Source organism: Eptatretus burgeri, chromosome 9 (assembly GCF_056783735.1).
Source record: "Eptatretus burgeri isolate ZD-2024b chromosome 9, Ebu_testis_v1, whole genome shotgun sequence".
Taxonomy (NCBI): Eukaryota; Metazoa; Chordata; class Myxini; order Myxiniformes; family Myxinidae; genus Eptatretus; species Eptatretus burgeri.
The window spans coordinates 41887198-42031376 of record NC_140969.1 but is presented as its reverse complement, the minus strand read 5'-3'; the positions used below and the strand labels follow the sequence as shown (position 1 = coordinate 42031376).

The 144179-nt window shown below is 40.5% G+C and overlaps 1 protein-coding gene and 1 long non-coding RNA gene across 4 annotated transcripts; one reads left to right on the top strand and one right to left on the bottom strand.

The window, feature by feature from the left end:
* Positions 1-73148: 73148 nt before the first annotated feature.
* On the bottom strand, positions 73149-110325 carry LOC147020014 (uncharacterized). Of its 2 annotated transcripts, XM_085896708.1 has the most exons (3): positions 110112-110325; positions 75059-75466; positions 73149-73509 (listed from the first exon to the last, which is right to left on the bottom strand). In XM_085896708.1, exons 2-3 carry the CDS (start codon positions 75431-75433, stop codon positions 73378-73380), a joined length of 507 nt encoding a protein of 168 aa, XP_085752834.1. In that variant the 5' UTR covers positions 75434-75466; positions 110112-110325; the 3' UTR covers positions 73149-73377. The 2 variants fall into 2 exon arrangements, with proteins under 2 accessions (XP_085752834.1, XP_085752833.1); XM_085896707.1 differs by lacking the exon at positions 73149-73509 and having other exon boundaries at positions 73743-75466.
* LOC147020013 (uncharacterized) lies at positions 106948-122118 on the top strand. 2 transcript variants are annotated; one of them, XR_015062059.1, is made up of 5 exons: positions 106948-107099; positions 114573-114676; positions 120275-120306; positions 121839-121928; positions 122067-122118. It is a non-coding gene; the product is annotated as an uncharacterized LOC147020013 (long non-coding RNA). The 2 variants fall into 2 exon arrangements; XR_015062058.1 differs by lacking the exon at positions 106948-107099 and adding an exon at positions 110329-110510.
* Positions 122119-144179: the final 22061 nt, after the last annotated feature.

The window sequence follows — 144179 nt, the reverse complement described above, 5'->3', positions numbered from 1 at the left end:
TGTCATGAAGAAGCTGACACTCGAATATTTGTACACGCCAGGGATGCCACGACAGATGGAAGCAAGTCCATTATCATTAAGGCTAATGACACGGACGTACAAGTCATAGCAATATCTGTACTGCCATCCTTACAGGAACTCGGTTTTGAGAACATGAGGATTGCCTTTAGCCAAGGCGCGATGGATTCCAGTCCATGAGGTAGTTTCTGCAATAGGGCCTAAGAAAGCTAGAGGGATCCCATACTTCCATGCGTTCATTGGATGTGACGTCGTGTCTGCCTTCCGCGGTAAAGGGAAGAAAACTGCATGGCAGACTTGGAACGTCTTTGATGATGTTTCTGAAACATTCACCAATCTCAGCCAGCATCCAACATTGATTCGTGATCTTGACTTTTTTGAAGTTTTTTTTTTTTTCAAATGGCCAATCAGGCAGATTTGATTAGAATCCTCTGGAGAACAAATGTGCCAAATTTGATGCTTGTATCATCATTTGCACGATTCCTCTCAAAAATTGCTGTTATCTGCCCCACTACAGCCAAGTGAGCCTTGCAGAAAATTGTCTGCAAGAATCCACTTCTTGGAGAGATAGATAATGAAAGAGAGAAAGAGTGTAAAGGAGATGAAAGAGAAGAAAAAGCAAGAATTCGAAGGAATAAATAGAATTTTGAAAGTAAAATAAAACAAGAAAGAAATGTGAAAGGAACAATGAACAACGATATCGGGAAGAACCCCGACAAACAGATTTCAGCAGTTACTTCCCAGGCTCAAACGTGTACAGCAACATGTACAAGCTATCAGAGGTCCGTCAGCAGGGAAGCACAGTCCACACTGCATCAGGATATGGTACAAACATAATGAAATGGAAGACCAAGAAGGAACCCGAAGAAGTAAAGAGCAAAGATGGAATCATCATCGTGTTTGGCAGTTGTCCCCAAAAACGTAACAATAAACTTCATGCTCCTATAATCACCCTGCGAGAGAAGCGAAAAATGCAGTTATAATAAGCAATTGGTTTTTACTGTGCTCTCTGTATACAGACGACATTCTATGATCGAGGAATGACTATAATTAATTTCAGATTTTGAACACTGTGTATGTAGAACACGAATCGGAACATGAATCAGAGCATGGACCTGCAGTTGAGCAGTACTTTGGCTCTGAATTTGGGAAACGGTAAGGAATCTCATCCAGAGCGTGCATGCTCACAGAGGATAAAAAATTTTTTAAACCGGTCTTATTAAAGAACATTAAATTTTAAAGAAGAAGTTAAATATTAAAGTTGACTTCTAAATATTAAAGTTAAACGACAAAATTAAAAATAAATAAACCAATGTCACCCTCAGGGTGACCCGTATCTTGCCAAAAGGTGACCACATGTGACTTCTTCAAGGTCACACTGAGGTGAACAGAGCTGCTATCCACCAGGAGCGACTCCTTGAGGAATTTCTGCCTATGAGAGATTCCGATGAGAATCGTTCTACAGAGTAACCATGAAAAATATGTGTTTTCCTCATAAACGTCACCAAATGACATCATAATGTCTCAAGCTTGACATATCGAGAAAGCATTCATCGAGGTGTTCAATTTGAGGTACTACACGATATGGTTCCTAAAACTTGAAAATTTGACCTTGGGGTCAAATATGTTTGACCTGAGGTGCTAACCATGAAGGTCAAGGCCAATCGCCACCAAAAATTAATCAGCTGAGCGCCAGACCATGAACTATATTCCCATGAAGTTTGAAGACGATCCGATCAAAATTACTCAAAAAATAAGGGTTTCGTCAACTCCCCTGATTTGCGACAAAGTGACCTTTCCCTTTGACCTTGACCTTCAAAATTTTATGCGCTGAAAGGGACCTCTATAGGCCTCTGATATGCGAAGTTACAAAAATTTTCAATGATAACTGTGCTCTGCAGAATTTTTTAAACGTGATTACAGAAAAAAAAAACATACAAGCTGACTAACATATCTTGCAAAAACTTCGTTTTGGCAAGATAATAATCCCAAACAGGAAACTTACTGTTTTTAGGGACGTCACAAAGCACACAAAAAACAGGCACGAATAACTACTGTAACATGTTAAATAAGGTGGTGTAAAAGACAGTGCACTAATGGCAGGAAACTTCAAAAAAAATAGTTTGTTTTGTTGATTTTTCTATCGTCTTCAATTCAATGATTATACTGTACTTGAACACTGTAGAGTGTTCACCTTTTCTCTACTTCCAAAAACCTTCAGTTTTGTAGTACTTGGACAAAATATTTCGCCATTTTACGTCATCTCAACCAATCAAATGTGGTGCTCGTGCTCTCAGCATTGGGGAATATCGAGATGCAGACAAAATCACGGCTCGTAGGAAATATAGATCTTGCTCGGAATCACAAAGCGAGAGTTTAAAACACCCTTCCCACGTCCTTTTTCTCAAGACTGCGTGGGTTGCGGTTTCTTGTTACCTCTACAACTGAAGGTAGACAGAGGTTATGTTTTCACCCCTGTTTGTCTGTTTGCTTGTCTGTCTGTCTGTCTGTGAGCAGGTTATCTCAAAATGTTATTGACGGATTCAGATGAAACTTGCTAGACAGGTTGGATGTGTGACAAGGACAACTTGATTCGATTTTGGTGAAGATCCGGATTCGGATCCGAGAATTTTTTACGTGATTCTTCACCATCGAGAGATGTGGCAAAAATCGTTATATAGCACAATATCTCAAAACGTTGTGGACGAGTTAAGACAAAACTATGGATGAGTTGGTTCGGTGACAAGAACAAGCCGATTCGATTTTGGTTCATGTGCTGATCCAGATCCAACCTATCAGTGGGATAGAAAATGTGAACTGTTCAGCCTGGCAGAGGTATGCACTCTCCCAAGTGCCGTTCTAGTTTATATCTCTGTTTTCCTCCCTCAAAGAAAATAAGAATAAACTTTTTTAAATGTTCCATCACTGTTTTCGGATGCATAGAAACGCAAATGGAACATAAACAATTATATGATAACTGTGTTTTGAAATGGCAAGAGTACGAGACGAAATTTGGGATCGAGGTGACAGTTGCTGGGGAGAGAGAGGGCATGAATTGTGTGAGAATTGTGATTTAAGAGGGGCAGGTGAAAGAGGGGGAAGGTAAGGGTGAAGGCAGTAAAATGAAAATTATACTTTTACTGGCCAGCAGGGACTGAAACAAAATCTAATAGCTTAAGAGTAGGAATTCACAAATCAGAAATAAAAGGAGAAGCATCTCTCTGAGGTGTTCCATGTAGGCAGCAAATCTTATTGCCATGTAAAGGGGATTTGCAGGAACCACCGTGAAGGATGAACGACTCCCTGCAGACCACTCTTGGAATGCAAGATGATGGCTTACAATAACCAAATGTAAAACTCTGTTACATTTGATCGATGTAATGTAATTATGTAACAAGTGAAAAGTCCAGTGATGTGTGTGCAAGGGATAATGATGAGAATAAAGGAAAATAATTCCTCCTATGCAAAGTTTCCTCGTCTATCGAGAGATGATCGATCTCTGGTGCTGAATTGTGTAAGCATTTACTATTATCATGTGGTGTGACCAGCAGTCACGTGTTGGGGTCTTCCATCACAGGAGACGATGTTGGGTTCAGCAATCCTTACTGTTTGTCTGGTCATCTGGTTAGCCCCTGGTGGCAGACTGTGCCCGTGCCAACTTTATTTTGTCCTTCTGAGTAATCCACAATCTGAGGGATGAATCCAAAGAAAGAAGGGATGGAGAATTAAACTTCCCAGTTTTTTTGTTCCTCTGAACATATGCAAATACTCATTGCAGCTGGTTCAATGTTCCTTGAAGAACAACTTACTTCATGATGTCACACTTGGCCTGTGATGAAACTGGAAGTTTTTAAAGTTTTTTTTTAATTTTACTTCCGTAGTATGTGTAAGTGCTGGCAGGATGACCTGGAGGTCTGCACACACACCTCTTAGCTATTGAGCCTGGGTTTGAATCCTGATTCCCACCCCCCCCCTATAAACTGTCATCCCGGTGTGTCACAGGCAGGGTGATTCATCAGGGTGGGTGCCGCTCTTCCAATGGACGTTAAACTGGGCGGCCTGCCTGTCGGCATCAATTGGTGGGCGTTAAAGATCCCACGGTATCCATCATGAAGATTAGGTGAGCCATCACCAGCACCATGGACAAAGTCAAAATTCATGGCCTAACTATTTCTGGGAGGCAATGGCAAACCACCCACCATAATCCTTGCTAAGAAACTGCTTCAGCAGAACCGTCGCTCCATAAAGAGTATGTCAGGTCAGAATCAGAATGAGGAAGTGCATATGATGTACTAAGTTGCTGCGGGGTAGATGTCTGCATTACTGTGTCCATAATATTCCTTACGAAGATATTACGATTCTTTTGAGAGGGTAGGAGATGGGAAGAAAGGTTCTTATACTTTTTGATTGGACATCGTGTCCCTGCCGACCCTGTAAACGGCAGAAAAATAAGACTCTCAGTTGTACATTCCTCAAATGACTGTAGAGCTGGGGCTTCCAAACCCAGGGTGGTGACCCAGACTTGAAAAAAACCCTTCAAAATCCCAGTTTTTCATCATATCAGGGGTTTTCACATCCAAAACGTTTTCTCTGACGACTCTTATCGCAGGTACCGGTCCCAAGTAAGTACCAGTACCCCTTGGGTCGTGAAGCGAATGCGATTTCAAATTTTGGGTGGTGGACAAAAAGGTTTGGTAACCACAGCTCTCGAGTAATGTTGAGTTAGGGGTTGGGGACAGCGTTGCGTTTCCTTCACAATGCGTACATGCTTGCACGCCTGTGCACGCGGTGTCGGTTGAGGATAGAAAGTAAGGGAGAAAATATAAAGTACTTGAGGTGATCTTTTTGTGTGCAATTTGGCTGCTCACTTGCAAGCACAAACCATTCCAGGGTGTTTTGCTGTACCTGCGCATTGGATTCCCCCCAAATACCGAAATGCTGGTCAGTATAACCACAAACATTTTATACTTGTGCTTCGTTCATTCAGAAATGTCCAACCGTTAAAGAATAGGTCATCACACAAAATTGATAAATCAATCAATACCAATATGTTCAAACACTTGTGAATCGTGTGAGCTCACATCATTTTTTGTAGTAACGGCTATGGAACCAGAAGGGCACTCGGTAGAGCGCAAACATCCGCCAAGCTGAACAGTTTGGTATAGTTATCCCACTGATAGGCCGGATTCGGACCCAGACCAAAATCAAATCGGCTTGTTCTTGTCGCCGAACCAACTCGTCCCCCACGTTTCGTCCAAATCCGTCCACAGACAAAACATACAAGCAGAGGTGAACACATAACCTCTGTCCACCTTTGGTGGTGGTCTTCTTCTGCTTTCATATAGCAGCTATCATTTCTTGGAAGCGTGATTGTGTCGCTGATGCTGTGCCCCTCTACCAGTACACACTAGTACTCATTTCGCCAACCTCAGAAGGATGACAGGCTGAGTCAACCCCCTGGTATATTAATTCAGTTGACAACGGGGCTTGAACTCAGGACCCTAGGATCCTAAGCTGCCACCCTAACCACTAAGCCAACACCATGCAGTAGTGGTGGCAGAGGTAAATATAAATACAAAGGTACCGCTTATCCTAAAACAAGTATTGTTTTTTCTGCACAGCATTGTGATGCAAAATTGTCTATATCATTGCAGCACTCTTTCACATTGCACCTGAATATCACCTTGACACCTGTTTTGCATTTTATATTCTTACTCCTTCAGTTCCCAGAGCTCAGCAGATTTTACGATACTCTGCTGTGACATTAATTAAATTGTGCAGGGAGAAAATTATCACGAACGTCGACCTCTTTCTTGCTATCAAGGATATACTAAGCAATACCTCATGTCCCAAAATGATTCATCAACACAAATTAACTATGAAGTGCTAATTTGTCTTGGTCTTAATGTGGTCATTGCAGCAATGAACAGTCGAAATACTGTGCTGAAAAGGCCAAGACCCCAAATCGCTCACTTCCTGTCCCCACCCGAGCCTTGATCGCAGACTTTTCCCAAGAGCATGTGAAATTCTCTGCACTAAGGTTGAGATTCTTCCAAGTCAATCTTGAAACCTTAGCAACTTAACCAAAATTGATCTTCGTGCTATTATAGAATTATCTACAAAACTTGTGCTTCTGCTCCATCTTCTCTTTCTTTGCACTTCTGCAAGTCCTTCCCAGGTAATCCCAAGCTGCCTTTCTCTCGGAAAGTTGGTAAAGCCAATCCCATCCATAATAAGTTCGCAAGATATCTCAATTGAGAAGACACAAACTCGTCATCCTCCCCATCATAAGCAAAGTGATTGGATATGGAGCAGCCTCAAGTCATATTACTTATAAAACTCTGATCTCGAAATATCAATTTGGTTTCTGCCTTCCCTATTCAGGTCTGGACATGTTTTTTCTTCAAACGCAATGTATGGATGCCTCGGACATCAAACACGAGGTTAGGACAATCATTCTGGACATTTCTCATGAAGTCAATACTGCCTGGCACCCAGCCTTGCTTTGCAAGCTGAGAGCCAAGGGCATTCAGGATCTTATCGTCAAAAGTTATCCAATTTTCTCCACAAGACCAAACAACAGCTCACTCAGCATGACACAAAGTCATGGCTATATTCCCTCCTGGGCTGATAATACAGCAGATTTGACCTCCAAAAACCAGCCACGGACTGGGCATCCTCCATCATTCTTGGATTTTACTTGGAACAATAAGAACTACTCACAGTCTATACGGTTATTGTATTTATCTCATCAGAGTACTCCCGTAATCTCCCCTATGGGCTGTTGCCACAGCATCACATCTGTTTTTCCTGGATTATGTGCAATCTAAAGCTCTCGATATTTTTTGAATCTCCTGTGATCAGGCCTAAGTCGAAGGCCTGCTTCTCTCACATCCATCGCAAGCCGCTCAGTGGCCTCTCTGTTGTTTTGCGATTCTTCCTTGGTTTACCTCTTGCTCTATCAGCCTTCCAGCCCTCTCCAACAACTCCAGGATATATGCATTCTTCCACTAATTCCCTCGAGGTTCCCATCGTGTGCTGCCTTGTTGGCGGCTGGTTGCATTATTGGTTAGTGGCGTGACAATGCCGCTGATGGAGTGCCCCTATTACCAGTATACTGGTGCTCATTTCGCTGACCTCGGAAGGATGACAGGCTGAGTCAACCCCCTGGTGTTAATTCTATGGCGAACGGGGCTCAAACTCAGGACCCTACGATCCCAAGCCACCACCCTAACCACTAAGCCAACACCAGGCTCCCCTCTCGGTTAAACATTCAAAATCCAGGTTGACTGCATACCTCAAGTTTTTTTGTTCCTTGCTTTTCCCATACATGGAACTGCCTTCCAAAGGTTGCACCATCCCACTCTTCCCTACAGGGCTTCATACAGGTGTTGCACCACCATCTGTTCTCATCCCCCATCCTTACATATCTCTCTCTCTCTCTCTCTCTCTCTCTCTCTCTCTCTCTCTCTCTCTCTCTCTCTCTCTCTCTCTCTCTCTCTCTCTCTCTCTCTCTCTCTCTCTCTCTCTCTCTCTCTCTCTCTCTCTCTCTCTCTCTCTCTCTCTCTCTCTCAAGAGTTTCCTCACTATTGTTTAGGCAGATTCCACCACTGCTCTTCCATTACCCTCAAGCTTGTAGAAAAAGAAATAGATTTAGGCTGCTGTGGCATAAGGCAGCATAATGCAGCATACTTGAACTATTCTTGTTCTGAGTCTCCAATGACCTTTCTGCTTCTCTGGGAAACTCTCTCTAAGCGTTTGCTCATTACGCCACCCTGTGCAGAAGAGTACCCCAACACATCTGAAAGACAGGTTGCCACGACATCCAATCCTTAAATCTGGGAAAAACGAATGCCATGTTCACACATCAAAATGCTCTTGTACTTGACCAGCTTAAGCATCACCGTCTCCAGCCGAAATCCCACTTTATAAAAGGATACACCACCTTCACATAGGCCAACGAAGTGTCCCTGAGGGATGCTTTTCCATCTCGTTCAAGCATGTCGAACATTTTAAACGAACAATGTCATCATGCTGTGATCCCCCTGTCAGCATGCTGTGATCCCACTGTTATCATGCTGTGAGACCCTGTCATCATGCTGTCAGTTCTGTCATCATGCTCTCAGCACAATGTAACACGAAGAAAGAGAAAATGGCAGTAACAGAGAATGCTCATCTTGGTGGTATTTTGAGATTGAGGATTAACAGAAGCAAATGTGGATGCTGAACTGTCACGGTTTCAAAAGGTGTGCATTCACTTTTCAGCATAGTTGTTTAGCCATGGGCATGCATTGTTCAGTGAAGGAATGCCAGAGTAATGTATGAAATCTGAAATTTGTATGCAAGCAAATTAAGACCCACATGAAGAAAACTGTGGTAGTACCAAAAACCATAGAGTCCTAAAATAGTGATACCCAAAGGTTATCATGAAGTAGATACAACTGCTCGCAGCTCAGAATACCCCAGAATGGTTTGGTCTCTTGGAATGAATACTTTATGGTGCAAGCAAGGAACAAGTCACTCGTCAATTACATGAAACCAGTCTTTCAAGGCAGCCAAGGTCCCATGTTCCCACTCTCTCCCTACATAACGATCGGCTGGTGAATACATGAATCGACTACTGTGGACATTTCCTGGGAAGAAGTTCACTCTCCGTATGGACACCCTCAATCTCAGTCATAACCCATCTTGGGGAGACCACATATCCAAGCTGCCTTCGAAGGTTAGATAATTCCTTGAATTTCTCCATGGTGCCATTTTTAACTGTGGCCAACTCTAGAATAATTAAATGTTATGGAACTCACCTCCAAACTGCATATTGAGAAGGAAATTCATTTGTAGCATGTTTAAGGAGTGCGCAACAATCTCCTGTGAAGCTGTAGCGTTTTGCAGCATAAGTTGAGTACCATGAAGATATGTTCTGAAAATGACCGACCACAAGGAACACCTTAAGATGAATGGAGAAAAGTCAGAAAATAACCGAATAACAGCTTAAAAAAAACATGTTGAAGCAATGCATACATGTCAGGGGAACAGAATTCCCATTTGGACACAAAGCTTGTGGTAAGTGTGTCTTTTCAAGCAAATATCTGCTAAGTTGGCCAAATAATGATACTATCAACATGCTGGTGATCCCGCTTCATGTGCACTTGCAGTAAATTATCGACACACATTGCAACATGAAGAAAACAACTCAAGTATTGCTTTCTGTTTACAAATTCCTTTTGTTGAAAATTCTTTCGCTGGACTCAGCTGTATTTGTATGTTTTTAAAAACTCTTATCACATCGTGTCAGCTCCCAATCCAGGAATCTTAGGGCTTTGAGGCTTTTATTAACAAAGTAGAAGGGTCAGTAACTCTATCCCATCATTGAGTGTCAGGATTGTAAAGTAACCTGATTGTTCTTTTCAAAAGCTGCTCACTTCACAAGTTGCCCCTCGATATTTTATCTCGTGGTTGTAAGCTCAGCTGTTGGCTCTGCAGGCTACCTGCAGCTGCAGTGGGAAAAACTGCCCAAGCCCTCGCTGGTCCTGAAGGCAGACAGCCCCGCTGCGCCTAACATATCAAGACTTGAGACCACAACAGTGCTGGCAAGCATGTGGCATGCAGGTGGGCAAAGCAGTATGACCACAATTGGCTTATAGACTGCTCAAAAGTCTATTTATCACCCACAACCTACCATATTGTGATGACGCATTGATTTTTGTCAGAGCATCACAAGACCTTAACTTATCTGCCGTGCGTCATTAAAAAGATTAATTTAATACAGATGTTTTCCTCGTTAACTTTCATTAATTTCGTTTCAAAAGAGTTTGAACTCTGATACTAATTTTCTCCGATTGTGATGCAAATTGCAAGCAGTTTCTTATCTAACACTGCCAGCAAGATAATGCACAGGGCTGCTCAGCTGCTACATGTCGTATAACCATTATTCTTTCCCCCCAGTGGAATGTGATAACAGTTTCTGGTAGAAAAGGCTTTGGTCAATGGATGGAGGTTCAGAAAGAGGACACCAAAGGTCTGAGGCAGAGAAGAAGCCACGTGTTATCAATGAACGATTTCCACTGCCATACCTGGTTAGTCGCTGTTAATTAGCTCGAATACTCTAATATAAGCCAAGGAAGCTTCATCACGAAAGGAAGTCTGGTAATCAGGCAATCAATTTGTGGAGTCTGAAATCTTGTGAGCCAAATCAATTGACATGATGAGATATTGATCACATTGTTGCAGGAGGTTGAGGACATCTGGCACGATTTAGATGAATAATTCTCACACATGTTGGATGATCAATGGACATGCTCTTTATGTGATACTTTCCAAGCTCACACTGATGCAGACTTCATTTTAAACACTGTGGTAAGAACATTAGATCCAAATGATGTTCTACTTTGAGTCTCACGATTATGTGACCCGAGCTCGATTTCTCTAACCTCTCCCAATGTCTTTATTGTTCATATAAAATGAAGCACATTAGTGTTTGATTATGCACTTGTGTTTCCTGTAGCATATGTAGAAGCTCCTACACGAAGATGTGGTAACCATAGAAAAGGTATGAATATTCAGCAAAAGCTCGCAGGTATTTCGGCAACCTAATTGTTTTCCCCTGCAACACACAAAAATGTCCCATCAGTGTGGCAGCATCTTGACGCCATCTACATATAGATTCTTTGGATGGGTACACGACCTTTTTAGGACATGTGCTTCAACATCTTTATCATTCATACATTTCAAGCCCCCCAGATGTTCTTTGTGTGGTCCAAAGAGACGACGATCACAACGTGACAAGTCCGGACTGTATGGGGGGTGATTTAGAGTTTTCTTCAACCCATATCTCCTTCAATAGTAGTGGTCACATTTGCAGTAAAATGAGCACACTTGGCTGCTATCTACATATTTCCTGTCTCACCTGATTGCATTACAAGCTACTGTCTAACGCTGCATTGATGGTTTCAAATTTTTAAGAGGTTTTACATCGATTAAATTATTATGGTCGCAAAAAATAAGCTTTCTGACTGACATGTGAACTGTGAACCTTTTGGTCCTTTCATCAAAGTGTCTTCACTTCCGCAATGGCTCACTTTCTCTCTGGCACGAAATGATGGAACAGGTCTCTTCGCAACTCACAATCCTTTTCAAGAAATCATCTCTCTCCCTCTTGTACTGTCTTTCGACGTCTACTGCAATGGCCAAATGAGTTGCGTTTTGATCAACCGTACAGCTGCAGATTCTTTAGTACCTACCAATTTCTGCATTCACCTTTTTGGATTTCAAGTCAAAATGAATGATTTTTTTTCCAAACTTCCAATAGACTGACATATATTTCTTGTGATGTTTCATGTGTAGTGATCGAGTGAATGTTTGCTTGAGTAACAGCAGTCGATTGCATGTGAGAATGCTCAAGGTTGCTTCCAATTCACAGCCATTAAAAACAAACTCACTACACACTTAAAACATGAATCATAAAATTGTGCAGACAATCTTCGGTGAATTTTTCAGCAGGTTTCCGAGTAATATTCTCATTCACCAGTAACTTGATAATCCAGCGATGTTTCCGTAGCAGATGTGACCGTTATTCACCATCTTGATTTTTACTCCCAAGGCTTTGAACAGTGCCGATGTCACCAAGTGTACAACTTTCTCAGTTTAGACAATATAATTGCACAAAAAATGCAGCATTGTACCCTTAATTTTACAATTTCAGTTCACATCAATCATGAACCAGCCTCATGCAAAGAGTCAAAACCTTCTCCTTTTTTAAAGTTTTGTGGCCAAAGAAAACAAAATGATGTGTGACTTCTCTTCCAATGATACACTGAAAAGGAGGAACAACTGTGATGGGTTCTGTTGATGTATAAATATTCTTTAATGGTTAGAGGAAAAATTTTGACATGAACTTTTGGTAAGCATTGTTTGGCCACACACAAACTTTTGCTCGGCTTAACATCCGCAAACATGAATCGCTGTTTACTTAGACTTGGCTAAATGTGAACTTGGGTTCACACGAAGCCATGTGTGTTGATTTGCCTTTCTGCTTTAGTGGAAAATCCACTATACTGTTTCAAAATAAATGCATTTTAAATAAAACATTATCAATGCCTATGTGGAGGTGCAGTGGATCATGTGGGGAATTTGTAGAAGGACAGTTTTTGTATTTAAATAACAAACAGCTCCATTCAGTTGTAACCAAAGGCATTGGACAGGTAATGCACATGTAATGTGCAAGATCAGGTGTGTGTTTCAATAGTAATGTTTCATTGATGGGTTCACTGTCTGGCTGGATGCAACTGAGGTTGTGGATCAACTGATGTAGGTAAACTACTGATGTGGATCCATGACCACGGTTGTGGATCTGCCATTTGGAGAGGTTCTAGGCTGAAAGGATTGAAACCTTGAGGAAGAACGATGCCCAGCTGATGATCCGTGTGGTCGGGAAACCATTCAATTGCTTACAGGTTAAGGTTCTTCCTTTAGGTAAGGGAACTATCTTTTGAGGATTGCAATTTAAATGAAGTTGAATATAGGATGTTGTGAAATTAACATCATTTACAGCAATCTTTTAAATTATGTATATTATATTTTAGGAATTGGCGATACTGTACAATTAACAAGTGTCAGGTGTGTGTGTGTGTGTGTGTGTGTGTGTGTGTGTGTGTGTGTGTGTGTGTGTGTGTGTGTGTGTGTGTGTGTGTGTGTGTGTGTGTGTGTGTGTGTGTGTGTGTGTGTGTGTGTGTGTGTGTTCATTGGTATTGTTAGGATGCTTATGCATGGTCAGGTAATGGAATGTGCAGAAAGGATTATCCATGTATGGTAATACATGAAAGCCTCCAGCAAGGAAGGCAAACATCTTTAGATAAAGTTATATGTTATAGATAATGAGTTTGAAAGTGACGTTACCTAACAAGACTGACTGGCAGGATGCATACGGCTGAGGTCGTGGATGTGCTGATGTTGGACCATGCCCGAAGTTATGGACCCACACTTGGAGAGCTTCTGCACTGAGTTGAAACCACTATGAAGAACAAAGCCCAAATGATGATCTCGGCAGTTGGAAAAATCGGATATTCGTTTACAAAATACTAAAGTACTTAATAGTTATTTTATAACTTGGTTTACAGATCCGCCGACGGTATATTTGCCGAAATGAAATATAAATACAAAACACATTTTTAGCCTTTTATATTTATACATTTTTCGCCGAAGGTGAAAAAGTTTCAAAACCCGAAATGTAAACGTAGGCATTTATTTTCAAAATATAATTTCGTGCGCGCGCGCCAAAATTCCGAGTCGTCTTTAACCAAACTGCGCAGTCGAGCTGCGCAGTCGTCTTTGGTCATGGAGTCTGAGCAGTGGCCAGCGTGGTTCAGATTGACTGTGGTTTCTGAGGTGAAAGTGATTGTTAAGAAGTATGTCAGCGGTATAAATTTGAGTGACTGTATTGGTGATTTAATCACGCAACATCTTGACGACGAATATTCTGGCCGAACGATTGCATCAATTCAGTGCAGCAGCAGGGATGATTCGCACGCTACTCTCGATCGTGCCGATTCTGTTTCCGTCGAAAGTTGTACACCGCTGTTCGTATTGAAAGATTTTGGTGCCAAGTAACTTGCATGGTCAGGTAATGGAATGGATCAGGTAATGGAGAGAAACTTGCTCTCCCTCATGCACAGATTTATCCCCTCTCGTGTTCAGTTGTCTTACCCTTCCTCCCGCCCTTGGTTTACTGAAGCATGTGGCGAGGCAGTTGTCCTGAAACAACTTGCTTTTGCCTCATGGAAAGCAAACCCAACTGAGGGCAATCTCAGTTCTTTCCACAAAGCTCGGAACAAGTGTGTATCTACCCTCAGGAGAGCCAGAAAACAACATCTTTCTCATCTCAAGTCTGAACTCTCAAACCTCTCTCCCTCCTCAAAATCCTGGTGGCGTTTAATCAAATCTGTTTCTGGTGTATGTTCCCCCTCCATCCCCTCCCTTACCTCAAATGGCTGCACTGCTGATTCCACACGTGATAAAGCTGAATGTCTAAACTCGGTGTTTGCAGCTAAATCTTGTGTCCTAAACCCATCACTATCTCTAACCACTTTACTCAGTCGCACCCAACTGTCCCTGGACTCTGTATCCTTTTCTCCTGACAAGGTGGAGAGATTGCTTTCAAACCTCGAGTCAGATTCTGCAACCGGCCCAGACGGCATCAGCCCACGTGTCCTCAAAGCCTGCTCTTCTGCTCTTGCTCACCCTCTCTCTGTTCTATTCATCCTCTCATTTGCTCAAGGTCATCTGCCATCTGCTTGGAAATCTGCTAATATCACTGCCCTGCATAAAAAAGGTGCAAAAACAGATCCCTGTAACTACAGACCAATCAGCCTTCTCCCAATCATCAGCAAGGTGATGGAATCCATCATCGCTTCAGACATGAAATCCTTCCGCTTCTCCAATGGCTTGATTTCCAATCATCAATTTGGTTTCAGACCAGGTCACTCTACCCTGGATATGCTGCTTCTGCTCTCCAATCAATGGATGGTGCTACTCAATGCCAGACAGGAAATCCGAGCCGTATCCCTGGACATATCACGTGCTTTTGACACAGTCTGGCACCCTGCCCTACTCACCAAACTCTCTTCCCATGGTATTCAAGGCCATCTCCACTCATGGCTCGCAGACTTCCTCTCCTGTCGCAGTCAACGTGTGGCCCTAAATGGAGTTCTTTCATCCCCTCTTCCTGTGCAGGCTGGAGTTCCTCAAGGTAGCGTTCTGGGCCCTGTTCTTTTTCTGGTTTTCATCAATGATCTTTCGGACTCTCTGAAAAATCCTCTATTTCTCTTTGCCGATGACTCCACCCTCTGCCGTACAATCTGTCATCCCTCAGACCGGCAAGCAGCAGCTTCTTCGCTCATTGCAGATCTGGATAAAATCACAAACTGGTCCAACACGTGGAACATGTCTTTCAATCCAGACAAATCTCACACTCTCACTATGTCTCTTCGAAAGGACCGTTTAGAACCCCCCCCCCATCCACTTTCTCAACAATCCTCTGGAAGAAGTCTTTTCTTTCAAGCTTCTAGGTCTCACTATCTGCCATGACCTTTCCTGGGAAAGTCACATTTCCAACCTCGCCTCAAAAGCCAGTCGCCGACTGGGAATCCTCCGTCGTGCTAAGTCCTTCCTCGGCCCTATTGAGCTCCTGACCACTTACAAAGCTTTTGTCCGTAGCCTGATGGAGTACTGCTCTCCCCTCTGGGCTGGTGCTCCTGCCTCTCACCTTTCTCGGCTTCACGCTGTCGAAACCAGGGCATTTAAGATCATCGGCATCTCCCGCAATGAAGCTGAGTCTTTGGGCCTCTCACTCAATCACCGCAGGTTGGTCGGTGGTCTTTCTGTCTTCTACCGACTCCTCTCCAGCCTTGCCCCCCCTGCTCTCTCTGCGATTTGTCCCCACCACATTTCCACAGGGTGCTCAAGGTCCGCCAACAACCCCCTTCTGGTAAAACTACCAAAATCACGAATCACTGCTCATCTTCACTCTTTAATTCCTCTTTTTTCCCGCCTTTGGAATAAACTTCCTCATTCTATTCTTTCCCATTCTTCCCTCCAGGCTTTCAAAACAGCTGTTCACCACCACCTCTTATCTTCCCCCATCCAAATCCTCGATCTTTTCTACCCCCGATAATCCACCCAAGCCCACTTCCTTCATTTCTCCTGCTTTCCTTCCTGAAAGTCCCTGAAATGTCCATCTTCTCTTCGCCATGTTCCCCGTCCCATCCCCATACCTCTCCCTTCCACAGTTCACCTAATGTGTCTGTTCCCCACTGTTTTGTCCCTTCCACTCCCGCCCCTCTTGTCTCATGCCTCCTTGCTGTGAGTTGTGTGTTAGCTCTCATACGAGCCTCGACCAAGGTATACAAAAAAAAAAAAAGTACGTCAAAGTTTCCCTGTGAGATGCTGATATTCAGCCTTCAACGGACCAGAAATCAGCCTTTGATGTGCTCATGGGGATGGGGAGACGGTACGATCAGATGCCCACTGAAAACTAAGCTGGTTATGGCTCTGATTGACCGTTTTGAGCGTGTTGACTCTGAGTAGACATCTTTTTAGGTCATCTCTACCGAGATGACCTAATAAAGCCGGACCAAATGTCTGTCCGTCCGTCCGTCAACAATTTTACTTTCCGATCTTGATGAAACTTAGTATGTGGGGAGAGGTCGATGAGTGTTGCACAACGATATAACTTTTGTCCAGGTTCAAGGTCAGGGTCAAGGTCACGAGGTCACGTAAGTTATAAAAATCGCCATTTTCAAAACCTATCTTGTCTGCCATTCTCCAAGATATTCGGCAACTGTTTATTGATTATGATAGTAAAAAATATTATCTTGTAACTAACTGGACAGATTTTTGAATTTCCGTCCCATTTGGCCGCCACGTAACCTGGAAGATGGTCAAAAACACCTCCCGGTACAAAGAAAACTTTTTACTTCCGATCTTGATGAAATTTGGTATGTGGGTAGAGGTCGATGAGTGAAACCCAACGACATATTTTTTCCCGGATTCGAGGTCAGGGTCAAGGTCACGAAAGTTGTGAAAGCAGCCATTTTCAAAACCTATCTCGTCTGTCATTTTAGGAGATATCTGGCAATGGTTCATCGATTATGATAGTAAAAAACATTATAGAGATGACAGTCACCCCCACACGGGGGTAATTTTTTTAAATCATATCCAGCACTATGCACTGGTGTGCACGCACACATCTACGACTTGGACAGTAATTTTCTCAGCATTGTTTCCATTTGTTTGATGATCCAACAGGTTTCTATAAGAAAAACATGCCAGACTATATTGTAAAAACAAGTTTTAATCCTTCTTTATTGTTTTTCACATCAGATGATACAGTGAACAATGGCATCCTGCATTTGAATGGTTTTCCATCTTCAATGTTTTCTTAGATCCTCCTGGTCCGGGATTTATATTTATCCCCCCCCCCCAACTACCCTTGTCTTTTCCATGGAACATCCGAAAAAAATCATAAAAATATATAATTTATAAAAATTGAAATTATATTTATATTTCGACCTACCAACCCGACATTTCAGCTGAAGAACTGTGTAAACCAAGTTATAAAATAACTAAGGCCTAAGGCCTTACTCAGCATTCGCCTGCGGCGTGCAGTATCAAGTTTCGTTCAAATCTGGCAACGAAAAAAAATATTGAAAAAATCAATTCCCGATTCAATCAATTACTCTTCAGGAGAATTTGATCAATGTAAACAACCTCAGTGGTATAGTTCACTGGAGCTATCTTGTTTTTTTTGCTTGAAATGATTTTTTTCATCAACCGCTGTCACAACGGGTTCATGGGTCATCTCGTCCTTACTATAATTCATGGACCAGTGTTTGTGTGTTTGTTTGTTTGCTTGTCACGCCACTCCTACAGGTGTGGGCCGATTACATCCAGACTTGCGACATAGGATCAGCATGACCCCAATTAATGTATAGGGGTGTTTTTATCTCTGCCGGTGGTCTTGGGGGGAGGGGGACAGGACACAAATTATTGATGTAAATGTGTATCATGTCACGACGCCTCCAGGTGGGGGAGTTATCCACCTTTTACAGGACAGTATGCCTGTCCCTATGTTTTCCACTGCAGTGAGGTGTTTTGAATTACATCAGCAATCGGTATGTTTTTGCTTCATGCATGTAACTTCATGGGTTAGTTTCTCTTTTTTTGCTTATATAGAGCTGTCAGCTGCCTATAAACCGCCCCAATAAGGGTATGCCGGGGAGTCTTTTAGGCAAATGTTTTTTGAAAATTTTCGAAAAAAAAAGTTGGATTTTTGGGGGATTTAAAAACAATTGCTCTATAGTACCTAAGCCTTTGTAGTGATGTGAAAGGTAATATTAAATGATCCCCACCCCCATTCCTTAGTAGGTGTAAGGTAGTGTTTTTAGTCCCCACAAAAATATGTTTTAAAAAGAAAATTTGATTTCTTCAAAATGCGAACAGGATTAATTAATAAGGAAGTAATTAATAAGGAAGTAATAAGTAATTAATAAGGAAGCGATGTATACATTTTTATCTTATTTATGTGTACGCCTTATAATGTAATTAATCCTGGCCGACTATAAACTATAATGCAGGCGTTTCACAGGCAGGATGATTTATCAATGTGTTTTCCATCCCTCAGATGGATGTTAAATGGGTGTCCTGCCTGCCGGAATTAGATGGTGGACGTTAAAGATGTCTTTCTCCCAGTGTAGGCAAGCTATCGCTAGTACCGGTGCCATGAACAAATTTCAAATGCCTACTCTAACTTCCTGTGTCAGAGTGTGACGACCCGTCCAGAATTGTAACTCTAGCCATAGAAACTGCTTTGGCAGAACCGACGCTCTACGTAGAGCAAGATACATGGATCATGGATTGCTGTGTATACTTATTTTGGCATGTTTTGGAGTATTGTGAGTATCTTTTGAAGAACTTACTGTGAACACACTTTATAAATTATCGTTTTTCATTGTGAATGACAGTTGGCAGCCTCTTTAGTAAATGGTCATTAATTTAATTGAGCTTTTGACTGGTATTGCTCAGAATGTCTGTTTCAGATTAAAAGAAACAACTGGTTGTCATTGTATATTAGTGTCACTAATCAATGCCGCTGGCCCTCGAAAAGACACAAAGGATCCATACAGATACCCAAGTTCATTTCACATACATTTTTTTTTTAAAGAAATAAAATCTCTCTTTGGAAGTGTGATTAGTAAATGGGAAAACTATAACGATGTTAACCACATAAGGCACAGTCAGTGAAAAAGATCATACCTAAAACTGACTGTGCATAATGTGCCCATTAGAAAGTTAGACTATGCAATATATATATATATATATATATATATATATATATATATATATATATATATATATATATATATATATATATATATATATATATATATATATATATATATATATATATATATATATATATATATATATATATATATATATATATATATATATATATATATATATATATATATATATATATATATATATATATATATATATATATATATATATATATATATATGTATATATATATATATATATATATATATATATATATATATGTATATGTATATATATATATATATATATATATATATATATATATATATATATATATATATATATATATATATATATATATATATATATGACAGGCAGAGTCAACCCCACGTTTCTAATCCAGGTCCAGAATTCTGGATTTTAACTCCTGCAACCCAATCTCCCACAAACACAGTGGAGCACGGAACTTAGCAGCTCGGGCATAGACGCTGTCATCTTCCAATCTTCCAAGGCCAAGGCAATTAAAAATCAGATTAGTTAGAGGAGTCCTGCTCAAAAATGGGTACAACAAGGGGATACTCCCCATAATGGAAGAACCAAAGAGGACAGAACGGAAGGAGCCAGACACACTTGGGCACTGTGTACTGCCATACTACCTGGGCCTTTCAGAAAGAATTGGCAGAATAGTATGTGGTGCACAGATTGGCAGAGCCAACAAGTCTCTATGCACCATCCGTAATGTCATCTCAAAACTAAAGGACCCAATACCAACTGGTGATAAATCTGGAGTAATTTCCCATTCATCATGCAAAGACTATAACCAATTCTACATCAGTGAAACTGGAAGGAATTTGAAAAGACTAGATGAACATGATAGAGCAATTAGGCTTGGAAAAGTGACCCAGTCAGCCATAGCACGTCTGGCCATAAATCTGACTTTGATGGGACCCGTGCCTGAGACACTACATCCAACAAACAACACAGGTTGTTTTTGGAAGCATGGCACGTGAAGTGCCGGGAGGGTGGCCTAACTGGGGAGACGGTGGACACACCCATACAATACACATCTCTAATGCAAATGGCGAAAACTGGATGGTGCAAGCGGCTGGAAAAGGTGAGCAACAAACACCAAATCACAAACACCACATCCACGTGTGTACAACACCCAACGAGAACCTCAACACACACAACCAACACCTCATCATGCCCAACCCAGACACGAAACAATCCGTGTTTGTAAACCAGAAACACAAACACAAAAACAACAACAAGCGCGCACATATGTGTCAACCCACACACATACAACACCAGATCATGAGTGAATAAAAACAAAAAAGAGCAGAGTATCCCTTCAATGATGTGATTTGATGTTTGTTTTGCTTTTGCAAAATAAAATTGAAAAAAAAATCACTCCTCCATTTGACCACGAGCACCAGCACGTGACTGGAAATGAGCGGTTGTATCAAAATAAAAACTGGACATGTGCCAAGGCCTGGGGTCTATTGCGCCTGATGAAGCTGGCAAAACGTTGCCCTGAGACCGGGTCTGCCTTCGTTATTTTGCTCAAATTAGCGGAGTCGATCGAGTTTTTACTTTTGGTTGGAAGCGCCTTATTATCTATCTATAATTCCAGCAATGTGTGTGTATGTGTGTGTGTGTGTGTGTGTGTGTGTGTGTGTGTGTGTGTGTGTGTGTGTGTGTGTCCGCTGTTTCTCAACAACCGCTGGTCCGATCCAATTGAAACGTGCCAGATATATTGCTGGGGCCCTGAGGATGTGCCTTTTCAAGGTTTGATATTAATCGGATAAATGCTTCCCAAGTTATGGCCATTTATTTACCAAACCAATGACAAGACACGTTGTTGCATGGGCGTGGCCGATGGTAAGGGAAGCTCAGCCGCGTTCGCCATTACGGGTTACAACGTACAGACTTCCGGATAGTGACGACCGTGTTTTCTAATAATTTCTCGATTTCTTATGCGCATTTATAGATAAACACAATGCCCCAAGTTATGATCGTTTTCATATTAGACGGTGCATAAATTTCGGTAACATCAGAGTGCTAGTATTCGCCGAACCAGGAAGTAATTTTTTTTTTCTCTCTCTTCTCTTCTCTTTTTGTTTTCCCTTGCCACGACATTGCGAAAAGAAAAAAATACATTGGCGCTAATTGAATAATTGGGTATTAAAACTAAATTGCGAATAATCGTAACTGCGAATCATATTCGAACTTCCGGGCCACGCACGTCCGGGCACTCGAGAGCGAAGAAACGGCCTGTGTGGTTTTTGTTTGTTGCTCACGGTTTGAATATTAATTAATTAATTAATTGATTTATTTATTTCCTTTTTTACGGGCAGGTACTAGTTCTTTAAAAAACAATGTGAAATCCCAACTGCCCGAATCTTATGCTTAATATATATATATATATGTGTATATATATATATATATATATATATATATATATATATATATATATATATATATATATATATATATAATCTATTCCATGGGGACCATACTTTGTGCAGAGCATTGGTACTGCCTAAGCAGTCTCCTTGGCTACAGGGCACAATCCTGGACGGGTTACCACTCCAACACAGGATAACAGCAAGCTGGCACTTATCTTGCCGACCTCGGAAGGATGACAGGCAGAGTCAACCCCACCTGGTATTATTTCAACAGCCAAGGGGGATTTGAACTCAGGATCCAATGATCTCAAGCCCACCAACCAAACCATTAAGCCAACACCAGGTATATATTTGTGTATGTGTATATGTATGTATATGTATGTATATGTATATATATATATATATATATATATATATATATATATATATATATATATATATATATATATATATATATATATATATATATATATATATATATATATATATATATATATATATATATATATATATATAGACCACGAGGGGAAAACCAGAGATGTCAGGATTAGTCAATTTTGAAGAAACTGAAAAACAAAGTTTCAAGACTTTGGTGGACTGTTTAATAACTGTCATATAGATTTCTTTTCCAGTAAAAGGAAGGGTGATCATTGGCCGATCAAATTAAGCATGTTGCATTTGCCAAGCTTCTGTGTTATTTAATTTAAGAGCAAAGAACGAATCAATGTTGCAAACCGACATCACCGGTTATTCCCTTGTTTAATAATTGCCATGCAATTTTAACCCAGGATGTGAAGCAAATTCATGCTTGTTGGTTATTAGCATACATTAAATGACTTTGGTGATCACAGATTATTTTTTTCAACATTAAACGGTCATTGTTTTTTTGTTTGATTGGTGTTCAACGCCATACTCGAGGGCATTTCGCTTATATGACGACGGATTCTCCATTTCTTACTCCGTACTACTAAATATGATGGAAAACCGGGAGAAAACAAAAGATAAACCATCCCCGCGATAGCCGAAGTCACCTCATGTGACTCCCTCGTATACCTAAGCAGGTTGATTGGGCGGTGGGTACATCGAATGAGGATGGGAACTCAGACAGGCTAACCATTAAACTACGGCGTAGGTCCCATAAAAGTCACAATAAAGGTTTGACCAGGCTTGAACCACAATATGCACCAACTACGGAGCCCATGATATAACCAAATAGGCCATTGTAGTGCTCAGAGTTTATGCTGTGAAAGTTTTACAACCTTTCATTTTTTAGTTTCTCAACTCTGAATATTATGGTGGAACAGTTAACATGAATGAAAGGAAGATAACCAGGAGTAAAGTACTGACAACTCTGGGTTTCTACTTGTTCAGCTTTGACAACACTTGTTTTTTCATTGCACGGCTGAACTTTATACCATATAAATTATGTGACACCCCTGGTTATTTGTTAAAGTAATATTATGAGAGGAAACCTTATGTTGCCAACTATTGGCAGGTGCAATAATCCTGAAATTTATAAAAAGTGACATCTCTGGTTTTCCCCTTGTGGTCTTCATATATATATATATATATATATATATATATATATATATATATATATATATATATATATATATATATATATATATATATATATATATATATATATATATATATACATATACATATATATATATATATATATATAATATAAAATATATATAATATATATTATAATATAATATATATCATACAAACAGGTACATACATACATAACTCATTTTTCCACGACGTTCTTTTAATGAAGTTTCAGTCACACGTCTCCCTGACCATTTTATCTTGAATGATTGCATCAGTCTGGCCATGTTCGATCCACTGATATAATCTCTATTTTCTCTTGTCGGGCACGCGTTTCTAATCCAGGTCAGCAAGGGGAAATTACATAGAAACCTCCCTGTAGTCATGGGGATGGTGCATAACTTTATCTGTTCCACCTACGAATGGACTTCTGACCTGTCCAGTTTGGGTCCAAATCTCTCCCCAGATGTAAACTGCCATCCTGGTGTTTCACAAGCACCGTGATTCAGCAATGTGTATGCCTTCCAAAAGATGGACGTCAAACTGTGTCTCCTCTGCCAGCATTAGTTTGTCAGGTTAAATATCTCATTCTGTCCTTCGCGAAGAGTTGGCAAGCTATCGCTAGCACCCTGAACAAGTTCTGAAATCCAGCCCTAACTACCACTGGTAAGGCAACGGCAAACCTCCCATTCTAATCCTTGCATGAGGTGCTTTATTAGCACTAAGTCTGCCTTCAGGCAGAGTACCAGGATTCGATTCGATGTTTAGAATACTCCATATTAGGAGGAAGAGATTGGGACCATACTCTGTGCAGAGCGTTGGTGCTGCTTAAGCAGTCTCCTTGGCTATTGGGCACAATCCTGGATGGGTCGCCACTCCGACACAGTATACCAGCATGCTGGCACTCATTTTTCTGACCTCGGAAGGATGACAGGCCGAGTTAACCCCACCTGGTATTAATTCAACAGCTGAGTGGGATTTGAACTCAGAACCCAAGGATCCAAAGCCCACCACCGTAACCATTAAGCTAACACCAGGCTTCTTCTTCTTCTTCTTCTTTCGGCTGCTCCCGTTAGGGGTTGCCACAGCGAATCAGCCATATGATCCGCATAGTGATTTGGCACATGTTTTACGCCGGATACCCTTCCTGACGCAACCCTGGTCGCCTCTTACGACACAGGGATATGGTACACCTATTTTAACCGGGGCATACACCGGCCCAGTACACTGGTACTCACTTTGCCGACCTCGGAAGGATGACAGGCTGAGTCAACCCCCTGGTGTATTAATTCAGTGGCCCAACGGGGCTTGAACTCAGGACCTTTCGGATCCCAAGCCGCTGCCCTAACCACTGCGCCAACACCAGGCTTAAGCTAACACCAGGCATCACTCCATATTCCTGGTCTTAATCTTTTTTTTTGCTTCCAAAGTCGAAGCTCGTAGAAGAACTGGAACAAAGAGCAGAACAGGAAGAACACAGTTGAACCGAATGTGCAAAACCCTCTCCTCTAGTGAGGGTCACGAACACGGTACTTGGTCGAGTGCATACCTCATCTAGGCTGAACAGTTTACATTTTGTATCCCAGTGATCTTAACCTATCTAAACCAACATCAAATTGGCTCGTATCTTGCAACCTTCCCAATTCATCTACTTAAGGCCCAGTCACACCTTGACGTTTTGGCCAGCTTATGCCGATTTTTGGAAAATTTGTCTAAAACGCTGGCACACGTCGACTACGTTATGGGTAAGTTTTGGAAAATTGAGAGCACACTGAAAAACACTGCCATACGTCATAGTACGCTGGCTTTCATCGTTGTACTTTGCGGTTGTCCTCAAATTTTAGCATGCTTGAAATTTTACGACTCATGCCAGCGTATGATTCACAAGTTCCGCTACGCTGGCCATAAGTTGTAGGCACGTTATGCGATCATTCACACACGTCGACACACATTAATTGTAAGTTAATCACAAGTCGAAACACGTCGAGGTAATGTTTAGCGTACCCGAAACTTATTTCTAACCTATGAGTAACGTGTTGTAGGCACGTTACACAATCCTTGACACACGTTACTTGTAAGGTACTCATAAGTCGAAACAGGTCAATGTAATGGTTAGCGTCAGTGTTCCAGACTCCCTGTTTTGTTTTTTTTAATGTTTTTTTTTTTCTTCGATATGACGGTGATGTTGACACTTCGATTTCTAGTGCGGTTATGATTTAAATCGTTGAGCGGCAGCCTATTAATTATATTATATTATATCATAACTGCACTAGAAATCGAAGTGTCAACATCACCGTCGTACAGAAGAAAAAAAAAAAAAACAGGGAGTCTGCAACACTGACGCTAACCATTACATTGACGTGTTTCGACTTATGAGTAACTTATGAGTAACTTACAAGTAACTTTTGTCGACGTGTGCTAACGATCACATATCGTGCGTACAACTTATTCCCATCGCATGCGGAACTTGTGAGGCATACGGCAAGTACGTCGTAAAATGTTTAACACGTTTAAAAGTACAAGACGTACTCCACTTACTACGATGTATGATAGCGTACTTTAGCGTTCTATTCACGTATACCAAACTTACCCATAGCGTATTTGACGTGCGCCAGCGTTTTAGACGCATTTCTTCAGAGGTCGGCATACGCTGGCAAGATCGCCAAGGGGTGGCTGCGATGTTGACACTTCCATTTCTCTGGCGGTTATGATTTGAATTGTTGTGTGGCAGCCTTTTAATAGGCTACGCCACGTGATCGTCGGCGATACGTGCAGCGCGCGATGCATACGTTAGACTATCATTGGGCATAGGTTGTGAACGCCGACAACAGGCAAAGCATTCGTTGGTATAAGTTATCTACAAGACAACGAAACGTTCTGTGACTGTTACTAATATGTTATGCATACGACCAACTCGTTATGAATACGTCCGAATCTTTAAAAAAAACATCAAAAGTTCAGCGTAAGCCAGCGTTTTACATACATTTTGATACGTTGCCATTGCTGGCTAAAACGTCAAGGTGTTACTGGGCCTAATGCTTTGTCATAACCTATCCAAAACTTTTTGAAATATCATGCTATATATCATTTTGGCCCTATCTCTCAATGGGGAAGAATCACTTGAAAATATAAAAAACAAAATTCTGGTGTTCGGATTCCTTTCTTCACAAAAATCAAATCAATTCGTCCTTGTTACACGCCCAACCTGTCCACCAAATTTCGTTCGAATCTGTATATAACTTTTTGAGATATTCTGCTCAGAGACAGACCGACAAAGGTAAAAACAACCTCTTCCCAACTTTGGTGACGGTGGTAATTAGTGAAACACACCAACTCGGTAGACCGACACAACAGAGGAACACTTGGAAGAAGAATGGGCAAAGGGAGGAATGAGAACAAGGGAAGGGAGAGGAGGATTCAAGGTATAAAATCATTTGGAAATGCTGCTCAATGTAATGATAACATAATGAAAGTCTTTACATTATAGTTATGAAATGTTTCATAACCACCTTGTAGCTCTCCGCATCACGATAATCAGTACAGAGGTCGGGTTTGATATCGGCTTGAGACGGGAATTGACTGGGCATGAGTTACACCAGCATGAGAGAATTCCTCTAATGGATGACATGATTTGACCCTTTCCCTCGATGTAAAACAAAAACCTTTACTCAGGTTTGGTCAAGCTTAATGTGGGAGGAAATATTCACTAATTGGGGATTTTGCAATGAAAATTTATCCAGGAGTCATGCATTTGCATTTTGGGTAAAAACAACTTGAACTAAAGTTTCAATCAAACTTAGACTTGAACACATTTGTTAATGTCCTGCCTTGTTTCACGACCAATTTTTTTTTTTTTTTTTTTTTTTTTTTTATACCTTGGTCGAGGCTCGTATGAGAGCTAACACACAACTCACAGCAAGGAGGCATGAGACAAGAGGGGCGGGAGTGGAAGGGACAAAACATTGGGGAACAGACACAGGTGAACTGTGGAAGGGAGAGGGATGGGGATGGGACGGGGAACATGGCGAGGGGAAGATGGACATTAAAGGGACTTTCAGGAAGGAAAGCAGGAGAATTGAAGGAAGTGGGCTTGGGTGGATTATCGGGGGTAGAAAAGATCGAGGATTTGGATGGGGGAAGATAAGAGGTGGTGGTGAACAGCTGTTTTGAAAGCCTGAAGGGAAGAATGGGAAAGAATAGAGTGAGGAAGTTTATTCCAAAGGCGGGAAAAAAGAGGAATGAAAGAGTGAAGATGAGCAGTGATTCGTGATTTTGGTAGTTTTACCAGAAGGGGGTTGTTGGCGGACCTTGAGCGCCCTGTGGAAATGTGGTTGGGACAAATCGCAGAGAGAGCAGGGGGGGCAAGGCTGGAGAGGAGTCAGTAGAAGACAGAAAGACCACCGACCAACCTGCGGTGATTGAGTGAGAGGCCCAAAGACTCAGCTTCATTGCGGGAGATGCCAATGATCTTAAAAGCCCTGGTTTCGACAGCGTGAAGTCGAGAAAGGTGGGAGGCAGGAGCACCAGCCCAGAGGGGAGAGCAGTACTCCATCAGGCTACGGACAAAAGCTTTGTAAGTGGTCAGGAGCTCAAGAGGGCCGAGGAAGGACTTTGCACGACGGAGGATTCCCAGTCGGCGACTGGCTTTTGAGGCAAGGTTGGAAATGTGACTTTCCCAGGAAAGGTCATGGCAGATAGTGAGACCCAGAAGCTTGAAAGAAAAGACTTCTTCCAGAGGATTGTTGAGAAAGTGGATGGGGGGTTTTGTAAACGGTCCTTTCGAAGAGACATAGTGAGAGTGTGAGATTTGTCTGGATTGAAAGACATGTTCCACGTGTTGGACCAGTTTGTGATTTTATCCAGATCTGCAGTGAGCGAAGAAGCTGCTGCTTGCCGGTCTGAGGGATGACAGATGGTACGGCAGAGGGTTGAGTCATCGGCAAAGAGAAATAGAGGATTTTCCAGAGAGTCCGAGAGATCATTGATGAAAACCAGAAAAAGAACAGGGCCCAGAACGCTACCTTGAGGAACTCCAGCCTGCACAGGAAGAGGGGATGAAAGAACTCCATTTAGGGCCACACGTTGACTGCGACAGGAGAGGAAGTCTGCGAGCCATGAGTGGAGATGGCCTTGAATACCATGGGAAGAGAGTTTGGTGAGTAGGGCAGGGTGCCAGACTGTGTCAAAAGCACGTGATATGTCCAGGGATACGGCTCGGATTTCCTGTCTGGCATTGAGGACCTCCATCCATTGATGGGAGAGCAGTAGCAGCATATCTAGGGTAGAGTGACCTGGTCTGAAACCAAATTGATGATTGGAAATCAAGCCATTGGAGAAGAGGAAGGATTTCATGTCTGAAGCGATGATGGATTCCATAACCTTGCTGATGATTGGGAGAAGGCTGATTGGTCTATAGTTACAGGGATCTGTTTTTGCACCTTTTTATGCAGGGCAGTGATGTTAGCAGATTTCCAAGCAGATGGCAGATGACCTTGGGAAAATGAGAGGGTGAATAGAACAGAGAGAGGGTGAGCAAGAGCAGAAGAGCAGGCTTTGAGGACACGTGGGCTGATGCCGTCTGGACCGGTTGCAGAATCTGACTCGAGGTTTGAAAGCAAGCTCTCCACCTTGTCAGGAGAAAAGGATACAGAGTCCAGGGACAGTTGGGTGCGACTGGGTAAAGTGGGTAGAGATAGTGATGGGTTTGGGACACAAGATTTAGCTGCAAACACCGAGTTTAGACATTCAGCTTTATCACGTGTGGAATCAGCAGTGCGGCCATTTGAGGTAAGGGAGGGGATGGAGGGGGAACATACACCAGAAACAGATTTGATTAAACGCCACCAGGATTTTGAGGAGGGAGAGAGGTTTGAGAGTTCAGACTTGAGATGAGAAAGATGTTGTTTTCTGGCTCTCCTGAGGGTAGATACACACTTGTTCCGAGCTTTGTGGAAAGAACTGAGATTGCCCTCAGTTGGGTTTGCTTTCCATGAGGCAAAGGCAAGTTGTTTCAGGACAACTGCCTCGCCACAAGCTTCAGTAAACCAAGGGCGGGAGGAAGGGTAAGACAACTGAACACGAGAGGGGATAAATCTGTGCATGAGGGAGAGCAAGTTTCTTTGAAAGAATTCCCAGGATGAGTTGATGTTTGAGAAAGTAGTGATAGGAGACCAGTCTGTAAGTTTGATGGCTGCTCGGAGACCCTGCCAGTCGGCTTGAGTGAAATGCCAGACTCGACGGCGGTGAGGTGGTTCTCTGATAACAGCCAGAGAGATGTCCACTTTAATAAGGACGTGGTCAGAAGAACCAATTGGAGCGAAGGAAGAGCAGCAGATATTGTCAGGGAAATTTGTCAAAATCAGATCCAGAAGAGATGGAGTACCATTGGTTGAGATCCGGGTCGGGAAGTTGACCGATTGAGTCAGTCCCAATGAGTCACAGAAAGCTTTTGCTGATGTCCCATGGCAGGTGAGAGAGGTACCCACACCTAGCCAACTGGCGTGATGACAATTGAAGTCGCCACATAAGAGGAAGAGAGAGTTTGGATGAGAAGATAGAAGATGGTCCATGTTTTCGGAGAGTGAGGTGTAGATGGAGTCATCACTGTTCGGTGGACGGTACAGTACACATATAAACATGAGGTGGGAGTGGAGGGGAAGCCGAAGCCAGAGGTATTCCTGGGGGTGTGGGGGAGTGAGAGCAGTGCAGGGAGAGTGAGGAATAGAGTCTTTGATGAAGAGAGCAACACCTCCACCAGGACGAGGCTCAGGTCTGTCATACCGTAAGAGGGAGTAACCAGGGAGAGATACTTGGGAGTCAGACACGTCTTGGGAGAGGAAAGTTTCTGTTAGGCAGATAATGTCTGGTTTGTCAGTGGCAACCTGCATGGAAAGATCTGAAAGGTTTGAGCGAAGGCCCCGGATATTTGAGGTCCACACTTTTAATGAAGAGGTAGGGGAGGAGGCTTTTGGTGCAGGACGTGGACGGGGCGGGGAGGGTCGGACGAGGGACGAGGGGGGAGGTAAGGAGGGTTGCTGAAGGAGTGTGGGGTATTGCAGAATACCGAGGGGCGGGGGCCGAAGGAGGAGGAGAAAAGGATCTGTGGTGCTGTGAGAGAGGGGGGACAAGAGACAAGGAAGATGGCAGTTGAGGATTTGAGGAGGTGGAGTGAAGAGATGGAGGTGAGAGGGCAGTGGAGGGAGGCAGGTTGGTGGATGAGAGGGGGGCAACTTAGAGAAGGAAGAGTGAGGGGGATGAAAGGTGGGAGAAAGGTGAGGGGGGAATTTTTGAAAGAGGTGAGAGGGAGGCTTGGAGGGAGAAGAGTGGGATGGTTGCTTTGAGAGTGAGAGTGAGGGGTGAGGGGGGTGAGTTGGCACTGAAGTTGGAAAAAAAGAATGGTTGATGGAAAGCGAGCATCCATGGCAAACTGTGGTTTTTAAAAGTTTAAAAGTAAAAGGTTTAAATTTTTGGGTCTTTCATCACTTTAGCCCTGTTCAAACATACAAATAACGTCAGCTTTGTAGGTTTACCCATTCAATGGTTGTCTTTATGTACATTTCGGTTGGTATTCTCTCATATTGTTCTGGATTCCTGTTTTAATTCCCATTGTTTACTAATTGCAAAGTTGTCCATCGTCTTCTGATTCCTTGTTTATTCTGACACAATACATGATACAATACACTTAACGCCCTTGTCGGGCATTTGATATATGTTTGTATTAGCTCTTTTATGAGCTTTACACTGAAGGGAAAAAGTCATCACATGAGCAGTCAACCTGTCATGTCACAAGTTTTGCCTGTAAATTAATCCAATGGACCATTCATTTCCATTATTTTACATTGCTGCAACAATACCATTATGAGACGCTTGATGAATAATTTCGTTTGATTACCTCTGCCACAGAAGGTGGACTGTCTGTGAGCAAGATATCTCAAAAAGTTATGGACGGAATCTGACTAAATTTGGTGGACAGGTTGGGTGTGTGACAAGGACGAATTGATTCGATTTTGGTGAAGATCCAGATCCGGCCTATCAGTGGGATACAAAACGAAAACTGTTCAGCCTGGCAGAGGTATGTGCTCTACCTTGTGCCATTCTAATTCATGCAATGTAGAAACTGCAAAAAGGTTAAACAATGCCAAACATGGTTGGTGTATTTTTCTCTGTGTGCGAGACCTGTATCACCAGGTTAATGTACTGTAGTTAGTTAAGAGAAACTCCAAAGGACGTTTTTAATCACGATGTAGGTATAATAGAGATCTTTGCAAAAGAAGTGAAATTATTTAATTTGTGGAAAGTTCTGTGATGCTTGTTTGGGAAGCTGTCTTGGGGGAGGGAAGCTTTGTTAAGAGGCATTTTAAGAAGCTTTTCTGTAAACAAGAAGATAGAGCTTTGAGCTTTGGATTCAGCCTCCTTTAATCCGTATTTCACGTGTTACATGTTGTTTAGCTCGCATTGAGCCTGCAGTTTAGTCTGTCACTTTGAGGGTAATCTTATCCGTTTTCAACTGCTGCTTGGGGAATTGAACATCTGATATTATTTATTTACAAAAGAGGAAATGCAAATGGTATAGAATAACAAGAATGACCACACTATGGTCAACCTGTGACAATATATATATATATATATATATATATATATATATATATATATATATGTATATATATATATATATACATCTACACACACACATATATTTGCCTGCTCTGTCCACTCAACACCCTCATCCTTGCAGCTAAACGACTTCGCTTATATTCTCTAATCTGTCTCATTAACTTTGTGCCATGTCTGTCTCATGTTCCCAAGTGAATGAACAAGATGATATATAGCCATGTCTGTCCTGTGTTCCCATGTGAATGAATAATATTAGATTGAACTCTGTCTGTCCCGTGTTCCCATGTGAATGAATAAGATTAGATGGAGCAGTATCTGTACCATGGTCCCAAGTGAATGGATAAGATTAGATAGAGCAGTGTCTGTCCTGTGTTCCCATGTGAATGAACAAGATGATATATAGCCATGTCTGTCCTGTGTTCCCATGTGAGTGGATAAGATTAGATAGAGCAGTGTCTGTCCTGTGTTCCCATGTGAATGAATAATATTAGATTGAACTCTGTCTGTCCCGTGTTCCCAAGTGAATGAATAACATTAGATAGAGCCATGCCTGTCCTGTGTTCCCATGTGAATGGATAAGATTAGATAGAGCAGTGTCTGTACCATGGTCCCAAGTGAATGGATAAGATTAGATAGAGCAGTGTCTGTCCTGTGTTCCCATGTGAATGGATAAGATTAGATGGAGCAGTGTCTGCCCCATGGTCCCACGTGAATGAATAAGATTAGATGGAGCAGTGTCTGTCCCATGGTCCCACGTGAATGAATAAGATTAGATGGAGTAGTGTCTGTCCCATGGTCCCATGTGAATGGATAAGATTAGATAGAGCAGTGTCTGTCCCATGGTCCCACGTGAATGAATAACATTAGATAGAGCAGTGTCTGTCCTGTGTTCCCATGTGAATGAATAACATTAGATGGAGCAGTGTCTGTCCTGTAGTCCCATGTGAATGAATGATTAGATCGAGCCATGTCTGTCCCATGTTCCCATGTTAATGAATAAGATTACAGTATATGGATAAGCTTCATAGTGATTCCGAACAGGAGGTTTACCTTTAAATCTGCTACCTCAGATTTGTCATGCGTGTGTCTCCTTCTCATTCTCTTCTGCCCTCCTGCTCTCTCTCTGTTGTAATAAACCTTTTGTTCATAAAAACCTATACGTGGTCATTCGAGGTCTGGGACATTGCCATGAAGCGCGAGTGAATTGACTTTAAAAATCCTGTAAAGGGCCTATTGCAAAACACACATTTAAAGCACTCTTTAAAGATGAAAGCACAATTTGGAAACACATTTAATGTGATATTAAAATATCAACTCGACACATTTCATCCATGTCAGCCTCTGACGCAGTTATATCAGAACGAGCTGATTCATCACTCTGTTATGGATGTTTTACTCCGATATGGGGCTGTTCAAAAATTACGTAATTCTATTGTTTTCTCATCGTGATTAACACTCGGCCCAAACAAAGCCAACGGAAATCTGACGCAACAAACCCGGACAGTGTATAATCAGTCGAGGCCGACAGGCCTAATGTGTTCGGGCAACCAGAAAAAATAAGACGGTGGCCATATAATTTTGTCTAGGTGCTATGGTGGGTGGAATCAAGTGACCATTGTGGGTATGGTCTTACAACTGTCAGACCAATGGGTACACATTTCAAAAATCGACCCCTAACAAGAACCACAACAACACCAGCAACAACAATGTGGAGCTGTTGTAGAACTGCCACATATCCCAGGTAAAAAAATGATTAACTAAGAAACACACCCTGGTGTTGGCTAAGTGGTTAGGGTGGTGGCTTGGGATCCTAGGGTCCTGAGTTCAAGCCCTGTCGGCTGCTGAATTAACACACCAAGGGGTAGACTCAGCCTGTCATCCTTCCAAGGTCGGCAAAATGAGTACCAGTTCCAGTGTGTGTACTGGTAGAGGGGCACTGCATCAGCAACACAGTCGTGATTCAATAAATGATAGCTACCCCGGCAGCTAAGCTGCCATACGACGACCACCACAACTAAGAAACACGATGTGAGCAGGTCAGGTCAGGTATGGGAGCATGTGCCAGAACAGCGCGTCGCTGCGTCCACTTTCCGCCGGTACACCAGGGGCCTTCTTCTGGCCATCCCCCAGGCAGATGCCAGGCCCATCCCCATCTCCTTGAGATGATGGTCAACCTGCTGCAACCATGAGGCACGTGGTCGGCCCACTGGCCTCCTCCACTCATGAGACTCCCTCACTGAGAGAATCTGGTGAGCAGGATCAGCGTCAGGAAAACGAGCCACATGTCCATACAGCCGCAGCTGACGCTCACGGACTATGCAGGTAACAAATCTCATCCGAGTCTCTCTCAGCAACCGCTCATTGGACACAAAATCCGACCAGCGATAGCCAAGGATTCTTCGAAGAGACCTGGTACCAAAGGAATTAAGTCTCCGTCTCAGATCCTTGGTCAAAGTCCAAGTCTCGCACCCATAGAGCAAGACTGGAAGTACCAAGGACCTGAAGACTCGGACTTTCGTCCTCCCGCACAGGTACCGGCAGCGCCACACCCCATGATCCAGTGAATCCATGACTCCCCAGGCCCGACCCAGACGTCTATTGACCTCCGGCTCACAACCTGCGGAGACATGAATATCACTGCCAAGGTAAGTGAATCTATCCACGACCTCAACATCCTCACCACAAACAGACACAGACAGGACAGCAGCATCCAAGATGTCACCGAAAGCCTGGATCTTTGTTTTGACCCAAGAAATCCGTAATCCCAACGGCTCCGACTCCTCATTCAGCACCTCGAGGGCCCCCAAGAGGATGTCTAAAGTCTCCGCAAAGATGACTGCATCATCTGCAAAATCAAGGTCCGAGATCTTGACATTGCCAAACGATGCACCGCAACTTGATCTCTCCGACATCCTCCCAAAAATCCAGTATATACAAGTGCTGAAAAGTGTGGGGGCAAGTACACATCCCTGACGAACTCCAGTAACAACTGGAAATAAGTCAGAGATGGTACCACCACACTTCACAGCACTCTCAGTACCAGAGTAGAGTTCAGACATCAGATCGATCAGTTTCGGTGGCACCCCACGAAGACCAAGCATCCTCCAGAGGACATCCCGATTCACTGAATCGAATGTTTTACAGAGATCAACATAGGCTGCAAGCAGCCCCTACCGGAACTCTCGTCTGCGTTCGGTGAGAACACGAAGTAGTGCAAGGATACGGTCAATCGTTGACCTCTTTGGTGTAAAGCCTGACTGCTCTGGACGCTGGTGCTCAAGCAGATGGTGGCGAACCCTATCAAGAATTATCCGAGCAAAGACCTTGCCCGGCACTGAGAGCAGCGTCACCCCTCGGTAGTTGTTGCAGTCTTGGCGATCACCCTTCCCTTTCCAGAGAGGGACAACAAGGCCCCTCTTCCAGTCAGTTGGGATGATGCCTGTGTTCCAGGCAGAGCACAAAACTGCATGCAATGACACGAGTGCAGCATTTCCACCAGCCTTGAGAAGTTCGGCATGGATGCCACAGATCCCTGGAGCTTTGCCCCATTTCAACTGGTTCACCACAGCCCGTGTTTCCACAAGCGATGGTGGACCACAGTTGATTCGAGGGTCAGCAACAGGGATTGTAACACCCTTGACGTCCAACTCGACAGCTGGGGGATCAGCCTGGTACAACCGCTCAAAGTAACCGGCCCAGCGGGCCTTCACTTCAGACTCCTCTGTCAAGAGCCCACCACTCTCTGCTCGAAATGCAGTGCTCCGAGGGATGGGCTTGGATGAACGTAATGCGCGAATTCTCCTGTAAGCGGGACGAGAATCACCTGTCCACAGGTGATGCTCTACCCCCTCACAGATTCCTCGCACATAGGCCTCCTTGTCCACCCTCAGTGCACGTACAGTTTTATGCCTCAGCTCCCTGAACAGCTCAGCTCTGCCATTCAGCCTGGCCCTGCGACTCTGGTCAATGGTATCCTGTGTCCCTTGAGAGACAAAATTCTTCTTTGCCCTGCGGTGAACTCCAAGGCATCCACCGGCAACATCAAGGACGGTGGTCTTGAAGGTGCTCCACAACTCTTCAGGACCCCCCAAAGCACCCAGACCCCCCAAGTGTCCACTCAGCCTGTTCGCAAACTCCTCAGCTACTCTCTCATCCCTGAGCTTGGCAACATCCAGCCTAGGCTGAGATGGTACCATTCTCCAGGATTTAAGGTGCAGCTTTAGAGTTGCTACAACAAGCCTGTGGTCAGTATTGAGGAACTGAGCACTCCGGTAGACCCTGCAGTTCTGGATCATCCTCCAACGACCGTCAATGAGGACATGGTCAATCTCCTTTGCCACACCGCAGCGTTGGAATACCAAGTCCAGCGATGAGCTTGCGGGCGCTGAAACCATGAACCAGCCACCCTAAGTCCATGACTTCTTGCAAAGTCAAGGAACTTAGTGCTATTCTGGTTCATAGTTCCTGACCCATGGGGACCAACACACACCTCATAACCATCCCTATCAGTTCCAGTCGATGCATTGAAATCCCCCAAGACTAGAAGTGTATCTCGTCTGGGGTACTGATCAACCACAGACTCGAGCGTGGCGTAGAATGCATCCTTCACGGTGAGATCACTCGCCTCAGTCGGAGCATAAATAGAGACCAGGGAAATGACACCTAAGGAGTGGCGAATCCTTAATCTCAAAATACGCTCGTTGACCGGTGTTACCTCAATTATCATTGTGGTCAGCTTATTGGACACAGCTACAGCAACTCCTTGGGTATGGTAACCATCAGAGCGACCAGACCAATAGTAGGTGTAACCACCCACCATTATCTCGCCGCAATCCGGTCTCCGAACCTCAGAGAGAGCTGCAATCCCGATGTCCAAACGCTTGAGCTCAGATGATAACAGAGACAGGTGATCATCCTCTCTTAGGGATAGGACATTCCAGGCACCCACCCGAAGGGACCGCCTCAGGTTAACCCAAGGAGACCGCCGTCTGGTGGACGACACCTCAGCACCACTCCGACACACTCTCCCGCAATCTGACCCAGGGATGTTACCCCGTGGTTTCCCTCCTATCAAAGATTGGGGGTCCCGAAGGCTTTGCCCCAATCCTGTCATCCGGTGAGCTGCCTTGCGAAGGGAAGCTGCACAGGAGGTACTCCCACGGAGTGGGTTTTCAGATTTTTTTGCGTTTTTGCGTTTTGCGGAATGAAGCGTTTTACGGTGGCCGGAGTACAAATCCTGCGACCAACCTCCTAATAAGAAGTAGCCCAACTGCAGGAGGACGTCCGCAGACACAGTTGAGCACTAGATATGGATGGCCGTTGGCTCACAAGGAGCTCCTCCGCCCTTTGACAGGTTTTGTTTTTAATCCTGCTGGGTGTCCATATCCAAACACCCTCCTCACCAGAAAACCTGGTGGGGGAGACGGTTTAGTCGCCGACAACCCGACCATGGAACAGGTTAGCACAGGTTTACATGGTACCTGTAGCAGGTCACAGATCGAACCTGACCTGACTATAAGTTGCTGACTATATGTGAGCAGGTAACTGTTTTTTTGGAGCGGAGGTCAAATATTTCATGAATTGTCATACTGTGTATAAATAATAATAATAACAATAAATGGATAATTTGGTTTGTCCTGTATTGTGCTTTGTGATAACAGCAAAAAGGAGGAAGATGGGGGTGGGATATAAAGTAAATATAAAATGGTGACAAATCTTGTAACACCCACAACTATCATAATAATAGCATGGTAAATGGGAATTGCCATCATTACCCACGCACATGAAGCGAAAAGTGCAGTTAAGCAATTGGTTCACTTTTGTCTGCCTCTGTCCTGTCTACAAATGTCAGTTTATGATCGAGGAACATCTCAATTCCAACAGAATGTTATATTTTGAACACAAATCGGAAAACGAACCTTAGTTTTGCAGTAATTTGGCTCTGAATTTGTCTCTGCATGTGCAGAGAGGAGTGAGATAAATTGTTTTAGTTTGACTGCCTCTGGCAATGAAACAGAATTGAAAATAATTCCAAACAGGAAATATACTGTTTTTAAGGATGTCATAAAGGTCACAAACACCATGCACGAAGAACGACTGCAATGTGTTAAATAAGGTGGTGTATAAGATGCTGCATCAACAACGGTAAACTTCTGGAAACTTTTTTTTCTCTGACCTTTAAAATATTTATTTTATTTCAATTGAATTAGATATTTGAACACTGGAGAAGACAAATCCCCTTTTAAGTGCTTTCAAAACACTTCCATTTAGCAGGACTTGGACAAAATATTACGGCATTTTACGTCATCACGACCAACCACATTTTCCACGCAGAGACCCTGCCCATGCACTTGTTTCTCAAGACAGTGTGGGGTAATACATTCTACCAACACTATTTATTTCTATCTTTTCATGTTAGAGTTGCTGTGTTTGGTGTTTGAATTAGAGGACTTGGCTCATGGTGTTGACGATTCCAGGTTCAAAACTCAAGCATGATGTTGATTAATCAATTGTTTCCTAATGTCCTTGAAATTCATTTACAGGTTATGTGATTCTCCTTACGTTCTTTTTGTACATGTAATATAATTACGGTCAATATAATAACGTGTAATATAATGATGGCATGAGCCTTGGATCACTGAAAAATACAACAGTCGCATACATATCATGGTGCACACTGAAGTGAAAAACAATCTTTGGGAAACATCTGAGATGGGTGTTTTTTTTAAATCCAATTAAATATTTTGCTTGAAACTTGCATGAATTTCAACTTCAATTTTTTTTTTTTTACCATGACCTTCTCAATGTTGACTTGTAATGGGATCGACTTCATATATTTTTGGTACAGACTAGTATTTTTAATCCTCCATCGATGTTGCACAATTAATGCAGATATGCTAATCCCCATGCACTCACTCTATTAGGTGTGGCAATAAAGTTTCAGGATCACATTAATCAAACACAAACATTCGGCTTAAACTCGAAAATACTGATGGGTGTTTCTTTCAAATGTTGAGTCTGCTCAAGCAAAAAAAAACTCAACCCAGAATTCTGGAGTTGCTGGAGGGATTGTTAAAGGGCCTCCTTTTGGAATACTAAGCAACAGTGTTGTAGCAAAACGGAATGTCTAGAATGCTGTCATGTATATGCTGGTGGCCTATTGTGTTATTTTAGCTACGGAAATAAGAATAAAGTCAAAAATTGACAAATCCTCTGAAGATGGAGTATAATGAAGAAGCATAACCTAAAGCTTTGCCAGAAACACACCGATTGTGGTTATATCCGATGGTGTGTTGTTGAAAAGAAAACAGTTTAATATCGTGACCATAGTTCACATCTGATTTTCAATATCAATCATTGTTGGACAATATTTTTTAGTTCAGCCAACCATATTGGATGAATTCATTGCATATCAAATATCAGTGGGGAAAAAAAGACAAGTCATCATTTTTTTGCTTCCTGCCTTCCATCCTGCGAATGTATAAACAACTCACGTGTTTAGGAGCAATGTCAAACAATGCTTCTGTGTGGCTTAATTCCCACTGCATGTGTTTCTGTGTGTGACATATCAACTTTGACACATTACTTGATGTTGATGCACTGCTGCATTCTTTGCTGCTGGAATCCTTTGAGATAACTGAGCTTCACATGCTTGGTTTAACAACGCTGCTTTTGCTCTCATGTGTCAATATGTACCCAGTTACTGGTACTTTCATGAATGGCTTTGTATGCAGAGTTCAAAAGTTATGTGAACAAGTCATTCACAATAGTTCACAACACTTGATCTTTTTATGTGTGTGTGTGTGTGTGTGTGTGTGTGTGTGTGTGTGTGTGTGTGTGTGTGTGTGTGTGTGTGTGTGTGTGTGTGTGTGTGTGTGTGTGTGTGTGTGTGTGTGTGTGTGTGTGTGTGTGTATATATATATATATATATATATATATGTATATATATATATATATATATATATATATGTATATATATATATATATATATATATATATATATATATATATATATATATATATATATTTTCTGATAGTGATATACCATTCTCTGTTACAGAGCATTGGTGCTGCCAAAGCAGTTGTTTGGCAAGGGTTATACTGGGTAGTTTGCCATTGCCTTTACAGCAGTAGTTATGGTAGGAATTTGTACTTTGGCCATGGTGCCAGCGATCGCCCTCTTACTCTTAACTAAGGACACGATGGGATCTTTAAGGTCGACTAACTAATGCTAGCAGATGGGATACCAGTTAACGTCTATCCAAAGGATGGCACACACATTAATTAATCACCATGCCTGTGAAACAGATAATTGGATGACAGTTTGTAGCTGGGCCAAGATTCTAACCCAGGCTCGACAACTTAGGGGCAAGTGTGCATACCTTGAGGCCATCCTGCTACAAATTTTATTGTTATGGGCCAGGGTTTGAGGTTCGCCATGAGGGGAAGCATTCGAGTTCCTCCGAACTCCTGGTCCTGAGGCCACCCATCATGGATAACTCTGCGGCCCAGTGGGTTGTTAAATAATCACGGACACTGATTGGTACTGCCAATCCTGGGAGGGTGTCACTACTTCACGTGGGAACCTTACCTTCCTTTTTGAAGGCCACACAAAGTGAGTTTAGTGCCCTCAACACACATCCAGATTACTGCCAAGCGACACAGTGAGTGTGCACTAACTAACAAGAGCAAATCACATGGTGTAAAACTTCCCCGCTAACATAATGTGCGGACCATGCTGGACCAATGAAGGAAAAGACACAACGAACTGGGTACATTTATAATCTGCAATAATAAATGTCAGTGTGTGTGCGTCTGTCCATCTCTCCTCTATAACTCCAAAACCATGAAACCTAGCACCCCAAACATTTCAGGCATGCACAGGGAACGTCAATATGGTGTATTAATAAATATTGGGTGTTTTGGTTAATTTAAACACCAAATTTTCATTAACTCAGGGTAACGGAGAATGAACCACTCCCTCAGTGCGACGGAGAACAAATCGCTCTCTCAGGGTGACGGAACTCGAACTGCTTGCTCAGGGTGATGGAGCACAAACCGCTCAATCAGAGTGATGGAGCACAAACTGCTCGCTCAGGGTGAGGGAGCACAAATCACTCCCTCAGGATGACGGAGCAGGAACCACTCCCTCAGGGTGAAGGAGCATGAATCGCTCGCTCAGGGTGATGGAGCACGAACCGCTCGCTCAGGTTGACAGAGCACGCCCCACCTGCTCAGGGTGACGGTGCACGCACCACTTGCTCATGCTAATGGAGCACACACTGCTCGCTCATGGTGACGGAGCATGCACCCCTCGCTCAAGGTGAAGGAGCACACACCACTCGCTCAGGGTGACGGAGCATGACAAAAGCATCCACAGTGAGTGAACAATTCACTCAGAAAGACATGGAGCAGTACCGCTGTCAAAAATTGGTGCTCGGCAAGTGGCTTAAGCATTCAAGCAAGCACTCCAATTAAGTGGTTGATGATGAATGGCTGGCCATGCTGTCGCTGCATACCATGTTGGATCCCTTTAACTTTAAAGCCGGTCTTCACCGTGCATGCAGCAGTTAATGAAATAAATGAATTCGTTCAAATAATGACTTTATCCAAAAAAGGGTTTCTGCTTAATGCAAAACAACACTGGAGACATCGCAAAGTTCAATCGCCTGTGAAATAAATATTGCAGAGACTCCGCCTTGTTGCCTGCTTGTCTGTGCAAGTGTCACATGGAACATCGGTTTTGGTTCCATGCAAATGTTGTAACTTATTTTTCAAGCATCAGTTTTTCACCAGATTTGTTTTCATTCCCTTTGGAGCACCTCGTGAAACCTCGAAAATAGACTGGATAGGCAGTCCCTCTGGTGTCAGAGCATGAGGTCAAGCAGTGAATGCATTAAATCCTATAGCGCAATGAATCTTGTTAATTTTGGCACATTTCTAAACTTTTTTTCACTCAATATAATTCTCCAAACAGGAGGAGAAGATATGTATAATGCTTTGGAAATGTCAAATTTTCTTGTGTATATATGGAGGAGGGAACATCGCCATGCTTGCTTAAAGTAAATAGGTATTTCGGCTTAGTTATAAGACTTGTTATTTCTATAAATTATCAGATTTCACTCCAGATTTCGACACTTATTTCGTCCAGACAATATCCGATTCTCAAAACCAAAATAATATTTCAATGATATACTTTAATTAGTCCATGAGAGTAGATCGTGGAAACTCGTATCACATAATGCATGAAATCGCTCCAAGTTCCTGATTTGAAAACTATAGCACTTACACAAGTGATATGTACAGCGATTTGTAGTTATGATGAACAGCCATTTGATAATATGAGTGAAGAAAGTGAAAAAAACAAATCGATCGTAAAGAAATCGTTGGGGCCTGTTCCAAATGAGGGTATGGTTGAGCAGGTCAAAAAACATGACATCTTCAGACCCCAGCGATGTTACCCAGGAAACGCCTTAAGACGCCATAGAGAGCGGTGACCGAGGATGTGCTTGATAAAGGTTATAATTAAATAAGGCCATTAGTTATCTTTAAAAGGGGTGTTTTCATTTTAAAAGAGTTTTGTTAACTAATATTATCTTAAAAGGGGTTTTTATAGCCAAAACATCCAATTTTCAGTCATGTGCTTCCTTGGAGTTTTCTTGGTATGAATGCATAGTTTCAGGCTGCAAGGTTTCATAGTTTTGGGGTTATTGAAGAGACATACTGACACACACACACACACACACACACACACACACACACACACACACACACACACACACACACACACACTTATTCGTGTCTATTGTACAATTTAGAATTCTGTCCTTATAGTGAACAAATGAGAATTCCCACAAAGTTTTTCTAGCATGATGTTTAACAGCATGTGTCAATTACTGGATGAAGAAAAATGTAATTTTGTTCTCATGTGATTCAACTCGTGAGTGACAGGTGTGGCTGGTGGTTATTACAAACATGAAGGAATAATATTTTATTGACATGGACATTTGCCTGGATTGCTTCAGCTTGTGAAAAATTATATGTCGATTTGTTCCTGTCACAAAAAGTCTCTTAAAACATTGGTCAAAGTGAATCCATGTGAATACCACCACAACCAATAAACATTTTGATGGCAATTTGATGGCAATAATTATACGAAAGCAATTCACATATTTTACATCTGCAAAACAATTATTCATTTATTTAAATATTTGGTTATTTTAGAAAACCTAGCTTGTCTTTGCTGCTGTAACAGCTGATGTTTCTTTATTATTCTATCTAGAAAACTGCTCTGTGGGATAACCCTGAGATTAATCTCAGGCAAAGCTTGAGCGACCTAAAATTAGTTGGCATTTAAATTGTGGGACATCTTGCACCAATGAGTCGACATTCTAATATAATCACTCAAAAATATGCATTACCACTTATAGTGTTTGATTATAAAAACGTGATTTTGAAGAGAAATTGTCAAAATACTCAACACTTTTTACCTCTGCCACCGAAGGGGGAAGGAGGTTATGTTTTCACCAATCTGTTTGATTGTTTGTTTGTGTACAGGATATCTCCAAAAAGTTGGGGTGGATTTAGATGGAATTTGGTGGGCAGGTTGAGCATATGACAAGGACGCATTAGTTAGATTTTGGTGAAGATCCGGCTGAGGATCCAGCTATTAGAATTTTTTAAGGGATTCTTCACCATTGAGAGATGGGGCCAAAAACGATGTATCGCATTATATCTCAAACATTTATTGGGCCCGATATGTTCTGCTGGATCGGGCATTGTGTGGTGGAGGTATGCGCTCCACTGAGTGCCCTTCCAGTTCGGATGTTATTGGTCTGCTATGAAAACAACAAGGAATAACAAGGAAATTCAACAGGTAGAGGCCATTCAGCCCATCATGCCTGCACGAGCACCACACCAACCCATCTACACATGATCCAAGGAAGTTAAAATGCAAAAAATGTTTTTAATTAATGAAATAATTTTTTGTTTGTTTGTTTTTGGGGGTTTTTTTGGGGGGTGGGGGGGGGGGGTTTGTGTAGTTTTTTTTGGAGTTTTTTTAATTTTTATTTTCCTTTTCTTCCCTTCAGGGGAGGGGGCATGAGCTTGGTTAAAAACACATAACCCCCCTTGACAAGACCCCTCACCAACAGCACTCTGTACACATGTACACAATCACCCATCAATGCTCAAACTACCTAGAAGTTGTTATTAGTTCTGCATGTTGAGTGATAGTTTTGTCCTTGTGGTATTTGAAGCCTTTTTATGATCCTCAAATGAAGTAATCAAAAATTCCAACTTTGAAATAAATACATGCCTTTTGTGAACCAGTCTGTTTACAACCAACAATCAAAACCGAAGGGTTTGTTAGCAGAGCTATATTTAGATCCTCGTGGAGGATCTCTAAGTCTTACTCACGTTGTTGTTCTTGTGGACTTTTTTGTTTCACAGCCGACAGTTTTCATCGAAACTTCCTGAAACTTGGCATGTATATGTAAAGATACCCTGCGCAGACAGTAACCATCTCAGATTTTGAAAATTCCTCCTAGAAAAAAAGTTATGACGTCAAAATATCTCCACTCATGGAAATCGCCTAAAAATTTATCTCAAATTAGGCAATCTTTTTCAATTCTGTTTGCGGGAATTGAACAGGGCATGAGCAGAGATGAATTACCACACATACGATGCATCACTATGACGTCATATCAATTTTTATGAGGTCATTCCTATTTTTTGTCATTTTTTGTTTCACAACCCAGAGTTTTCATCGGATCTTTGTGAAACTTGCCATGTATATGCAGAAAGCCCATGCGCAGGCAGTAACCATCTCCGATTTTGGAAATTCTTCCTAGAAAAAAAGTTGACGTCATAATATCGCCGCTAATGGAAATCGCCTATACCATTATCTCCGAAACTAGGCAAGCTGTTTGAATTACCCCAGGTGGCTATAGCATTACCCCAGGTGTCGAGCATTATCAAATAAGGAAGGAGTTAATTTATTTGATAATCCTAGCCACCTAGGGGAATTGATGAGGTGAGAGCTGATTGGTTACTCCCTCTAAATACAGGTGAGACATGAATAAGTGTTGATGTGTGTGTGTGTATATATATATATATATATATATATATATATATATATATATATATATATATATATATATATATATATATATATATATATATATATATATATATATATACATATATATATATATATTGTTGCGGTATTCGCGCCCGCCGGCGTGCTGACGGCCACGTAACTCGAATCGCGGCACGTCGCCCACCGGACGGACAATCCAGTCGTGACCCTCTCGGACTAACGCCGGGAACCAGTCACGGGTGGACCTTTCGGTCTCACCGTGATCGAGCCAATCAGCCCCCGCGTGGGATAGGGTTGCTCGCCAAATTCGACCTACCTAAGTACCCACGCGGAGGGTAGACCGGGCGATCGCACCTCGCCGCAGGTCGACTTCGGACACGGGCCACTTAAGCGACCCGTTCCGTACTATCAGAATAACCGAGCGGTGTTATCGTCGACCTCGACGGTTCGATTAATTATCGGGCGTATTCAGCCCACTACCAACCCTTTACGGGAAGCAAGATGAGGACTCAATGGGAGAAATGACGAAGCGAAGCGGGAAACAGTTCAACACAAAGCACATTTATTCGCGGCACACGGGAAGCACACATATTCAATTCCACCAAAAGCACACAGAAAAAACACAATGCAATTTACACAAAAAGCAAATATAAAAGCGAAAACACAATGCAGAGCTAATACCGACTACCGAGCACACGGCAACACTTATACAATTCTACCTCACAGACGGCGCCGACAACACATACCCAAAACCAAGGAAAGAATACCCCCAAGAATGAGGCGGGCCTGAGGCCGAGACCGGGTCGCGCCTACCCGTCTGGTGATGAGACGCGGAGCGGCGATGGCGCCGCAACCCCGCGGGCCTCGCGGACAGTGTCTGGCAGGGGGTGGGAAAGGGGCCCCCTTGGTCGCACTATCTCAGCGCGGGGGGAAACAGGAGGGGGTTGCTGATGCTCGGGGTATAGAGGATATTTATTATCCCTGGTGTGCGTCTCCACCTCGGCCAGGTCGCGCTGTCGGCCTCCCTCGGGTGCAGCTCCCTGCACGACGCGAGCACCCCCTCGTCTGGTGTCGCCGCCTTTCCACAGCTCGTCCCCTCCGTTCCGACTCCAACGCACACGACGAGCAGCTCCTCCGCCCGCGAAGTCTTGACCCTCTGCTTCCGACTCTCCTACTCTCCGCCTCTGGACTCTCCGACTCTCCTCTTCTTGGCTCTCCACTCTCCACTCTCCGACTTCTTCTGACTCTCCCCTCTGGACTCTTCTTACTCTCCACTCTTCTACTCACTTACTCTCCGCCTCTCCACTCTCCGCCTCTTCTCTCACTGACGAACACGGTCCTTTTATCCCCCCGTAGCTTCGCCTTTGACCCCCTCCCTTTGACCTTTCACCTCGCTCCCCATTGGCCCGAGAAAAAGTGGGCGTGAAGGCTTTTTGATCCACAAATTTGCATATATCGATCGTCCTGGAGGCGGGGCCAAATCGCCCCTCGCTCACCGATTGGACGGCAAAAAGTGGGCGTGTGTCGTTTTTGATCCGTTTTTGAAGCACAAAATCCGTGATTTTGTACACGCTGTTCGACGCGCGCCCTGCACGAGTCCAACACCGGTACCCACAGCGGGGCAAGAACGGTGGCGATGCTACGGTTGCGAGGTGTGACGTGAAGGTCGTGGCGGTTGTGGTGAAGCGGTGGTTGTGGTTGTTGGTTGATGTTGTGGTTGTGGTGGTAATCATGGCGGTTGGTCCAAAATAAAGATAGTAAAAGAAAAACGGCTATCCTGAAGAGTCGCAGCACGCATAAATGACATGTATTCCCACTAGACAACGGGTTTGGGCCTAACTACACATGTACTTACCGAGATACCTCACCTAAGGGACCTGAATGGTGGTTTGCGAATTTGGTAACCACAACAATATATATATATATATATATATATATATATATATATATATATATATATATATATATATATATATACACAGTATGTACATATTGATTTTTTGCATTTCACATCAACTTTTGCATGGTATAAAGTGCCTTTTATAGCTTTGGCAACAGTGAAGTGGAATAGATTATATGTTGAAAGAAGCCGCTGGTTAACATTTATAAAAAAAAAAAAACATTAAGTTCCATCGCAAAGATTCCAGACAGGTCTGGTTGTTGTCTGTCATTCTGATCACAAAATCCTACGCACACCTTATCATGCTACCATGTATACACATTCCAGGTAATTCTAGAATTTGGCTCCTAATACTTTGTCGAGTACCGATTTCACCACCTATTAAGAAGTACGATGTTACATATAAACACCATTCGTACATTGCTTTTATGAATGTTTCATTTACCTTTTTAATTTACTCAGTTTGTTTATTTTGGCTTATTTTCACTGTCAATCGCATGGCGATGTGATATACCAACAGTTCATCCTTTCATGGGATTCATCTTTGCTCTCTGGAAACACCCTTTACCAATCATTTGTTAAAGCTCAACTTTTGCAAGTCTGAACCACACTGCATGTGGTTTCACCAACAAAACTGGATGTCAATCAAACTCTTAAGAACACATCTCTATGTTTGGTCAGCTTTGATAATTGACCCTCATTGTAAAGCACTGGGAAGTAAAAACTGGACATTTAGTGATGTACAAATTCAATGGCCAAAACAGAAACCAAAGACTTTGAACTTGGCCTTTCTCTCTGATGCCACAAAAATCAACATATCTGCTTCACATTTATGATGTGTAACCACTTTCAAACAACAGTAAATAATGCAATGGGCTGACAGCATTTATGATGTGAAAGTTTACCCTCAAGAAACCTGTCATATTGGCTGTATTCATCATGTGTATTCATCTCAAGATAAATCTTCTTGAAATTGTGATGAAATTAAAATTGAGAATGTTACTCATAACTTTTGTTGTTGTACAAGGTAATTATACATTGTGGCATCTTGTTTGTTAATCTGAACTCTAACTCTATATTGTGATGAATGTAAGAAATAAGAAACAAGAAGAGTTTTATGTCGTAACTCAAACATAATGATGGAATTAAAAGATATTTCTTACAAATGTTAATCATGAAGATAAAGGTCATAGAATTTCCCTACAGGTAAAATGACCGACCAAAGACAAAATCCTTTCCAATCAAAAAAGTTAATTTTACAAAAGTGAAACAATACACAGAAAAAGATCAGAATATTAGCTACTGACATAAAAAGGTACAAACCATTTACTTGAAGGTGATCCATCCATTCATAATAAATTATTACTCTGGTTTTCTGTGCCTTCAAATCTGCATGCTTGGGTAATGATCAGGCCCACTTCAAACATTAGCAGTCTGGACATAGTCATCAACTGAATGTTCAAATAAATCCAAATAAATGAAAGGAAAAATGTGTCAGACTCAATGGATGCTCGTGAGAGACAGTTCACACACACACACACACACACACACACACACACACACACACACACACACACACACACACACACACACACACACACACACACACACACACACACACACACACACACACACCTTATTTATATATACCTCTTGAACATTGAGTGGGCCTTATTGCATGCACCCCACATATTCATGTGATCAGTGGTTTTCACACAGGAATTACATTTAATCAAGAACTTCGTAAAAATTACTTCCAAGCATGAGTGTTACTGTTTTCAAAAATTTCAATATGAAGGTTTCAACAGACTTGCCTTCCTTTCTGAAAATAATAGAAGTTGTTTGAGAAGGTTACATGTCTTCACTGAACTGTAGTTTCCCTTACAACAGGAAATAGAATTCTGCATTAAACAACCTCTACCAGTTAATGTTCAGTCTGCTCGTGATGTCTATATTCCATGCTAGACCTTATTACACTGAACAAGAAAAATTTTACTGGAGATGTGTAAAGTGATTTAGACTAATTTGGGTACGCTGATTTCAAAAATCATAACCGTTTTGCTGTATCACGTCAGGATTTTCAGTAACAGAAATATTCCCATTGCCTAGAAGTCAGGATTTCAATGAAATTTACAAAAATTCATTTATTCATTTATTTCATCATGAATGCTTCAAAATTATAGAAATTACAGAAAAACTCCACTAGAATGTAATTAAAAATGCTTTAGGCATTTGGCTTTGCGTTTGTGCTGCTCTGTGTCAGTTTCACGATGCAGGAACCAGCAGAAATCGCCCATCATGTTCGGGTTGTGCCGCCCTTGGTAACGCGTCTCCATGAGTGAAATCTCTTGGTGGAATCGCTCGCCGTGCTCGTCCGAGACTGCTCCCAAGTTGTCAGGGAAGAAGTTCAGGTGCTGGTGTAGGAAATGGATTTTCAGGGACATCCTGGAGCCAAGTTTCCTGAAGGACTCCAGCAGCTGCTGCACTATTTCTTCATAGTTGGCCGCGCGCTCGTTCCCCAAGAAGTTGTCCGTCACAGCTTTGAAGCTCCTCCACGCTGCCAGCTCTTTGGGGTTTAGAGTTGTCGGAAAAGTTTCGTCCTTCATAATCTGTCGGATTTGCGGTCCAACAAAGACACCAGCCTTGATCTTGGCCTCCGACAAGGTGTTGCCAAACTTTTCCTTGAGGTATAAAAACCCACGCCCATTCAGATCTATTGCCCGTACAAAACTTTTCATCAAGCCGAGCTTTATGTGGAGTGGTGGAAGGAAAACCTTGGCTGGGTCGACAAGGGCGACTTGCTTCACGTTGTGTCGACCAGGTACATGCTCTTTTCGCTCTTCCCAATCTTTCTTCGTCCAGTGATTCTTGTCGTCTCTGCTATCCCAGAGACAAAGGAAGCACATGTATTTCGTGTAGCCTGACTGCAGCCCTAACAACAGCGCCACCACTTTCAAGTCTCCGCAGATGTGCCAGTTGAAGTCATTGTACTTGATGGAATCAAGCAGCTGCCGCATAGTCTCATAGGTCTCTGTCATGCCTAACGCGTGAGCCAGTGGGACTGATGGTTTCTCGTTGCCATTGTGGAGCAAAACAGCCTTCAAGCTGTTCTTCCCCGAGTCGATGAAGAGGTGCCAGTCTGCAGGATCGTGATCACACCCAAGTTCTTTCAACAGACCGTTGATGTCACTGCAGAATGTCATCGTGTCTTCCATCTCAAAGAACTCAGCCATGTCTCTGTGACGTGCTCTGAACAAGGATATCGTGGTGTTAGGTTCAAGTAGATTCCACTGCTGCAGCCTTGATCCAAGCAGCTCTGCCTTCGCCTTTGACAGCGAGAGATCTCTTCCAAGATCATTTAAGTCTCCCTGGTTCAGAAGGTGTGATTCTTGAGTGTCGGGTTCAAAAGGTTCATCATCACCATCCTCTTCACCACTGCTTACAGCTATGTTCTGATCAGCTGGAGGTGTTGGAACGGGGTTCTCGTCATCATGAGGCACAGGTTTACGAGCAGAGACACAGTCAGCTTACTTGATGTGACCTTTATTCTTCTTGTTGAAGCCGGCGATGCTTGTGCAGCAGAAATAACAATCATCATGATGATTCTGCGGCTCACGCCATATCATGGGCACCGCAAATGGTATGCTCGCGCGCTTGCCCACCAACCACTGAGTCAAGGTTGTGTGACAGCTTGTGCAGCAGATGTGTGGTGCCCAGCTCTGTTCTTGGTCCCCCACCTTACACCCGAAGTAGTGAAAGTAGGCGGCCTTCATTTTCACTGCTGTAGATATACTTCGCTGTTGATCTTTTTTGGTATACCGACCACAGACATAACAGAAGTTGTCAGGATGATTGGTACAGGAACGCCTACTCATCTTTATCTGAAAGAAAGAAATATAACACAAGTTAACAACAATTGTACGAAATAGACATGTTAAAGACATATGTAAATTTCATTGAAATCCTGACTTCTAGGCAATGGGAATATTTCTGTTCCTGAAAATCCTGACGTGATACAGCAAAACGGTTATGATTTTTGAAATCAGCGTACCCAAATTAGTCTTAATCACTTTACACATCTCCAGTAAAAAAAAAAATTTGAAATTTGTTGTTCAGTGTTACCTGCAGACACCTTATTCATTATGTATGGGCCTGGAGTGGAGGTTGGGAGGGAGGGGAGGAGGAGGTTGGGAGGGAGGGGAGGAGGAGGTTGGGAGGGAGGGGAGGAGGAGGTTGGGAGGGAGGGGAGGAGGAGGTTGGGAGGGAGGGGAGGAGGAGGTTGGAAAAGTGGGGATGATAGGAGAAAGGGGAGGGAAAGATTTGGAGAAAACATTAACAAAATATTTAACTCCATTTAAAACATTTCAAAATTATATTTATATTTATTATTAAAATAGAATAACACTTTAATAATGAAACATTTTATTTAAAATTACTATATTTTCTCGCCCAGTTTACCCTCCCCAAACCCAACTCTTTCCAAGTTTACAGTTTTTCCTTGCTTGGAGTTTAAATTTGCATCCATCTTTTCCACCCTGCGTGTTCTCCCCTAACCCCCTCTCGAGTATTGTCCCTTTTCCCCATCCCTTTCCACTGTTCCTTTGTTCTGTCACATTTGCTTGTTACGTTTTTGTTCTGTTTGTTACGTTTGTTTTGTTCTATTATGTCCTGATCCGTTCTGTTATTGCTCCTCCTCCTCCACAAGCCTCGACTTTGTTGTATACAAAAAAGGGAAGGGGAGCTTTTGTGAAGCATACTTTGAGGAAGGGAAGGGGTGTCCAAATTACGTCACATTTCCATACGTAATACATAGACGATTAATTGAACTTTTTCACATATTGTCTTTTAAGAACCATTGTAAGCTTAGAATTTAATAATCCTCCTTCTTTTGTTGTTCATATAAAATAGGCCCCGGATTAATTGATCAACCTTCACATATCCTGGTCCATATGTTGAAAGGATCCTGTTTCTAATCCGGAACAATTACTGCTTCCTAAGGTTCCTTCATCAGCATGGATTATGATGTATGTTTACCTCCAGCTTCAGTGATGCTTAAAGTCATTGACACTTTGCACCTTTTAACCAATGTAAACACAGGAACGATAATATCCATGTCCAGTTTTCCTTGTGCCTACCCCTCCCTCCCACAATTCTCAACCTTCTTTGAGGCCTTTACATACCTATAATCATCAGTGACCCCCACTCCCTCCAGCATTGGGGCCCAAATTCCCGGGGCCTTTGCGTCTCATTAGGCTTTGTGAGGTTCCCGTGGGCAAGGATTAACGTGGAGCGAGACCTGGCAGAAAACTTGGCAGTTGTGACTCCAAAGTCGACCTTGAGGATTACAGGCGCCCTGTTGTGACTGATTGTGAGCTCGGTAGTCCCAGACGAAAGCGTGGTTTTCATTCCTTCGGAAGCTTTTATGTGCACCACAAAATACACAACCGTAATTCCAGCACATAGAAAAGGTCTTTCAGTGGTGCACTCACAATGCCAACAGGTGATACAACATACTGTTAGCTGAGTTCATCAAAATACTGGTCCAGTAAAAAGCGTAATACTGGTCATGTAAAAAAAAAAGATAAAAAAGATAATACTGGTCTTGTGCAAAAAAAAGATAATACTGGTTCTGTAAAAAAGGTAACACTGGTCATGTAAAAAACGGTAATTCTGGTCCTGTAAAAAAAAAGATAATACTGGTAATATAAAAAAAAGATAATAATGGTCATGTGAAAAAAAAAGAAGAAAAAAAAAGATAACTGGTTCTGTAAAAAAGGTAACACTGGTCCTGTAAAAAACGGTAATTCTGGTCCTGTGAAAAAAGATAATACTGGTCCTGTAAAAAAAAAATAATATTGGTCATGTAAAAAAAGATAATAATGGTCATGTAAAAAAAGATAATAATGGTCATGTAAAAAAATAAAGAAAAAAATACAAGTGCTGTAAAGAAAGATAATACTGGTTCTGTAAAAAAAGAAAATACTGGTCATGTTAAAAAAGATAATACTGGTCCTGTAAAAATAAAAAATAAAAAAAAAATAACGATAATACTGGTCCTGTATAGAAAAAAAAAGATAATACTGCTCCTGTGAAAGAAAAGAACAAGATAATACTGGTCCTGTAAAAAAGAACATACTGGTCCTGTAAAAAAAAAACAAGAAGAATAATATATTGGTCCTTTAAAAAAAAGGAAGATAATACTGGTCCTGCAAAAAAGATAATGCTGGTCCTGTAAAGAAAGATAATACTGGTCCTGTGAAAAAAGAAAATACTGGACATGTTAAAAGATAATACAGGTCATGTAAAAAAGATAATACTGGTCCTGTAAAAAAAAATAAAGAAGATACTACTGGTCCTGTTAAAAAAAAAGATAACACTGGTCCTGTAAAAAAAAAAAAGAATACTGGTCCTGTAACAAAAATAAAAATAAAATATAATACTGGTCCTGTACAAAAAGAGAAATACTGGTCTTGTAAAAAAAAAAAAAAAAATACTGCTGTAAAAAAAAAAAATACTGGTCCTGTAAAAAAAACAAAAAAACAAGAAATACTGGTCCTTTAAAACAAAAAAGAAGATAATACTGGTCCTGTAAAAAAAGATAATCCTGCTTATGTTTTAAAAAAAATACTGGTCATGTAAAAAAGATAATATTTCTCCTGTAAAAAAGATAATAATGGCCCTGTGAAAAAAAGATAATACTAGTCATGTAAAAAAGAATAATGGCCCTGTGAAAAAAAGATAATACTGGTCATGTAAAAAAGAATAATGGCCCTGTGAAAAAAAGATAATACTGGTCCTGTAAAAAAGTTAATAATGGCCCTGTGAAAAAAAGATAATACTGGTCATGTAAAAAAGAATAATGGCCCTGTGAAAAAAAGATAATACTGGTCCTGTAAAAAAGGCAGATGCAGATCCGGCCTATCAATGGGTTACAAAACGTAAACTGTTCAACCTGGCAGAGGTAAGCGCTCCACCAAGTGCAGTTCTAGTTTTTGACACATTATTATTGCAAGATAAATGTTATAATCCCCAAATGTCCCATGAGATGCTAATGGAATTAAAAACAGGGCAACCTATAACCATTTTCTTATATTCTATGGCAAACTCTCCGATGGCTTATATTACTTACCCCCCCCCCTCTCCCCCTCTCCCCACTCCGCTTTCATGAGTGGTGCAATTTTGAATTTACTCCAAAAAATTCTGAAACCAAAGTGTCACATTTTCTATCCATCCAACCAAACACTATGTTTCTTGAGTGGAGCATCAGTGATGCCAATGCAGTTTCTTTGGAGGAACTTCTCTGGATGGTTTGCCATTGCTTTCCCAGTGGTGGGTCAGACCTGTGTTTTTGAGCTGGACCAGGGTATTGATACACAGAGCTTGCAGGATAGTTGAGAGGTATGAGCTGTCTCGTCCGAGTTTGAATATCAGTCAGGCTTGGAAATTGTCACCCTGGTATTTCACACGGAGGACGAGGCATCAATGTGTGCACTATCCCCCTGGTTGACATAGAGCTGAAGGAACCATCTGCCATCAGTGATCGTTGGTGAGAGTTGAAGATCCTACAGGTGTCTTTCACGAAAGGTAAGTGGGTACCTTGGCCAGATTCCAAATTCCTGCAATCAATGACTGCTTGGAAGGAAACCTCAAACTTCCGAGAATAACCTTTACCCAGCAATTGCCTCAGCAGCACTGACACTCTTTCAAGTGTTTGGTACATTTGATGTATTGCCTGTTACACAAGTGCCACACTTTTCAAAGGTACCTTGAGTTCTTTACCGTTCATCAGATAAATGCAAGCATCCAGAAAAGCTTGTGTAACCTCCTTTCAGGTAAGGGAAGCATACTCCAAAATGCAATGCCCTGCCTGAATCATACCAGACCAACAGTTGGTAGGCAGGTCTTCTCCCTTTTGTTATCGAACTAAAACTTGACCAATCAAAGGCAAATTTGCCAACACTATGATGAGGAATTTAAATTGAACACTCTTGCAAATTGTATAAGCATAATTAGGTCATACAATACCAATATTAATCTCGTCTCCAGTAGATCAAATGCATAATCTGAAAACTTGTACAGTTTAAATATTAATAATATGCTTACATGACAATTCGCACAAGGGGAAGGTAATACATAACATTCAAAGCTCAATAACATGAAGACAATCATTCATGGCACTCAGTGCGTCATCAAAACGTCATGAATGTCAGGCTAGCTCAGATCACGAATACCTTGAGCAATGTTGGTGTGGAAATACGAGCGAGACATTTATTTGCATACGAATGTGCATTTTGAGTCCTTTTAGCGAAACAACTCCTCCCGCACTTTATTTTTCTTCATTGTCAAAGGCTAAGGGTTGAGCACGTGATCTATACTAGTGTGTGTGTGTGTGTGTGTGTGTGTGTGTGTGTGTGTGTGTGTGTGTGTGTGTGTGTGTCTCCTCCATAACTCCAAAACCATGAAACCAAGCACCCTGAAACTTTGCAAGCCCATGAAGGGAACTCAAAGGAAGTGCATGAGTACAAACTGGGTGTTTGGGTTAATTCAAACACCCCTTTTGAAGATAATTAACGGCCATATTCGATTATATCCTTTATCATGCGCACCCTCAAACACCTCGCTCTCCCTCGATAGGGGTCATCATTTGCAAAAAAAAATTGTCCTGCTCAACAATGCCTTGAGTTGAAAGAGGCCGCAATTATTTGTTAACGACAGTCCCCCCTCCCCCCCCACTTTCCTCATATCATTGAATGCCTCATCTACATACCTACAAATCGCAGCATACATTTCAATGCTTATAAACGCCTGGAGACGCCAGTGCTCATGACTTTATTTCATTTCTGCACATGCCATAACTTCGAGAACCTTTTAAGCTAGGCCTATTTATAAAATTTAAGCTCCAGAATTGAATTTAGCAGCAGTTCAGAGTGCCAAAGAAAGTGTTAATTTGTCCAATTCAGACATATTTGACATTTCGGGCATCTCCAGGTGCATGTTAAATATGATGGTTAAGTGAGTGCTAATTGCTTACCAAGCCAGCTCTTCCTTATCAAACATTTCCTTGGAGTGCTTAATCCACTTCACACTGTCGCTGAATATTGTATATTGGTTGACTTGAACAAAGTTCAGGGACTGCTTGCTGAAATGACCCCGCATTGTTATGCTGCACATCAGGCAGTGGCTCGCTCACTGAAAATGTGAAATTTTACTCGACACCATGATTCCCCTTTTTGTACAATCTTCTTTCATTCTACAACCCATCACTTTGGCACAGATAAATACAAATAAATAAATTGAATGTTTTGTTTTTAAAAGTTTCTTCAACCATTTCATTAGAGTGCTTGATTAAGCCACTTGGCGTATGTTCTTCAAGCTTCAATGGCGATACTGTGATTTGACACAGGAATTGGGAAGGCAAAATAAATTAGATGATTACAATGAGTAAAAGTGGTTTCAGTTGTTGCAAAGTAATGAAGTAATGAATTGCCACATCACGGCAGAATAGCTAAGATGTATGCACGCTTGCTCTGAGCTGTTGAGCCTGGCATCGAATCCCAACCCCACTATAAACTGTCACCTCAGTGTTTCAAAGGCAGGGTGATACAGCAATGTGTGTGACATCTCTTGGATGGACATGAAACTTGGCGTCACATCTGCCAAAATTCCTTCCCTCCTCTCCCCCTCTCTGCCTGTCTCCCACCCCTGTCCATATATATATATATATATATATATATATATATATATATATATATATATATATATATATATATATATATACATATATATATATATATCTCATGCCTATCCCCCCCCCCCAATCTCTATCTCTCTCCCATGCCTGCCCCTCTCTCTCTCTCTCTCTCCCACACCTGTCTCTCTATCTCCCTCTCTCACCCCTGTCACGCACTCTCTCACACCCAATACCCCTTTCTGTCACACCCCTGCCCCCCTTTCTCTCACAACCCTGTTCGCCTTTCTCTCACACCCGTCCCCCTTTCTCTCGCTCACACCCCTCTCCCGGAGTGCATAACGACGTTTGGTGAGGCGGTGCTCTCCCACCCCTTCCTTGCTCTTCCCCCCTTCACTCATTTACTTCCTTGGAGTTTCCTTCATATACATGCAAAGCTTCAGGCTGCTAGGTTTCATGACTCTGGAGTTATGATGGAGACACACACACTTATTAGTACAGACGAGCAAGTACAACCAATCACTTTGCTGACAGGTATATTAAGGGGAAAGGGGAGGGGGAGACTGATGAGGGGTGGGGGTGTGAGACAGAGAGAGAGGGAGGAGAGAGAGGGAGGAGAGAGAGGGAGGAGAGAGAGGGAGGAGAGAGAGGGAGGAAAGAGAGGGAGGAGAGAGAGGGAGGAGAGAGAAAAGAGAGCGAGAGAGCGAGAGAGCGAGAGAGCGAGAGAGAGAGAAAGAGAGAGAGAGAAAGAAAGAAAAAGAGAGAGAGAAAGAAAAAGAGAGAGAGAAAGAGAGAGAGAGAGAGACTTTTGTATGCTTTTATTATAAAAGTATCAAAACACACCAGAAAAAGCACACTCCATAAAAACAAATCCAAACGATTTTACAGCAAAAATAAATTCAACAAAAGCAATACAAACTAGAGGGGGAGCACTCGGGAGAGTGCAAAACCTCCGCCGCCAATACTGCTGGGTCACTCAAGTGAACCTTATATCTTATTCATTAAATATGTCAACAGTGCTGACAGAGTTATAGTTCCTTTCTCCAACATCTTTTTTTTTTGGGGGGGGGGGGTTGGAAATCACTTAAAACATGTAGAAATGCAAAAAAAGAAATCGAAATTTTGTTGAAAAAAAGTTTCAAATTTTTTTTTTCTCTAACAATTTTTTTTGGGGGGGGTTGGAAATCACTTAAAACATGTAGAAATGCAAAAAAAGTTTTTTCTCAAAATTTTTTTTTTGGGGGGGGGGGTTGGGAAGCACTTAAAACATGCAGAAATGCAAAAAAAAATTTTCTCTTAACAATTTTTTGCGGGGGTTGGAAATCACTTAAAACATGTAGAAATGCAAAAAAAAATAAAAATTCTCAATTTTTTTTGGGGGGGTTGGCAATCACTTAAAACATGTAGAAATGCAAAAAAAAAAATTTTTCTCGAAAATATTTTTGGGGGGGTGGGAAGTACTTAAAACATGTAGAAATGCAAAAAAAAAAAAATTCTCAATTTTTTTGGGGGGGTTGGCAATCACTTAAAACATGTAGAAATGCAAAAAAAAATTCTCTATTTTTTTGGGGGGGGTAACAATTTTTTTTGGGGGGGGGGTTGGAAATCACTTAAAACATGAAGAAATGCAAAAAAAAAAAAGCTTTTTTTTTCTCAAACCATTTTTTTTGTGGGGGGGGGGAACCAAGTCCAAAATTTAATGGCATGATCCTTGGACCATACCTAACCCCCCCCACCAAGTTTCGTAGAAATCCGTCGAGGAGTTTTTTCCGTAATACCGTTCACAAACAAACACACAAACAAACAAACAAAATAAACCAATGTCACCCTCAGGGTGACCCGTATCTTGCCAAAAGGTGACCACGTGTGACTTCTTTAAGGTCACACTGAGGTGAACAGAGCTGCTATCCACCAGGAGCGACTCCTGAAGGAATATCTGCCTACGAGAGATTCCAATGAGAATCGTTCTACAGAGTAACCATGAAAAATATGCGTTTGCTTCATAACGTCACCAAATGACGTCATAATGTCTCAAGCTTGACATATCTAGAAAGCACTCATCGAGGTGTTCAATTTGAGGTACTACACGATATGGTTCCTAAAACTTGAAAATTTGACCTTGGGGTCAAATATGTTTGACTTCAGGCGCTAACCATGAAGGTCAAGGCCAATCGCCACAAAAAAATTAATCAGCTGAGCGCCAGACCATGAACTATATTCCCATGAAGTTTGAAGACGATCCGATCAAAATTACTCAAAAAATAAGGGTTTCGTCGACTCCCCTGATTTGCGACAAAGTGACCTTGACCTTCAAAATTTTGTGCACTGAAAGGGACCTCTATAGGCCTCTGATATGCGAAGTTACAAAAATTTCCAATGATAACTGTGCTCTGCAGAATTTTTTATACGTGATTACAGACAAACAAACAAACAAACAAACAAAAAAAACATACAAGCTGACTCACATATCTTGTAAAAACTTCGTTTTGGCAAGATAACAAACTGGAGGGGAAGCACTCGGGAGAGTGCAAAACCTCCGCCGCCAATACTTCTGGGTCACTCAAGTGAACCTTGTATCTTAGGGCCCTGCTACACCTTCACGTTTTAGGCAGCAATGCCAACGTATAAAAATGTACAGTGGGGAGAACAAGTATTTGATACACTGCCGATTTTGCAGGTTTTCCCACTTACAAAGCACGTAGTGGTCTGTAATTTTTATCAGAGATACACTTCGACTGTGAAAGATGGAATCTAAAACAAAAATCCTGAAAATCACATTGTATGATTTTTAAATAATTAATTTGCATTTTATTGCATGAAATATGTATTTGATCACCTACCAACCAGTAAGAATTCTGGCTCTCACAGACCTGTTAGCTTTGTTTTTAAGAAGCCCTCCCATTCTACACTCATTACCTGTATTAACTGCACCTGTTTGAACTCGTTATCTGCATAAAAGACAGCTGTCCACACTCAATCAATCAGACTCCAACCTCTCCACAATGGGCAAGACCAGAGAGCTGTCTAAGGACATCAGGGACAAAATTGCAGACTTTCACAAGGCTGGGATGGGCTACAGGACAATTGGCAAGCAGCTTTGTGAGAAGGCAACAACTGTTGGCGCAATTATTAGAAAATGGAAGAAGTTCAAGATAACAGTCAATCTCCCTCGGTCTGGTGCTCCATGTAAGATCTCACCTCGTGGAGCCTCAATGATCATGGGAATGGTGAGGGATCAGCCCAGAACTACACGGCAGGACCTGGTCAATGACCTGAAGAGAGCTGGGACCACAGTATCAAAGAAAACCATAAGTAACACACTACGCCGTCATGGATTAAAATTCTGCAGCGCACGCAAGGTCCCTCTGCTCAAGCCAGCGCATGTCCAGGCCCATCTGAAGTTTGCCAATGACCATCTGGATGATCCAGAGGAGGAATGGGAGAAGGTCATGTGGTCTGATGAGACCAAAATAGAGATTTTTGGTTTAAACTCCACTCGCCGTGTTTGGAGGAAGAAGAAGGATGAGTTCAACCCCAAGAACACCATCCCAACCGTGAAGCATGGAGGTGGAAACATCATTCTTTGGGGATGCTTTTCTGCAAAGGGGACAGGACGACTGCACCGTATTGAGGGGAGGATGGATGGGGCCATGTATCGTGAGATCTTGGCCAACAACCTCCTTCGCTCAACAAGAGCATTGAAGATGGGGCATGGCTGGGTCTTCCAGCATGACAATGACCCGAAACACAGTCAGGGCAACTGAGGAGTGGCTCCGTAAGAAGCATCTCAAGGTCCTGGAGTGGCCTAGCCAGTCTCCAGACCTGAACCCAATAGAAAATCTTTGGAGGGAGCTGAAAGTCTGTGTTGCCCAGTGACAGCCCTGAAACCTGAAGGATTTGGAGAAGATCTGTATGGAGGAGTGGGCCAAAATCCCTGCTGCAGTCTGTGCAAACCTGGTTAAGAACTATAAGAAACGTCTGATCTCTGTAATTGCAAACAAAGGTTTCTGTACCAAATATTAAGTTTTGTTTTACTCATGTATCAAATACTTATTTCATGCAATAAAATGCAAATTAATTATTTAAAAATCATACAATGTGATTTTCAGGATTTTTGTTTTAGATTCCGTCTTTCACAGTTGAAGTGTACCTATGATAAAAATTACAGACCTCTACGTGCTTTGTAAGTGGGAAAACCTGCAAATTCGGCAGTGTATCAAATACTTGTTCTCCCCACTGTATGTAAAACGCTGGCATACGCTGAAATTTTGATGTTTTTTTTTAAGTTTTTGGCGTATTCATAACGTGTTGATCGTTTGCATAACATATTAGGAACGGGCACAGAACGTTTCGTTGTGTTATACATAACTTTTACCAACGAATGCTTACCTTGTGGTCGGCGTTCAAAACCTATGACAAACGAGAGTTAAACTCACCCTTTGCGTGCTATTCGTATCGCCGGCAAACTCGTGGCGTAGCCAGTTAAGAACTTGCCGGACGCCGATTGAAATCAAAACTGCCTTAGAATTTGAAGTGTCAACATCGCAGTCACACCTTGACGATTTTGCCAGCATATGCTATTCTATGAAAAATGTGCTTACAACGCTTGGCACACGTCAGATACGCTACAGGTAAGTTGTGTATACGTTTAGAGTATGCTGGAAATCATTGAAGCACGCTGGCATATTACCTCGTCCGTTTGGTACGTCGTGAAATTTCAAGCATGCTGAAAATTTTAAGACGTACTCGACGTAAGGCTCACACGTTTCACATGTGTTGGTATCTGTTCCTAGCACGCTCCGCAATTATTTAAACATGGCGAACACACATTACTTGTAGGTTACTCATAAGTCGAAGCACGTCAAGGTAATGGCCAACATACTTGAAACCAAATTTCTAATCGATGAGTAACGTGCTTTGAACAAATGAGTAGCGTCAGCTTAGCCTATGTTTAACGTGCTTGGAAACTATGAGTAACGTGCATTGAAACTATGTATAACTGGCCTTGAACCAATGACTGGCATGCTATGAACATAAGAGTAACGTGCATTTTCCCTATGAGTAGCATGTTTTGAACCTAAGTAAAACGTGCTTCTAACCTTTGAGTAACATGCTATGAACATATTTGTAACGTATGTAAAACGCACATTGTCGTATGTAGACGAATTAAATTGACGTCTTCTGGACAACCATAGAACTTACTGAAAGTGTTTCTAACTTACTTCTACCGTGTACTGGCGTATTGGCAGCGTTTAGGGGAATTGGTATATACAAATGGGCTTCACAATAAAAACCCATCATTGTTCCAGACTCCATGGTGAGTAGATGTGAACGCCGGTCGTATCAATAGTAGCAGTACTATTACTAGTAGTAGGTGTGCGTGACAGTAATAATAGTAGTAGTAGTAGTAGTGGTAGTAGCATTGGTAGTAGCTGTATGTCTATGTCAGTAGTAGTATGTGAGCGTGATGTGGAGGCTGTGGGGGATGATGGATCCTCGTTGCGTCAATGAATAGGAGAATACTTTGCACCATTGTTCGATGTTCTGAAAGGGCTAATTTTTTTTCCTCATTCCGAAGATGAAATATTTCTTTGTTTTACTATTGAAATTATTAAAAAAGACTTTGACAAATGCATAATGTACTAGTAATGAACACAGAACGCTTCAATAACTTATAGATAAGTTATACCAACGATTGCTTATTGTGTTTTAGGCGTCCACAGCCTATGCCCAACGATAGTCATGCGCATGGATAACGTGGGAGCGCATCGTTTACGATTACGTGACGTTTGCTATCCATTGACTGCCACAAAACTATTTTAATAAATGGCTGTCACTCGGCTATTGTTTTTTGACGCTGGTCCAAGGAAATTCAAATCGTTTCCATTGAACGAGTTAACTTGCTGTTACTCACCTATTGTTTTTGGACGCTGGTGCTCGGCAATTGAAATCGTTTCCATTCAACGAGTTAAATCGCTTCCACTGGACTATTGAAATGATTTCATAATAATCCTTGGTTATCCTTGGACCCACTCTGGCTAGCAGCTCGTCGAACATCGCTGGAGGCATTCGCAGGAAGTTGATGAAGGATGCATGGTCCTCGTTCCGGAGTTCCACCATGAGCTGGTCATACAGTATATGCCGTAATGGCGTCGCCTCCCGATCCATGGTCTGACCCAGTTCCTTCTCCTCCGTTCACGTCTTCTTCTCCCGGCTCTATTGGCACACAACTGGTGCAGTGTCAATTCGATGAGGTCATGTTGATGTTCGAGGACAGGTAGGTATTGTCGTCTCAGCCTTGCCGTATCCTCCACCTCTTGGAATGACATCAACATGTACTCACCACGAAGTCTAAAAAAAAAAAAGACGGGTTCCTCCTGCGAAGGCCCTTTTTATATTCCAATTCCCCAAATCGCTGTGAATATGTCATTCTACGTCAGCTATTTGTTATAAACGTGTTCAGTAAGTTCTTGGTCGTCATGAAGACGTCAAATACGTCTACATACGTATTTGTTCGTAGGACATGCTCTACAACTAATTCCCAAGCACGTTACTCGTAGATTATAAATAAGTCACGGGTTCCCTAAACATTACTTTGATGCGTGTCGATGTATGACAAACTTTCTAGTAGCGCGTTGCGAGCTGTGAACAACGTTCGTGTAGCGTGCTTATAAAACGTTACCTAGAGTTTATGAATAAGTTTAGGGTATGCAGATGTTACCTCAACGTGTTTCCACATATGAGTAACATATAAATAGCGTGTGTCAACGATCGCATAACGTGCCTAAACCTTATGGCCAGCGTAGCGGAACGTGTGAGCCAAACGCCGAGTACATCGTAAAATTTTAAGCATACGAAAAGTTGGGAAAAACCACAAAGTTCAACGATTAAAGCCAGCATACTATGACTTATGGCAGTGTTTTTCAACGTGCTCTTAATGTATACAAAACCTACCCATAACGTATTCAAAGTGTGCCAGCGTCTTAGGCAAATTTTTCATAAATCGGCAAAGGTTGGCGAAATCGTCAAGGTGTGACAGCTCCTTTATTCATTAAATATGATGTCAACAGTGCTGACAGAGTTATACTTCGTTTCTCCAACATTTTTTTTTTGGGGGGGGGGAGGAGGTTGGAATCACTTAAAACATGTAAAAATGCAAAAAAAAAATCGAAATTTTGTTGAAAAAAAATTGCAAAAATGTTTTTTTCTCTAACAATTTTTTTTTTGGGGGGGTTGAAAATCACTTAAAACATGTAGAAATGCCAAAAAAAAAATTCTTTTTTTGGGGGGGGTAACAATTTTTTTGGGGGGTTGGAAATCACTTAAAACATGTAGAAATGCAAAAAAATCTATTTTTTTTGGGGGGGGTAACAATTTCATTGGGTGGGGGTTGGAAATCACTTAAAACATGTCGAAATACAAAAAAAAAAATTCTCTAACAATTTTTTTTGGGGGGGGGGTTGGAAACCACTTAAAACATGTAGAAACGCAAAACAAAAAATTCTCCATTTTTGGGGGGTGGGAGGTAAAAAAACATTTTTGGGGGGGGTTGGAAATCACTCAAAACATGAAGAAATGCAAAAAAAAAAAAAACATTTCTCTAACAACTTTTTTTTGGGGGGGGGGGACCAAGTCCAAAATTTAATGGCATGATCCTTGGACCATACCTAACCCCCCCCACCAAGTTTCGTCGAAATCCGTCGAGGAGTTTTTCCGTAATACTGTTCACAAACAAACAAACAAAGAAACAGAAAGGGGTGAAAACAGTAACCTCCATCCATCTTCGAAGATGGCGGAGGTTAACAAGGATGTCTGTTCATGTCAAAACCACCACAGAATAATACATACGAGCCGAAGCCCCGTCACAGACGTATTCCGTTCATTCAACCACCCTCACCAGCTCACCCACACTCGAGGGACATGGACTGGACAGGGCGTGCTTGCCCCCACCTACTCATCCCCCGCCCTTGCCCCATTCCCCCCCACCTTCAATTTGCTTACCCCCGCCCAAAAATTTAATTACCCCGGCCCCGCCTCTTCACTCCCCGACCCCCGGCTCTTGATTCCCCGTCCCACTTGCCCCCGGGCCCCCGCCCCCTGTCCACCCCCTCACACTCAACCCCGCCTAATTCACCCCAGCCCCCGCCCTATTTCCCACCGTTTCCCGCTTTCAATTTGCTTACCCCCGCCCAAAAATTTGCTTACCTTGCCCCCCGCCTCTTCACTCCCTGCCCCCGTCTCTTCATATCCCACCCCGCCTCTTCACTCCTCGCCCCCATCTCCACGAAAAGTGTTTATTCTGCTTCAGAGTTGAAGGTTGACTGTTGCCACGATGTGCGATGCACTCTTATAGGTACAAAGTTTCTTTCAGTCCAGGTCACAGGACCGAGAAAAATGTGACGCGACCACGAGGAGGAGCACAAAATTGGTCCTTCAGTATTAATATAGAGATAGAAGATACAATGTTTCTTGTTACATTTTTTGTGTCAAATTCACATTCTGAGGTAGTCAGCATGTGCAGAGGGTTTTACATTGCAGACGCTATTTTCGAGGAGTGGAATTACACCTCTCAGAGGTCTGTCGACGGCAGACATAATGACGTCACCGAATGACCGATGATGTCATGACGTCCTGACGCCTCTCAGCGGTGACGTCACACGTCGCCATGTAAACGAATGTAAAACGAAAAGTGTTTATTCTTCTTCAGAGTTGAAAGTTGACTCTTGCCACTATATGCGATGCACTCTTACAGGTACGAAGTCTCTTTCAGTCCAGGTCACAGTACCGAGAAAAACGTGATGCGACCGCTAGGAGGAGCACAAAATTGGCCCTTCAGTATTAATATATAGATATGCAAAAAGTAAGTGTAAGTACTTTACACTTTTACAAACAGATTCCATCACAAAAATAAACTCAAAACCTCATCAGTGTACCACTGATAACCCACAATATCCAGGCTCAAAAGATAAGCCTGCTCCATTTTTACTCCTGCCAAAACCATACCTTCAAAGCACAAAAGCACATTTGCATTTTTACCCTTCAATTTTGCTTTCCTGGTTATATAAATTGCCAGTTTAGCAATGCCCAATAGAAAAGACAAAAACGAGAGGACTGGTTTACTTTTATAATTCCCCCCGACTCCATAAATAAAGACTGGAAAGGAAAAAACAAAATTAAATTTATAGAAAAGCTGTTGAAGGAAGAGAAAGAGGGGTACTAATCTCTTACATTCAATGAAACCATGGGCAACATTTTCAATCAAATCACAAAAAGGACAAGAAATTAGAACAGAAGAATTAAACTTGTGGAGTAATGTCTGTGTGACCAGGGCTTGATGTGCTCGTCTCCAAATCAGGTCTCCAGTTCGCCCCAGAGTTGGAGAACTATACATTTTGTTCCACACTGGAGTTAAAAAAGCTCCAGCAGGTAAAGTCTCATTCCACCGATTTTTCAACAGTTTTGTAAAACCAGGTTTTGAAATGAAACCATATACATGCTTCCAGACATATGTTGTAGAAAGCCATTTTCCCCATGACGTGAAACACACCAATTTCCTCTTCGTTTGAGAACACACCCTCTTGTTTTTTTGAGGAAATTTGAAGTTCAGGGAAATAGAGACGTGAGTCTACCACTTCATCCACCCCAGTCCACCCGATGTTTAGTCTGTGAAAGGTTTGAATTACTGCTTTCAAGACATTTTCCACAATACGAGCAGAACTAACACCAGTTTTTCATGAAAGTGAGCTTACAAGTAGCCAGGCATTCAAGGATGGCTGCAACAGGTCTCACACTGTTTATTCCAACACTGGTGAAACAATGCATAAACGAACTGGAGGTTGAAATTCTGGAGAATAAAGGATTCGGAACTAATGGCTCATGTACAAAGTTTTGGGCATCGTATGATACCTCTAAACGTTGCACTCTGAGGACTTGCCAAGCATTCAAAGGGCTCTGATGAAAACTGGGGAGCTGAGACATGTCAACGTGTTGCAAGTCGATGAGGAAAAGTTCACTGTCATATTTCACACCTTCCACTTTCTGCTAGCAGGCGTTTGTGAGAGGTCGCCAAAGAACACACTCACTGTACAGTAGGCGCTTAATCGTGGAAATTCGGAATGCCATTATCCGACTTGGGATATGCATCGGATTTTGACCACCCGCATTTCGGGGTCTGCAGATCATGTCTGGGCCCAGCCAATGGTGGCCACCCCCAAAAAAAAAATCAGTCAGAACCCTCTGAATGCCTGTGACAAAGTATCTCGGAGGTTCAAGTGGGATAACTCTATGCCAAATAAATGGAACCACCACGTTGTTTATGATTGACACCCGTGTCTTAAGCGAGAGAAGTTGGTACAATCTTCTCCACCTTGCCAGTTTCAATTTAATTTTTTCCAGGAAGTTCTCCCAATTTTTTTGTTCATACGCTTCAATTCCGAGAAATAAGCCTAAATATTTAAACCCCTCACTACTCCACTGTATTCCTCCTGGTAAAACAGGCAGGAACGAGGAAGGCGATCTGGGGCCCACCCAAAAAGCTACACTTTATTCCAATTTACCCTTGCAGTAGAAGGAAGCCCAAACTGGGTAAGGCAACGAGAGACCTCAGAAACATCTTTTTGATTTGCAATAGCAACACAAATATCATCAGCATAAGCTGAAACAATGACATTGGAGTTTTGTGAAAGAGACGACTAACACTGAGTTCCGAAGTAAAACTAATAAAGGTTCAATGGATAGATTGTAGAGCAAGCCTGATAGCGCACAGCCCTGATGGATGCCTCGCTGAAAGGGGAAAGGGTAACAAAGACTATTATTAACCTTCAGCACACAAGATGCATTTTTGTACAATAACAACATAAGCAATAAATTTTTCCCCAAACCCTGTTCTCCTTAATATATCAAACAAAAAAGAATGGTTAACACTGTCAAAAGCTTTTTCTTGATCTAAAAGTAATAAACCAAAAGCAGGAGATGTAGTTCGACCGAGACTGATCAAGTCTCTCACCAAAAAAATATTATCGTATATGGAACGTTCTGGAACACAATATGACTGATCAGTGCCAATCAAGAAAGAGATGACTTCCTTTAGACGGGTTGCAAGTGCTTTTGACAATATTTTATAGTCCGTGTTGAGGTGTGACACAGGCCGCCAATTTGCGGTCTCATGCAGGTTTCCTTTCTTCGGAAGGAGACACAAAACTGCCCTCCGGCAGCTCAATGGCAATTCACCTTGTTCAGCACTCTCCTGAAAGACCTCAAGAAGAGTAGGGCCTAGAATGTCCCAGAAAGCCATATAAAATTCAGCCGGAAGGCCGTCTAGTCCAGGGGCTTTCCCAGCCTTGCTATCCTTGAGCGCAGCAGTAAGTTCTCCAAGAGAAATGCCAGGCTCAAGCAATATTGTTGTTGGTCTTCAGACAGATAAGGGAGCTGTTCAAGCATCACATTCTTGTTCTCCTCATTCACAACTCTTTTTGCGAAGAGTTTAGAAAAATAGTCTTGTAGTTCATGCTTGATATCACTCTGGGAGGTCAAAAATCACCACCAGAAGAGCACAAAGCATGGATTTGTTGAGAGGTCTTGACGATTTTTTCCAAATTGAAGAACCCTTTGTTTGGTGTGTCAAGTTGGATTTTTTAGTTCCAGTCGGACGAATGCACCGGCCGCCCGCTCTTTCACCATTTCAGCCAGAAGGGTCCTTTTCTCTGACAACTGCTGGACATTCATGCTGGACAATCCAGCTTTCTGCTCACAGATAAGTATATCGTTTTTTGAAGCAGATATCACACCAAAAGCGTTGTATGTGCTGTAAGAGCAGTATTGTTGGCAATAACATTTCATTTGGGACTTTGTGCAGTCCCACCATTGTCTTAAGTTCAAATATGAACCCTTTTGTGACTCACATTTTTCCCATACCATTTTAAAAGCTTCTATAAAATGTGCACTTTGTAAAAGTTTCAAATTAAAAGTCCAATATGCACTTCCACAGACATGATGAGGAAAGCCACACACCATAACAATCATGTGATGATCGGAAAAACCAGACAGCCTTATATAAGAGTTCTTAACAATGTTTACCATTTCATGATTTAAAACATAAAATCTGTCTGGGCGAGCCATCGTCAAAACATTTCTTGATGCACAAACCCATGTATACTGACGGATATTACGGTTTTGTACCCTCCACATATCCACCAGTTTCAACTTTTTGACTAGCTGTGCTAAAGGCCTTGCACTGGGTGGATGAGGCTCACGGGTGTTCCGATCAAGTTGTGGGTTCCGGTGCAGTTGTAGTCACCCCCCAGACACAACAACATGGTAAAGTCAATGGTGCTTACAAACTCTGCCAACTTGTACAGAAAGGCACCTCTTTCAGCATTAGCACTAGGACAGTAAACATTTGTAAAGCAAATCTTTAGGTTACTACTGAAAAATTACACAGACAGTCAGTAACCTTTGCAAATTTCCTTGCAAGTTATCTCCGAAGACTGGAGTCGAGGATGCAACACTATTGCCACACCAGCCTTGGCCTCAACAAGCACACTCGAGAAAAAAAAGACAACCTTTAAAGATTTTATACCACTCATCCTCAGAAGACTGATTTGCATGCGTCTCCTGTAGTATTAGCACATCAATTTTTACAGTGCGTGCGCTGTATACAATTGCACAGAGTTTGAAATGTCCCTGGTGTCTACCACGTCTCCGGTGTCCCCTGTCCCCCCCCCCCACGTGCCTCAAGACAGCCAATGACAGCCATCCGGTAGATGGCAGTGCGTAACCTAGACAGAAATAGCGAGAATTGATGGAAATACCCGAGTATTTCAATGGAAATTTGTGAAACTAATGTGTTATATATGTGAAAAACAATTAATTTATTGCTTGACGGGAAAAAAAACAAGAAACGCGCCCCTCTCATGTATGAACGAACGAAAGACGTCATTTCCGCCCACCATCGCATTTCCTGCCGAAAGACGTCATTTCCGCCCACCATTGCATTTCGCGCCGATCGCCGTATGCTGAAAGCAAAGCTCTTCTTATGCTATCATTCTTTTGCGTCCCCCTGCCACGCTGTATCAAACTATTTCATTCCTTCTGTTATATATAAAGGTGCTTATCACAATAATAACAAGATTTTTACATTTCAATTATTAAGTACGCTTTTTAATTGTTTTTCAACTGAAAAAGCATAAATTGCATATTTTAACATCAGTGTACTCATGTGCTTCACCACACGCGCTGTATAGAAGGATTTCACTTGTTTTCATTTTGGAAGACCTGAAATACCTGGAGGCTATGCACATAACTGCGGCCCGGTCACACCTTGACGTTTTAGCCAGCGATGGCAACGTATTAAAATGTATGTAAAACGCTGGCTCACGTTGAACTTTTGATGTTTTTTTTTAAAGATTCGGACGTATTCATAGCGACTTGGTCTTATGTATAACGCATTGGTAACGGACACAGAACGTTTCGTTGTGTTATAGATAACTTATACCAACGAATGCTGAACCTGTTGTCGGCCTACACAACCGATGCCCAACGATAGTCTAACTTAGGCATAGCGCGTTGCACGCATCGCCGACGATGTCGTGACGTAGCCTATTAAAAGGCTGACGCACAACGATTCGAATCATAACTGCCGTAGAAATGGAAGTGACAACATCGCGGTCACACCTTGACGATCTTGCCAGCGTATGCCGACCTAAGAAAAATGTGTCTAAAACGTTGGGGCACGTCAAATACGGTATGAGTAAGTTTGGTATACGTGAGTACAACGCTAAAGTACGCTATCATACCTCGTAGTAAGTAGAGTACGTCAAGAAATTTTAAACATGTTCAAAATTTTACGACGTACTCGGCGTATAACACATGTTCCGCATGCGATGGGGATAAGTTTTACACACAATATGTGGACGCTTACACACGTCCACAAACGCTACTTATAAGCTACTCATAAGTCGAAACACGTCGCGGTAATGTCTTTTTTACGCGAAACGTATTTCTAACTTATGTTTGACGTGCTTTGAACGAATTCTTTACGTAGTCCCAACACACATCGACGTATGTAGACGTATTCCAATGATGTCTTCCGGTCGACAAAAAAAAAAAATGAAATGCTACTACTGACTAGAACTGCACCCTCAACCCACAACTTGATCGGAACACTTGTGTCTCATCCACCCAGAGCAAAGCCTTTTGCGCAGCTAGTAAAAAAGTTGAAACTGGTGGATGTGTGGCGGGTGCAAAACAATAATATCAGTTGCTATACATGGGTTTGTGCATCAAAAAATCTTTTGACGATGGCTCGCCTCGACAGATTTTATGTTAGTCAGGTCAGGTATGGGAGCATGCACCAGAGCAGCGCAACGCTGCATCCACTTTCAGCCGGTACTCCAGGGGCCTCCGTCTGGCCATTCCCCAGGCAGATGCCTGGCCCATCTCCATCTCCTTGAGATGCCAATCAACTTGCTACAACCATGAGACACATGGTTAGCCTGTTGGCCTCCTCCACTCACGAGACTCCCTCGCTGAGAGAATCTGGTGAGCAGGATCAGCATCAGGAAAACGAGTCACATGTCCATACAGCTGCAACTGACACTCACGGACTATGCAGGTAACAAATCTCATTTGAGTCTCTCTCAGCAACCGCTTGTTGGACACAAAGTCTGACCAGCGATAGCCAAGGATTATCTGAAGAGTCCTGCTCCCAAAGGAATTAAGTCTCCATCTGAGATCCCTGGTCAGGGTCCAAGTCTCACACCCACAAAGCAAAACTGGAAGCACCAAGGACCTGAAGACTCGGACTTTCGTCCTCCCGCACAGGTACCGGCAGCTCCACACCCATTCATCCAGTGAATCCATGACTTCCCAGGCCCGACGCAGATGTCTATTGACCTCTAACTCACAGCCAGCAGAGACATGAATATCACTGCCAAGGTAAGTGAATCTCTCCATTAACCTCAACATCCTCACCACAAACAGGCATAGACAGGTTAATCATAAAATGGTAAATATTGTTAAGACCTCTTATATCAGACCGTCTGGTTTTTCCGACCATCACATGATTGTTATGGTGTGTGGCTTTCCTCATCATGTCTGTGGAAGTGCATATTGGATTTTTAATGTGAAACTTCTACAAAGTGCACATTTTATAGAAACTTTTAAAATGGTATGAGAAAAATGCGAGTCGCAAAAGGGTTCATACTTGAACTTAAGACAATGGTGGGACGGCACAAAATCCCAAATCAAATGTTTTTGCCAACAATACTGCTCTTATAGCACATACAACACATTTGGTGTGATATCTGCTTTTAAAAAACGATTTACTTATCTGTGAGCAGAAAGCTGTATTGTCTTGCGCGAATGTCCAGCAGTTGTCAGAGAAAAGGACCCGTCTGCCTGAAATGGTGAAAGAGCGGGTGTCCGGCGCATTCGTCTGACTGCGGAATGAAAAAATCCAACTTGACACACCAAACAAAGGGTTCTTCAATTTGGAAAAAACGGTCAAGACCTCTCAACAGATCCATGCTTTGCGCTTTCTGGTGGTGATTTGTTGACCTCGCAGAGTGATATCAAGCATGAACTAACTACAACACTATTTTTGAAAACTCTTCGCAATAAGAACTGTGAATGAGGAGAACAAGAATGTGATGCTTGAACTGCTCCCTCCTTCTCTGTCTGAAGACCAACAACAATATTGCTTGAGCCTGGCACCTCTTGGAGAACTTACTGCTGCGCTCAAGGCCAGCAACGATGGGAAAGCCCCTGGACTAGACAGCCTTCCGGCTGAATTTTATAAGGCTTTCTGGGACATTCTAGGCCCTACTCTTCTTGAGGTCTTTCAGGAGAGTGTTGAACAAGGTGAATTGCCATTGAGCTGCTGGAGGGCAGTTTTGTGTCTCCTTCCGAAGAAAGGAAACCTGCATGAGACCGCAAATTGGCGGCCTGTGTCACTCCTCAACACGGACTATAAAATATTGTCAAAAAGCACTTGCAACCCATCTAAAGGAAGTCATCTCCTTCTTGATTAGCACTGATCAGTCATACTGTGTTCCAGAACGTTCCATATATGATAATATTTTTTTTGGTGAGAGACTTGATCAGTCTCAGTCAAACTACATCTCCCGTTTTGGTTTATTACTTTTTGATGAAGTAAAAGCTTTTGACAGTGTTAACCATTCTTTTTTGTTTGATGTATTAAGGAGAACAGGGTTTGGGGAAAAATTTATTGCTTATGTTAAATTATTGTACAAAAACGCATCTTGTGTGCTGAAGGTTAATAATAGTCTTTGTTACCCTTTCCCCTTTCAGCGAGGCATCCATCAGGGCTGTGCGCTATCAGGCTTGCTCTACAATCTATCCGTTGAACCTTTATTAGTTTTACTTCGGAACTCAGTGTTAGGAGTCTCTCTTTCACAAAACTCCAAAGTCGTTGTTTCAGCTTATGCTGATGATATTTGTGTTGCTATATCAAGTCAAAAAGATGTTTCTGAGGTCTCTCGTTGCCTTACCCAGTTTGAGCTTGCTTCCACTGCAAGGGTAAATTGGGAAAAAAGTGTAGCTTTTTGGGTGGGCCCCAGATTGCCTTCCTCGTCCCTGCCTGTTTTGCCAGGAGGAATACAGTGGAGTCGTGAGGGGTTTAAATATTTAGGCTTATTTCTAGGAATTGAAGCATAGGAACAAAAAAATTGGGAGAACTTCCTGGAAAAAATTAAATTGAAACTGGCAAGGTGGAAAAGATTGTACCAACTTCTCTCGCTTAAGACACAGGTGTCAATCATAAACAACCTGGTGGTTCCATTTATTTGGCATGAAGTTATCCCACTCAAACCTCCTAGATACTTGGTCACGGGCATTCAGAGGGTTCTGACTGATTTTTTTTCTGGGGTGGCCACCATTGGCTGGGTGGGCCCAGACATGGTCTGCAGACCCCGAAATGCGGATGGCCAAAATCTGATGCATATCCCAAGTCGGATAATGGCATTCCGAATTTCCACGATTAAGCACTAACTGTGCAGTGAGTGTGTTCCTTGGCAACCTCTCACAAACGCCTGTTTGCAGAAAGTGGAAGGTCTGAAATACTGTTACGAATCTGGAAGCCATTTGCACACAGACAGACAGCAGCCCCCGCAGTTCAGTTATTTCGATAAGTATGTGTTTATAGTCAGGGTCCCATTCTTCTGTCTAATGGGAATTTTGTGTGTGCGCTGTGAGTTATTTTATAGTCAGGTTTATTACATCTACAAAAACAACAATGGCACCGTCACTCACTCAACCGGGTCGCCATTGCCCACGTGTTTTTGGCTGAAGGCGTGGGTGGAGCCTCCATCTCCTCAGATCGAGGCTCTGCTGCATGGCTGCAGAAACTGCAGAAACAAGGCTGTAGAAACTCCATCTGCAGAAAGCAGACGTTTCAGAGTGAATAAAATAGTGTTAATATTTGCATTATATCCACATCATATTGAATACAATATTCATGGAACTAAATAACATAACCAAATCTCAAACATGGTAAGTATTTAAATACAACATATATTCTAAACAATTCAAGACAGAAGTATACTCTAATAGAAATGAATGTTCCTGTCGTTAACGTGAATTGCAACTAATCCTACTCATTGTCAGACTCTGAGCTGTCTCCATTAAGATAGTCCGATTCGTCTGGAATGTCCGAGTTCGAGTTATTGATGCTCGCTGAATTTTCAGCGATGTCTGCCAACTGCTGTGGTAGGACCCCTCCCTCGTCCTTCCTTGAACTGGATGGAATTTCCACGCGTACTCCATGATCCTCTGCTTTCCCTTCTGTGTCCTGTAACATAATGCTATGTGCAGTGTGGATGGAGCCCATTACTGGGAGGTTGTTAAATAACTGGTCAAAGTTGTCGAATTCAGAATGTAACACGGAGGGCGCATTTGGAGACTGAATGATTTGTGGTGTTAACAAACTGGATGTTTCTGCTACAGCCTCAGCAAGGGCAGTTTCCAGTTCCAACCTTTCCGAGTGTCCCATTCGATTAAGGAGGGTGATCAATTTCTCGCTCCTGAACAAGTGGCGCAGTGTCATGCATATCAACATGTGCTTAGGAAGTTTCCATTGTCTTTTGGTTCCTGCTCGGGCATATATCTTGTCCTATCGAATTCAAAAGTCGATTTTCTTTGGCTGTGTGAGGAGTTGGTCTTCCTTTTATGACGTAACTCAGAAATTTCTCCAGTTGTGATGGGATGATGTCTGTCATGTTTCCTCGATCCTGGGCTGATGGAGGCCATTTCAAGGCCTCTGCTTTCGTGAAGCTGTCAAGGATCATTCAATGCAGATATCTACCAGATTCTTGGACCATATCAAGAGAACCAAGTTCATCTGCACATCTTACCGTGTCGCTTGTGTTACTGTCTGCATTGTAGACTATGTAAGTTTGGAAGTTTCCTGTCCAGTGTAATCTACAGAACGCCAATGAGCCCTTGTACTTCTCCTGTTTCTCTAACTTAGCTTTAAGGTTTTCCCCACGGAAGTTGGGATTGGCGAAATCCGTATGCTGTAGGCTGCCGATATAAATGCTGGAAAGCTCTGATAGTTTAATCACGTGTTTGCCTCTAATGATATCTCTTTCTATGACTTTCTGAACTTCTGCAAAGGCCTGACTGTGTGCTTGTCCCAGGTTTGTTTGTCTCTCCTTGTCCTCTGTGCTTGTACTCCTCCATTTCTCTGGATTCTGTGTGTAGATAACCCGGCAGGATTTGTGATACTTCGCTTCTGTAGCAAACAAATCATGACCTCTAATCCATGTGAGTAATTTCTGGTCACATTTGTTTTCAGCTACTTCGAGAACTGTTCGCCATCCGTCACACTCAAACTGGCTTAAGCCTTCAGTGGTGTGTGTCCCTTTGATCTTGACCTTTTGTCTCCCCTTTGAGTTACAGAAGATGCAATCAGATGAAAACAGTACCTTGTCCCCTGATGAATCCCTCTGACTTAACTTGGAGCATAATGGAGTAGATGGATCTGAAGGAGTGGAGAGGTGACTGAGGTTCATGGTAAATCGTTGACACTCAGTCAGGGAATCTGGTATTAGGTCACAGGTACTCGTCATGCGTTGGACTGATCCATGTGGTTGCACCAGTCCCTTGTCTCGGATCTCCTTCAACCTTGCTAGTCGGGCTGTGGATAATAGCACCATAGGGCCATATTGTAACCCAGGGATGTGCACAATGCATTCAGGCTGCAATCGGGACTTCGAGCCTCCATGATTATCATCTTTCTGATGATTGGGAGGTGGGACTTCTCGCTCCTGGTCCCCTTCTGCTGCTTGCTGGTCAGACATCAGTTGACTATGTTGTGCACAGTTAGTACGAACCTGAAAATAGAAGGAAACAGCACTTGAAACTTCATATTTTCATTCAGTGTTAATTATTGCAATGTTGTTTCACATTGTTAAATATTTCTGATTTGGACTTGAATATATAATTTTATTACCTTACTTCATTAACTTAATTACCATTAATTGAAACTTATCAGTAGTCATACTATGAGAAAGATAATACATCTTAACTAACCTGTTATCTTCAGTTTAACATTCAACATGAATGTTTTGGAAATAAATCTTAAATAATATGTAAACAAATATCGACTGTGACGACTCGCTTTCCATTCAGGATACGGCCCATTCCAACACCGACACCATTCCTGTATGTCTCAAATTTCAAGAAATATAAGGTAATTAAAACCGTTTCTCACTATCATTAAATAGTCTGTACCTGCAATAAAATTCATATACTGTAATGTCAAATATATTCATTGAGAAATACAGAGTGTTGATTTTGTGTTTATTCGAAAGATAGGGAATATATATTCAAATGTATAAATTTCATTTAGATTTAATGTACAACACTGTTAGACATATACAGATGATCAGAATGCAATTATCTTCAATTTGATTCATCACACATGTATATTGGATATGATTTGGGCCTTCTGCATGCCATTTTGATTCGATCCGTAAATTGAATTTGACGCAAATCGATAAAAGTATAAATTTAGGGTACCCCTATTCAAAAGGTCAAAACAGGTAGTGCATCCCAAAATTTTCAATGTGAACATTCATATTCGTGTTCAGTATATCCAGTGGATTCAGAAAAACATAGGTTTGGGAGGTGGGGGCAGGGGGGCAGAGTGCACGGTGGCCATATTTGGCCCATGGCCTATTATTCTCTGGAATTTCAACTTCCAGGTCATTTCTGCACTTTCACCAGTGTTGGAATAAACAGAGTGTGAGACCTGTTGGAGCCATCCTTGAAGGCCTGGCTACCTACTAAGCTCATTTTCCTTAAAAATTGCTGTTCGTTCTGCTCATATTGTGGAAAATTTATTGAAAGCAGTAAATCAAACCTTTCACAGACTAAACGTCGGGTGAACTGGGGTGTATGAAGTGATCGACTCGCGTCTCTATTTCCCTGTACTTCAAATTGCCTCAAAAAAACAGGAGGGTGTGTTCTCCTCAAAGTTAGAGGAATTTGGTGTGTTTCACGTCATGGGGAAAAGGGCTATTTACAAGATATGTCTGGAAGCATGTATACCTGGTTTTACAAAACTGTTAAAAAATCGGTGCAATGAGACCTTACCTGCTGGAACTTTTTAAACTCCAGTTTGGAACAAAATGTATAGTTCTCCAACTCTTGGGGGAACTGGAGACCTGAATTGGAGATTCGCACATCATGCCCTGGTCACACAGACATTATTGGATTCGCTATATATGCTAGATATCCCTTATTGTCAGGTTGTGTGTGTGTGTGTGTGTGTGTGTGTGTGTGTGTGTGTGTGTGTGTGTGTGTGTGTGTGTGTGTGTGTGTGTGTGTGTGTGTGTGTGTGTGTGTGTGTCTGCAACGCAAGGCTCCACAGCACGAACCAGCGAACCGATTTCGATGAAACTTTGCCAACAGGTGGAATATATACTGGGAATGTGCGCGTTTGAATTTCGTTGCCTGGCAACCATCCGTTGCTGTGGAGCGGCCGAAAAACCGCGTGCAGTATTTTCAATACTTGTCCTTCAGTTTTGAATGTAGAGAAACGAGACTTCGGAATTAAACACTTCGAGATATTTAGAAAATTTTACTTAAGCCGATTTTTGATTGAGGTTTAATTTTTCAAATCGTAGTCCTTCAAAAATCGGGTGTCTATTTACCGTCATTTAAGGTGTGTATACAATGTTTGTAAGGAACTACACCGTCGTTCCACCTTCGATCTCTCCTCGATCCAAACGTTATTGACCAAAGTGAAAAGGATCCAAAATAAATGGAATCACCGGCATTTCTGTCTTTGTGGATTTCTAATAATATGTTTATTTATTTACCGAAAACGATTCCACGACCCACACACCACCTTCAATTATTTATTTATTTACCGAAAATGATTCCACAACCCACACTCTGCCTCCAATTATTTATTTATTTTCCGTAAACGATTCCACGATCCACACACCACCGTCAATTATTTATTTATTTACCGAAAACGATTCCACGACCCACACACCACCTCCAATTATTTATTATTTAAAGTGGGAGGGGCGTAGGGAAGTGGGCGTGGCTTATGAAAAATATTGAGTGGCTCAGGAGGTGTGGTTAAACAAGAGCATTGAGAGAAGTTTATCGGGTTTTCCGTGTGTGTGTGTGTGTGTGTGTGTGTGTGTGTGTGTGTGTGTGTGTGTGTGTGTGTGTGTGTGTGTGTGTGTGTGTGTGTGTGTGTCTGCAACATGAGGCTCCACAGCACAAACCGGCAGACCGATTATATTTCAAATGGTAGTCCTTCAAAAATAGGGTGTCTATTTGCTGTCATTTTTTATGAGTGCCAGTTGGCAAAATACGCAATAGGAAAAATCTTGCCAGGCAGAGGAACAATTGTATGTGAACCAATACGTCTTGGCAATGAATCTTCGTCGGTGGATCGGTCAGAATGAAAAGCATCGTATCCAGCGTTTCGATCCTAGCGAATCCCTAGTTGCCTTCCGGCTTGTTCCATAAGTTTAACTCTTCTGTTCTGATTTTCTGTCCTTTTTGTGATTTAATTGAAAATATGGCCCACGCTTTTATTGAATGTAAGAGATTGGTACCCCTCTTTCACTTCCTTCAACAGCTTTTCTATAAATTTAATTTTGTTTTTCCTTTCCAGTCTTTATTTATGGAATCGAGGGGAATTATAAGAGTAAACCAGTCCTCTCATTTTTGTCTTTTCTGTTGGGCATTGCTAAACTGGCAATTTATAAAACCAGGAAAGCAAAATTGAAGGGGAAAAATGTAAATGTGCTTTTCTGATTAAAAGGTATGGTTTCGGCATGGGTAAAAATGGAGCATGCTTATCTTTTTAGCTTGGACATTGTGGGTAATCTGTGGTACACTGATGAGGTTTTGAGCTTCTTTTTGTGATTGAATCCGGTTTGTAAAAGTGTAAAGTACTTGCACTTACTTTTTGCATATGTGTATTATTCTGTGGTGTGTTTGACATGAACAGATACCTTTGTTTGTATTGCTTTTGTTGAATTTATTTTTGCTGTAAAAACTTCTGCATTTGTCTTTATGGAGTGTGCTTTTCTGGTGTGTTTTGATACTTTTATAATAAAAGTATATAAAAGTCTCTCTTTTTCTTTCTCACTCCCTCTTTCTCTCTTGCTTTTTCTTTCTCTCTCACTCTCTCTTTCGCTCTCTTTCTCTTTCTCTCTATCCCATCTTCTTTGGACGGAAAACGAGAATCGTTATTGACTCGCAATCCCATTTTTCCTCTGGCACGACACCGCACACCCCCCCACATTGCGCTACACCACACCTCCCACTCCCACACCTTAGACACCACCAGTATTCCTCCCTCCTACCTCTTCTTAAGCACACTAGGTTGCGTTGGTCTGTCGACCACGCCAGGTATTTGGAAGCCGTTTATCCTCATCTGCTCTATTTCTCTCTGGGCTATATGCAATCGTGTGTGTGTGTGTGTGTGTGTGTGTGTGTGTGTGTGTGTGTGTGTGTGTGTGTGTGTGTGTGTGTGTGTGTGTGTGTGTGATGCGACTGTCCTAATTTCAATTAAGATTGTAGAAGTTATAACGGGATAGGTTTGCTCTGCGTCTGCTTTTGTAAGATTGCTTGCCTTTTGCTGCACCCAACAAATTCCTTGCTTTCTCTGCTGTACATACAAATAAACCCAATTCAATGTGCCACATATGTTTCCTCGCTTGGTGGTAAATAAATGCTTTGTCTAGAAATGTTCCCAGCTCGTTTTTGTCTTTTCCTCCATTGGTCCAGCATGGTTCGCACTCTAGTTTAGCCGGGACGTTATCCCCTAACGATCTGTTTCCGAGCCGCTACGTTCTTGGCAGTTGTGCTCGGCTGCATCTGATCTGGTAAGGTGATTCGTTTTGAGCAAATGCGTACCGATGGTGTGTCCCCCGGTAATTATATCACATGACCTTTTGGTGAACGGTATCAGACGGAGGACCCAAAGTCACTTGGTCGAGTTATTAGCATTTTCGGTCAATTAACGACCCGCTGCGTCACTGTGTGTCAGCGACCCACTGTGCGATGGCCTGCGATTCCTGAGAGTTTGGTGGGAACCTGTGGCAGCTCACCCCTCACGGTCTTCTTCCCCGGGTCTGCAACAGTAAATTTTCTTGTTCGAGAAGGTCACAGTAATTAAAATTAAACCCTCAAAATACCCAGTCAAGTCTCCCATTACTTTGTATTGATTGCGTGCGCGAAAGATTCCTGCCAAAAACTCGAACGCCTCGGCTGTAACCATTTGGTCATCCGTGCACAGTTGGTTTTAACTGGCCATACATGCGACAATATTATCTTTCACATAGCTGCAAAAGCTTAGGCACTATAGAGTGTAGGAGGTCATGATCTTTTTTTCTTTTTTTTCTTTAGTTTTCAAAAAATAATGTGCCCAAAACGTTCCTCGGCACTCATTGATGAACGTCTGACAAGTTTCCTTTTGGCCATCCGAGGAAGATGGCAACACACGCACATATACATACACATACGCAAACATCTCTCTTAAGGTATAGATAGCAAAGCTTTTGATTGTGTTGATAATTATGAATTGATGTGGATTATGCTGAGAGAAATGGGGATGTTGAAGCGCCTATTATGTCTGGAAGTGATTGTAAGAACAGAGTATGGAAAGGCAGGATGGTTTTGGATTGGAAAAGGCGTCCGATTGGGCTGCATTGTCTTCCCTTACTTGTTTAATCTGTACTATTTGGAAATCAAACCTCGATTATACAGAGGCTGGAGTCAGAATTGAAGGAAGATTTATCAAAAACTTCTACTTCTACTTCTACTTCTTCCCCGCACAAGGCTGCAGGTTAGCATAATTGGTTGAGGGTGTGGTTGTGCCACTGATGCAATTCCCTTTGTCAGTAAGGACAGGAATTTTGAATTTGGCTAAGATGCCGGTGATAGCTCACCTACTTTTCGCAAAGGACACTGGGATTTTTAAGATGCAATAACTAATGCTAGCAGACGGGACTCCAGTTTAATGTCCACCTGAGGGACAGTACACGCATTGATGAGTCACACTGCCTGTGAAACACTGGGATGACAGTTTATAGCTAGGCGGAGATTCAAACCCAGGCTGGACAGCTTAGAGGCAAGTGTGTATACTTGTAGGGCATCCTGCCAGCCTCCAAGGTATGCTGACAATACCACCCTGTGAGCAGAAAATAAATAGGCCTTGATGAAACTGCTGCAGACAGTGAAGAAGGAAAGTGAAAAAGCTGGTCTTTGTTTAAATCTAAAAAAACAAATCTTGTCAACAAAGAAGATCGACATGCTCAGATTAGGAGACGTAGTGGAGTTTCATCTTTTTGGGGTTCCAAGATTCAAGCCTGGGAAAATTGTGGAGGAGAAATTGTTGGATAGTTAGCATTGGGAAGACGAGCAATGTCAGGATTGACAAAGATCTGGAAAGTTAAAGATGTGACGATACAAATCAAGTGCAGGCTGGTGAATGTTCTGGTATTTCTAATTGCATTGTATGGATGTGAGTCGTGGACAATTTAAAAAGAAAGGAAGATTGACAGTTTTGAAATGTAGTATTGGAGATGAATGTTTAAAATTCCATGGACTGCAAGAAAAAAAGAAACCACAAATGAGTGCTTGAAAAAAATTAGACCACCATGTACATTCGAAGCACTTATGCTAAAACAGAAATAATCATGCTTTGGACACATCATGCATGCAGAAAATGAGTCTGGAGAAGTCAACCAAGCTGGGTGTGGTTGAGAGATGAGAGGAAGAAGGAGACCTTGGATGTGCTAGATGGATGGAGTAAAGACTGCAACCAAGCTGTCTCTGCTAGAGCTTTGGGAAGCAGTGCAGGATAGGGATGTTTGGAGAAATCTGATCATGAATGTCTAATGAATAAACTTCTATTTCCAGTTACCTGATCCTGGTTGCTTCTCATGGTCCTCTGAGAGATCTGCTTTCACAAAGCGAAGTAATCATTCCAGACTAATCTATGTTGCCATAGATTTTATGTTCTGTTTTCGCCAATTGTTCTTCGTATTGAGTTCTCACTTCTTTGTTTTTTTTTTTCATGTTCATTCTACTTTTTTTTCAATACTCCGTCTCAGGTTCATAGTTTTGGGCCTACCCATCTTTCTTCTTCCCCCCCTCCCCCCCAATTGTTTCCCATGCCCATGACATGTTTCCAGTCATCCTTGTCCCCACTGTTTCATTCAGCTTGTGTGCAGCCTCTTCTCCCACACATGTCCTTCTCCTACTCCACTTGATCTTACGCTCACATTTTCTTCATTTTGTTTCCTTCCATTCTGCTCTTGCTCTTCCAAGAGCCTCGGTCAAGTATACAAAAAAAAAGTCGGTTACGACTTGACGGAACTCGATAACCCAGTCTTAACGAGTAATAACTCTTAACTAGGCAATATTGGGCGATCACTGATATTTTTCCACAAATTATAATTAACTTGTAATTCCCACTCTTACCTAGTATGACCAGAGGATTTGTTTTCAGACTTGGTCGTTTCCACAGCCTCAATACCCCCTTCCTCCAGCAGGGGTCAATGGTTAAAGCACTTGCACTATTCCACGTGTACAGACAAAAATCAAAGTCGTCTCCCCACACTCACCGGGGAGCGGGTAATTATGAAATGTCCATGACCTGAATGGGTACTCTGAACACGGAGGCAAAATTTAGCTGACTTTGGCACAGCCGTTTTTGATTCTATAATAATCATACATACATACATACATACATGTAGAGGTCAAAGAAAAATAAATGGAAGCACAGTTGTGCTTCACAGTTGTGGATCCACAGTGTATCCACAGTTGTGGATGCTAAGGTAAATGAGGGACACCAAACAACAGCTTCCACACAGTTGAGTTGTGGCCCATGTTCTAATTAAGGAAATAACATCCCAGCATACTTCGTCGCATGTATAAAAATGTTGCACACGCCTGGTTTCCTACAATATTATGACTAGCATGGCTGCAAGGGGAGATTTCCCCCCCCCCCGCCATTCCCGCCCATAGTGTTCTCATCCACAGAGCATGTGCGGTCATCCAATGGTTTAAGCATGACACTGGTGTTATCCACATGTCATGGCCTTCTTTGTCACCAGATCTGAACCCAATGCAGCATTTATGGGATATTCTGGAATGACTCCTGAGACAGCATTTTCCACCTCCATTAAACAGGTGTGAGTTGATTGACTTTCTCATGGAAGAATTGTGCTGCATCCTTCCTGCAGAATTTGACGCTGGAAGACTCTCTGCCATGGTGCATACAGGCTGTACTGTGGCCCAACGGTCTATAAAATGACTTTACATTGGTGTTTCAAATTTTTTTGTTCATTGCTTGCACATACATACATACATACAAACATACATACATACATACATACAATTGCCTTATTTTAGTATGATAAGAGTAGAGGATTAATGGGGCTTCTGAGGTAGCCATTCAAATGAATAGGGAAAAAGGGAAAAACTCTCTGACTCAAGGCCCAAAAGTCCAAAATAGGAGACTGATTCCTCCCCCTCCCATACAAGCAAAAGCTCAAAATAGGAGACTCATTTATCCCCTTCCCTCCCCCCATACAAGCAAATGTAAAATTGAGACTAACTCAATCCCCAAAAGCCCAAAATAGGAGACTGATCTCTGCCCCATTGAGCAAATGTAAAATTGACACTTACTGATTAAAGCATTTCTTTCCCTTCATATTTTCATTCCACTTAAAGAGTGAACCAATGAATATTTGTCCATGTTCTACTTTTGGGAATAACTTCATTTTCCTATAATATTCACTTTATCTCTTCAAGCACAAAAGAAAGGGCTGTTAGGGTTAGTTTTGTAAAATGTAAATCCCTCATTCGGTTCTGTAAAAATGAGTCAGACTGCTTGAGAACGGCTGCCTCACCCAAACCAAGTCATTTCCTTTGTGGAAATACACTGGAAAAACCATTGTAATGTAATGTCCCATTACGTCATCAAGTTCCTTATTTAAACCAACTTGTGTGCCGAGCGTTTTTCTTTCAGAGAATGGATTGTGTAGACGAGTACTCCGACCTTACGAATCAATCGTTTTCAGAAGATGAGAGGTGAGATTCTCAACCCAATTTATTATTTGTTGTTTAAAACAGAATTAAATCACTATACACCCAATAAGTATTGTATGTTTTTTTCGCACAGGTTGTCCCCAATAAGAACATCGTTGATTACTGATGTTGAAAATGAGTTATTTGAATATCACGAGGAATGGCAAAAAATGAAAGTCTTTCTTAAAGACATTCAAATGTTCAGAAGATAAGTGAATGATATTGTTATGGATCTGGAAACCATTTGCATTCAACACACAGGTCCCAAAAGTCAGTTATCCCGTTAAGTACATGTGTAGTCAGGTCCCTTTCCTTTTTGTTTAGTGGGAGAATTAAATGTGAGCGCTGCGATGACTTAGTTAGGTTAATAAATCGCTTTCTTTTATTTTTACATCCCCCATTGCGATCCACGGTACCATCGCGCTTGCACCCTCGGTTCGCGGGCCACAGCGCACCTTTGCCTGAGACGGATTGCCGAGGATGTTCGAGGCAGCTTTACCATCATCCACCTTTCACAAACGTTCCACACGCAATTGTGGCTTCACCACCATCCACCTTCCTCAAACATGCTTGGAGGGGAGGGCGGCTTTCTCTGGGCATGACCGAAACCCACCCAGGAAGGATCCTGGCCAATTAGAGGCGGACAGCGAGGTGTTTTTCGCCAAGAGCCCTCCCCGTGGGGGGAGGAGATGTATCTCCGAGACTCTCGGAGTGAGCAGGAGAGTTTTCACGGTGGCTGAGAGGAGCGGCCGAGTTGGTTCATGGTGGCTGAGAGGAGTGGCCGAGTTGTTTCACGGTGGCTGTTGAGAGGAGTTCTGTTGATCTCGACTATTCGCCACACGAGTCCCGCCATGAGCCACGAGTCTTGCACGAACTCCGGGACCGTGCCCCGCTGACCTTTAGCAGGTGCCACATTACAGAGACTCACTTCCTTCGACGGCCAGGTACCCATCCAGACTCTGACCCCCAGCTCGTCTCTCTCTCATCGACTGGGGGGTCCAATATAGAAAGCTGGGTTTCTTTTCTTTTTGTGTGTGTCTGCATGTGGGCCCATCTTTAAGTAAAACTGTGTAAGTGCTTGAATCCTTGTAAATATTCCTTGCATATTCTCGTTAAGTCTTGCCTATGTCTTTTTACTGTTAATAAACCTTTATTAGAAATGTTCCCAGTCCGTTTCTGTCCCTTCTTACATTGGTCCAGCATGGTCCAGGTCTGAGTACAAGCCGGGTTTCATCCCCGCTAATCGGTCTATCATAGCTGGGACGTCCTGGGCAGGCCCTGCTCGAGTGTGTGTGTGTGTGTGTGTGTGTGTGTGTGTGTGTGTGTGTGTGTGTGTGTGTGTGTGTGTGTGTGTGTGTGTGTGTGTGTCGTACGTGCGTGCGTCTGTCTTTGACTCATTATTATTATTATTATTATTATTATTATTATTATTATTTTTCAGTTTAAACACCTGTCTGGATGAACCAAACACACAACTTGATCTTCTGGAGGAATCTGACATGACACTATCTTCTGGAGGTAAATGTTATATTTATTATTTTTATTAACATCATAATATAATCATCTTTATATACCCTAATGGTTCTTCACTCTTTGTTTTAAACAGAATATGTTGATCGAGTGTCAAAATCGCAAGACATTTGAAGCAGACTGCTAGGAAAGATCGTTCATTCTCACAACTAAATATTTACCCAAAGAAAAATGTTAAATATTTTCAATCTTGATTAATTATATTTGCTTTCCTTATAATTATCTGATTTTGAATTACAAGAAAAGAATATAGGAGATGTAAAGGGGAGGGAGGGGGGTAGGTGCGCTCCCCCAATGACCCACCACTCCCCTCATCCCACCCCTCCCCTCCCCGTGTGTGTGTGGGGAAGGATGGGGGTGGGATGAGGGGGGTGGTGGGTCAAAGGTGGGGGCACATGGGGGGGGCTTGTGTGGGTGGGTGGGGCTTGTGTGGGTGGGTGTATGGGGTTTGTGTGGATGTGGTTTGTGTGGGTGGAGCAAATTTTTTAAAATTAAATAAACATGTGTGTGGGGAACTAATTAACTAATTAACGAATCACTAATTATGTGAATATGATGGATGTGGATGGTGTTTCTGTGGGTGTGGTTTGTGTGGATGTGATTTTTGTGGGTGGAGCTTGTGTGTATGGGGATTGTGTGGGTGGGGCTTGTGTGGATGTGGATTTTGTGAGTGGGGCTTATGTGGGTGTGGTTTGCGTGGGTGTGGCTTGTGTGGGTGGGGCTTGTGTGGGCGGAGTCTTCAAGGGGGGATTTCAAAAAAAAAATTCAATTTCTCTTTGTCTTTTGCAATTTCTGTGAATAAAATGAACCTAAAATCTCTTCCCCCTTTAAATCATATACCTTATAAGTCCAAGGAACTGTACCTATTACATCAACGATTTTAAAAAGTTCATTTGTCCATCGCTTTGTATAACCTTTTTTAAAATGAGATTTCCACCTATATATTCTTACTACATCACCAACTTTGAACTTAGGCTTTCTGACATTAATCTCTTTTTTATATTCTGATTTTGTAAATGTTTCTGATGGTTTGGTATTGGTTGAGGTGTGAATCATATCATTATACTTATCTACAATATCCTGAATTAAAGATTACCATTGTTGAGAACCGAGTTGAGTGAATTTTTTATACAGTCTCTCTTTTAAAGTGCGATTGAATCGCTCAATAACAACCGCTTTTCCTTCATCAAAGGTGCTGTATAATATAATGTTGATATTTTTCAGAAAATTCATAAATGTTTTGTTGCAGAACTCTGTACCCTCATCAGTCCATAATTACAGCGCGGTGACATCACGCTGTTATATCATTGGCTATTCTGTCCTGTATCTTCTGTCACGTCTTCTGTCACACTTATGGCCGCGTACGTCCCTTTGATCTGAGGGCTATAAGTAGAAATTTGTCCAACGTCACAACTCTTCCCATCATGCATGCTAATTCACCGTGTCTACATTTACATTTTATAACTGCAAAATTGTTTCATCATTCTTAACCGAGACTTTTACTGCCCCCAGCCGCGCGATATTGAAGTATTCGCCTCTTGTTTTTTAGGTTTTCGCTTACTTTTATTAAATAACTTTTGGAAGGCTAACATGAGTGTATTCCCGGTTTTGTTTTTCAAAGGGACGTCCCATGCATATCTACTCCTCAAATCAATAATGGTTAAAGCATACTTGTACCCCTTATTATTATTATTGAGTTCAATTAAATCAGCGGACCAGATATAATCAACTTCCTTGGAAAAAAAAACCTTCCTTCAATGAAACTTTGTGATTATTGGTTTATGTAATTCATCAGCTAATTGCTCTTCGATCTTAATGATATCATTAGAGCCTATAGGTTTTTTGAATTTCCAAGTTTCATTTTAGCACTGATCATCTTCTTCACGATGAACCTATGAACTTTTTCTCTCAAGGTTGGATTTTGTATCAGAGACAAATTGTACAACATTTCTCTATCGGCTTCATGTTTTTCTTCCAACGTTTTGTGTTTCCATAATCAATATCATGCCTCATGCACACTTCATCAACCCTATTGATAGGTTTGCTCCACAGTTTAGGATTATCAGCCTCATCTAATCTTTTATTCAAGTTTGTTCCTGGACCACAGAAAGAATACCCTGGTTAATGTAATTCCCCTGGTATTCCAGTAGTTGTAAATTTACTTCCAGATAAAAACTTTTGTATATCTCCCCCACGTTTGTGTTTTGGGAATTCACTCTTTTTTTGAGCCACACACCAAACATGTACCTTTTTGTATAACCCTGTTATTTTTACTTTTAACATACGAGATATTTTTACTCTTGGTTTTCTTTTTACATTTTAGACAATAACTCATTTATTTATGTGAAAAATTCCTACAGAGTGCGAAAACCTTTTTAGTTTCCAACATGCACATTTGAATCTCAATTTTAAAAACATAAAGAATCCTCAGAAATGTCTTCACTCTCTCCTCCATTTATTTAAGAAAAAAATGTAAAACTTTAAAGTCAGTCACACCAAGGAAAACGATGTTAATAGTCTTGACGCAATTATTTCTAAGAGACTTGTCAATTCTTTGTTTTCCTCCTCGGTGCATTGAGATTTATTTATTTTCTGTAATACCCCCAATCTTTTTCTAATCTCACTGGTTTCCATGTTTTTATATTTATTCATTCTCTCTCTTTCCTCCCTCTCCCTTTCCTCCCTCTCCCTTTCCTCCTTCTCTCTCTTCTCCCTTGCCTCCTTCTCTCTTCTCCTTCTATTTCTCTCTTCTCCTCCTCCTTCTCTCTCTTCTCCCTCTCCTTCTTCTCTCTCTTCTCCTTCTCCTCCTTTGTCTTAGTTTCTTCAACTCCTTCCTCATCCCTTACTATCTTTGAATCACTTTCACCCCATAGAATATCATACATATATTCATCAGGATTTCTTGTTATTCCTGTATCCAAAATATTTTTTTTTACAACAGGAAACCAATAAAATTTCTTCTGAATTTCTAAGAGAGCCTTGCGTTTTCTTAACTTTAAATTTTTTTTCTTTATTCAACATTTTAATTAAATCCAAAGTTGTTGGTTTATTGACATCAGTATAAAGCCAATATTTTATTGAAAATACCTCATTCTTATGTTGAACATATTTATTAAAATACCAAATACCCTTTTCTTGAAGGTATGCTTGGACACAGAAATGATAATTTTCTTGAAGCCTTCTTGCTGTCATTTATGTATTAGAAATATATGACAGATTAATATAATGACAGGAAATACCTCCCGATTTTTCCCATAGTTAAATCATTTTGTATTTCCTTACTTATTATATATAGTCCTGTTCTTTGTGTTTTCATGAGATAAACTTACCCTTAATAAATTCTTTTATTTGTTGTTTGCTAATCGTGCTTCCACAAAACTCATTCTCGGCACCAAGTGGATAATATTCTTCCTTACGAGATTGATTTAATTGTTCCAGGTCTTCTAGGTCAATTTTAAATGACCAATTATACCCTAAATCATTCATATCATACACCATTGTTCTATTCTCAAACAAACGATGCGCCCTTGTTCATAAAATTTTATTTTAATTTCAACTGTGAATTCTGTATGACCTGGAGATAAAATCAACACTTCTGTATCTTTGGAATACTCAGCCGTTTTATTTAAGGATATATACTGAAACGCAAAAGAAACTTACCACTTGTTTGAAATGTAATAAAATTGTAACAGTTCAAAATAAAACAAACCAACAATTGCGAATTGAAACATTGGCATTTTATTGATGACATGTCAAGTTTTTGACCAAGATACACCATCTCATAAGTTTGTTCTCCAGTACAGAACAGTACAGGGTGCAATGTCAGTCCCCTTTCAATAGCGTGTGTGGCCACCATTGTTTTGGCGCATACTGCCTACCAGTCTTTGGATGGATTTGGTGCATCGTCGGCGCATACTGCCTACCAGTCTTTGGATGGATTGCTGCTGGATTCTGTCCCACTCAGTCCTCAATGTCTGAAGCCATCTGACTTCGGACCATCTGCCTGTCCTGCCTTGCAGTGGTGACTCTTGGCCTCCCTGATCGAGGTCTGTCATCTGCAGAGTTGTGGAGGGTGTCTCTGTCCACCAGGGCCGATATCGTCTGGTGTGAACAGCCAAGGCGACGTGCCACCTCACGGTAGCTCAATCCGACTTACAGTATGCCCAAGGCACACTGCCGTTGATCCCTTGACAATCGTGGCATGTTGATTGAAATGCCAATTTTGCACTGGCCTTTTTAAAGCCAATATCAAGACATCACGTGCAGCTCATTAAAATCATCCCGTACCCCTTGGCTAATCACTGACAGTCAAAACGGCTGTTCAACAGCTGTGCTATGAAGTGACCATTGAAGGTTCAAGTGACCATCTGTGACCGTTTTGTCTGACGGTGAGGACACTATTGTCCACAAATAAGTTCACACATTTACTACACGCAGTATTATTGTTGATATTTGAAGGTTTAAAAGGTGGAAAGTTTCTTTTGCGTTTCAGTATATATTGTGATAAATCACTTAATCTCACCAAGTCATTCATGTCAGTCGGGCGTGGATAATTTATTAATTTATAAGCATTTTTCATATTAATATTTTTTGCAACACAATATTTCTGTCGTTCAGCTTGTGTCTTTGTGTAATAATTTGATAAATCAATATCCAGTTCTTGGGATGCACCAAAGATCGAACTATCTTTACCAACATAAGTCATTTATATTAGATTAAAAATAATGTCATTAAAAAATTTATTTTTGTTGAGTTGAAATAACACATATAGACATAATTGATCACAACACTTGGAATTTAATTCTTGGACTTGAAATGTTTGATGAACACCATTCTGTAAGAATTCTATTACTTCAACAGGTGGTGGAAGACCAAAACTATCAAAATAATATTTGTCTTGACTATTAAAAATACAAACCCAATGAGAACCGTTTTCGTTATTATCTTCTAAGTTCATAATAATATTCTTTGTATGTTTAGACACGTTTGTTAATTCATCTCTCATACAAATAACCACATTATGAATTTTTAATTTCTTACAATATTTGACAAGTGCTAAATTTGATGTTGTATTCTTTCCAAATTCTTTAAACCACTCATCAATGCTCATTTATTTATTAGAAAGATATAATCCATTACCTCTTTTCGTTAATTTTACAACTGCTTGTGCGATAGAAGAAAGCATATCTCCAACTAATAATTTTGCTTTATCAGGCAGACTTTCAAGTTTTTCAGCAAAATCTACAATTACACCACTACCACTAATTTGTTTCTTCAACTCTTTGTTATGTCTTTCCAATTCTTTTTTGAGCCCAGAGTTGAGCCTTCCTTTCGTTGGCAATTTTCACCGCTGTTGAAATACCACCCATCAATGCTCCAGCCACACTTAAACCAGCAAATAAAGGAATTAGAAATGAGAGAAATCCTCCACTCGTCTCTCTTATTGAATATTTCTTCAACATTGGTTTTGACATTTTAATTTTAAGTGAGCCAGTATCATTCAAGATTTTCACCTGTTCTCTTGTGAGCCAAACATCAATTCCTTCTGCTCCTTTTCTCTAAATTGTATTAACGTTAATCATACAAGGCTTTTGATTTTGAATACAAGATGATAGTTTATGACGATTAATTTGATTAACATTTACCCTAGTTGGCACTTTACTACTCATTTATTTATCAAAATTATTATGTGAGACTAATCATAACACCATTATCTGTATTAATCTGTAATGCTGTTTCTTCCAAAAGCAAACAATATGTATCAACTTCTTCACTCTCTCCTCTTTCAATGTATCGGGAAGTATCCACTCGATTAGACTTTATAGTTTTCTTTTGAGCACTCAGGTCAATCACATAGATTGTATACAGACTTTTAAATGCTGTCATATCCAAAATAGGTTCTTGATTTCCGTTGCTTTCACACACCTTTTGGTAAGACTTGTATGCTTCAGCATAATCATTTTGTTCCCAATTAATTTCCAATCTATCTCGTGGATAAAATGTTCCATCTCGAGAAATGCGAAGTTGTTTCACCTTAGCATTACCACTCAATGCATTATTCTTATCAGTAGCAGTATCACCATCTGGTTTTAAAAAAAATGAGCTACAGATATCGTGGCTTTCCTTCCAGAACACCCAAATTCCACATGTAAGTGGTTTGGTTCAATTTAACGTGTTGGCATCTTCTTTTGAAGTATGATACATTGAGTGGTTTCTTTGAGTTAAGTCTTCCATTCAACATCTCTTCTGTTTTAAGATTAGGAGTATATTCACTAATATACCAACTAATTTCATCAATTAGAAATTTACTCTGATCACCAAAAGCAGTCGCCACATCAAAAAGCAATCTATTTTCATTATCATTCCTTTGCAGTTAAAATCTAATTTTAAGACCATACAGAACTTTATCATGATCACAAAATCCAAATATACCTTTAAGAGGAACTGCCACAGTAAAACTATTATCTGCTTTTGCATCAACATTATACATTCCTTTCCTTTGATTATATCCAGTGTCTGTGTTTTTCCCGTTGCTATATCAGGAATAAAACCTTCGACAGCTCCCTTTCCCATTCTATCACGAAATGAAAATAGTGTAAATTTCATCATTTCAGATGTGGCAGAGACATAATCAACCGCTTCAACTTCTTGTGTTCCAATGCACAAACGAACACTATCAAACATTTTCCAGAAGAAATCATTTACAAGTGTAGCGTTTGTGTTCGTCGCAGCCTTAGTGAATGTAAATTTACACAACAAGAAACTTTCGGCTTGATTCAAATAAGTTTGTTGATTATTTATTTCAAAACTTTTTGTTCCATTTGCATTCCAGTCTGTTCCAGTTATTGCATTTACCTTGAAGTAGTCTTATTTTTTTTTATTAGAATTTGAGATGACAATGGTATCATCCAAATCATGGATACTATCAATTGCTTCCATAATTGTATTTATTTGGGAAAAAAGATGTTAAAACTTTTGAAACCCTGACCCAAGTATTTGAGTTTTTTCTGTCATTCTTGGGGAGACAACTGAGTTTTGCCTTTCTTAATTTCTTTTATTGCTTCTAATTTATGAGATTTATTTTGGGCATCATTGATACTCTTTAAAGCACCCGCTACATTTCCCACAGCAGAAGCAGTTGAACCAATGAGGTCTTTATGTTGAAGAATAGTTGAACCTATACCCATTAGAGTATCAATCATCCAATATCCTTTTTTTTCTAAATTGATGTCTGACACCCCTTTGTCTCTTAGGTTTATAGTATCCGCTACCAAGATACATACCTTCACCCTTGTAGTATGGGGAAAGGAACATCCTATCCCCTGTCATTATTTTATATTTTCTCAACTCGTGTTTCCTCACAATAACCATCGTATTTATTTATTGGAAAACTTCACGTAGGTGAATTCTGATCGATATAATTTCTCCATAAAAGAAATCATGCGCTTATCTTGGTCGGTTATCCTAAAATTTACTCTGTATATGGTTTTTCTGACACAGGTAGATAAACCAAATTTTTGGGTTCCATATTGAATTTATAACCAAATGGGGTTGAGTATGCACTGAATGAAAATATTGTATTTGTTCTTATTCCATAATTATAAGCGCCATCAATCAAATCACAGTGAATTAATACTGAATTTATGCCTGAGGATATTTGAATAACATTATCACTGTGAAATGTCCCATTAGTTTCAATCTTTTTTGAGGATAAACCCAATAACTCTCCAAATTATTTATCAATTGTGAAATCAACTGTGTAGTTATTTTTAAGTTTAATCGATGATTTTGAAGGATGTTTTTGAATATCTAAAACAATATTTTTTTGGTTCATCACCCTGTTCTTTCATTAGACGAGCAATTTCGCAAGATATTTGAACAATCTCATATGCTCCAGGTGAAACTGTTATCGTTTTGTATCCACTTCCCGGATTATAACTAAACTTGTCATTTTTCTCGGTGATATTAAATAAGGTATTATAAGTTTCCATGGACAATAAAGACGCCTCATAATCTTTTGTTGCGTCAAGTTGTAGTGGGTATGGGAATGAAGATGTGTGGTTGCTTGTTATGAAATTAAAACTGAGGATTGTGCTTCTCATCTTATTTAATATGAGATAAAATGTCTTTGTATTGATCTTTATTAATTATTTTCATGTTCATCAACTGGTCTAAAATGGCTGATGCTTCATTAAAACAATCGTTATTTCCAGCCTTCTTAATACATAACAACAATAACAGTCTATTAACTACTTGTGATGGGTCATTTGGAAGAAAACTAACACCTGAACCAAGGCTACTTAAAGCCTGAATAATGTGTTTCTCCTTCTGATTCTTCCTACTTTTACAAGATGGACTAACCCCATAATTAAGAGTCCAACAGATCAATATATACTCTAATCATCATTATTTTTCATATCCAATGGTTTATCAAAATACTTTGATTCATCCCTCACAGTTGAACCTTGTCTTCCATCTTTTCTGAGAAGAAACACTAATTTGGGGGTTAATTTAACAGGGGGTTGAGCAGAACTCAAGAACTTTAATTCATCATGAAATATCAATACCTTTTTTGAACAAGATGAAATATTGCTGGTTGTTCTGTTGAAATGAGTCCTGCAATGGTTTTTGAATCCACTGAATATTCATTGTTTTGAAGAGCATTCACAATATAATCAGGGGGTTGATTAATCTCTTCCAGTTGTTGAAATAATCCTTCATCATCATATTATAATTCTCCTATATGCTCTAATTCTTCCTCCGTCATTTGACTGAAATCTTTTAATGTCTGAAGTTTTTTCGGAGTGTATTCTATTGTGGGAACTGTGGAAGCATCTATAATTTTTTTCTTGGGAAGTTTTTAAAAGTGGTTAAAAAAATTTATCTTGTTTTCTTTCAAATGCTTCTTCACCCGTTAGTTTCTGCATGCATTTCTTCTTTATGTATTCCTGTTGTTTTACAACTTTTGAAACCAAGTCTTCATGTTCCTTAAATCTTCTTGCTCTTTCTTTCGCATCCACTTATTTATTGGAAAATATAATTTAATGAATTGTAAAGATCAAAAGGGAAATTTTCCGTTTCTTCATCATTAAAGTAGATGTGTTCAAATAAATCATTTTCTTTAAATATTTTATGAAATTCTTTATTAACATTAATACGAGTTGTAATTTCTTCTTCGCTCATACTTGTATCTCTGCTTTTCATACGTTTGCATTGAGTTTCTTCATCAACATCAAAACCGAATGATAAAATCTTAACCCCATTACCACTCAGATGTTGAATAATTTGTCTCATTCTTTCTGGATTAGTTTCCAATATCCCAAGACCACCAGATTTTAGTTTCTTTTACTCACTCTTACAATGTGAATATTTTGTTGTACCAAGAGAAACCTCCTCAAATATTTGACCTTCATTCTTTAATCGCATATGTGCCTCCACTGAAATATAGTAATAATCTTCACCTTCCACTTCTCCGGGTCTTACTGCACTCATTGTTATTGATACAATACGAACTACATGGTGCTTTTTAAGCAAATTAAAAATATTCTCATTTGTACTATACAAGAACCTTGATTTATGAGTTTTTTCCAGAAGCAAATTTACCCACAATATTTATAATAATAGTTGTCATTTATATATGTAATTGTTTACAAAATAAAAAATATATCCCTTAATATCTCATCTTGTTTCACAACAATATATTTATATTTTTCAGTCGTGTGCTTCGTATAATCCCTAAATTCCTTTTTACCACATAATGTAGAACAATTGTCCCTCCAAAAATTGTTTATATGTATTGAATTTAACTTGAATAAAATAAAAGTATTAGCATTGTTTCTTCTGGAGCGACGAGGGAGTTCAAAGTATGATTGACGAAGATAAATACAATTACAAGAAGAATGTCTCCCTCTTGTGTAGTAGCTATCCATTAACATTTGGTTTCTCTCATTAACACAATCATCAAAGATAGCGAGGTTCTTTTTTAATTTATCCAAATCTTGGGGAGAAGGTATATCATCTGTATTATCACTAAGCATGCAAGTTATCGGTTTTGATTTCTTTTTATATCACTGTGTATCACAAAATAGTTTGTATTATATCTTCAATGTTGTAATCATTTAGTTTGTTTTGAAGTTTAAATAAACCGATTATATCTTCTTTTTAAAGACCAGCATTAAAACTTTGTGAGAGTAGTTGAAAACTCGACTTTGTGAAAATTATTAAATTATCGTAATCTAAAAAGTTGGGAGTAAGGAGCATCTTTAAAAGTAAGCAGGTTTTTCCACATCCACTTGAACCAACTATGAGACATCTCAATGAATTTGGAAGATTTTTTATGGTTGTTAAACTTTATCTTATTTTCCCAAATCTGTAAAAAAAAATCATTCATTTATATATTTGGAAAGCAGGTTATTTACTTTATTATTAGCATTTTTAGAAACTCTATATTTTATCCTAAGTTCGGGTTTAATTTCAAGATAATTCATTATTTTATTTATACAATATCTTGTGTTGATATTTCCCTGAAAATGGCAACCGTGAATACTATATAACAACAATCCTTTGAACATTTCTCTAATACGTTCAGTTTCTTCCATTGTCAGGAAAGGTGTGTTATCACCCTCATACTTTACATTCATTTCTCCAATCAATCTTGAAAAGTAATTCATTTTTGGTGTAAATCTAAAATAATTATATTCCTTTTTATTTTTTTATTATCATTAATTAGAAGATAATCACAGAATATACATTGTTTTTAGGCTTTTGACTGTGTTTAATCCCACTCTATCACATGCAGGACAATTCTCAAATTTGTCATATGGAGAATCAGTGAATTCAAGGGGCTCAAGATCGAGTATACTATTCATATTTATAAAGTAAAACTTTACTTCAAATATAATTCATCTTCAGTTTCATCTTTGGTACTTTCACAATCATCTGTAAAACTACTTTCATAACTATCATTTGAACACAAACTCTCGGTATCATAACTGTCGTTTCAACACAAACTCTTGGTATCATAACTGTCATCACTCTCACCTTCAAAATCTTCAGTTGAATAATGATTCGTATTTAATTAGTCGAAAAAAAAGATTACCATCTATATCTATATACTTTTTTTTCATTAACAGATTCAACAACTACATTTTTTTATATTAAAGGTCATTTTAAAATGATTCTTAACTACTACTGAACAAAATGTCATTTCACCTGATATATTAACATCCTTTATTTCATCAGGATTTACATATTTTGGGTTGTTGAAAAAAATACAAATTTCTCCTTGCATATTACAGATGGTCTTATCTTTCCTTTCCAAAGCTTCATCCATAAGGTTTTTCTTTTTTGATACTTTTTCTTGTTTCATTGCTTTTTCTCGTTTTGAATATATTGCCAGAAGGAGAGGAGAAACTTTTGTTCGAGCTACTTTAATTGATGTTCTTCCAAATATACTAAAAGCCCTTCCACTGAAGGAAATTGAAGAACTCATATTATTCACCATAATTGTTTTTATCCAATAGTTGTTATATTTTTCTTTATTCAATTTTAGATCCTTGACATATTTCTCAGTATCTTTTACAAATGAAGACATTGATTGAAACTTGTCTTTTGTGTCTTGACACATTGTATTTATTAAGTGCAAAAAGCTGGAGGATAAAATGGTTGTAAGCACAGATTTACCAAGTAATTAAACAGAATTTTCAATTAGAAAATTTTATTTTCAGCAAAGTTTTATCATATAAATATGGTGAATACAACGTACTGCGATGTTTGTAATCATGAATATAAATGTTATAAAAACACCTTCAAACCAACAAACACACATTCAATCATTTCAGACAAATATCTCCACTTGACCAAGAAACAAAACATTGTGATAGATGTGGTAATGCTATTCTCTAAAAAAAATTATAATAAACACCTTCATTCACGCAAACACAAGAACAATGAAGAAAAGGAAGATGCCACTAAATTCTCCATTGAAAACACTGATGGGGCATTTAAAGGACATATACAAATAAGATTGTTTCACTTTCAAGACCCTGGACCATCTTCAATCATGGAAGCTGTTGATGTGGTTAAACAAATAATTGAAACTATAATTAAAAACACGTTAAGTGAAATGAAAACTTTTAAGTTTTATATGGGAGTAAAATTGAATATGGTAAGACGAGGCGATGAAACCACTCGCTATATGAGGACAAACCCTCACTTTATCTCATCATTTCAAGATTTTGTAAGATGTGATGTTTACGATGAACTCCAGAGACAAGAACAAGATGTTGATAACACTGTAGTAGGTAGTGGATTTACTATTACAAAAATAATCTTTTTAGATATACACATCTTAAAATCAGATCCTCTTCAAGCTTCTTCTTATATTGATTTACCAAAAGAGATAAAACTTAAGAAAGCGGTTGTTAATATTCAAAACAAAGATAATAAATGTTTTCTATGGTCTGTTCTTGCTCACCTACATCCTCCACAATGGAATCCTGAAAGGGTTGAACATTATAAGAAATACGAGAATACGTTAAATGTTAAAGATTTAAAGTTTCAAATGTCATTGAGAGATATTCCTAAATTTGAGAAAATGAATAATCTATCTGAAAATGTATATGGATTAATGGATACAAACAAAGTTCAGATATTAAAAAATTCAAACAACTATAAAAATGATGAAACGCACATTGACCTTCTCTACTTTACTTCAAAGGAAATATCACATTATGCTTTCATCACAAATTTATCAAGACTAACCAAATCACAATTATATAAGAGAAAATGTAAAACGTATCCTTGTAAGAGATGTCTCAACTCCTTTCACATAAAAGGATTAAATCAACATTCAAAATATTGTAGTAATCATAAATCAACCGTAATCAATTTACCAAAAGCAGGTTCAAACATATCATTCAAAGATTTTAACAAATCTTTAAAACATCCCTTTGTGATATATGCTGATTTTGAAAGTATCCTTGAAAAGATAGGTACTGTTTCTCCAAATCCAAATAAATCATACACAAATAAATATCAAAAACGTACTCCTTGTGGTTTCTGTTATTATATCAAATCATCTGTTGGTGATGAATACAAGTTAGAACTTTATAGAGGAGAATATATCTGTATTTATGGAGATATCTTTATGGAGAAGGAGTAGAGAAGAAGAGGAGAAGGAGAAGAAAGAACAGTATCTGTCATATTTGTGAGGAGAAAATTGAGGGAGAGGTCAAGGTTAGGGATCACTGTCATCTTACTGGTAAATATAGAGGTCCAGCTCATTCCTGTTGTAATCTTAATTACAAGCCTCCAAACTTTATTCCTGTCTTTCTTCACAACAACGCTCACTATGACACACATCTATTTATAAATGAACTTTCAAAGACATCTGGAGATATTTCTGCCATTCCTAACACAGATCAAAAATACATCTCATTCACAAAAACTATTCATACATCCCCCATAACCCATATCAGATTTCTTGACACAATCAAGTTTATGACAAGTCCATTATCTAACTTAGCATCAAATATTAAAAACTTACCGAATCTTAAATCACATTTCTCAAATCAAGAAGAGATTGATCTCTTATCACAAAAGCGAATATATCTGTATGACCATATCGATTCATTTGAGAAGTTTAAAAAACACAACTTCCTTCAAGGGAAAGTTTCTATGGCAAGTTGAATAAAACTCATATTTCCGATAGAGATTATACACAAGCTAAAAAGGTTTGGGAGAAGTTTAATACAAAAAATCTGGGAGAATGTCATGATTTATATCTTAAAACTGATATATTGTTATTGGTTGTTGTGTTTGAAACTTTTAGAACAGTCTGTCATAATAAAAATTCTTATGGATTAGACCCCGTTCACTATTACACAGCCCGGGTTTGGCTTGGAGTGCTATGTTAAAAATGACAAAACAAAATTTGGAATTAATCAGTGATATAGATAGGCTTTTAATGATAGAGAAGGCTAAAAGAGGAGGAATATCTCAAGTATGTTCCAAGAGTTATGCTAAAGCAAATAACAAATATCTTCCTGATTATAATAAGAATGTGGACAACTCTTACCTGATGTATTATGATGCTAACAATTGTATGGGTGGGCTATGTCTCAATCTTTACCTTCTGGAAAACTTATATGGGTTAAAGAAAAACATTATGAAAAAGTTTTACAAGACATTGTTGTCTCCTCTTAAAAAGAATTGGATGAAGCTGAAGTTGGATATTATTTTGAGGTTGATTTAAAATATCCAGAAGAACTTCATCACAAACATAAAGACCTACCTTATGCCCCTGATAAAGAAAGTCCAAGAAAAGAATGGTTAAGTGATTACCAACAGTCATTTAATATAAAAGGTAAATCTCCAGAAAAACTACTTATGACATTAAATGATAAAGAAAGTTATGTTTTGCATCAAAGGAAATTGAGGCAATATTTATCTGCTGGGTTGAGAGTGAGGAAAATTCATCGGATTTTGAAATTTAAACAGTCATTGGTTAAAGAAGTATATTGATTTTAATACAAAAAAGAGAACAGAAGCAAAAACAGATTTTGAGAAGGACTTTTGTAAATTAATGAATAATGCTGTATTTGGAAAGACTATGGAAAATGTTAGGAATTGACAAAACATAAGACTTGCTACATCTTGGAAACAGGCTTCAAAGTTAATTAATAGACCAAGTTTTTAACGAGCGGAGGTGTTTACAGAGAACTTTTGTGCTATTCATTTAAAAAAAAAACGAATATTGAAATGGATAAACCTATTTAAATAGGAACATCAATTCTGGACTTGTCAAAGTCATTAATGTATAACTATTACTATATTAATTTAAAATCAAAGGATAAGGATAATGTGTCGTTGTTATATATGGATACAGATAGTTATATATTAGAAATTAAGACAAGTGATGTATATGAGGATATGATTGATAATATTGATATATATGATACAAGTAATTATAAGTCGGGTGATGTGTTGTTTTCATCAAAGAATAAAAAGGTTATTGGTAAGTTTAAAGATGAATTGGGTGGGAAGGTCATGAGTGAATTTATAGGATTGAGATCAAAGTCTTATGCTTTTACATATATTGATAATGATAACATTGAAAGGTGTGATTAGAAGCTAAAGTGAATAAAGAAAAATATAATCAAGGAAACAATAAACTTTAAACATTATTACAACTGCTTAACCTTAAAGAAGGAAGAGTACAGAGAAATGAATACATTAAGAAGTTATAAACATCAATTATATACAGAAGAGATAAATAAGAAAGCATGAGGAGCTTTTGATGATAAAAGATATATTTTAGAGAATGGAATCAATAGTCTCCCTTATGGTTATAAGTATAAGTGTTAAGATATTGGGTTGGGAATTTTAACAGGCTACCACCGTCTTTTTACTGATTTATAAATGATAGAATCAAGCAATAACCAAACCAAAGAGTGGAGATGTAATCAGCCTTGGTATTTAAATGGGAAACATAAAGAATGTGAGAAATATCAAATAAGTCTTCTTGAAGAAATAACCGGGGTAAAAGTTGATAAAACAAATAAGCGGATAAATTTAATTACAAATAAGTTGGAGGATGTAAAGAAAAAAAATCCTTGAATGGACTGACAACTTTGATGGTCATCAATTGAACAATGGAAAAACAATTTACTACAATCTCAAAATGATATGTGGCTCAGGAGGTGGTCAAACAAGAGCATTGAGAGAAGTTTATCATTTCATTTCTGCTCAACAAAGATACTTAAACCAAGAACTAAGTTCCAAAGTCATCTTTGTGAAGAAACTCGATGGTGATGAATGTAATAGGAAAATTAAGTTATTCCCTCAAGGAGAACATGGACAAATATTCATTGGTTCGCTCTGAGTGGAATGAAAATATGAAGGGAAAGAAATGCTTTTATCAGTAAGTCTCAATTTTACATTTGCTCAATGGGGCAGAGATCAGTCTCCTATTTTGGGCTTTTGGGGCTTGAGTCAGTCTCAATTTTACATTTGCTTGTATGGGAGGGGGAGGAAATCGGTCTCAATTTTACATTTGCTCGTATGGGGGGAGGGAAGGGGATAAATGAGCCTCCTATTTTAGGCTTTTGTTTGTATGGGAGGGGGAGGAATCAGTCTCCTATTTTGGGCTTTTGGGGCTTGAGTCAGAGAGTTTTTTCCCTTTTTCCCCATTCATTTGAATGGCTGCCTCAGAAGCCCCATTAATCCTCTGCTGATAAGCAATGAACAACATAATGACACATTTTTTATTTTTATTTATTTTTTAAAGGGATTTGAACCTGGAGTTATAGCATCAAGAGTCACGTGCTCAGATCAAAACACCAAAGAAGGCCAACTCAGTATATAATATAACTACACAATACACATCATCTTCACCAGCAGTTTAACAGTTACAAGTGGTGCCAGGCACAACAAAACCCACCCATTTTGTAATTTTGACCGATGACCATGACCCCCAAAACTTCGGACCCTACCGATCTTCACAAATATGCATTTTCACTATAGGAATGGGTAGGATTATAAGTGACAAATAGAATAAGGTTCACTATAAGCTTAGTTTGAAGTAAATCAGATAATTTTTGACGAAGTTATGAGCGAAAAATGATTTTGATCTTTTCGTGACCTTGACCTTTGATCCAATTGGACCCAAAAGTTAATGGGGTCGTCCAAGGTTCATTGCCCACCTGTGGATTAAATTTGATAGTATTTGCTAAAGCCGTTTTGCTGTAAAGTTGCTAACAGACAGACAAACAAACCGGATGATTACAATATCCCGCTCCCTCCCTTCGGGGGGCAGGATAATAATTAAGATCAAAGAACAACACGAAGAGGAAATCCATGTAATACATGGGGATGAGGCACCTTGCCAAAGAAAATGAACATATAAAGTGTCTTTTGAATGATTATTGAATTAAACTGTACCATAATATTGGCAACGGTGGAACGAGACAGCTGTACTAGCCTTTTTTTACTTGCAGGGCTCATATGTATTACAGAAGTCTCGTGGCATGCTTCGAATAAATATCTGGCGGAGCAAGAATGGAACGATTGTAACAGGAGGTTTGACATCAGAGTTGGTAAGAATGCACGGTGCTGGTTTCTGTAAAATCCGCATGGTTATAGAGGTTCCATAGCTGAGAAAGAGAATGCTGCAGCTTACAAGCTCTCACTTATTACGAGAGTAAAGTTTTATTCCCATCAGTTTCTGATATTTCACTTTTTTGCTTTTAGTGTTGTAACCTTCTAAAATATAAAAGATATCAATGTTAACAACCTGTTCCATCTCGTATATCACCGTGGAATTATTTCATTCTAAACTCATACAACCAGACTTGTGAGTGTAATGGTTAGAGCGTCTGCTCTGAATCTGGGAGGTTGGTGATTCAAACCCTGGCAGTCATGCGAAAGACGTTAAAAATGGTGCATTGTGCTTCCTTGCTTGATGCCCAGCATTTAAAAGAATAGAGCATGGACAAACAATGCTGGGAAGGCAATGGCAAACCACCCAGTATAACTTTGCCAAGAAACTGCTTTGGCAGCACCGACACTCTATGAAGAATCCAGTGCATCAAAAAAATAAAAATAACAAACCTCATACAATGTAAAAATTCCAAATACTGTACGAGCATGCAGCAATGTGGTAATTGAAATCATGTCTTGATAGTGAGCATTTGTACATCAATTGTGATCATATTTCTTTCATAAAGATGTAGGCTATAATAGGAGCAAGTTTAACACATATTTGCATAATCCCATGCAGTTTGATGTCATTTGATTAATTTGATAAAAGGTACTGATTGGAAATTGTCCATTGCATGACATGCTTCAATTATCTTTGAGTAGACACGTATGAGACAAACCAGTGTGCAACCAGAGAACTATTTTGCCTTTTCTGACATCACAGTTGACGTGACTCATCTTGTGCATGTCTACGAGGGATGTGTAATACTTGCATTGGGGGACTAAGGCTGTGAGCAGAGAAAGGGGTGTGACAGGGGTGTGAATCCAGGCAGGGACTGTGATTGGCTGTGCAGGGGGCCAGGGCTGACTGTGAAAGCCGAGATGTGAAACGGCAAACGTGAGCACACAATGAAAATATGCTGCAGGAGTGGGATGGGAGACTCAAAGTAATGCTGTTTTGCATTGTGACCTGCATTCCTGCCCTTTCAAAGCCCCAAAATAGTAACATTTACACTTTACAGGATGTGTGAATCTCGAATAGAGATGTTTTATTGGAAAGCATGTGGGAAGCAATTGTCCAGAGGCAGATTTTATAATTATATTCAAAGCTGGCATGACAGTTCAGATGTGCATTTACCTCTGAGCTGCCTGGGTTTGAATATTGACCCAGCATTAAACTGCCACCCCAGTATTTCACATGCGTGGTGCGGCATCAGTGAGTTCACAGTCCCTCAGAAGGGCAAAAAACTGGAGGACCCTTCCTCTGGTCATTGGCGAACGTTAAAATTAAAAAAAATCCCACGATATCTTTTGCAAAGGGTAGGCAAGTGATCTCTGGAATCCTAAACAAATTCCAAATCCTGTCACCTTCAGTCGAATGGCATTAAAGCCTTGGTCAAAAACATTCCACAGCAGACTCCAAAAGAAGGGAATAATTAGTGTCGTTAAAAACAGGTGTCATTATTGTCGGACAATTTTTAGATCCTCGTGGAGGATCTCTAAGTCTTACTCACGTTGTTGTTCTTCTTGTGGACTTTATTTGTTTCGCAGCCTACAGTTTTCATCGAAACTTCCTGAAACTTGGCATATATATGTAAAAATACCCTGCACAGATAGGAACCATCTCCAATTTTGAAAATTCCTCCAAGAAAAAAAGTTATGACGTCAAAATATCTCTGCTAATGGAAATCGCCTAAAAATTATCTCAAACTCGGCAAGCTTTTTGAATTCTGTTTGCGGGAATCGAACAGGGCATTAGCAGAGATGAATTACCGCACAAATGATACATCACTATGACGTCAAATCAATTTTTATGACGGCATTCCTATTTTTTGAATTTTTGTTTCACAACCCAGAGTTTTCATCGGATCTTTGTGAAACTTGCCATGTATTTGCAGAAAGCCCACGCGCAGGCAGTAACCATCTCCGATTTTGGAAATTTTTCCTAGAAAAAAAGTTGACGTCATAATACCGCCGCTAATGGAAATCGCCTATACCATTATCTCCGAAACGAGGCAAGCTGTTTGATTTTGTTTGCGGGAATCAAGCCGGGCATTAGCACAGATATTTTATCACAAACCTGTTACATCACAATGACGTCATATTCGTTTTTATGACGTCATCATTAAGAGGACGAGGATCTTAGCTCATTTGAGCTTGTTTTTATATATACTCAGATGAACAGTGGCAAGGGGTATCATGTCATAAAATTTTAGAAAGATATATCGTTCAGTACACCACAGCTATGGAGTGATAATTATTCATGAACGTGTTAGAGCTTGTGGGAGTGAAGTGGATGATAGACTTGATTAAGAAGATGTGGAGTGAAGAGAAGTTACTGGATGATTTAAGATTGTACAAATCATTCTAAAATATGCTTGGGTTAGGGTTACAGCTATTATCTGTGTAAGAGTATAATGAAAACTATAATCACCAAAGATGTAGGGGTGGGGGATGCATTGAAACATACATGTCTATTTGTGGGGAGAAATGTTTTGAAATTTGGTGGTTGTACTCAGGGTGTGCATGGAAATGTTCTACTATATCGGGATGACCATCTCCAACTCAAAATTCCCCCTCCACCCAATTTTTTACCCCCAGTGTTTCTCATAATACCAATTTTCAAACGGACGATATCAAGGACTGGGGAAAACTACAGAGGGATAAAACTGATGGAGCATGCTATGAAGGTACTGGAGAGGATTATAGATCAAAGGTTAAGGGAGATTGTGAAGACAGATGAGAAGCTGTATAGATTCATGCAAGATGTGTAACAGTGGATGTGATTTTCATCATGAGACAGATTCAGGAAAAGATGCTAGAAGGAAATAAGAAGCTGTACTGGCATTCATAGATCTCAATAAGCCATATGATAGGATTCCAAGAGAAGTCGTGTATTGGCATTTGAGGAAGAAAGGGAATTTTGTGAGATGGAAATATAAACGGTGTTTAAAAAAAAGTGGACCAATTGAGCAGCCTCATATTCTGTCATGTCTAATGCTATAACCTTCTCTCTTGCAGGTTATGGTAGTGGTGTGGTAAGCCATTTCTACCAAGTAGTCAGTAGGACCCTCCATCAACTATGGCGTTCACAGTGGAACAAAAAGTAAAAATCATGACTTTGTGATTTGAGACAAAATCCTATGTGCAGATGCGCCGACGACACTGTCAGTATTATAATGTTCACACCTGTAGTGGACCTTCCAATGGGAGCATTCAGCCATTTGTGGAGAACTTCAAAGCACATGGAAGTGTGAAAAATCAAAATAATGGCAACAGTAGCCGCCCACCAAGTGTTACCAAAGACCAAGAGAACATTGATCTTGTGAGAGATTCTACTTTTGAAAATCCTAAGAAATCCCACCGTCGGCATTCCCAAGAACTGGCGATCTCAGCCTCATCTGTGTGGAGCATTCTCACATCTAAACTCAAGCTCTCCTACATCGCATCTGTAAGGCATAAACCAACTCTGAATGGCATGGCAAGCTGAGTAACAATGTGTGATTGGTTCATTGATCAAATGGAAAGATATCCAAATTGCATCCACTCCTTGTGGTTCAGTGATGAAGCACACATCCAATTGAATGGGGCTATCAACAATCACAACAACATATTCTGGGGTGCTGAGCCTCTTGAGGAGGTGTCTCAGATATATCCCAAGGGCTCCAAGTACACTTCCTTCTGTGTAGTGAATGCCAAATGGGATATGCTGGGACCATGTTGGTTCGAGAAAGCCAATGGTAAGATGGTGACAGTCACCAGCGAGCGGAGCCACAAGGTCCTGTGCCGATTCCACACTGATCTCGCTCAACTACTGTCTCCAAACCAACTCAGAATTGCATGGTTCATGCAGGACGGTGCCCCATTACACACTGCTGGTGAAACCATCGACTTGCTCCACCAGCTGTTTGGAAATCATGTCATTCTCCTTGGCACAGCGCATGAGTGGGCGCCCCACAGCCCGGATTTGAATCTACTGGATTTTTTTTTTTTACTTTTGGGATGCTGCCAAAGGTAAAGTTTATGCCAACAAACCTAAAACTCTGGCTGTGCTGAAGCAGGAGGTGGAGGACCACCGTCAGGCTACCACTCCAGCCATGTTATGGAGAATTTCAGTCAGGATCAAAACCTGCTTGAACAGAAGCGGAGCACACGCAGAAGTCCTTTGCTAAATTGCCATGGCAGGTGAGAGAGTACCCACATCCAGCCAACTGGCATTATGGAAATTGAAGTCACTGCATATGAGGAAGAGAGAGTTTGGATGAGTACATAGAAGTTGGTCCATCTTTTCGACAAGCAAGATATAAATGGGATCATCACTGTTTGGTGGACGGTGCAACACACAGATAAACGAGATGTGGGAGTGGAGGGGAAAGCATAGCCAGAGATATTCCTGGGGGTGTGGAAGAGGGAGGGTAGCGTATGGAGAGTGAGGAATAGAGTTTTTGATAAAGAGAGCATCTCCCCCGGCAAGACGAGGCTCAGTTCTATAATACCGGAGAAGGGAGTAACCAGGGAGAGAAACTAAGGAGTCAGAGATGCCTTGAAGGTGAAAAGTTTCTGTTAGGCAAATTATGTCTGGTTTGTCAGTGGCAACCTGTGTGAAGAGAATATAGAGAGGATTGATTGAAGAAGATAGAAGATAGATCAATGAGAATGGAGAAGGTGTGTTTTCTAAACACAGGTTACTGTGTTTTCTCCCTTCCTCTCCCCTTTCCTGTTCATTGCCCTTGCTTATTTAATCCAAAAATGACAACACTGCTCAACTGTGAGTTTGTTGCCTTTTTACCCTCACTCTTCATCTCACTCTTCCATAAGTCTAGATCTTGTCCAGAAAGTAAAACAAACTAGAGCGCATACCTCTGACAGGCTGAACACTTTATGTTTTGTATCCCACTGATGGGCCGGATCAGGATTCGGACTTTAACAAAATCTAATCGGCTTGTTCTCATCACCTCACCAACCCATCCATTTAGTTGTGTCATATCTCGTCTACAACTTTTGAAATATTATGCTATATATCGTTTTTGGCCCCATCTCTCAAAGGTGAAGAATCACTGAAAAAAAAATTCGAGCATCCGGATCCATATCTTCATCAAATTCTAATCATTTAATTGTTCTAAGACACCCAACCCGTCTACCAAATTTTGTCCTAATCCGTCCACAATTTTTTTTTGAGATATCCTGCTCACAGGTAGACAGACAAGGGCAAAAACCTAACCACCATCCACCGATATCGGAATTCTGCTAATATATTCCAAATATGATGACCGCCAGTCGTTTGACCCTGAACTGTCATGTTTAACACCAATTTACCTCTCCAAGGAAAAGTGATTTATGCTGAGGATGTGAGCAAAGACCTTTTCACTTTGAGGAAATGCACATACAGTACTCGTATTAACTTAGACAAGACATTTTGATGGATCATTACTCCTCTTCTGAAGTTCAAACGACTGACTAATCTTTCACGACCCAAAAACGTTCCCCCGCAGGCTCTCCAGAAAGCATTTGATATACTGTAGAGTGAATCATGATATACTTTGTCAAAAATTTGGATCTGTGGAGTGGTTTCAATCATAACTTGTATAAATAGGCAGCAAATCGTTGATGTCAATAAAATTTAATCTGAACTCTGAGGGATAACTTGTGGGGTACCGCAAGGTATAGTCTGTTTGCAATGTTATTATTTTTGTGCTATGTCAATGACATGTCGATAAGTGTTCAATTCAAAATTCAAATTACTTCTTTATACTGTTGACCTTGCTCTATTGGTTTCTGATGAAGACTCCAATGTTATAACCAACTCCCTGAGCTTGGTATTGGAATCTTGCACAGAGTGATTTATCGATATCAAACTGTCTTTACATTTGGGTAAAACTGAGTCCATACATTTTGGAACTTGGAGTAAGTTGAAGGATGTTAATTCATTTTTAGTTACTTCAAATGGTGGACAAATCAAACCTGCTGACTGTTAAATATTTGTTCATCACTTTTGACCAACGCTTGTCTGGTGAGTATATTGCCAATTCTATCCTGAATTAAAATGGAGATTACACTCATATTTCTATACAGGCAGGCTCAATTTCTAGATGAAAAATCATGTAAAAATTTGTCTTTGGTTCTTATTCAATGTTATTTGATTATTCTTGCTCATCCTGGGATTCTGCACTTTCGCAAAATAAAAAATAAAAAATTCCTTAAAATACAAAAAAGTTATGCGCTTTCGCAAAATAAAAAGAAAAAATTATGCAAAACAAAATGGCAAGGTTGAGACTGGATAAGACCCCAACGACCCACATAGGGCAAATATAACTATATAAGGTGGGGGTATTAAATGTTTGGAATAGAGTAATTAAACTGAAATTAAACCATGTTTCTAAAATAACACATAAGACATCTCCCAATTGCTTTGGTTACAATTTCACTAAAATTTCTGATCGGCATAATTGCCATACTATGGATAGTGAATTTAACTTTATTGCTCCAATTTCATCTGGTCCAATGTCATTTTCCCAGCACTTTCTTTGCTGCAGCCATTAAAGAAAAACAATGCTCCATACCTTCTAACATGAAGGGAATTAATAACTTGATGCCAAGATTTTTTTTTGAAACAACGCTAAAAATTTTTTTATTCTAATCAAGCAAGGTCTCGGGAAAGTAATTCATTTAAGACAGCAATTGTGTGATTAGGTATACAGTATGTGTTTCCTTTAAGGACACCAATGTAAATAAGCCCACGTGATCAGCTTTTGCCACACTCAATAGTGTTATGGTTCGAGTGTTCGCTCTGAGTTTGAGAGATCAGTGTTTCAAACCCAGGCCGAGTCATGCCAAAAACTTTAAAAACGGTAATGCTGCTTCCTTGCTTGGTGCTCGTGAAGAACTTGATATTATCACGACAAAACAAAGTCTTAGAGTTATTTTGCAGATGATTAATACTTGCCAAGAATGCAACACTTAATATAAAAGTTATCTTTGCAGAGAAACTTAAAGATTTTAACACAGCAGTTTAAAAGGTTGTCACATGTCAGTCTTTAGGAATCTACTTACTGGAACTCAAATGTGGGTAGTCAAAGATGAAATGATCTCATGTCATAATATAATTTATCACTGCCATAAAAACATAACTAAACAACCTTGTGATTATGTCGTTGCCAATGATAACCTGCAGGTGGCACTGCATGCAGACGTCCGAACTGATTGCAGGGCAATATCTGGACGAGGTCATCAACAAATAGCAGATTAATTTCTGATTATGAAACCCTCCTAAACAGTATGCTGTTTAGTGGAGCAGCTGAAACTCCAAAGTTTTCCTTTCCATTAAACCCTGTAACAACATCTATGAAATACTTCCATTAAGAAAGCACAAGGTATGCAAGGAGTGCTTTCTTTCCAATCATCCCATTTTGTGAATATTTTAAAGAAAACGTGCTCCCTACTTACATAATGGCACCAATTACTCTTACATTATTGTAGGGTTGACTGAGGAAAGTTTTTGGCCAAGTCTTTCACAAAACGGTTGGCCAGACCTGAAAGATGACTGAAAGTGAAAGGAATTTTGAATTTCTTTGAATTTTGGCACATCATCAGGTTGCCCGTGATAACTTGCCTACTCTTTGTGAAAGACACTGGGATTTTTAAAATCCACCAAAAGACACCAGCAGATGGGACACTCACCTGAAATCCATCTGAGGGATGGCACACGTTTCCGGGCAGGGGTTGTCTCCGGACATGTCCGCAAGGTGTTTATGACCGGACGAGAGTTTGTCTCTCGACGTGTCCAAGCGGTGTTTGTTTCTGGACACGTCTGGGCAGGAATTAATGCTCCAGCGCACATCAGCCTTTCCTTTTCTCTCACCTCACAGTCTTCCCTTCCCTCACCCCTCCTCGATCCCCCACCCCTCCTCAATCCCCTTCACTCCTCTGACCTCTCTCCCCGCTTTCTCTCTTGGCCTCTTTTGTAAGGCTCGCACTTTCTTACACTCTCACAGCTTTATCTTACCGGTACAGTATTTCTATATCTGATTTCATTTTTCATGGTCGCTAAGATGGTTGAAGTTTCAGTTTCAGCAAAAGGTGAGAAAATCGGACACATATTGTTATTTTTAGACAAAAATGCATTGTCATAGCCGTTTGAATGTATTTGGTCGGATGTGGTGTAGGGAGGGGGAGAAGTAAATGGGGAGAATGGAGAGGATGGAGAGGAGCGGGGTGTAGGGAGGGGGAGTAGTAAGGGGTGAGATGGGTGAGGGTGGAGAGGAGAGGAGAGATGGGGAAGAGAGGAGTGAGGGGAGTACAAGAGTGAGGGTAGGGTTCCCTGCAAGGGAATTATAGTTACAATAGTTGTTTTGAATGTATCTCATCCCGCGCCCCCCCACCCTTACACACACACACACACACACACACACACACACACACACACACACACACACACACACACACACACACACACACACACACACACACACACACACACACATACACACACCTCATCTATTTTTCAGAGAATCTTAATTCAAGGATCTGCAGGGTTCATGGGGTCCTCTGGGTTTTATGGGTCTTTTCAGTCCTTAGAGACCTTTGGGGCCTCTGGGTCTTTTCAGCCTTTTGGGTCCTCTGGGTCTTTTGGGTCCTTGGGTACTTTTTGGTCATCTGGGTCTTTTGGGTCCTCTAGGACTTTTGGGTCTTTTGTTTCCTCAGGGACTTTTGGGCGTTTTGTGTCTGTGATCTTTTGGGTCCTCAGGGACTTTTGGGTCTTTGTGGTCTTTTGGGTGCTCTTGGTCCTCGGTAACATTTGGGTCCTCAGGGTCTTTTGGGCCCTCTGGGTCTTTTTGGGTCCTTACATTCTTGGGGATCGTGAAAGGTCTTCAAAGGTCAAAGGGGTTTGAGTAGACTAAAGGGTCAAAAGGGTGGTGCATTTTTCATCAAAGACTTTTGAAAAACTCAATCAAAAAGTTTTGAAAAACCAGGATCAGTGATTGATAGTTATAATGGACAAACTCTTTTCAAATACAATTCTTAGAAACAGACTTGTAAATGCAATCGCATTCAGATAACAACTCCCCTACCCTGTTCATTATGAGGTATGCCTACAGCTATGCCCACACAGTCTGTAAACAAGTCAGATTGACCGACCAGTTGCTTCATCTGAGCATTTGGCATACAATCTAATGATGCCATTTGTGGAGTCAATTTGCACCTTTTTCTAACAATGTCCTTGTAAATTCATGCACAATTTCACCGTCGTCTCCTCATGTATTTTTCACATATGTGTAAAGCTATCTATATATTACTAAAACTCTCATCTTGTATGTATGTATGTATGTATGTTCCCAAAATACAGCCAAAACGGTACACAATAGCACAAAAATTATAGGGCCACATTACTCACCATTCTCCTGCGGTGTGCAGTATCAAGTTTCATTCAAATCGGGCAACAAAAAAATTATTAACGAAAAAATTATGAAAAAATCAATTCCCGATCAGTTAAGTACTCTTCAGGAGAATTTGATCAATCCAAACAACCTCAGCGGTATAGTTCTCTGGAGCTCTTTTTTTTCTTTTTTTTTGAAATGATTTTTTTTTCATCAACCGCTGTCACAACGGGTTGACGGGTCGTCTGGTCTCCTTTAAAATTTAGCCGGATGTTTCCCAGTAGCAAGTTTGGAATTTCTCTGTACATGAGCCACGTCCAGCTGGAAGCTGGACAAAATTATCTTTGTCTCTATTAGCACAGCAAAATTCGGAGGGAGATATCCTCGGGTTACCGATGTACATGTGCTGTGTTTGAAAATGGTCACATGTAGGTGAAGCTTATTTTGATTTAATCATATTCCTGGATGCAAACTACCACAAATGAAACCTCCATACTCTTTTTGTTTCAGATGACCTTTTGGAAAACAAGAATTTGATGTGGTAACCAGTTTTATGCAACATTGACAGACGTTATTTGTCTAACAACCTTTTTTAAGGTGTTTTTTTTTTACCCCTTAAGACACATCATGAATAAACAAGGAATTAAACAGCTACGAGCAATGTGGTACGTGGTCATCACCAGCAATGGCTGTATATACATGATCTGTCTGCAAACATGGCTGTGAACGCTAGAGAGATATGAACAAGACGTACATGCAATGACATCACCGTGCACCGTACTCCAGACAGAACTGAAGCACGCTGATTTGGCCGGGTTGTTGGCTGATAGTTGATTATTCTGGGTTGACTTCATTTCAACTCCGAGACTGTAGGACAAATTTTTGGAGGTGTCCTCAGTATTTCCCAGTAGTACAAGCATGACATGAGGTCACTAATGTTATAGACTGGCGTAACCAGATGTAAAAACAAACACCAGATCTAGATCATCATCGTAAAAACCATCAGCCTGCTGTTCCCTTTGAACCTTTCCAAGATTACATTGTATCTTTATAATGAGCTTGAACAGGGAGCACCTCTCCTGAGATTAATGGTATTGAAACCCTTCATCTGCCCTGCCCATGCCTGGACCCCCTCAACCCCTCCTCTTTTTTCCTGCCTGTGGAACCAATCTCTTCAATCTCTTTCTTTAATTCCATAAAAAAATATTTTTTCCATTCCACTTCTGTGAAGGAGTGTTTGTGGCTGTGTTCATTTTCACCGCACCTCACCGTGTCGGTCTAGTGTTGACTTAATAGTAAAGGTGGCTGACTTGTGATCTTAGGGTCTTGAGTTCAAGCCCCTTTTTCTCTATTGAATTAACACCAGGTGGGTTGACCTCAGCCTGTCATCCTTCTGAGGTCTGCAAAATGAGTACCACCTTACTGGTAACAGGGGCCACTGCATCAGAGGCACAACTATGCCCCCAGAAAATGATGCGGCCAATCAGCCAAAGGCTGCATAAAAATAAATAAGTTAAATCCCCTGTGTCCTTCCCTTCATCTCATTCTTCTCCATGTCCCTTATTTCTCCAAGTCTGCCCCTATGTTGTCTCTGATCTCTGCTGTTGATGCATCTCCCCCCTTCCTTCTGCTGTTCTTTTCCTTCTGTTATGTGCTGATCCATTCTTTCTTCTATCTCCTCCACAAATATCGACACTGGATGCAAAAAAGGAGGCCTCACTTCCTCCACAGAGTTAATACTACCTCTTTTGATTTATAATGATAATTTATAGTTGTATTCAGATAGTGCCTTTTGCCAAGGGATACAAAATGCAGAGAGAGAGAGAGAGAGAGAGAGAGAGAGAGAGAGAGAGAGAGAGAGAGAGAGAGAGAGAGAGACAGACAGACAGACAGACAGACAGACAGACAGACAGACAGACAGACAGACAGACAGAGAGAGACAGACAGACACAGGAGGGAGGAGTGAAAAACAACTACACAGAAGGATATAAACAAGTCTTCAGGAGTTTGTTCCAAAGCGTAGAGACAATTGATTGAAAGGAACTGAAGCCCGCCTTTTTGCGGAATTTATCCACAACAAGGGAAATATGTGCTGTAGATAGAAGTGAGTCAGGTGCTTCCTAGTGTGTAAAACATGATGAGATGTATGTTGGAAGGGATGATGATAAGCACTTAAACGTTTGAAGAATTCTTACCTCCGCCACCGAAGGTGAAGGAGGTTATGTTTTCACTCCTCTCTGTTTGTTCGTCTGTCTGTCTGTGTGTACGATATCTCAAAAAGGCGGTGACGGATCTGGATTAAACTTGGTGGACAGGTTGGGTGTGTGACGAGGACCAATTTGGTTTGATTTTGGTGAAATCCGAATCTGGATCTGGAAACGAGAATTATTTAATTTGTAAAGTGATTCTTCACCATTGAGAGATAGGGTCACAAACGATACATGCCATGATCTTTCTAAAATGTATTGTGCCTGATATGTTTTCATGGATCAGGCATTACGTACTTACGCATCTGTACGCAATGCCTCATCCACGTTAAAACGTATCGTTATCCTTATCTGTACGTAAAGAAAACTTTCATTACACCCATCTGAATTTGAGTTGTTGCATGACGATTGCAGTTTGTTTTCACAACTATAATGTTAGAAGTGAGACGTTAGTATCTTTCATTTATAGTGAAATATGTATGGGTGACTAATTCAACTTGGTCAATTTTTACTTTCATTTTTTTTCGATATTCAATACTATTCATTTTTACACACAGGGAGAAGTACTCATTATGGATGAGAGCGCAGTGGAGAGATAAAGGAGATGAGTGCAAAAGCGTAAGCAGAGGCAGCGGCAGGATGAGGATCAGGCGGTGGTGAGGCAAGATGATTCTATTTTTTCTATCAACATCATTTATAAAGCGGCTACTCAAATCCGATATAGCATGACTTGAGAATATTGTGCAGAAATGTTTTATTTGCCATTTTGAAATTCTGTTATCACTTTGATAATAAACATAATTCTTAAATAATCATACTTTTCCGTATGAAACAAACACATATCCACAAGCCTGTGAGTTATATCCTTTCGCAACTGCGCTGTGATGGTGGTGATGAGGGGGGTGCTCTTGGCCCAGTCATTTTGACGAGTTTTACACTAGTGAATAATAATGGTCTTCGAACTGATCCCGAGGGTATCGCACTACTCACGGTACATCCTCCCAGTATCATCCCAATCACAGCCACTCTTCGTTTCCTATCACAAATGAAACATAAGACTAAGAAGGAACCCAAAGAAGTAAAGAGCAAAGATGGAGTCATCAGTAGGAAGCAGGATAGGATTCGGGTTTCAGCCGCTACTCTTCTACCCTCAAACCCATCCAGGTGCAGCCAAGTGAGCCTTACACAAAAATTTCTGCAATAATTCACTTCTCCCTCGAGATAGATAATGAAAGAGAGGAATAGAGAGCAAAATAGATGAAAGACAGCTTCCACTCCAGTTAGCCCCTCGACCATCCACTACACAAGCCCTCACCTTAGCCAACAGTCTTATATGTAGTCGCCTATGAAAAGCTTTTTTTGAAAGTCTCGACTCTAGATAAACTACATTCACTGTACTTCCCTCATCCACCCACTCATATACTGCCTCGGAGAAATTCATAAATTTGTTAAACATTATCTCCCATTGGTAAATCAATGCTGACGACCTTTAATTAGTTGGAAAGTCCAACTAACAGGTCTATAGTTCCATAATTATTCTCTGGATTATTTCTTAAATAGCGGTCGTACATTTTTACTCTCTCATCCTCTGGTACCTGTGCTAAATCCATTGAGCTGATAAAGATATCGGTTAACATCACGCTATCTGCTCTGCTTCCTCCCTCAATACATTTGGATGCATATTATCCAGCCCTGGAGCTTTATCATCGCTTAGTTTTCCTTGCCATTTCTTTACTTCTTCCACTCCTACTTGGATATCTTATAAAAAGCCTTGACTCACCCCCAAGGTAAACGCTCTCAGCGATTGGAAGTTGCCCTGACTGTTCCCTTGTATATGCAGAAGCAAAAACAGAATTTAATAATCCTGCCATCTCACCCTCATCATCTACCAAATCTCCTGTGTTATTGCTTAAGCGTCCAACACTTCCCTTCACCTCTTCTTTACCCCCCTTATAGTCAGTGTATACTTAAATAATATCTTGTTGTTATGTTTAATATTTTTGGCCAAATCCTTTTCATGTTCTCTTTTGGCTAATTGCCAAGTTATTTTCCTAACTTGCCTTTGTTTTCTCCTTTTCTGATGGGAGTCGGACTTTTGTCCTTGTCGAATGTTCACAGAGTCAAAGTAAAGTTGATAATCAATTTTATTCAACTCGATGATTGACGCCATACAGACAATGTGAGATCAGCCATGATAGGTCTCTGTTGAACCCTTGCCGCCCCCAGAAATGGAAGTGCAATGAACTGGGATCATATACTAAGATGCATATATCCAACAACATATAGTAACGAGAAGGGTTCTCGGTAGAGCGCATATCTCCGCCACGTAATGCCTGATCCACTAGAACATATCGGGCCCATTGCATTTTTTAAATATCATGCTGTGCAGTACGATATCGTGATTGGCCCTATCTCTCAATGGTGAAGAATCCCTTTAAATATTAAATAGTTCTCGTATCCAGATCCGTATTCGGATCTTCACCAAGATCTAATCAGTTCGTCCTTGTCACAAAAATTCATCTAGATCCGTCCACAACTTTTTGAGATATTCTGTACACAGACAAACAAACAGAAAGTGGTGAAAACGTAACCACCTTCATCTTCGGTGGCGGAGGTAATAATATGACAGTCTTATTGGTTTGTCTGCTTACCTCCTTCCAGAGGCTGCTCTGTCTCAATCTTTCCTCCAGGACTTCAAGCAAGCAGTGCACTGCCATATTTTGCATCCTAAATCGTGACCCATTATCTTTAATACACCCATTAACATTTCCTATCTCAACCATTTTACTTGGTAATTTCCGTTTCCACCCCTCCTCTCTCTCTCTCATCGTTCCTGTTCATGCCTTCTCTTGCTGTTTGTCCCACTGCCAGCTATACATGGCTCTTCCCTGAGCCTCATTCCTGCAAAGAAAAAAACAAAAATGAATGTCACATGCTCAATAAAGAAACTTTGAAGGCCAGATTTCTGTAGACTTGTTTACAGTACATTTTACGAAGAAATACTGACCTTTAGCAAAGTAAAGAGAGGCATTCATGAACGTTCTGTCATTGAGAACAGCCTGTCGGGTTGCACTACATATGTTGTTTGTAATATACAGGGTGTCCTTTAAATAAATACCCATTTTTATTTATTGGATACAACAAGCATACACAACTTTCTGGTTGAAACATATATGAAACAGTTCAGTGATGTTTGAAGTTTTGTTAAGTTCTTAACATGTACACCTTCTCTTTCCAATTAGTGCTCGTTTTCACTTTTTCTTTCGTGAATGAGCTGTTCGTGAATTCATTGATTTCCCCAACAAATGGATTGACTGAGGTGGACCCATTTATTGGCCCCCAAGATACCCAGACCTCCTGACTCCCTGTGATTTTTTTTTCTTTTCTGTGGGGTTTCATCAAGGACAGAGTTTACGAGATGTGTTCACAGTCCTTGGATGAGCTACAACATCACATCCGCAAATGCTGTTAAAGGCATATCCTGTGTCATCTGTGCAAAAGCTGAAGATAATTTCATTCAACATCTCCAGACATGTATTGAAAGAGAAGGTGGACGAGTTAAACTTCAAACATCACTCTAACTGTTCCATATTCAACTGGTAATTGTTATGCTTGTTTTGTTTTTTTTTGGTATACCTCGTCGAGGCTTGTGAAAGTGCTTGTTCACTGAATGGATCATAACGTAACAGAACAAAAGGGAACAGTAGAGAGAGGGGGGAAACATGAACAGCAGAGTTGAAGGCCAAGATAGAAGAAAACTTGGATAACAATGGGTGTAGGGAGGAATTTGGAGGGGGGAGACAGGATGCATGGGGTGGACGAGGTGGATACAGACGGAAACTCCAAAGGGGGAAAATCGGAAGGAAGAGGGATTAGGGTGGGGTGGGGGCAGGAATGGGGGGTTAACAAGGGAAGAAAAGACTGATTTTGAATTGGGGACTATCTGAGATGGTGGTGAACAGCTGTCTTGAAGAGGGAGGAATGCGATTGAAGAGGATGTGAAAGTTGGTTCCACGGGTGGGAGAAAAATAGGAATAAATTGGTGGACGTGTGCAGTGATCCAAGATTTAGGTAGGTTTACCAGAAGAGGGTTGATGGTGGACCGTGGGAGCCCTGCAGAAACCTGGAGGTTGGAGTGGGGGGGGGGGGCAATGCACGGAAAGAGTCTTGGGTGAAAGACCAAAATGGAGGCAGTAGAAGACAGAGAGACCACTGACCTGTCTGTGATGGCAAAGTGCTTGGCCCATAGTCTCAGCTTCATCGCGGGAGATTCCAATAATCTTAAAGGCCATGGTTTCCACAGCGTAAATTTGTTGTATTCAATACGTAAAGTTTGTATGCTTGTATTAAATACATGAAAATAGGTACTTATTTATGGGACACCTTATAAATGTGAGCTATCCACTTATCAAAAGCTTCGTCAACGCAGGTTCGATTATTTCATGGTACTTCTACCGGCATTCAGTTGTAAGGTCGGTATGTGGCTACATTAACTTTTCGTAACTCGTCTGACACATCTTGTTTGATGTTTGTGACTTACACTGGTAAATTAAGACAAAATTGTACATTTCAAGCTAAATGCTAAGAGGAGAGTGTTAAAGGCTTTGTGTACCGAAACGTGACATGACTTTGGCTGAAAAAGAGTCTTTTACCACCACTATTCAGAGCACAATCTCTGTTCGTGTGCCACCCACACAGATGAACATTTCATAGTTTGCACATTATCGCAGCTGTGATGAACCAGTACAAAGCCATTGCTGCATATTATGGTTTACATCTCGGTGTCAGTTTAGCCAAGACAAAGATAATTTCAGTTTGAGTTCTTACAGCAGTCTCACCCCTTGATTCACCTCGAAGAAAAGCTTGACTGAGCTGAGATGTGTTGAGGCAGATCTTTATGCACAATAACTTCGTTACATGTTTTATTTTCACTCTAAAATGAGGCAGAAGAATGGTTTGTTTAGGACTCCAATCTAGTAAACAAAAATTCTGTGTTTAGACTGTATTTGTAATTAAGAGTCTCCGCATATGTCCAAAGTATCAGCGGTGCATAGTTATCCTGGGGAATACATAACCGTGGACATGTGTGGGATATTTGAAAATGCACAGAGTGGGGGTCTTCCTCTTTTACCTTGTACTTACAGCAACATAACCAAAGGGGTGGCAGCATTTTGAGTGTGCCTTTGGTCCTTGAATATACCAGCAAGTGAGGGAGGATTTGGCCAGAATCTCATCATGCATTGGATGTATTATTGGGTATTCTGCAGACTTCTATCAAAGATAAATGGACCAGGCAAGCATAATTGAGTTTATAAGCTAAGTAAACAACATTACACACTTTAACTCAATGCAGACTGAATGCAAAGGGCAATTGCATGCAAAAATTCAGGCTCCAAAGAAAATTCAGATTCAACTCAATGTTGCAGTCTCTCTCAGCCTCAATGGAAACTGTCTGCAAGAGATTCTCAATCCTACCTCAACTACTACCCGCGATACCTGTGATAGGATCCCGACAGCGAGATTACTATTTCAGCTCTCACAGAAACGATTCTTTGAATTATTAGAGCATCCGCTCTGAGTCTGAGAGGTCAGCAGTTCAAACCTCAGCTGAGTCATCCCAAAGATTTTTTTTTTTAATGGTACATGCTGCTTTCCTTGCTTGACATTCATCATTTAAATGGATAAGAGCACGGACAATCTCCATAGATTAGCATCCACGGGAAGGAAGAAATTTCTCCTTGGGGAGTGCGGTGAGAAAAGCGGGGCCATTGTTGTGATGTTGCTGGCACCCAGAGTGCCTCAGGAAGTGACAGCACTTCACTCAAGCTCAGTAGCTGTGTTTGTCTCTTCTAACAGTCCTGTGTTATGTCTCGTATATTACTTTGTTTGTTCATGTGCATGTGAGATGTGTATGTGGCAGCTCCAACAAGCATTCAATCCTGTTGAAAAAAAATAACGACAAACTCAAACCCAACATGCTGAAGCCTTATAGAGTCCTCTCAAAGTTTATTTTCACTCTCACATCGAGAAAGTCAAGGCTCATGGAATAGCGAAGTTAATAGGAGCATAGAGGTTGGAAAGTGCTGACGTCGGAGTGAAGGAACCTGGTGAACATGGAACAAAAGACTAATAAGGATGCCGACTCATACATTGTAAATTTCAATGTATTTAGATTGTATACATTTTATCAGGGTTCCACCAACACACTTACTCTTTTCCAATTATCGCCTTCTTTCCTCCTTCCATCCCCACTTTCCAGGGAACTAATATGAGGTCGATTTCTTTCAGCAGGTGAGTATTATATTAAGCTTCACTGTTTTTGCAAATTATCTGGTGCCAATAATTTAAGCAATCATTTCACCGAGTGGAACAAATGTATGTCACACGTCCATTTGAAACTATTTTTGTTTTGTTGTCGAAGGAAGGCAAATTTTACAATTTGTTTCGTTTAATATATTGGAAATATGGATGGAAATATATATTGTTTGCAACAAATTATTTGATTAGCAATTTGGATACAATTCTCCAAGTTATCATCATGACCTTATTTCATTATGTCACGTTATCATTTATTACTTTAGTTGGGTTGACGGATCATAGAGCGCTGAGATTGGCACAATTTTCCATAAACTCACTGGCAGGGCCTGGTGATCCTGCAACGAGTGGGACAATAAGTTCGAATTCTGTCAAGCTAACAACACACAAGGGCCTAATATATTCAACTTTGCTCTTCCATGAGCCTCGATCTTGTAAAGAAAAAATAAGGCATGGTATTTTCTTTAATGTCCACTACAGAATTGTGGCAGACATGCTTAATGTCCTCTCTGAAGAATGATGCACTCGTTCATGCAATGACTTGCCTATGAAATATTATTGGATGGCAGTTTATCGTCAGGTTGAGGATCAAACGCAGATGAGCACATTACATTGGAGCTATCTTGTCAGCACCACATTTCTCTATATATAGTATGTTTAAAATGCAAGCAGACACTCATACTAAATCCAGAAATTGTAATCAAACATCATGAGCAGAAACTCCCAATGAAACATTGAAAACAATGAAAAAAGGACAAACGTTTGGTTCCTCAAAAGTTCAATTGAAATTTTGCACAGCTGTTTATTATAGAACAAAACATTCACATTGGAGTTGGCAAGACAGGTGAGAGATTGGCACAAGCAGGAAACGTTACCATCAGCCACCAGACAGCTGCCAAGCTGAAATGAATAGGACAAAAGACTGGGGGTCAGTGCCCCCAATTTTGAGAGGTTACAGCTTTTTGTGGTGGAAGTGACCTCCCGCCAAGGAACAGACTTGGTTGAAGTTTGTGCAGGCCCGACCCCACACATGTCTCTTTAGCGCACCTAACCATCGCTGGCAAGAAGCGTGAAAAGCCCAGGAATTCCTTGTATTGTGGATCCAGAAACAGGCTGTTTAATTTGGGCAGCAGAATCAATGGAAGCCTAGAAGTGTGTCCTTGTGAAAGGTCAAAATCCCAATGGAGAGACTTTGCAATGGCAAATGTCCAGTGCTGTTGAAGTCAGATTCAACATCCAGTAGTACTTTGCTGCTCCTATTAATTACTTCACCCAGTCATTGTTTCTCCTTACTTTTACATCAGGTATTTTTATCAGTCCCCCCCCCCCACTAAGTAAAAACAAATTGCCAATTTCTTTTTCTCCAAAATTGCAATGACAACTTTTCTGAAATTATATTAAATATGGCATATTTGCATGAAAGCAACAAGACGGTTGAGTCGGTTGCATACTTGTCGTTTTGAAGTTCTTTCGTCGTGCGTGGTCTTGATTATCATTCCTGGCTATAGGAACAGCATCATCGAACACAGCATCCTTTCGAGGGGATGCTAAGCTGGCTTTCCTTTCTGCAATATTGAAGTCAAAGATACCATGATGTGGTTTGTATCGAGTAGGCTTTGGGGCCAGTATCCTGGCAAAAATTCCAGTTTCCAAAAAATTTCAAGCGGTGTGTTAATTTTATTTTCCGTTTAGCGTGTGGGCCAAACGTGTTATTAATGACCTTGTTTCACTTTCAGATTCCGAATCTATAACCGCTGCAGACGAAGGCCCCAACATGAAGAGTGAATGGCGAGTTTTGCAGCACATCAGATAAGATGTTATTATAAGAACCAATGCTGTTTCACCAAAATAATTGTGATATATATTTTTTTAAAATCATTCCATCAGAATGACAGTTTTCATGGTGGATAAGTGTGTGGTTTAAAAATTTCTTCAGGAGAATTCATCGCTAAATCTGTCTGCAAGATGCAGGAATATCCAGTTTGTCAGATGTCTTAGACATACCATCATTTGCATTAACTCCTCCATAAAAGAAGGCTTGCTCTTCACACTCAGCTGTTTCTTTCTTCGCACTGCATAAGAATGATAGCGAGTTCAGCTCATCATCTTCCCATTAGATATTTAATTTATTGTGGAAGAACAATCCTGTTGTGAAAAAAAATGCAAAGCATTCCTTCGCAGAATGCAATATCCTTTTTGTAACTCACAATTCCAATTACCCTTTCTTTAACATGAACAACTTCTACCGACGGTTATCAAGAGTCAAATATTAGCTTTCGAGCCACAGTGTGAACCAGTGGATAAAGAGGTTCAGTGTTTATGTTGTTAGCTCACCTGACGTGCATTCCAGGAGTCATTCACTCCCTTCCCACTCTGCTGCACCTCCTAACCTCAGTTGAATACTGACAGTTGCTCAGTCTTCCTTTCGAGTTCCTGTGTCACGATAAAGCTCAGTCTCCAATTGTAGCCTGTGAATGAAATTAATTCCTTTGAAAAAGCAGTTATATTCACTTCCCAGAGTATTTGCAGCATTTGAACTGTTCTTTCCAAGCAGAAAAACCTTAAGGCAATATACGCATCTCTCCTGGTTGCACCGGAGTTACCATATTGACCTATAAGCTATTGACTTATTTCAACAAAGGTTTCCATATAAAATACAGTGAGCTATATTCTGTTTCCATAAAAAAAATCTGTTTGACATTTTCAGCAAATGGATTGAATGGAATTAAATGGGCTCTCTTGAGGTGGCAGCAACCATTTTGCTCAATTCACATTGATTGTGAAACAAATGAGCTCCTCGTTTTTTGTTTTTTTCAGACTGCAGCTTTTCAGCCAATTAGTCATGGGACATAGGATTATGATCCTTGTTTTATGTTTGACAGGATTACCCAGAAACCTCACCAGAAACATCTCTCGTGAGCATAATGGAGGCCCCATCGTTATGCTTCCAAACTAATCAGCTTTTTCTTGGTCAGCGTAATGTTCCACATTCAAATCGAATTGGTTGGATACTTTGAGATCTTGCATATTTCGTTTCAAAACTGAAAAAAACCACTTAAAATGAAAACATCAACAAAACCCTTACTTCTTTAGTACTCCTTGGAAGAATGGATGAATAGGTGACAGGGAGATAACCCCACCACTGAAACAGAAGAGAAAAAAATGTTAGTGAGCAGAAAAGTTTGGTACCTGGAGGTGTTGGCAAGGGGTGGGTTAGTGTATGAAATTGTGTGGATTGTCTAGCCTCGGGAAGGACGGTTGACGAAGAATATAAAATGAGAAGCAGAATACGACTGAAAGGCCATCAAGCTCATGATGAGAATTTGCACCCACGCCCGTCTGCTGATCAAGTAGAACAACACCGGTAAATCACAAATTATAATTTTCGGTTCATAAATGTCACATGATAACCGTGGGAAACTTTATAATTTGTTTGACTGAGCAACTTGTTAACACAGCGATGGAATTTCCTTTTGAGGTATTTTCCACCAAAAAAATGACAACTAATGCTGTTTATCAGTTCCACTAATAATGCCAACAATCCGATCAGCATTAAACAAACTACATCTCACTGATGAAATTGAGAGGTCAAGATTACAGCCAATTGAGGAGATAGGAAACCAGTTTTGGTGATATGACTTGGCAATTCCTGGTGTTAGCTTTATGGTTTGGGTGATGGGCTTGGGATTGGCAATGCCTGGTGTTGGCTTAATGGTTAGGGGTTGGGATCCGAGTGTCCAGAGTTCAAATGCTGCTGCAAATGCAAATTCAAATGCTGCAAAGTTCAAATGAGGTTGGCAAAATGAGTACCAGCTTGCTGGGATGATTGAGCCATTTGAGTACATTGTGTCGGAGTGGTGACCCGACCAGGATTGTGCCCAATAGCCCAGGAGACTGCTTTAGCAGCACTGATACTCCATACAGAATGTGATCCCGATGGATGGATGGATGGATGGATGACTCTGTACAGGTAGTGGAACAATCACAACTGATGAATTTTCCACACTTTGTATCTAAAGGTAGTCATACACCTTTTCTTCCCCTTGTAGATTTCTGTATGACAGCCTTTGTTTTGATGCACCTGTTGCCTGCCCCTGATTAGCCCATCCGCAGTGCAGCGGGAGACGAACTTTTGCAAGTGTGTGTGTGAGCCTGGTGTTGGCTCAGTGGTTAGGGTGGCGGCTTGGGATCCTAGGGTCCTGAGTTCAAGCCCCGTCGGCCGCTGAATTAATACACCAAGGGGTTGACTCAGCCTGTCATCCTTCCGTGGTCGGCCAAATGAGTACCAGTTCCAGTGTGTGTACTGGTAGAGGGGCACTGCATCAGTGACACAGTTGCTCTTCAAGAAATGATAGCTACCCTGGCAGCTAAGCTGCCATACGACCAACACGTGTGTGTGTGTGTGTGTGTGTGTGTGCGTGCGTGCGTGCGTGCGTGCGTGCGTGCGTGCGTGCGTGCGTGCGTGGCATGCGTGCGTGTCCAGGTCAATAGCTCTTTTTACAATTTGGGCTTTTTCATCACATTTTCAACAGACCTTTATTATGAGAATATGGAGATGACCAATTAACAATTGGTTCAAAATGTCAAAAAGCAGTCACAGTAAGTACAAATAGCGTTTATTAGCTCATCCGCCACACAGTGTGAGATAGTTGGGTTTTGTAATCACTTCCGTGTTTCTTGTTTTTTTTACCATTTGAGCTTCTGTCATCAAATTTTCAAGAAATTTTTATTATGAGCTTTTTTAAGAACAATCGGTTCTGGGTTTGGAGCATTGGCAGGTCTCCTTGGGGGCTCCCTGCTGACGATCTCAAAGTTAAGTTTCGGGTCGTTTTCTGTCCTGTTTTAACTGTTTATTTTCTCACCTACATGTTACTGTGTGTTCCTAGTTCGGTTTTGTTTCAAAAATCGTACTATTTTGTGAGATTTCGTCGAACTTGTTCTTACTGGGTGCTTGAGGCCTATCCTTGAGGCCTGAGGCCTACCCTTTGATCCCCTCGGTGTACGATCATGTTTATTTGTTTTTTCTCCCCATTATCTTCAATTTCTATCTTTCTCACTTTCTTCACGTCCGACATCCCAACTAATCACTCTTTCTCATCTTATCTTAAAAAAATAAAAAAAATAAAAAACCGCGACCTTTCTCCGATTCTTCTTCTTCCTCATCCCCTCTTCTTCTTCCTCCTCTTCTTCCTCGATTTTTTTTTTCTACAACACTTCCATGACCTAATCTGTTGAAAACTCTCTCAAACATTAATAATAAAAACAAAAACGATCTCTTATAATGCTTCATCTTCCTCTTTCACACGTGTGGTACTCTTTACTGTATCAGAATGCACAACTCTTCTGCTATTAAAACAGACTGCTCTCAATTCGACCTTTCCTTCATACCTTGCCTAAAAAATCCAACTGTTACAGCGTTTCTTCTCTCCATTCTCTGAATTCGCCTTTATTGCATCCCTCAATAAATGTGTTTAATCACATAAATGACCTAAAACCTTTAAAAACCCCAGGTTGCTATGAATGTTCGCTTTCCATCAACCATTCTTTTTTCCAACTTCAGTGCCAACTCACTCCTCTCACCCCTCACTCTCAAAGCAACCATCCCACTCTTCTCCCTCCAAGCCTCCCTCTCACCTCTCTCAAAAACTCCCCCCTCACCTTTCTCCCACCATTCATCCCCCTCACTCATCGTTCCCAAAGTTGCCCCCTCCTCCCATCCACAAAGCTGCATCCTTCCACTGCCCTCTCACCTCCATCTCTTCACTCCACTTCCTCAAATCCTCAACTGCCTTCTTCCCCCTCTCTTGTCCCCCTCTCTCCCCCAGCACCACAGAGCCTTTTGTCCTCCTCATTCGGCCCCCTCCCCCAGCTGTTCTGCAATCCCCCACACTCTTTCAACAACACTCCTTACCTCCCCCCCTCCTCCCCTGTCCTACCCCCACCCTCCCCCACCCCCTGCACCCAAAGCCTCCTCCCCTACCTCTTCATTAAAAGTATGGACCTCAAATATCCGGGGTCTTTGCTCAAACCTTTCAGATATTTCCATATAGGTTGCCACTGACAAACCAGACATAATCTGCCTAACAGAAACTTTCCTCCCCCAAGATGTCTCTGACTCCTGAGTATCTCTCCTTGGTTACTCCCTCCTCTGGTTTGAAAGACCTGAGCCTCGCACTGGTGGAGGAGTTGCTCTCTTCATCAAAGACTCTATTCCTCACTCTCCAAGCACTGCCCTCACTTCCCCACACCCCCAGGAATACCTCTGGCTACGGCTTCCCCTCAACTCCCACCTCATGTTTATATGTGTACTGTACCGTCCACCTAACAGTGATGACTCCATCTACACCTCACTATCTGAAAACATAGACCAACTTCTATCTTCTCATCCAAACCCTCTCTCCCTCATATGTGGCGACTTCAATTGTCATCATGCCAGTTGGCTAGGTGGGGGTACCTCTCTCACCTGTCATGGCACCTCAGCAAAAGCTTTCTGCAACTCATTGGGACTGACTCAATCGGTCAACTTCCCTACCCGGATCTCAACCAATGGTACTCCATCTCTCAACCAATGGTACTCCATCTCTTCTGGATCTGATTTTGACAAATTTCCCTGACAATATCTGTTGCTCTTCCTCCGCTCCAACCGGTTCTTCTGACCACGTCCTTGTCAAAGTGGACATCTCTGGCTATTATCAGAGAACCACCTCACCGCCGTCAAGTCTGGCATTTCACTCAAGCCGACTGGCAGGGTCTCTAAGCAGCCCTCAAACTTATAGACTGGTCTCCTATCTCTACTTTCTCCAACATCAACTCTTCCTGGGAATTCTTTCAAAGAAACTTCCTCTCCCTCATACACAGATTTATCCCTTCTCGTCTTCAGTTATCCTTCCCTTCCTCCTCCCGCCCTTGGTTCACTGAAGCTTGTGGTGAGGCAGTTGTCCTGAAACAACTTGCCTTTGCCTCATGGAAAGCAAACCCAACTGAGGGCAATCTCAGTTCCTTCCAGAAAGCTCGGAACAAGTGTGTATCTACCCTCAGGAGAGCCAGAAAACAACATCTTTCTCATCTCAAGTCTGAACTCTCAAACCTCTCTCCCTCCTCAAAATCCTGGTGGCGTCTAATCAAATCTGTTTCTGGTGTATGTTTCCCTTCCATCCCCTCCCTTACCTCAAATGGCAGCACTGCTGATACCGCACGTGAAAAAGCTGAATGCCTAAGCTCGGTGTTTGCAGCTAAATCTTGTGTCCTAAACCCATCACTTTCTCTCCCCACCTTTCCCATTCGCATCCAACTGTCCCTGGACTCTGTGTCCTTTTCTCCTGACAAGGTGGAGAGCTTGCTGTCAAACCTCGACTCAGATTCTGCAACCGGTCCAGACGGCATCAGCCCACTTGTCCTCAAAGCCTGCTCTTCTGCTCTTGCTCACCCTATCTCTGTTCTATTCACCCTCTCATTTGCTCAAGGCCCTTTGCCATCTGCTTGGAAATCAGTAAACATCACTGCCCTGCACAAAAAAGGTGCAAAAACACATCCCTGTAACTACAGACCAATCGGCCTTCTCCCAATCATCAGCAAGGTTATGGAATCCATCATCGCTTCAGACATCAAATCCTTCCTCTTCTCCATTGGCTCGATTTCTGATCATCAATTTGGTTTCAGACCAGGTCACTCTACCCTGGATATGCTGCTTCTGCTCTCCCAACAATGGATAAAAGCCCTCAATGCCAGACAGGAAATCCGAGCCATATCCCTGGATATATCACGTGCTTTTGACACAGTCTGGCACCCTGCCCTGCTCACCAAACTCTCTTCCTATGGTATCCAAGGCCAGCTCCACTTGTGGCTCGCAGACTTCCTCTCCTGTCGCAGTCAACGTGTGGCCCTAAATGGAGTTCTTTCATCCCCTCTTCCTGTCCAGGCTGGAGTTCTGCAAGGTAGCGTTCTGGGCCCTGTTCTTTTGCTGGTTTTCATCAGTGATCTCTCCGACTCTCTGGAAAATCCTCTATATCTCTTTGCTGATGACTCCACCCTCTGCCGTACCATCGGTCATCCCTCAGACCGGCAAGCAGCAGCTTCTTCGCTCACTGCTGATCTGGAAAAAATCACAAACTGGTCCAACATGTGGAACATGTCTTTCAATCTGGACAAATCTCACACTCTCACTATGTCTCTTCGAAAGGACCATTTAGAACCCCCCCCCCATCCACTTTCTCAACAATCCTCTGGAAGAAGTCCTTTCTTTCAAGCTTCTGGGTCTCACTATCTGCCATGACCTTTCCTGGAAAAGCCACATTTCAAACCTCGCCTCAAAAGCCAGTCGCCGGCTGGGAATCCTCCAACGTGCAAGGTCCTTCCTCGGCCCACCTGAGATCCTGGACACTTACAAAGCTTTTGTCTGCAACCTGATGGAGTACTGCTCACCCCTCTGGGCTGGTGCTCCTGCCTCCCACCTTTCTCGGCTTCACGCTGTGGAAACCAAGGCTTTTCGTATCATTAGCATCTCCCGCAATGACACTGAGTCTTTGGGCCTCTCACTCAATCACTGCAGGTTGGTCGGTGGTCTTTCTGTCTTCTACCGTCTCCTCTCCAGCCTCGCCCCCCTGCTCTCTCTGTGATTTGTCCCCACCACATTTTCGCAGGGCGCTCAAGGTCCGCCAACAACCCCCTTCTGGTAAAACTACCAAAATCACGAATCACTGCTAACCTTCACTCTTTCATCCCTCTTTTTCCCACCTTTGGAATAAACTCCCTCACTCTATTCATTCCCATTCTTCCCTCCAGGCCTTCAAAACAGCTGTTCACCACCACCTCTTATCTTCCCCCATCCAAATCCTCGATCTTTTCTACCCCCAATAATCCACCCAAGCCCACCTCCTTCAAATTCCCTGCTTTCCTTCCTGAAAGTCCCTGTAATGTCCATCTTCCCATCCCCATGTTCCCCGTCCCATCCCTCTCCCTTCCACAGATCTCCAAATGTCTCTGTTCCCCACTATTTTGTCCTTCCCACTCCCTCCCCTCCTGTCTCATGCCCCCCTTGATGTGTGTTGTGTGTTAGCTCTCATCCGAGCCTCGACAAGGTATACGAAGAACTCCATTTAATGAACTTTACATTTTTTTTCAACCGTTGTTGTTAAGTTTAGTTCGAGTACAAAGCAGATGCGGAAAGGCTTTGCATTTTGAAATGCTTTCCAGTTCATTGTACTTTTGTTTGCTCCTTGTTGATCATAACCATTTATTTAATTTCATTATCTGTGAGTATCAAAGAGAAATTTTTTTTCTGTGAGCTATTTTCTATGAAGCATCTTCTACCAGGGATAATGAAGACATTGGGATATTTTGAAAGGGGTCATAAATATATCTGGAAGAAAAGGCTTGCTGAAGCAAGTGAATTTTAATGATTTTTCCCACCATCTCATTTGCCATCTGCTTCTGCAATGGTCTTCACTTTGGTTAAATTTCAGTTCACACTACATTATTCGTTCATTTTAGTTTCTCATATCAGGACTAAGATGCCAATAATAAATCATTTGTGTTTTCATTTGAAAGTTAATCACTCATCAAATTAGTGAAGCCTATTCTGCAGCTTTTGAAACTGCATCCAGCTGGACCACCCATGCAAAGATGTGAATTGATGAGCTGAAAGCAAAGCGTGCATCCATTGTTGTTGAAAAAAGATATAACTTTTCCAAACTACACGTAGTTTTGCAGTGCATAATCGATATTAAAACACCCTTGCACATGTGCTCCAGAACAGTCGTTACCATGCCATCTTTGTCGAGTTTCCTGTCTGATGAGCGATTTTGAGCACCCCAAAAACATTATACTGATTAAAATCCTGAAGCATGCACTGACAACGAGCACTGGGTTGATTTGCTAATTAAGGATTTTGAATTGCTGCTCTACCAGACCTTTCACTCATTTGTTTCAGTTTTAGACTAGTGAGGTAAGAGATATTCGTTCAGCATTTATGGTTTGCAAAGCAAACACTCTGGAACAATGTATGTATGCAGGTGCGATAGATGGAGTGAATTCTTCCTATCTTGGTTTCCTTGTATGTTCTTGTTTGTATTACAGCAGACAAAGAAGTTATCCATCAGGAGAAGAACTATGACCCTGGGTCATGCTCTTATTCTCAGAAATGGCAATTGACCCCAGGCCATCTCTCACACCCACATTTTCCCTTTTCAGCGTTAAACGTGTTGAAGAACAGGTGTTTTGACAAGGTGAATTGTTTACCCACCACCAACAACCAGGTTTTTTTCTTGGGAGAATCGGGACGGTATGGAGGTAAGAGGTTGTCACATCCCACTTTATGCAGATGGCACCAAATAATGTCTCAAATGGGTGAGTGGGGTGAAAGAGAAAAGACGAGGCAATGTCAGATGGAAGAAAAGACTTTATATGAGAAATTACTCACTGTGATGAATGATGTGTAGAACTTCTAATGTCCTAAAGTACAATGATTTTTCCTTTTTGTCGAAGAAATTAGAACTTCTTGGTGAATTACATGTATCAATATTTGTAGGGACCTCTATGAGATTTATGTTTATTATATGTATCTAAATGCAGAGGGTCCTCCATGAGATTTAATGACACAAGAAAAAGAGGAGAAAGGGAAGCAACAAAGGAAGCAATAGGGAGGTAATAAGAAAAGAGGAGACTGAAGAGAAGAAAAAAAAATCAGGAAGGAGATAAGAGAGAATGTCAAACCAAGGAGAGGATTGACAATTGGAGAGGATTGACAATTGAAATCTACATATATATGTGTGTGTGTACGACTATATATATATATATATATATATATATATATATATATATATATATATATATATATATATATGTGTATATATATATGTATATATATATACACCTGGTGTTGGCTTAATGGTTAGGGTGGTGGGCTTGGAATCTGAGGATCCTGAGTTCAACTCTTACTCGGTTGTTGAATTAATGCCAGGTAGGGTTGACTCTGCCTGTCTTCCTTCTGAGGTCGGCAAAATGAGTGCCAGCTTGTTGGTATCCTGTGTCGGACTGGCGACCCATCCAGGATTATGTCCAATCGCCAAGGAGACTGCACCAACAACCTGTACAGAGTATGTTCCCGATGGATGGATATATATTGTTATGAATTTCGGTCCGCCCGGCGTGCGATCGGCCACGTCGCCCACTGGAACGGACAATTCAGTCGTGACCCTCCTTGGAACTACCGCCAGGGTTGGCTCTTTCGACCTCACCACAATCGTGCCAATCGGCCACCCGCGCAGGATAGGGTTGTTCGCCAAACTCGACCAACCTAAGTACCTGCGCGAGTAGTTAACTGGGCAATCGTACCTCGCCGATGGCCGGCCTAGGACACGAACCGCTTAAGCGGTCCGTTCCGTGCTTCAGTGATAACTGAGCGGTGTTATCGCCGACCCCGACGGACGTGATTATTTACCGGGTGCTTACACCCCTCTACCAATTCCTTCCGTGATGCAAGATGGAACTTTCAAACAAGGGAAAGGACGCAACAAAACGGGTACAGTTCAACAAGCACATTTATTGCACACTCAGACAAGCACGTATTTTACAGCCATACAGAAAATCATGCACATATAACAGTGGAAGCAATGAAAGCAAGCAAAGGCAGAGTTACAACCAAATATTTATTCACAAAATTACTTAAACAGTTTTACTTCACAAGACGGCGCCACCATATGCATTTACACAAAAGCAAAGGAAAAAGCCACCCTCAAAGGCAAGGGTGGCGGACAGGTCCATGGACCAAATGTGCGTGGAACCTGGATGAGCAGCCAGGTCCACGAGACCGAAGGGTCTTACCCGCGCCCTCGTGGCGCAATGGCGGGCAAGCCGCAATGTCAGCGTAGCCGCGCCTGACTTCGTGCCACTTGCGTGGCCGGTGAGCTCTCTCCGGCATTCTCCGCGCAGGCACGTATTTCACCGTCGGCACCACGGTTGGGGAGGGGAATGGACGGGGTTACCGGCGCTTTCTTAGCGCGGAGCTCGGTAAGGGAGAGGGGAATTGCTGACGCTCCGTCCAACGAGTTGACGCTCTGGACCGCACTGGCTCCGGCGAACTCCTCTTGGCTGTGGCCTCCACTATGCCCCTTCTCCGGCGGCGGTCCCCACTCAGCCCTTTGGTTCGCCTCTGAGCCCTCCTCCGCGTCCCTGCTCCACTCAGCAACTCGCCCTCCTCGCCCCTCAACTTCGACCTGAGCTCCGAGCTCCTTCCTCTCCATCGATCGGCCCCCGTCTGCCTTTCCGAGCTCCGTTCTTTTCTCCGACCCCTCCAGACTGCCACTCTCCAGACCCGACTTGACTGCCACTCTCCAGACCCGACTTGACTGCCGAGGCTCCAGATCCGACTTGACTGCCGTGAGCTGCTTTGTTCTCACGCCTATATAGGCCGGGGGAGGAGTGCGTATGTAAATTTGTGGATCACAGTGGGTTTGGAGGCGGGGCTACACCACCTGATGCTCAGCCATTGGATGGATGAAAAGTGGGCGTGAATCATTCCTGATCCGATTTCTTCTGTGAAAGGATCCCATTCACAACCCATGGCACGACATTCGGTAGAAAGGCGAAGGTGGTGGGAGTTTGCTGTGGTGGTTTGGGAAGGGTGTTGGTGGTGGCGATTTGGTTGTTGGCGGGCGTCGTTTGAGAATGGCGGTGAAGCGATGTTTGTGGGGTGGAGTTGTGGAGGTAAAGAGGCGAAGGTGGTGGTGTTTGAGTTGTAGTTGTTTGGGAATGATATGGTGGTGGCGATTTGGTTGTTGGTGGTTGATTGGTCCAAAATAATGTTAGAGAAGAAAAACGGCTATCTCAAAGAGTCGCAGCCCGGTGAACACGAAGAAATTCCCTTTAAACAACGGTGGGGAGCTATCTGAACATAAACTTAGCGTCATAACTGATATAAGGACCCTTTATGGTGTATTGCGAATTTCCACAGCCATAACAATATATATATATATATATATATATATATATATATATATATATATATATATATATATATATATATATATATATATATATATATATATATATATACACATACAGTACCATCAAAAGGTTGGCCCCACCAAAACATTCAAGGGTTTTTCTTTATTTTTACTATTTTCAACATTGGCGAATAATTGTGAAGACTTGATAACTATATATGCCTGGTGTTGGCTTCCTGGTTCGGGTGGTGGGCTTGGGATACTCGGATCCTGAATTCAAATCTTGCTGGGCTGTTGAATTAATACCAGGTGGGGTTGACTCTGCCTGTCATCCTTCTGAGGTTGGCAAATCGTGTGCCAGCTTATTGTCATCCTGTGTTGGAGTGGCGACCTGTCCAGGATTGTGCCCAATAGCCCAGGAGACTGCTTCAGCAGCACCAATGCTCTGCACAGACTGTGGTCACAATGGATGGATGGATGGATGGATGGATCAAAATTATGAAATAACACATGTGGAATTATGTAGTAACCAAGAAAGTGTTAAACAAATCAAAATATATTCTATATTTTAGATTCTTCAAAGCAGTCACCCTTGATGACAACTTTGCACACTCTTGGCATTCTCTCAACCAGCTTCATGAGGAACTCACCTGGAATGCTTTTCCATTTACATGTGCTCCTTGTTAAAAGTTAATTTGTGGAATTTCTTTCCTTCTTAATGCATTTGAGCAAATCAGTTGTGTTGTGCCAAGGTCGGGTTGGTGTGCAGTAAATTGCCCTATTTGGTAAAAGACCATTATTTTGTCTGTACTGTAGTAGTCCATATTGTGCCAAGAACAACTCAACTAAGCAAAGAAAAACGACAGTCCATCATTACTTTACAACATGAAGATCAGTCAATCCGGGGAATTTCAAGAACTTTGAAAGTTTCTTCAAGTGTAGTCGCAAAAACCATCAAGTGCTGTGATGAAACTGGCACTCATGAGGACCGCCAGAGAAAAGGAAGACCCTCTACTACGGAGGATAAGTTTACTAGAGTGATCAGCCTCAGAAATCACCAATGAACTGCACCTCACATTACAGCCCAAGTAAATGCTTTACAGATTTAAAGTAACAGACACATCTCAACATCAACTGTTCAGAGGAGACTGTGTGAATCAGGCCTTCATGGTCGATTTGCTGCAAAGAAACCACTACTGAAGGAGACCAATCAGAAGAAGAGACTTGCTTGGCCAAAGAAACACGTGCAATGGACATTACACCGGTGGAAATCTGTTGTTTGGTCTGAGGAGTCCAAATTTGAGATTTTTGGTTCCAACTGCCGTGTCTTTGTGAGACGCAGAGAAGGTGAACGGATGATCTCTGCATGTGTGGTTCCCCCCATGAACCATGGAAAGGAGGTGTGATGGTGTGGTGGTGCTTTACTGGTGACACTGTTGGTGATTTATTTAGACTTCAAGGCACACTTAACCAGCATGGCTACCACAGCATTCTGCAACGATATGCCATCCCATCTGGTTTGCGCTTAGTGGGATCATCATTTGTTTTTCAACAGGACAATGACCCTAAACACACCTCCAGCCTGTGTGATGGCTATTTGACCAAGAAGGAGAATGATGGAGTGCTGCATCAGATGACCTGGCTTCAGTGTAGGCCCTACAGGGGGGGGCATTGGGGGGCAATGCCCACCCAGATTAGACTTTGTGCCCCTTCACAGCCTTTTTCAAAGCACTTTCACTGTGTTGTTTGTTGTATAGGTGAGCATTTGCTTGCTATATATAGGGGTGTTGAAAAATAAAGTGCCCCCTTTGGAAAAATGAATGCCCCCCTGCTGATTATAGCCTGTAGCCAGCACTGCCTGGCTTCCACAATCACCTGACCTAAACATGCAAAGTTAGACTGCAGTGTGAAGGAAAGGCAGTGAACAAGTGCTCAGCATATGTGGGAACTCCTTCAAGACTGTTGGAAAAGCATTCCAAGTGACGACCTCGTGAAGCAAGTTGAGAGAATGCCAAGAGTGTGCAAAACTTCTTCTTCTCATTCTTGCATATGGCAGCTTAGCATCTGGGGTAGCTCTCATTTCTTGGAAGTGCGACTGTGTCACTGATGCAGTGCCCCTCTACCAGTACACACCGGTACTCATTTTGCCGACCTCAGAAGGATGACAGGTCGAGTTAACCCCACCTGGTATTAATTTAACAACTGAGCAGGATTTGAACTCAGGACCCCAGGATCGAAAGCCCACCACTCTAACCATTAAGCCAACACCAGGTATACATATATACATACATATGATATACAGTATATATCATATATACAGCCGATATACAGCCGCTGCCCTAACCACTGCGCCAACACCAGGCTCATATATATATATATATATATATATATATATATATATATATATATATATATATATATATATATATATATATAATTACTGCAATATTTTGAATGTTGATTTAATCGTTCTTTTGTATGAAAGGAGTTGAGACATCTCTTACAAGGATACGTTTTACATTTTCTCTTATATAGTTGTGATTTGGTTAATCATGATAAATTTTTGTTGAAATCATAATGTGATTTTTACTTTGAAGTAAAGTTGAGAAGGTCAATGTGTGCTTCATTATTTTTATAGTTGTTTGAAATTTTTAATATCTGAACTTTGTTTGTATCCATTAATCCACATACATTAACAGATAGATTAATTTATCATTTTCTCAAATTCAGGAATATCTTTCAATGACATTGGAAACTTTAAATCTTTAACATTTAATGTATTCTCGTATTTCTTATAATGTTCAACCCTTTCAGGTTTCCAATGTGGAGAATGTAAGTGAGCAAGAACAGACCATAGAAAACATTTATTTTCTTTGTTTTGAATATTAACAACTGCTTTCTTAAGTTTTATTTCTTTTGGTAAATCAATATATGAAGAAGCTTGAAGAGGATGTGATTTTAAGATGTGTATATCTAAAATGATTATTTTTGTAATAGCAAATTCACTACCGACTACAGTGTTAGCAACATCTTGTTCTTTTCTCTGGAGTTCATCGTAAACATCACATCTTACAAGATCTTGAAATGATGAGATAAAGTGAGGGTTTGTCCTCATACGGGGAGTGGTTTCATCACCTTCTCTTACCATATTCAATTTTACTCCCATATAAAACTTAAAAGTTTTCATTTCAGTTAATGTGTTTTTAATTATAGTTTCAATACTTTGTTTAACCATATCAACAGCTTCCATGATTGAAGATGGTCCAGGATCTTGAAACTGAAACAATCTTATTTTTAAATGTCCTTCAAATGCCCTATCAGTGTTTTCAATGGAGAATTTAGTGGCACCTTCCCTTTCTTCATTATTCTTCTGTTTGCGTGATTGAAGGTGTTAATTATAAAAAAAAACTTTTTAAAAGAATATCATTGTCACATCTATCACAATGTTTTGTTTCTTGGTCAAGTGGAGATATTTGTCTGAAAAGATTGAATGTGTGTTTGTTGGTTTGAAGGTGTTGTTTTATAACATTTATATTCATGATTACAAACTTCGCAGTACGTTGTATTCACCATATTTATATAACAAAACTTTGCTTAAAATAAAATTTTCCCGATGAAATTTTCATTTAATTTAGAGGTGAATCTGTGCTTAAAACCATTTTATCCTCCAACTTTTTGCACTTAATAAATACAATGTATCAAGACACAAAAGACAAGTTCCAATCAATCTCTTCATTTGTAAAAGATACTGAGAAATACGTCGAGGATGTAAAATTGAATAAAGATAAATATAACAACTATTGGATAAAAACAATTATGGTGAATAATATGAGTTCTTCAATTTCCTTCAGTGGAAGGGCTTTTAGTAGATCTGGAAGAACATCAATTAAAGTAGCTCGAATAAAAGTTTCTCCTCTCCTTCTGGCAATATATTCAAAACTAGAAAAAGCAATGAAACAAGAAAAAGTATCAAAAAAGAAAAACCTTATGGATGAAGCTTTGGAAAGGAAAGATAAGACCATCTGTAATATGCAAGGAGAAATTTGTAGTTTTTTTCAACAACCCTAAATATGTAAATCCGGACGAAATAAAGGATGTTAATATATCAGGTGAAATGACATTTCGTTCAATGGTAGTTAAGGACCATTTTAAAATTACCTTTAATATTATAAATGTAGTAGTTGAATTTGTTAATGAAAAAAAGTACATAGATATAGATGGTGATATTTTTTCTATTAATTAAATATGAGTCATGATTCAACTGAAGATTTTGAAGATTATGAAAGTGATGATAGTATATCTGTTGGAACAGAAGGCAGTTATGATACTGAGAGTTTGTGTTCAAATGATAGTTATGAAAGTAGTTTTATAGATGATTGTGAAAGCACCAATGAAAGTACTGAAGATGAATTTTATTTCAAATAAAGTTTTACTTTATAAATATGAAAAGTTTACTAGATTTTGAGCCTCTTGAATTTCCTGATTCTCCACTTGACAAATTTGAGAATTGTCCTTCATGTGAAAGACAGGGATTAAACACAAAGTCAAAAGCCTATGAACAATGTATGTTCTGTGATTATCTTCTAATTTATGATAATAAAAAAATATAAAAAGCAATATAATTCTTTGAGATTTATACCAAAAATGAATTACTTCACAATATTGATTCGAGAAATTAATGTAAAGTATGAGGGTGATAATACACCTTTGCTTACAAGAGAAGAGACTGAACAAATGATGACCATGTTTCGTGGATTGATGATTTATATTATTAACGATTATCCTTTTCATGGAAATATCAACACAAGATATTGTATAAATAAAATAATGGATTATCTTGAAATTAAACCTGAACTTCGAATAAAACATGGAGTTTCCAAAAAAGGCAATAAAAAATTTAAAAACCTGTTTTCCAAATAGATAAATGAATGATTTTTTTTATCCATTTGGGAAAATAAGATATAATTAAGCAACCATAAAAATCTTCCAAATTCATTAAGATGTCTCATATTTGGTTCAAGCAGGTGTGGAAAAACCTGCTTACTTTTAAAGATCCTCCTTACTCCCAACTTTTTGGATTATGATAATTTAATAATTTTCACAAAGTCGAGTTTTCAACCTGAGTATCAACTACTCTCACAAGGTTTTAATGCTGGTCTTCAAAAAGAAGATATAATCTGTTTATTTAAACTTCAAAACAACTAAATGATGACAACATTGAAGATATAATACAACTATTTTGTGATACACAGAGATGTAAAAAGAAATCAAAGCTGATAACTTGTATTCTTAGTGATAATATGGATGATATACCTTCTCCCCAAGATTTCGAAAAATCAAAAAAGAACCTCGTTATCTTTGATGATTGTGTTAATGAGAGAAACCAAACAGTAATGGATAGCTGCAACACAAGAGGGAGACATTCTTCTTGTAATTGTATTTATCTTAGTCAATCATACTTTCAACTCCCTCGTTGCTCAATAACAAAAAATGCTTATACTTTTATTTTATTCAAGTTAAATTCAATAGATATAAACAATTTTTGGAGAGACAATTGTTCTACATTATGTCGTAAAAAGGAATTTGGGGATTATATGAAGCACATGACTGAAAAATATAAATATATTGTTGTGAAATAAGATGAGATATTAAGGGATATATTTTTTGTTTTATAAACAATTACATATATAAATGACAACTATTATTATAAATCTTGTGGGGAAATCTGCTTCTGGAAAAAAACTTTCATAAATCAAGGTTCTTGTATAGTACAAATGAGAATATTGTAAATTTGCTTAAAAATGAGTACAAATGAGTAGTACAAATGTATAGTACAAATGAGAATATTGTAAATTTGCTTTGCCATGTAGTTTGCATTGTATCAACAACAACTAGAGCAATCAGACCTGGAGAAGTAGAAGGTGAAGATTATTTCTATATTTCAGTGGAGGAACATATGTGTTTGAGGAATGAAGGCCAAATATTTGAGGAGGTTTCTCTTGGTACAACAAAATATTCACATTGTAAGAATGAGTTAAAGAAACTTAAATCTGGTGGTCTCGGGATATTAGAAACTAATCCAGAAGGAATGAGACAAATTATTAAACATCTGAGTAGTAATGGGGTTAATATTTTATCATTCGGTTTTGATGTTGATTAAGAAACTCAACACAAACGTATGAAAAGCAGAGATACAAGTATTAGTGAAGAAGAAATTACAATTCGTATTAATGGTAATAATGAATTTGATGAAATATTTAAAGAAAATGATTTATTTGAAAACATCCACTTTAATGATGAAGAAAAGAAAAATTTCCCTGTTGACCTTTATAATTCAGTGAATGATATTTTCCAATAAATAAATGGATGCGAAAGAAAGAGCAAGAAGATTTAAGGAGCATCAAGAGTTGGTTTCAAAAGTTGTAAAACAACAGGAAGACAAGGAAGAAACGCAGACAGAAACGAATGGGTGAAGAAGCATTTTAAAGAAAACGAGGAATTTTTTAAACCACTTTCAAAAACTTCCCAAGAAAAAATTATAGATGCTTCCACAGTTCCCACAATAAAATATACTCCTAAAAAAACTTCAAATGTTAAAAGATTTCAGTTAAAAGATGGAGGAAGAATTATAGCATGAAGGAGAATTCGAATATGATGATGGATTATTTCAACAACTGGAAGAGATTAATCAACCCCCTGATGATATTGTGAAGGCTCTTCAAACAATGAATATTCAGCAGATTCAAAAAGCAAAGCAGGACTCATTCCAACAGAACAACCAGCAATATTTCATCTTGTTCAAGAAAAGGGATTGATATTTAATGATGAATTAAGGTTCTTGAGTTCTGCTCAACCCCCTGTCAAACGATCTCCGAGATTAATGTTTCTTCTAACAAAAGATGGAAAACAAGGTTCAACTGTGAGGGATGAATCAAAGTATTTTGATAAACCATTGGGTATGAAAAATAAGGATGATAGAGTATATATTGATCTGCTCGACTCTCTTAATTATAAGATTAGTCTATCTGGTAAAATGAGAAGGAGAAACACATTATTCAGGCTTTAAGTAACCTTGGTTCAGGTGTTAGTTTTCTTCCAAATGACCCATCACAATTAGGTAATAGACGGTTATTGCTGTAAGGTAGTAAGAAGGCTGGAAATAACAGTTGTTTTAATGAATCATCAGCCATTTTAGACCAGTTGATGAACATGAAAATGTCAATACAAAGACATTTTATCCCATATTAAATAATATGAGAAGTACAATCCATAGTTTTAATTTCACAACAAGCGACCACACACCTTCATTTCCATACCCACTACAACTTGACGCAACAAAAGAATATGAGGTGTCTTCATTGTCCATGGAAACTTATAATACCTTATTTAATATCACTGAGAAAATGACAAGTTTAGTTATAATCCGGAAAGTGGATACAAAACGACAACAGTTTCACCCGGAGCATATGAGATTTCTCAAATATCTTCTGAAATTGCTCGCCTTATGAAAGAACAGGGTGATGAACCAAAAAATATTATAGATATTCAAAACCATACTTCAAAATCAACGATTGAACTTAAAAATAACTAAAAGGTTGATTTCACAATTGATTGTTCATTTCCATAGTTATTGGGTTTCTCCTCAAAAAAGATTGAAACTTATGGGACATTTTACAGTGATAATGTCATTCAAATATCCTCAGGCATAAATTCGGTATTAATTCACTGTGATTTGATTGATGGTGCTGATAATGATGGAATAAGAACAAATACAATATTTTCATTCAGTGCATACTCAACCCCAATTGGTTATAAATTCAATATGGAACCCAAAAATCTCGTTTATCTACCTGAGTCCAGAAAAACCATGTACAAAGTAAATTTTAGGATAACCGACCAAGATAATCGCATGATTTCTTTTAATGGAGAAATTATATCCATCAGAATTCGCCTACGTGACGTTTTCCAATAAATAAATATGATGGTTAGGAAATACAAATTGGGAAAATATAAAATAATTATAGGGGATGGGATGTTCCTTTCCCCATACGACAAGGGTGAAGGTATGTATATTGGTAGAGCATACTATAAACCTAAGAGACAAAGGGATGTCGGACATCAATTTAGAAAAAAAGGAGATGGGATAATTGATACTCTAATGGGTATAGGTTCAACTATTCTTAAACATAAACACCTCATTGGTTCAACTGTTTCTGCTGTGGGAAATGTAGCGGGTGCTATAAAGAGTATAAAAGATGCCCAAAAGGAATCTCATAAATTGCAAGCAATAAAATAAATTAAGAAAGGCAAAACTCAGTTGTTTCCCCAAGAACGACAGAAAATAATTCAAATACTTGGGTCGGGTTTCAAAAGTTTAAACATCTTTTTTCCAAAATAAAAACAAGTATGGAAGCAATTGATAGTATCTATGATTTGGATGATACCATTGTCATCTCAAACTCTACGAAAAAGGAAGACGACTTCAAGGTAAATGCAATAACTGGAACAGACTGGAATGCAAATGGAACAAAAAGTTTTGAAATAAATAATCAACAAACTTATTTGAATCTAGCCGAAAGTTTCTTGTTGTGTAAATTTACATTCACAAAGGCTGCGAATAAGACAAACGCGACACTCGTAAATTATTTATTCTGGAAAATGTTTGATATTGTTCGTTTTTGCATTGGAACACATTAGATGAAGTTGAAGTGGTTCATTATGTCTCTGCAACATCCAAAATGATGAAATTTACACTATATTCATTTCGTGATAGAATGGGAAAGGGAGCTGTCAAAGGTTTTATTCCTGATATGGCAATGGGAACAAACACAGACCCTGGATATAGTCAAAGGAAAGGAATGGATAATGATGATACAAAAGCAGGTAATAATTTCACTGTTGCAGTTCCTCTTAAAGGCATATTTGGATTTTGTGATCATGATAAAGTTCTGTATGGTCTTAAAATTAGATTTCAACTGCAAAGGAATGATAATGAAAATAGATTGCTTTTTGGTGTGGCTAATGCTTTTGCTGATCAGAATAAATTTTTAATTGAGGAAATTAGTTGGTATATTAGTGAATATACTCCTAATCTTAAAACATAAGAAATGTTGAATAGAAGACTTAACTCAAAGAAGCCACTCAATGTATCATAACTTAAAAGAAGATGCCAACACATTAAACTGAACCAAACCACTTACATGTGGAATTTGGGTGTTCTGGAAGGAAAGCCACAATATCTGTGGCTCATTTAAAAAAAACCAGATCGTGATACTGCTACTGATAAGAATAATGCATTGAGTGATAATGCTAAGGTGAAACAACTTCGCGTTTCTCGAGATGGAACATTTTATCCATGAGATAGATCGGAAATTAATTGGGAACAAAATGATTATGCTGAAGCATACAAATCTTACCAAAAGGTGTGTGAAAGCAATGGAAATTATAAAATTTAAATGTAGACACAGTGAATTAGCATGCATGATGGCAAGAGTTGTGACGTTGGACAAATTTCTATGTATAGCCCTCAGATAAAAGGGACGTACGCGGCCATATGTGTGACAGAAGACGTGACAGAAGACACAGGACAGAATAGCCAATTATATAACAGCGCGATGTCGCCGCGCTGTAATAAAGAACCCATTTTGGATATGACAGCATTTAAAAGTCTGTATACAATCTGTGTGATTGACCTGAGTGCTCAAAAGGAAACTATAAAGTCGAATCGAGTGGATAGTTCCCTAAACATTGAAAGAGAAGAGAGTGAAGAAGTTGATACATTTTGTTTGCTTTTGGAAGAAACAGAATTACCGATTAATACAGAAAATGGTGTTATGATTAGTCTCACATAATTTTTTTCATAAATAAATGAGTAGTAAAGTGCCAACTGGGGTATATGCTTATCAAATCAATCTTCATAAACTATCATCTTGTATTCAAAATCAAAAGCCTTGTATGATTAACGTTAATACAATTCAGAGAAAGGGAGCAGTAAGAATTGATGTTTTGTTTACAAGAGAAAAGGTGAAAATCTTGAACGATACTGGCTCACTTAAAATTAAAATGTCAAAACCAATGTTGAAGAAATATTCAATAAGAGAGACGAGTGGAGGATATCTCCCATTTCTAATTCCTTTATTTGCTGGTTTAAGTGCGGCTGGAGCATTGACGGGTGGTATTTCAGCAGCGGTGAAAACTGCCAAGGAAAGGAAGGCTCAACTCTGGGCTCAAGAATTTGAAAGACAAAACAAGGAGTTGAGAAACAAATTAGTGGAAGTGGTGTAATTGTAGATTTTGCTGAAAAACTTGAAAGTCTGCCTGATAAAGCGAGATTGTTAGTTGGAGATATGCTTTCTTCTATCGCACAAGCAGGTGTAAAATTAACTAAAAGGGGTAAATGATTATATCTTTCTAATAAATAAATGAGCATTGATAAGTGGTTTAAGAATTTGGAAAGAATACAACATCAAATTTAGAACTTATCAAATATTGCAAGAAATTAAAAATTCATAATGTGGTTATTTGTCTGCGAGATGAATTAACAAACTTGTCTAAACATGCAAAGAATATTATTATGAACTTAGAAGATAATAAAGGGAACGGTTCTCATTGGTTTTGTATTTTTAATAGTCAAGCCAAATATTATTTTGATAGTTTGGGTCTTCCACCACCTGTTGAAGTCATAAAATTCTTACAGAATGGTGTTTATCAAACATTTCAAGTCCAAGAATTAAATTCCAAGTTTTGTGGTCAATTATGTCTATATGTGTTATTTCAACTCAACAGAAATAAAAATTTTAATGACATTATTTTTAATCTAATATAAATGACTTATGTTGGTAAAGATGGTTCTATCTTTGGTGTAGCCCAAGAACTGGAAATTGATTTCTCAAATTATTACACAAAGGC

Bases quoted from the DNA above. Each gene is read 5' to 3' on its own strand.
- LOC147020014 (XM_085896707.1), bottom strand. From the start codon at position 75,433: ATGTCTGACCAGCAAGCAGCAGAAGGGGACCAGGAGCGAGAAGTCCCA.